At 41.6% G+C, this 121,896-nt stretch overlaps 1 protein-coding gene and 3 pseudogenes across 1 annotated transcript; 1 reads left to right on the forward strand and 3 right to left on the reverse strand.

Annotated features, from left to right (window-relative positions):
- Window positions 1–42,360: 42,360 nt before the first annotated feature.
- LOC134934295 (zinc finger protein 84-like) lies at window positions 42,361–97,891 on the reverse strand. Its single transcript, XM_063929759.1, has 3 exons — window positions 97,823–97,891; window positions 97,256–97,575; window positions 42,361–43,321 (listed from the first exon to the last, which is right to left on the reverse strand). The coding sequence occupies exons 1-3, from the start codon at window positions 97,889–97,891 to the stop codon at window positions 42,361–42,363; spliced, it is 1,350 nt and encodes a 449-aa protein (XP_063785829.1).
- On the reverse strand, window positions 95,275–95,393 carry LOC134939128 (5S ribosomal RNA; annotated as a pseudogene).
- An 18,054-nt stretch (window positions 97,892–115,945) lies between the features above and the next one.
- LOC134938178 (5S ribosomal RNA) lies at window positions 115,946–116,064 on the reverse strand (annotated as a pseudogene).
- Window positions 116,065–118,414: 2,350 nt separating this feature from the next.
- Window positions 118,415–118,533, forward strand: LOC134938190 (5S ribosomal RNA; annotated as a pseudogene).
- Window positions 118,534–121,896: the final 3,363 nt, after the last annotated feature.

A 121,896-nucleotide genomic window follows, 5' to 3' on the forward strand; every position in this document is an offset into this window, starting at 1 on the left:
GTGGACTGTCAAAGTCAGAAAAATATCTCTATGCACGTTGCCATATTTGCACTGCACACTGGTCCGCGCTGCGCATGCGTACGCTCTCCCGTGAAGGCGCATACCCGCAATAGCGTGCACTCGCAGGCGCGGTATGCGTATTTACGGTAGAGTTTATGTAGTCGTAGCGTGCGACTCATTCGTTACATATTTTCACAATTAATGTAGTTTATAGATCATGATCCCTTTGATAGATTCTGAAAGTTTGGTTAATATAGAACGTCCCTGAACGGAGGAATCCCTCTTTGTATGGTACGAAGGGTCTAACAGGAATCATATAGCAGTGTTTGGTACCCATCGGAAGAGTATTTAATTAGCAATATTCCGGTGTTGGTTTGGAGCGTATTAATCGCTCGTGCGAATAGTTATGGACATAAGAAGTTTATGTCCATTTCTATTATTTACTCATACTCAGGTATGCGGCGGGAAACCCAGTTTCCCACCCACCTGAGCTGTTGGAAATCGTCACAGCCCACCTGTATGAATCAACCTATGACCTTTTGTTATGATGCGAAGCCGAATTCCTGTGTCCAATGGACGACAAGATTGTAGGGACCATTGGATTGCATTGTGTGTGGGGCATAAATAGGCAGGCCGACCACATCCAGCTCTCACTCTTCAACGGTTCTCATTGCTGAAAATCGGGTGCTGGATGTCCAGGCGCATGCGATCGTTTCCCCTTGTGCGTAAGTTTTCTCTCCGTAATCATTGTCTTACTGTGAGACAATTTCTCTCATCTCTCTCCACTTCTCTCTCTCTCCCTCTTTCTCGTTTCTCTCACATCTCCCCTAGACTAGTATTAAATTGTATTAGATAGTATTGTATTTTGGTTAGGAAGTCTCTGTTATATTGTAGTGTATCATTTGTACTGTTATCCCCTTTTACAAGTATATTAGATATAATACAGTTAATAGGCTTTGGACCCTAAACCAGTATCTGTGTATTTTCTATAGTGTTAAGTGTTCACTTGAGCGTCGGTGACGCTCAAGCAGCTTTGTAGTTAGTCAGGTTACACAAGGTTGCACTTACACCCTGTATTCACATTAAGTTATTCTGTGTATTTCATTGGTATAAGGTTTAAACATTAAGGTATAGCGTTGTGAGCGTCTGCGCCGCTGGTGACCTCCTCGTGGTCTCGAGCGTATGCTACGCCATAGCGAATCATTACTCTAGTCATAACCAATAACGTGTCCTGTGATCACTGGGCCGTGAGCGAACGTGACGCTTGAGCGTCTCGCCTACGGCGGAGCGATCGTTACGCAAATAGCGTACCCTTACGGTACTTCTTAAGCAAACAGCGTACAGTGTTCTTAGACTCCATAAAGGGTTGTTTATACGACAAAGGAATTTAGCATTGTCAACAGAGACAAGTACAGTTCACTTGGCACACATCTATTTACATGTGACCAATGCACCCTAGGTACATTCAGAATTGGTGCAGAATACAATAGACAGGGGTCAGTGATCTGGTAGATCTATAACCAATATATTGTTTAGATTGATATAGAAAATGACAGTTCACTCACTAATTGGTACCATTGTTATCCTTGTCAACCTGTCTCTAGATTCGTTTATAACCTATTCCTAGATCATAATCAGCAGTGCAATAATTGCACTCTATTTGAAAGTTTGGTTTAACTTGTGCCTAATCAATGAATGATCTCTGGTTATAATACTAATAGGTGTCTACATAAAGGAGAATGTATGTTTGACTTTTACATGGTTTACAAATCTGCTTGACGCTTGAGACTATTTTGGAGTTTCCCACTCCCACTAGAATTACCAATAATTAGCAAAATTCTAAAAAGATATAATTCTGTAATCCTTCTTCGGCTTACTATCCTTCTGTGGACTCTCATCCACGATCCAGGGCGCACAACGCCACAGCAGTGGTGCTTGTTGCGCCGTGCCTAATGTGGAAAGCAGAACCACATATTATACTTTCTCCTTTCTTAAATCTATAATTTCTACCATTCGTATATAGGTGCACTCTCATTGGTATATAGCTCCTCTACTATCATACTATGCTGCCAATGCCCGATCTTGTAAGCCAGACAGCGTTGGGCTGGGTCAGTACCTGGAGAGGAGACTTCCTAGGAATACCTGGTGTTGTAGAGTAGGAACTATTCCCTTTATTTAAAGGGTGAACACCCAACAGCAGAATCACCACTAATCTTTTTTTCTTCTCCTTCTCTCCACACATAAATTCAGCGTCAGGCAATGATAATATACCTAATATATACCTTATATATGTGTACTTGGATTAACTGGTGACCAGCAAAGTGTATGGTATTGACCTAATTAAAGTGGTCCATTTAAGACACACCAAACACAATCTTGACCTTTCCTCTGTCCCATTAATACAGAATTTCTGTACTGGTCAGGAGAAACGGGTGTTAGACAATCAGGTGTCTACAAACTTTCTAATCACTCCTTGTGAAAAACAGACAAGAACATTTTAACATTTTTTCACAACTTTCTTTATTTACATTTTTTTGGATCATATATAGGTAACTAATTTTAATTTTGAATAATAAACTGATGTTTTAAAAATATTTCATTGACATATAATTGAAGAATTCTTCTTCTTTGTATAAGAGTGCGCCCACACAAGAGCTTTCTTTTTCGCCCTTGTAAGTACTTGTACTCCCTAGCTCTGGGCGCACCACCAACTAGGACCATAATTGAAAGATATAAATTTTCTTTCCACAAATTATAATCGTCCACATTTGGTTTTTCACATATAAACTGTAATTCAATCTAGACCAGTGCGCCCTTGTATGTACTTGTACTCCCTAGCTCTGGGCGCACCAACTAGGACCATAATTGAAAGATATAAATTTTCTTTCCACAAATTATAATCGTCCACATTTGGTTTTTCACATATAAACTGTAATTCAATCTAGACCAGTGCCCGGCCGTCTTTTGTTTTGATCTCATCTTTGTACCTAATGGCAGTCAGGCTACCTCTGGCGAGCACATGGAGGGCTATGTGGCCCCCCAAAGAAATGCCACCCCACACCATTCCTGACCCACTGCCAAACCGGTCATGCTGGAGGATGTTGCAGGCAGCAGAACGTTCTCCTTGGCGTCTCCAGACTCTGTCACGTCTGTCACATGTGCTCAGTGAGAACCTGCTTTCATCTGTGAAGAGCACAGGGCGCCAGTGGTGAATTTGCCAATCTTGGTGTTCATGGCAAATGCCAAACGTCCTGCACAGTGTTGGGCTGTAAGCACAACCCCCACCTGTGGACGTAAAGCCCTCATACCACCCTCATGGAGTATGTTTCTGATCGTTTGAGTAGACACATGCACATTTGTGGCTTGCTGGAGGTCATTTTGCAGGGCGCTGGCAGTGCTCCTCCTGTTCCTCCTTGCACAAAGGCGGAGGTAGCGGTCCTGCTGCTGGGTTGTTGCCCTCCTACGCCTTCCTACACGCCTCCTGATGTACTGGCCTGTCTCCTGGTAGCGCATCCATGCTCTGGACACTACGCTGACAGACACAGCAAACCTTCTTGCCACAGCTCGCATTGATGTGCCATCCTGGATGAGCTGCATTACCTGAGCCACTTGTGTGGGTTGTAGACTCCGCCTCATGCTACCACTAGAGTGAAAGCACCGACAGCTTCCAAAAGTGACCAAATCATCAGCCAGAAAGCATAGGAGCTGAGAAGTGGTCTGTGGTCACCACCTGCAGAACAACTCCTTTATTGGGGGTGTCTTGCTAATTGCCTATAATTCCCACATGTTGTCTATTCCATTTGCACAACAGCATGTGAAATTGATTGTCAATCAGTGTTGCTTCCTAAGTGGACCGTTTGATTTCACAGAAGTGTGATTGACTTGGAGTTACATTGTGTTGTTTAAGTGTTCCCTTTATTTTTTTGAGCAGTGTATTTTATACTGCTAGACTGGGAAATATGGGAAGATGACACGACCAAAGTGTGTATAGTAGAAGGGTGGGTAAGTTATGGTAAGCAATTCAGTTTTGGCAATGTTTATCCTGAAGCCCGCCACTTTCCCTAATGAGTGTATTAAAGCCAATAAATGAGGAATTGAAAACACTGGATTTGAAAGAAAAAGCATCATATAATTTGCAAATAGGGCAGTCTTCAGGACAACATTGCCGATTCGAACCCCTTCTATAAGTGGGGAGATGTGAATCATGACAGCTAGGGGCTCGATAGCAAGGGTAAATAATAGGGGTGAAAGTGGACAACCCTGTCGAGTGCCTTTGTGTATAGTGAAAGTTGGATTTTTTTTTATGTAATATAATTTTGAAACAGATAAATGTGGAGGACAGTTCAGAGTCAAGGATGACCCCTAGGCAGTAATATTAGGTAGGTAACTACTATTGTCTGGTAGAACTAGATTAAATTCTGTTTTGTAAATATTAAAATTGAGGTAGTGAGATGACATCCAAGATAAAATGGCAGAAAGACATTCCATGATGTGGACCAATACGGATGGTGACATATCTGGGGAGAATAGGTAGATTTAGGTATCATCAATGTACCGATGATACTAAAATCTTATAGAGCTCATTAGTTAGCTAAGTGATGGGATATACAGTGAGGAAACTAGGGGATATAAGAAGGAGTCCTGCGGTACTCCAATTGATACAGGTAATGAACAGGAGGTGGATTGAGAGAAATGAACACTGAAAGAGCAATTAAATTAGGATGTAATCCAAGGGCAGTTTAAGAAACTATGAAGGAACTAAATAACCCTTTATATATACTAACCTGATGTACAGAGTAATATGTAAGAAACTATGAGGAATCTGCCACCTAGATACCCCTTTATATATACTAACCTGATGCACAGAATAATATGTAAGATACTATGAAGGAACTGCCACCTAGATACCCCTTTATATATACTAACCTGATACACAGAGTAATATGTAAGATACTTTGATACCTTTCATTGCCTGGTAACATCAATAAACATACAACCATCACCAAAACAAAATCATATTGAAAAGCAATTTCTAAAGCCGGTGGAGCCTAAGCTAAAAGACTGAATATTATATACACACTACCATTCATAAGTTTGGGGTCACCCAGACAATTTCATGTTTTCCATGAAATCCCACTTTTATTTATGAAATGAGTTGCAAAATGAATATAACACATATAGTCAAGACATTGCCAAGGTTAGAAACAATGAATTTTATTTGAAATAATAATTTTGTCTTTCAAACTTTGTTTTCATCAAAGAATGCTCCCTTTGCAGCAGTTACAGAATTGCAGACCTTTGGCATTCTATCTGTTCTTTTTTTTTGAGGTAATCTGAAGCAATGTCACCCCACACTTCCTGGAGCACCTCCCACATTTTGGATTGGCTTGATGGGCACTTCTTGCATACCATACGGGTAAGCTGCACCCACAACAGCTCAATGGGGTTGAGATCTGGTGACTGCGCTGGCCACTCCATTACAGACAGAATACCAGCTGCCTGCTTCTTCCCTAAATAGTTCTTGCATAATCTGGAGGTGTGCTTTGGGTCATTGTCCCTTTGTAGGAGGAAATTGGCTCCAATCAAGTGCTGTTCACAGTGTATGGCATGGCATTGCAAAATGGAGTGATAGCCTTACCTATTCAAAATGCCTTTTACCTTGTACAAATCTCCCACTTTACCAACACCAAATCAGCCCCAGACCATCACATTACCTCCACCATGCTTGACACATGGTGCCAGGCACTCTTCCAGAATCTTTTCACTTGTTCTGCGTCTCACAAATGTTCTGTGTGATCTAAACACCTCAAACTTCGATTCTTCTGTCCATAACACTTTTTTCCAAACTTCCTCTGTCCAATGTCGGTGTTCTTTTGCCCATATTAATCTTTTATTGGCCAGTCTCGGATATAACTTTTTCTTTGCCACTGTGCCTAGAAGGCCAGAATCCCAGAGTCGCCTCTTCACTGTAGACGTTGACACTGGTGTTTTGCGGGTACCATTTAATGAAGCTGCCAGTTGAGGACCTGTGAGGCGTCTATTTCTCTAATGAGACTCTAATGTACTTGTCTTCTTGCTCAGTTGTGCACTGGGGCCTCTTACTTCTCTTTCTACTCTGGTTAGAGCCTGTTTGTGCTGTTCTCTGAAGGGAGTAGTACACACCGTTGTAGGAAATGTTCAGTTTCTTGTCAATTTCTTGTTTGGGATATTCTTCATTTCTAAGAGTAAAAATAGACTGTCGAGTTTCTCTTTTTCTGGCCATTTTGAGAGTATAATCGAACCAACAAATGTGATGCTCCAGATACTCAACTAGCTCAAAGGAAGGCCAGTTTTATAGCTTCTCCAACGAGCAAACCCATTTTCAGCTGTGCTAACATAATTGCACAATGGTTTTCAAAGGTTATAATCATCCATTAGTCTTCTACTGCGATAAGCAAACCCAATGTACCATTAGAACACTGGAGTGATGGTTGCTGGAAATGGGCCTCTATACACTTATGTAGATATTCAATTAAAAACCAGACGTTTGCAGCTAGTATAGTCAGTTACCACATTAACAATGTATAGAGTGTATTTCTGATTAATTTAATGTTATCTTCATTGAAAAAAATAGTGCTTTTCTTAAAAAAAAAAAATTGTAAGTGACCCCAAACCTTTGAACTGTAGTGTACATATGAATGTTATACACTATAGGACTAATTGAATGTTGATTGCAAAACAAATTTTTTCTCTAATGGGCAAAACCATGTGCACTGCAGGTTTGACAGATATAACGTGTGCAAAGAGTGTTGGATTTGGGTGGGGTATGTTGAAACTGAAATTCAAATTGCAGTGGAAAAATAAAGCAGCCAGTATTTACACTGCACAGAAACAATATAACCAACACAAATCTAAATTTCTGTGCACATGTTGTATCTGCCCCACCTGCAGTGCACATGGTTTTGCCCATTAGAGGAAATTTTGTTTTGCAATCAACCTTGAATTAGGCCCTAAACCTGCTAATATTGATCATTAAATCTCATTTAACTTATGGAAGCATATAACCACATTAAACCCCATACATGTTTAAACTATGCGGCGTTACAATATGTTTAATATAACAGTGGAAAACAATACAAATGCACATTGGGGCCGACTTCTATGCAATGTTATGAAAGCTTGGAAAATTGGTTTTCTGCTGGAGTTTGGTATATATACATCTGTAATACTATAACTGTAAAGGTAGATTTACCCTGATAACCTTTTTAAAACGAAATATAAACTTTTTCTTTCTTACAGGACAAATAAGGAGAAGGATTTCCACTAAGAATATTAGAAGACATTGTGGAAAGGGACATTGTTCTCTGATCAAGTAACCTACAGACATCATTTCTGCTTACACCTCTGTAGGATTCACAAAAACTATTTCCATTTTCTAAAAACTTCTACAGCTAATTTGTTTCTCATTTAATACATCATGAGTCCCACAGGAGATAAATCATTTGCATGTTCTGAATGCAGCAAATGTTTTTCCTGTAAGTCACATCTTGTTATACATCAGAGGACTCACACAGGAGAGAAACCATTTACATGTTCGGAATGCAAAAAATGTTTTTCCTGTAAGTCACAACTTATTAGACATCAGAGGAGTCACACAGGAGAGAAGCCATTTAAATGCTCTGAATGCAGCAAGTGTTTTACAGAGAAGCGAAAACTTCTTAATCATCAGAGGAGTCACACTGGAGAGAAACCATTTACATGTTCTGAATGTATCACGTGTTTTTTTACAAAGCAGCAACTTGTTAGACATCTGATGTATCATACAGGAGAGAAGCCATTTAAATGCTCTGAATGTGGCAAGTGTTTTATTGAGAAGATGGGACTTGTCGTACATCAGAGGATTCACACAGGAGAGAAACCATTTATATGTTATGAATGCAGCAAGTGTTTTACCAGCAAGCACCACCTTGTTAGTCATCAGAGGAATCACACAGGAGAGAAGCCATTTACATGTTGTGAATGCAGCAAGTGTTTTAAAAATAAGCAACAACTTGTTAATCATCAGAGGAGTCACACAGGAGAGAAACCATATAAGTGCTCTGAGTGCAGCAAGTGTTTTACCAAAATAAGGCATCTTGTCTGTCATCAGATGATTCACACAGGAGAGAAGCCATTTAAATGCTCTGAATGTAGCAAATGTTTTATCAGAAAGTGTCACCTCGTTACACATCAGAATAGTCACACAGGAGAGAATCCATTTATATGTTCTGAATGCAACAAGTGTTTTAAACAAAAGTTAACATTTGATAAACACATGAAGAGACACTCTGAGGGCCTGAATGTAAAATCCACCAGTGTAATGTAATAAACAATGTGTACGGTGAAACCCCCCAAAATTGCCTGAAATTTGTTTGTAAATGTAATATGTCACTTTCCTGTCATAAGGGGGTGCTACTGCTGACACCTAATATAATAGTACACAGCAAACAAGAGAGAGAATAGCAGTTTTCTTGGTATTATCCGTGGGTTTAAATCATAGCTTTTATTGTGTTTTCATAAAAGCAAGGTAATCCATAAGAAAAAATATCTGTAAAATATTAGAACAGAAAAATATTTTAGTTGTAATTATTATAGTTCTATAAACTTATTTATATTGTTCCCAGAGCACAGTATGCCATAATGTAGTGCCACCCTCTTCAAAATATGCCACATTTTTGTGTCAGAGTATAGTGCCCAAAAATAACAATGCCAAAATGTAGAGTCCAGTTCTCAATTTGTCAAAAAGAAGTGCATCCCAGTCCTCTGTATGCCACCAAGTAATGCATCCCAGTCCTCTGTATGCCACCAAGTAATGCATCCCAGTCCTCTGTATGCCACCAAGTAATGCATCCCAGTCCTCTGTATGCCACCAAGTAGTGCATCCCAGTCTTCTGTATGCCACCAAGTAATGCATCCCAGTCCTCTGTATGCCACTAAGTAATGCATCCCAGTTCTCTGTATGCCACCAAGTTATGCATCCCAGTCCTCTGTATGCTACCAAGTAATGCATCCTAGTCCTCTGTATGCCACCAAGTAATGCATCTCAGCCCTCTGTATGCCACCAAGTAATGCATCTTAGTCCTCTGTATACCAAGTATTGCATCCCAGTCCTCTGTATGCCACCAAGTAATGCATCCCAGTCCTCTGTATGCTACCAAGTAATGCATCCCAGTCCTCTGTATGCCACCAAGTAATGCATCCCAGTCCTCTGTATGCCACCAAGTAATTCATCCCAATCCTTTATATGCCACCAAGTAATGCATCCCAGTCCTCTGTATGCCACCAAGTAATTCATCCCAATCCTCTGTATGCCACCAAGTAGTGCATCCCAGTTCTCTGTATGCCACCAAGTAATGCATCCCAGTCCTCTGTATGCCACCAAGTAATGCATCCCAGTCCTCTATGCCACCAAGTAATGCATCCCAATCCTCTATATGCCACCAAGTAATGCATCCCAGTCCTCTGTATGCCAACAAGTAGTGCATCCCAGTTCAGTCTAATACACTGCAGTTTCTTTAGTTCTCGGTATGCTTTGTAGGGCCCCAGTTCACAGTAAGATACTTCAATTTGCCTTTGGACACAATATGCCACACAGTAGTGCCCTAATTCATAGAAAGCCGCTAAGTAGTGCCACCCACTTTTCAATATGGCAAATTATTTTGCCAACCAGTTAATATTATATCACACTGTAGTGGCACAAGGTAACGATGCCACAATATAGTGCCTCCAGTTCTAAGTATGTCACATAGTAATGCCCCTGTTCACAGTATGCCACAATGCAGTACCCAAAGTAACATAATTCCTGACTTTCTGATGCTGTATGATGCTGTATGCTACCTGACTTTCTGATGCTGTATGCTACCTGACTTTCTGATGCTGTATGCTACCAAGTAATGCATCCCAGTCCTCTGTATGCCACCAAGTAGTGCATCCCAGTCTTCTGTATGCCACCAAGTAATGCATCCCAGTCCTCTGTATGCCACCAAGTAATGCATCCCAGTTCTCTGTATGCCACCAAGTTATGCATCCCAGTCCTCTGTATGCTACCAAGTAATGCATCCTAGTCCTCTGTATGCCACCAAGTAATGCATCTCAGCCCTCTGTATGCCACCAAGTAATGCATCTTAGTCCTCTGTATACCAAGTATTGCATCCCAGTCCTCTGTATGCCACCAAGTAATGCATCCCAGTCCTCTGTATGCTACCAAGTAATGCATCCCAGTCCTCTGTATGCTACCAAGTAATGCATCCCAGTCCTCTGTATGCCACCAAGTAATGCATCCCAGTCCTCTGTATGCCACCAAGTAATGCATCCCAGTTCTCTGTATGCCACCAAGTTATGCATCCCAGTCCTCTGTATGCTACCAAGTAATGCATCCTAGTCCTCTGTATGCCACCAAGTAATGCATTTCAGCCCTCTGTATGCCACCAAGTAATGCATCTTAGTCCTCTGTATACCAAGTATTGCATCCCAGTCCTCTGTATGCCACCAAGTAATGCATCCCAGTCCTCTGTATGCTACCAAGTAATGCATCCCAGTCCTCTGTATGCTACCAAGTAATGCATCCCAGTCCTCTGCATGCCACCAAGTAATGCATCTCAGTCTTCTGTATGCCACCAAGTAATTCATCCCAATCCTTTATATGCCACCAAGTAATGCATCCCAGTCCTCTGCCACCAAGTAATTCATCCCAATCCTCTATATGCCACCAAGTAGTGCATCCCAGTTCTCTGTATGCCACCAAGTAATGCATCCCAGTCCTCTGTATGCTACCAAGTAATGCATCCCTGTCCTCTGTATGCCACCAAGTAATGCATCCCAGTCCTCTGTATGCCACCAAGTAATTCATCCCAATCCTTTATATGCCACCAAGTAATGCATCCCAGTCCTCTGTATGCCACCAAGTAATGCATCCCAGTCCTCTATGCCACCAAGTAATGCATCCCAATCCTCTATATGCCACTAAGTAATGCATCCCAGTCCTCTGTATGCCAACAAGTAGTGCATCCCAGTTCAGTCTAATACACTGCAGTTTCTTTAGTTCTCGGTATGCTTTGTAGGGCCCCAGTTCACAGTAAGATACTTCAATTTGCCTCTGGACACAATATGCCACACAGTAGTGCCCTAATTCATAGAAAGCCGCTAAGTAGTGCCACCCACTTTTCAATATGGCAAATTATTTTGCCAACCAGTTAATATTATGTCACACTGTAGTGGCACAAGGTAACGATGCCACAATATAGTGCCTCCAGTTCTAAGTATGTCACATAGTAATGCCCCTGTTCACAGTATGCCACAATGCAGTACCCAAAGTAACATAATTCCTGACTTTCTGATGCACTGCTGACATACTTGATTACTACCCTTTGTCCATGCCAATGAAAATGCCAGCCAGCAGCCCAACCCAGGAAACATCCTTCCCTTCTGAGGCACCAATGCTCAGAAGGGCACCATTGCTACAGGGACATTGTTCTGCCAAAACATATAGTTCACACTGTTTGGGAGCAGAATTCTGCATTGGAGGATGATATTTTTTTTCTACTGCGGGGTACACTGGAGTTCCACAGAGATAAACATTGGGGTGTAGAGTTGGATCTTGATCTGAGGCACCAACAACCTAATGCTTTGACTGTTCTCAGGATGCACCACCTCCTCTATATCCCTGCCTCCAGTCACTGGAGCTCAGTTTGTAAGTTGGTTTCTGCAGTGCAGGCAACTAACAGGATGGGCTGCATTATGCAGTCCTAATAAGAGCTTTTCTGAGAAGAAAGAAGACTTCAAGGGCCGCAGCACAGGCACTAGGTGCCCTGGATGTCACTGATATTATGTACTGAGGCCCCATCACCTCCCCCAGCGGTGCTGCATACTCCCGCACCCTGGTTGCCGGGTACTTGCAGCGGAGGTGCTCCGGTTCCCATAAGGCACACATCATCGCTGCTGATCACCTGGATCGCATGGCCACACTTCAGGGAGGAGGTAAGAGGGTCCCTTAGAAGGGACCCGCCGAAATCACGATCTGGATTCGGTCCCAGGAGATGGACCGCGCCGCTGGCGTGGACACTGTGGCCATGCAGGGACACCACTACATCCACCAGGGCAAGGAGCACAGGTCGGCTTTACAAAAATCCATTTGCTATAGGCTCCACAGTACTCAGTGGTGAAGTCCAGCAGAGGGGATAAGGCGCTGACCTGTATCCTCTCCCCCAGCTCCAGGCGCCATCTTAAGCAGATGTTCCCACCCTGGAGCTGCACATCTCTCTCTCCCTCACTCCCTGTCAGCATTTGGGCGCCATTACAACAGAGCTGCGCTGTTCTTGGGACTGCTGGGCACTGTCTCCTCTGTAAAACCGCCTGCATCATCAGCGCTGCGCATTTACAGACACTTAAGTATTCTACATATCATTTTAGACAGTGTTAGTTAAGAATAAGTGTACTACAAACTGAATATTTTGTAAAAGTATTCTGTGATATACATCCAGTAGTTACTGTGCATTGTTATATCCATAATCCTATATCTTTATTTGTGATTTACTAGTCCAGTGCTGTTTATTGTTTATATGTAATATTTCTGCATTGTACTTGTGACGTGTGTGTGTCTGTATCTGCTGTGTGGATTCCTATTTATGTATCACACTTCTTTCTATCACTATATGCTTTACCCTGGGGGCCAAGTGCGTCAGGGTTTATATCATACAAAGTGTAACACAGGATATACTGTTTAGTATTTTTCACTGTGTTTTTCAGTCACCTTATACCACTTTCTCCCTGTGTTTGTGTACTGACACATAATTCAGGGGATTATTTGTAGGTATTATATTTGCCTGGCTATATTGTACTACCACGCTCTGGGCTACAGCCAATATAATGTCTGCCACATAGGGTGGGAACTCCGCGGATGCTCCTGCATCATGCATTGCTGGCACTCTGGAGCTTCCTGAGGGGGAAATCTTAGCTGAAGGTTCAGGCACTGAGTGCAAGACATCTCCCAGCCAACCCGCTGCACCTGTGGTCAATCAGGGCCCTCCCTGGGCTACGTTTTCAAGTAAGCTAGGTACACTTGTGACACGTCTTACGCCCCCTATAGGACCTCATGTGCCATTACAGCCATATACTGTCCTTGTAGTTAACCCTTCTTTGGGCGGATACTCTGTCTACACAGTTACAGTTACTGAATCAGTCACTGGTTAAATGAAAAGCTACCCCACGCACCTCTAAGTCTAAGGGGTCATCTAAAAAGTGGGCACTTTCTTCCTCACAATCTACAAATATTTCGGATGATTCTTCTGATAAGGATTGGGAATATACTGATCCGTCAGACACTGATACAGTTGTGACTGATGAGGAATCTACAACTCAAGTTGATGTTCCTGACTTAGTGGAAGCTGTTAAGCTAATTCTCCAAATAGACAATGAGATTGAACTCTATACCACGTCTATAAAGCCTGACAAATTCAAACGTCAGAAGGTTGCTAAGGTAGTATTCCCTGATTCTGATCATTTAATTGAAATACATCAGGAATCGTGGTCGTTACCAGGAAAGAAGTTTTACCTGTCCAAAAAGATGTTAACTCGTTACCCTATCCCTGCGGAGTTGAGTAACAAGTGGGAAACCCCACCACCGGTGGATGCTCACATCGCCCGCCTTGTGGTGTCTTCTATTCTGCCAGTCACTATTGTCACCTCACTGAATGAGCTGACAGATAAACGTGTGGAGGGATGCCTGAAATCTATTTACTCATTACAGGTGCTGTACATAGACCCACTATTGCAATCTCCTGGGCCGCAAAAGGAATTGAAGCATGGATTCAGGTAATTGAGGAGGAGCTACCTCAGAATTTTCCTGATACTGCCAGACAATATCTGTCTTATGTCATCAGCCTCACACTATATACAGGAGGTGGCCTCAGAGGCAGGTGTAATGGCGGCCAAAGCATCTACTACATCTATACTGGCGCACCGTTTACTGTGGTTGAGATCCTGGTCGGTGGACCTGGACTCCAAAAAGACCCTGGAGGTGTTCCCTTTTAAGGGAGACATCCTTTTTTCGGAGGATTTAAACAAGATAGTGACTGACTTGGCGTCAGCTAAAACTGCGTGCCTCCCAAGTACTAATCCTTCAGCTCTGAAGGCTAAGAGTACCATTTTTCATTCCTTTTAACCTCCAGGAAAAGCAAAGGGTCAGACGTACCCAAAACAGGCTCGTACTGCCAAAACCTCTAAGCACAAGCCTAAACAGTCCTGGGCCACTTGTAAGCCTGCTTCCAAACAGGACAAGCCAGCTGCATGACGTGGCAGTCCTCCCCCTGGGGGACCCCAGGGTGGGAGGCCAACTTCTACAGTTCGCCCTGGCCTGGTTAAAGACCACTTCAGAATCCTGGTTGCGGGAAGTGGTCTCATGGGTACGCAATCTCTTTCAAGAAACGTCCCCCTCGCCAGTTCTGCTTAATGGTTATCCCTTCGTATCCGTTAAAAGCACAAACTCTCCACTTGGTTATGAAATCCCTCCTGGAATCAGGATTGGTAGTGCCGGTACCCCTGCACCAGAAGGGCAGGGTATACTATTCGACCCTGTTTCTAGTTCTGAAATGAAATGGGTCCTTCTGGCCTATACTGAACCTAAACAAGTTTGTGAGTGTCCAAATTCCGTATGGAGACTCTGCGCTCCATAGTACTGGCCATGGAACCCAAGGATTATATGGTATCCGTGCACATACAGGATGCTTATCAGCAGATTCCTATTGAATTTTTATTTATTATCATTAAATATTCACATGTGAACAAGCAATGAAATTTCCATATGAATGAAACAGATATCACAACTACAACACCAATAAAACACCATAAAAAAATTTTAAAAATATTTTTAAAAGCCGTAGGAACACAAATAGACACATAAGCAGGTACTACACTCCTATCTACCCCCTAAACCATTAAGCATATTGATTGCCTTAGGGAAAAAAACTATATCTCAACCGACTGGTCTTACACATCAAAGATATATAGCGTAAATTAGAAGGAAGCAGGGTAAATACCCCATAATTGGGGTGGGTTTCATCATTCAATATACTCCTGGCCTTCTTAAGGAGCCTCTTTTCATAAATGGACTGGATATTTGGCAATGATAAACCAACTATTCTTCCGGCAGTTTTAACAATTCTGTCAAGCGATTTACGTTCTGCTGCCTTACAGTTTCCATACCAAATGGAAATACCGTACGTAAGCACACTTTCAATAATACAAGAATAAAAGTTAACTAAAATTGGCTCAGATATTCCTGCTAAATGCATTTTTCTAAGAAAATATAGCCATTGTTGGGCTTTCTTTATGTCATTGTCAATGTGACAATAGAAAAAAAGGTACAAAACTGCTGAATAGCGCCTCAGATCATGAATATAATTTATATATTTGTACAATTGTTCTGTCACCTGTGCTGCCGTGAAACACTGTGTGTGTGTTTATAATAAATGGATAATAATAAGAAGAAACGGCTGTGCAAAAGTGGAAGAACAACCACCAATGGCTAATGGGGAATAATTAATGATAAGAGCTGACGTAGAAAAAGAAAAGATTTCTTATGTTAATAACATTAATTAAGACATTCGGAGTCTACATATAAAATGCAATAAAAAACACATGAAAATAAAATTAAATATGTCAACACCTAGATCATAAGATGTATGAGCTGTAAATTCTCAATCTGCTTATTGAGAATGGGAACCACAGAGTCCAGAATTGATGTGATTTAGGTGTTGACATATTTAATTTTATTTTCATGTGTTTTTTATTGCATTTTATATGTAGACTCCATTTATCAATGTAACAATACCATGACAAGTAATTAGATATAATCATACCCAAAAATGTAAAAGATGTAACTATCTCCACCTCTTACTTGTCCAGGACCAAAGGACTGTAAGTATACTGATTTGTTGTCCTAAAATCTAAAATTATCTCTTTTGTCTTTGTAACGTTAAGAATTTGATTATCCTGACTCCATTTCTCCAGCCTACATACTTCGGATATGAATTCTGAGTCATTGTTACCGCTAATGAGGCCTACGATAGCAATATCATCTGCAAATTTAAGTATATGCACCATGTCAGAATTAGAAACACAGTCATAAGTAAACAAGGACTAAACTAATGGACTCAACACACATCCCTGTGGCACACCTGTACTAATCGTTACCTCATTTGTGATTTTGTTGTTGACCCTAGGGAAGCCAATCCTGGGTCATTTTTTCAATGCCAGGTATCGGGATTGAAAAATGGCCGATACCGGGGATTGGCTTTTAGCTAGGTAGCCACCCCCTCACCCCACCCCGCCCCACACATATAAATTACCATATACCGAGGGCGGGCGGGAGGGGAACATCCGTTGATCGCTGCTGGGAGCCGCTGACAGCACAGCGTGACCTCTCACGCTGCGCTGTGGACCTGGAAAGAGGAAGTCAGGCAGCGTCTGAGCATCTTGTGGACACTCAATGCTGATCCCTCAATCCCCGGGATAGGAGCTTCCAATCCCAGGATTGAATCCTGGCCATTTTTGGGCCTAAATCCCGGGATCCCGCCAATCCCGATCCCGGGTTTAGCCACCATAGTTGACCCTGACTGCCTGAGGCCAATTAGTTAAAAAGTCAAAGATCCATCCGCAGACAAAACTATCCACACCTAGTTGAGTCAATTTGTTAATTAAAGAAGAAGGAATGACGGTGTTAAAAGCCGAACTATAATCTATGAATAAAATTCCTACTGAAGAATCCCTGTTTTCCAGATGAGTAAGCACATGGTGAAATAAGGTAAGGGCTGCGTCGTCAGTAGATCTATTTGCCCTATATGCAAATTGAAACTGATCAAAGGTGGCAGGTATAAAGCCCTTTAAATGTCTAATAACCAGTTTTTCAAATGTATTCATAATTAATGACGTAAGGGCAATTGGCCTGAAGTCATTTGGCTCATTGGTATTACTTTTACCATTTTTTGGGATGGGAGTAATTACTGTTGATTTAACATTTTTAGGAACAATACACTGTCCTAGGGAAAAATTAAAAATTATGGTAAAAATACCTGCTAATTGTTCCGAGCAATTCTTAACACTCCCTGGAATTCCGTCAGGGCCTGAGGCTTTACTGGGATTGGTAGCAGCGAAACTGCTCGGAGCATGGTGCACCTGGGGGCACTGCTGGATACACACAGTCAGAGATTGTTTCTGACTCCAGAGAAAGTCCTGAAGCTTCAGGAGAAAATCAGATACTTCCTCTCTCGCCCAAGAGTGTCTATACACTCAGCGATGCAAGTTCTAGGCCTCATGGTGTCGGCTTTCGACATGGTGGAGTACGCTCAATTTCATTCTCGTCCTCTACAGAGATTGATTCTCTGCATGTGGGACGGCCTGCATCACTGGATCAGATCTCAAATTATCTTTTTGACTCCGGAGGTTCGTCTGTCCCTGAGGTGGTGGCTACAGGACCAACAGTTGAGCAGGGACCGCCCCTTCTGGATCTCCAACTGGGTCCTCCTGACAACGGATGCGAGTTTGGGGAGCTGTATTGGAGCAACACTCCCTTCAGGGTCAGTGGACCAGGGAGGAGTCCCTTCTCCCGATAAACATTCTGGAATTGCGGGCAGTGTTCAAGGCTTTAACACAGGCCCTACCACTAGTACAGAACAGGCCTGTTCAGGTGCAATCGGACAACGCCAACACAGTGGCATACATAAATCATCAAGGCAGCACTCAAAGCCGCATGACAATTATGGAAGTGTCAAAAATACTTTGTTGGGCGGAAAGCCATCTGCCTGCAATATCGGCAGTGTTCATTCTGGGGGTCCTCAACTGGGAAGCGGATTTCCTCAGTCATCGGGACATACATGCCAGAGAGTGGAGTCTTCATCAGAAAGTCTTTCAACTCCTAGTGGACAAGTGGGGCCTACCAGATGTAGACCTGATGGCATCTCGACACAATAACAAAGTTCCGGTCTTCGGATCAAGAACAAGGGATCCTCAAGCAGCATTCGTGGACACCCTGGCAATTCCATGGAACTTTCGGCTGCCCTGCGTGTTCCCTCCGGTGTCACTCCTGCCCAGGGTACTGCAGAAGTACAAGCAAGAAGGAGGAATACTACTAATCGCTCCAGCATGGCCCAGATGGCATTGGTTCTCAGACCTGCAGAGTCTATCGATAGAGCATCCACTTCTACTCCCTCAACAACCAGACCTCCTCATTCAGGACCCTTGTGTCTGGCCAGACTGGCTTTGACGGTGTGGCTCTTGAAGTTTCCCTCCTAAGAGCCAAAGGATTTTCTGAGGAGGTTATCCAAACTATGCAAAAGGCCCGTAAACCGGCTTCTGTATTATTATATGGTCTGGATTTATTACTTCACCTGGTGTGCTGCTAAGTATGATGCTTAGAAGTTTAGTAGTTCCAGGCTTTTGGCTTTTCAGCAACAAGGCCTGGATTTAGGACTTCATCTGGCTTCCCTCAAGGTTCACATATCTGCCTTGTCGGTATGGTTTCAGAGAAAAATTGCGTCTCTACCTGATGCTCATACATTCACGCAGTGTCTTAAATATTCAGCCTCCCTATGTCCCTCCGGTGGCTCCATGGTATTTGTCTGTGGTCCTGAATGCCCTGCAAGAGCCTCCATTTGTTCCTCTTGAGTCGGTGGACCTTAAGTGGCTTACTGCTACGGTCCTGTTTTTGTTGGCTGTTGCCTGTGCTAGAAGGGTGTCGGATTTAGGTGCATTGTCCTGTCGTCCACCCTTCCTGATATTTCATCATGACAGGGCAGTTCTCAGAACTCGCCCAGGTTATTTGCCTAAGGTGGTATCATCTTTTCACTTTAACTAAGAGATTGTAGTTCCGCCCTTCAACTCTTCTAGAATGTCATCCAAGGAAAAGTCTTTGGATGTGGTATGGGCTCTCTGTATCTATGTGGACAGGACTTCCTCTATCAGGAGGTCGGATACCTTGTTTGTACTGTTTATTTTCCACAAACGTGGCTGGCTTGCTAATAAGCAAACCTTGGCCAGATGGATAGGATAGGAATGGTGATTGCACAAGCCTATGCACAAGCTGACTTTCCAGTTCCTGCTGCTATCAAAGCCCATTCTACTCGGTCTGTGGACCTTCTTGGGCGGGCCGCCGTGGTGCATCTGCAGGACAATTGTGCAAGGTGGCTACGTGGTCCTCAGTGAACACGTTCATAATGTTCAATGCCTTTGATACTTCCGCCTCCCAGGATGCCTTCTTTGAACGCCGGGTTCTTGTACCTGCTACAGTGCATCCCCTCCCATGAGGAACTGCTTTAGGACATCCCAAATGTTTATCCCTGTGGAACTCCAGTTTACCCCGCAGCAGAAAAGGAGATTTATGGTAGACTTACCATAGTTAAATCTCTTTCTGCGAGGTACACTGGGTTCCACAGGGTGCCCACCCTGACGCACTTAGCTTATTTGGATTTGTAGGCCATTAGCTGCTGGTACCTTCTGTCGTGAGAATGTGGTTCTATGTGACTAACATCTACCGTCTTTCTTACCTGCTACTGCATTGGACTGGTCAACGAAACAGAGTTCCAGTGCCTGGAGGCAGGGCTATAGAGGAGGCGGTGCATCCTGGGAACAGTCAAAGATTTAGCCTGTTGGTGTCTCGGATCAAGACACAACTCTACACCCCAATGTTTATCCCTGTGGAACCCAGTGTACCTCGAAGTGTAACCATGGTAAGTCTCCCATAAATCTCCTTTTTTTTGGAAGGGGTCTATGGAATCCTTTGTGAATATGGTGACACATTTGAATTTCTTGAATAGTCCCATTAGGTTCACTTGGAACATCCAGGCAGGCCAGATACAATATCTTCATATACTAATTTTTAAAAATGGGGGTTCCCTTGGCACAACTTTGTACCGGTAGAGCACTGACTGAAATGCATTGCTATTCACCACTAGCCACTGAAAGCATGAGAAGAAGGCCTCCCAGTCTTTCAATTTGTTCGAGTTTTGCGCAATAATACAGATGAAGAGAGAGCTGATGAACAATTGGAGGAAATGGCTAAATGATTTGCCGAAAGAGGCTATACTACCAGGGTGATAAAAAGATGCTTAAATAGGGCTCAACATATCTGTACAAGGGAAAGAGATAGTGGAGTGACTATTAGAGATCATCATTTTATTATCACAACCCAGTTTGATATAAAAACTTCTAATATTGCCAGAGCAGTGAAAAAGAATTGGCAAATAATACGCTCAGATGGCGCCCTAAAATCTATTGCCATAGAGCTGTTGGTATCTTTTACATGCGGTCCTAATTTGAAGGACATGCTGATGGAGTCAATGAAGGACTTTCAGAAAAGGTCTGGAAATTCATGGTTATGTAAAAAATGCCCTGGTTGTTTTAGATGTCTTGCATGTACCCTGCAATAGCATGTTAACTGTTAAAGAATTTGTGCATCTGCATACTGGCAAGAAGATTCCTATACAACATTGGCTCATGTGCACTTCAGCTTTGTGATATATATTTTGATGAGCCAGTGTGGCCTATATTATGTTGGAAAGAAATCCAGAAACTTCCGTGAGCAAATGGCGAACCATTACTTTGCGATACTGCAAGCTATTGAGAGTAGATCAAATGATAAGCCAGTGGCCCGTCATTTCATGCTTAATGTCCATCAGTTCTCCAAGTTAAAATGTATGTTGATCAACCATTTACCTGCAATGGAACACGGTAAAAAACTGCAGCCCTCCAGCTGTTGAGAAACTACACATCCCAGCATGCCCTGACACAGCTTTAGCATTCACAGACAGCAAAACTGTGTTAGGGCATGCTGGGATTTGTAGTTTCACAACAGCTGGAGGGCCGCAGTTTGGACATGCTTACTTTAGGGGGTCACTCTGACCCAATTGCACACTGCAGTTTATCGCAGCGGTCCTATCGGGTCAGAACTGCGCGTGCGCTGGCGACGCAGTACGTCGGCGCATGCCAGATGGGCGAAGACCGTTGGGCCGCTACGATCGCCTCTGCCTGATTGACAGGGGCAGGCAGAACGGCAGCGTTTGGCTGCCGTTTTGTAGGCGCAGTACGGCCAATACAGGTGTAGCCGGACCGAACGGGGGCGGGCCGCAGCGGCTGCGTGACGTCACATGCAGCGACTGCGGGCCGGGGAGCGATGAGTAGCTCCCGGCCAGCACGCTAAAGCTGCGCTGGTCAGGAGCTACTCTTGAAGTGCAAAGGCATCGCTGCTGTGCGATGCCTTTGCACTTCTGCTGGGGGGGGGGGGCGTCACTGACTTACGGGGTGGGATAGCCTTGTGCTGGGCATCCCCCGCATGTCAGTGAATGATCATAGCTGTGCTAAATTTAGCACAGCTATGATCATCTCGGAATGAACCCCTTAGTGTGCAAAGAGGCAAAGTGGATTTTTGATTTGGGTACATGTGTGCCAAGAGGACTGATTGAGTATATTAAATATAAATGTCTATGTAAAATATAGAAATAGACCTGTTGGTACTTTACACCTGGTGTATTATATTTAACAGAGCCCAATATTTGCAACCATTGCTCCTCAGAAACAGTTCCCAGTTCCACCTCCCATTTAAGGCTAAGAGAATCCAAAAGGTAAGGATTTTTTAACGTGAATTCAAAGCAGCATACACCTTAGAGGTGTGATCCCCTTTGCTCAAATTAGAAGCAACATTTTAATTGGAGAGGCAGACATGGACAACATGTAGCAATTGGAGATGCCTGAAAAAAAGCAGAGTTGGGAATATTATAATCAGTACTTATTTTTTGGAAGTACTTAAATAACCCCTCAAACAGTTGACACAGAGAGGTGACATCTTTCATTATCCAAAGGTTATCATGGCATAAGCTTAACAGGTCTGGGTAGGAATTATTGAACCATAGGGGGGAATCTGCGTTTAAGTGATCCTAGTCATATAATGAACGGGCAAAGCACCACACCAGCCGTACTTGACATAGTAAAGTAGGTAACAGAGAAACAGAAGAACTAAATAGAAGAAATTGCAACTGGGAGAAAGAAGGACCCACTTGCTTGGCTACAAAGACCGATTAAGCAGAAGCAACATTAATATAACCCCAACTGGAGAGGTGAACTAATTGTAAGGCCATATAATAAATACAGAGATTTGGAAGACTCAAACCCCCAACCAATTTAGATTTGACTAAGTCTTTAAAGGCTACCCTGGATGGACGATGACCCCAGATAAATGAGGAGATGACACTATCTATTGCAGAGAAAACTTTCTTAGGGATGTACACAGGGAAGTGTTGCAATCAATACAAGTATGTGGGTGAACAGACATTTTCAAAAAGATTATTCAGACACGTAACAGTAAGAGGAAACATTTTCCAGGGATGCATTCAGTTTTTAAAGTCAGAATTCACTAGGTCTGTATTTTGAACCACATAATCTGTCACAGGTGGTGTGATCCATAAACCCAGATACTTGAACTTAAGGGTCCACTTCAACGGACAGGGAGATAAGGGCGTAGTGGGGAGGTGACCAGAAATGGAAAAAATACTAGACTTGTCCCAGTTAACAAGGCAACCAGACAGCCTCCCAAAGAGGTTAACATTTTGTAGCATCAAGGTTAAGGAGGTGTCCGAATCTTCTAAAAAAGAAGCATGTCATCTAGGACCAAAGGCAAACTTATGAAGCACCTCCCATAAGTTTGGCAATTCAACAGAGTAGAAAGCCTTGGTAGCATCCAAGGATACCACCACTGCCTCCGACTCTGCACTGTCCTCCCTCTGCAGATGATTAAACAACCTATGCAGATTTTGCACATTGGATTTACCTGGCATGATCAGCATGCACTATGGATAAGATTATTTAGCCGCATAGCTAAAATCTTGGCCAAAATCTGAAATTCAGAGAGAAGGGAGATATTTCTATAGGAATCGAGAAGACAAAAGACAACCATACAGGTTTTGTGTTTATATTATAATACTCTTAGGGAGCACCACCATTTTCCTTGAATACATGTATTATACACCCACTTACATTTATAGGAATTGGTTATACTGATCCACTCTTTATTTATACCGGAAACTACACCTAGACCTGTGTGGTTGGTTGGTTGGTTGGTTGATTCCTTTCTTCCTTCCTTCATGAGGCATCGGGAAGAGTAGGGTCCTTTCTCAGTTTAGCGAAGACTCTAATACTGGCCTCAGACATGGCAGAAGGAAGCAAGCCACAATTAAATAAAGAATTAAAAAGGTTCAATAAGTATGGGACATAAAATTGGCTAAATTTCTTATACACCTCCAGCAACAGGCCATTGCAACGAGTGGCTTTATTATAAGGAAAGGAGACAATTGATGCATCAATTTCATCTATGTAAAAGGGGCTTCAAGGAAATCAATAGATTCCCCTATCAATTGTGGCAGGGTAACCTGAGATAGTCATGAAACTGTGCTAAGGAGTATGAGGCCCTATATGTATATGATGTAGTGTAGTATTGAAGGAATTCGTCTGGAATAGAGGACCCTGTGTGACACTAAATGCCCTGGGTATCACATATCTGTTGAACAGATACCATGCTCCTGTCCTCCCTAGCCAGAAAAGCCAGGTAACTGCCCCCCACCTCCACCTTGAAGTACAAGGCATGACTGGATAATAATATTTTCCGCTTGGTCTTATCAAAGAGGAAGTCTTACCACTCCTTTTGAACCACAGACCAAAGTCTCTAATTGTCAGCATGTCTGTTCAAGTTGGATTTCCTTTTTTTTTTTACTAAAGGCTTTCATTTCAGCAACCCTCTTGACAAGTTTTTTGACCCCCTTTATGTGCCTAATTTGTCAGGTTTTGGCTGGTTATAGCATTAATGTACCTAGAAAATATATACCATGTATTTTGTCTCTCTCTCTCTCTCTCTCTCTATATATATATATATATATATACATACATACGTTTGAAGTGGGGCAGTATACGGTGGTGTGACATACTGCCACTTCCCACTTCTAGCACAGCAGTGGCACTGAGATCCAGCTGTAACATCAACCCTGCACCCTTCCCATCAGCTCCCTTCCCCGAGTGTTGCTGTAGTGGCTAGTCTAGGCAGGTCTGCTGCTGACATAACTTCAATATGGGAGCCACACGCCAGCCACAGACACCGAGAGGAGCTGCACACCAGCTGCAGCCACCACCTCACGTTCCCCAGGATCCAGCACATGGCACACAGACCAACGCGATTGAGAGCTGCCATCCAGGCTAGGATGGGGTGGCCTCCAGTAGGAGCTGTAGGGATATAACACTGGTACTCAGAGTGAGCACTGCTGTCTGCATTGTTTGTGTGTAACTGCTGTGTGAGTGACAGAGGGTGACTACTGTGTGTGCAGGAGGTGGCATTATGCACGGTGCGTGATGCAAGGTGTGATAGGAGATGTTGGTATGTCAGTGTCCCTAATTGGAGATGCAGTGGGTGAAAATGGGAATTGGGGAGAGGGGCTGGGGTTAAAGAGGAAGAAGTTAGGGAGAGGTACAGGGGTGAAAAAGGGGAGCAGTGAGAAATGTAGGGGTTGAGAGGGAAGAAGGGGCTGATGGCATAATATGTGGTATAACGTTTAATTGGCATTATGGTGTGTGGCATAAGTTGTAATAGGCATTATGGTGTGTGACATCATGTGTAAGAGGCACTACTACATGAAGCAAAACTGACATAATTTAAAAGGCATGAGTCAGTTTTTTTCCTGTGTTCTTGTTTTTCCTATGTTGTAAAAGGGGCTCTACCTGGCGTAATATGTATAAGGTGCTCTGCACTACTATGGTGTAATGGGAATTGGTACTATTCTGTGGCCACGTCCCTTCCCTGTGAAACCACGCCCCTATTTTGACATGTGCCTTCAGTGCGCACTGACCCTTTACATTTTCCATACCCCCACTTCAAAGTTTCCACTTCAATCACTTTATATACATATATATAGCTATAGGGGAGGCATCCAGCCTATGGGATTATGCACAGGTCACAAAAAATAATATCTAATTATTAACCCACCGATAAAAGAGAAGTGCTTTCTTAGTGTAGATACAGAGCATTAGATTAGTTTGGTTGGAGGTGCACCTTTAAGCAAAGTATAGTATTGGAGATAGGGAGTTAAGCAAAACCACTAGCGGGTTTTAACTAAAGAAGGCTTAATGAGTGGTGCACTCTTTTGGTGTTTTTTAATGACTTAATTAAAACGTAACTTTTATTTCTGTTATTTTAAAATAAATTAATTCTGAGTAGGCATGTGTTTGTCAGCCTGGAAAAAAAAGAAAATCATATTGGCTAGATTACACTCCCTGTTCCTATTTATATTTGGGGTACAAATGTTATCCTGAGGAAGCCTTACCGAAGGCAAAACGTGTCGATCTCAGATCTAATCGATCCTGCACACTGCCGCTCAGCGCTGAGAACGGCTCATGCAGGGTCTCCGCCGGCGGACTCCGGACCCACCCGTCATAGGGGGACAGCACGCCATTGGACCTCATCGACAAAGGACTTTAGCCACAGGGAATGCTGAGGTAATTTCCATTTTTGATGCTTGATATGCACGCATCTTTTTGAACCATATTTGGACTTACATGCATTTATAAGACAGACTGAGCCAAGCACGGACTTGTGATCTCCTTTCTCATCCCTCATCTATACACTGCCAATTGGGGGTTGCTCCTACAAAAACCTTGCATTATAAAGACAGAGAGGATAAGCCGCCAAACAGTGCACTTTCTCTGATTGCCCATGCGTTCCACCAGCCCATATATATGCTCAGCTCACGAGAATAGACCGTGGACATACGGACTTCAGCACCTTATGTGTTTATGTGGTTTATGTAGTGTGTCTTTTGTTTACCGGTAATAGGTGTCACATTTATATTTATAACCATTTTTTAAATCATTTTTGCTATATGGTCTTTTTTGTTGAACATTATCCATAGACAATCATAGGGGATTCTTGTAGTCATGTTATGCAGTACATGATATGCCTTTTATGATTTTATTTTTCTAGAAAAAAGCAATTATCTTTTAATATAAAATTGTCACTCATTTTAAAAAAAATTTGCGCTGGGAATAAACCAATTTGTACTTTATGATATTTTTTTATTGATCAGTACATCAGACTTATATTTCAGTTTTGTTGGTATAAGTAAAGATAAGAATCTACTTAGTAAGTGTCCCAGCGTTGAGAACGAGATTCCCCTTATTCTGTTATCCCATGTGCCTTGAGGCAGTGAATGGAGACAATGAGAGTGGGAAAACCCGCTAGCGCCGAGATGAAGGAATAGATGCAATGCGAGCGGCTTCTGCTGTCCCTTTCTTCACTCGCTCCCTCCTTTGTTGTGCATGCACATTGCAGGGGAGGTGGGGTGTGTTCCAGGGATGAAAAAGCCGCTCTAGAGTATCTGCTACAGGATGGTGCATGCATTGGAGTGCTGCCGGAGAATCCCCTAGTGCTGTACAGTGAGCCGCTTCTAATCCTAAGCGCTGCATCGAGTGTCCATTCTGCGCACCCGGAAGTGATGTCCGCCTAGCTTCCCGATGACGTACGTTTCACACATGCTTGATCACATCGGAACCTAAGCGCTGCCATCATTTGGGAGCATTAGTAGAAATGGCTGGGGGCGTGACTGTCTAATTAGATAGACCTGTTCTATGGCCTCACATCAGGGAAGCATACATTAATTTCATAGTACTTAAGTCTATTTTCTCATTCCTGATATAATAGCTGTATCATTTCTATCATATAGTGCTATTCACATATTACTGATTACTACAGTGTCATACTTAATAATTACGGAAAACCTGCGCTATGTTGCATCTGATTGATCATTACAAATGATATTACTAATTTGCTGTTCATATCAGGTAGAGGTGTTTTTATATGGCTAAGTACTACAGATTTAATGCCCCTATTCACCATTCCTACACTGTATTAAGTTTAAAGATCTAAGTGATTGTGGAAGATAACATTTAGAGGAAATGAGTTAGAGATCATAATGGTTTAAAGATCTACGTATATATGGAAGATAAAGTTTAGAGGATTCGAGAAAAGGATCATAATGATTGGAAGATTACCACATAATATTTACTATAAATTACACTGGTCTATAGGATTGTAGAAGTCTATAAATTAATTACCCAGCCTCTTAATGGTATGTAGTTCTGTACTTATAAATAGAGCGTATGACAGAATGGATTAGTGCATGCTGGCTATTATTTCATAACAACATGCCTACTTGTACAGGTATATAAAATAGGATGTAAAAAAAAATCTATAAGTGTTAGCTAAGGAGTAGTGCTATATAAAATTATAAATATACATAGTGACACTAGGGGAATGTGCGTTCAGTGATAATACAAACATCAGCCATATGTCTCGGTTAGTGATTAAATATCCAAAGTGCGACATATTAGCAAGTGCAGATCCGGTGACAAAAAAAAGGGTAAGTGTGCCTTCTACAGACATTTTTTGGTATATATAAATATTAAGACCTGTTAAAAGTAATGTTTTGCATTGGTGTGTATATATAACCGTAAAGAGGGATATGTGTAAATTTTGTGTATAATTTGTGTAAAAAATTATATATAAAGTGTAGAGTTTGCATGTAAGTAAATTCAGCAAGTAGACTCATGTGAATATGTATCTTCCACGAATATGTGTCGGACACATTGTCTGGATAAGTAGAATCACCATTAGTTAGGATAAATATCTATCATTGATATAGTGAATATATTTATATATGAGATACAGATGGGTCCTCCGTTATCTTGGCTGACTGAGGCGTTAGTCACGATCAGGCATACGCAGCGTGCCTGGGCGAAAGGAGGCGCACCTAGTCGAAGGGAGGCGCACAGAGCGTTTGGCATTACCTTTGAGTGTAATACCTAAGATCATCCACCAGATGTCACTTTTTAAAATCACCAATGTGCAAGCGTATGGTCTCCATTAAAATAAAATACTGAACTACAGCATAAGAACTACTTTAATAGTGCGTCTCATTACGCTACATTATGCTACAGTACAGTATGTCATACAGTATATAACAGTATATACAGTACAGATGCAAATAGTACAGCATATACAGATGCAAACGAACAAGTTACAGATACAGCATGGTCTATTGATGTTAGGGATATGTGAGCGTCCAAATCCCGTAGTATTAAGTATAATGGGGAGAGATAACAGCTCTTCCCTAAGTTCCTGGATGCCAAATGACTGTGTGTATAGTTTATACAGATGCAAATGAATGTGTTAAACACTTGTGTATGCAGACGCAACTAATGTGTGAAAGGAATAATGTAGCTCATTGACTTTACAGTATGTACAGTGCACGAAATGAGCGTCCGAGTCTCCTAACGGCATAAACGAACACCAATGGGAAGGAATCGCTCTTTGCAGTACTTTTACACATGAACTTGAAAATCTTCCATGCAGTGTTGTGGGCTAGCAATGAAGGCTCCTGTCTGCCACGCTGAGAGTCCCGGGTTCGATTACCAAAGTGCCAATCTTTTTTTTGTGTGTTCCCGTGACATTCACTTTAATATTATTATTTTTTTCTGTGTAATGCATTGTAAAACATTCAAAGGAAGGGTGCACACAGGTTTCACACAAATCGGGGTAAATCTGCAGGAGCGACTCATTCGCTATATAAAATACACAGCGGTAATGTGCACCTATAGACATACCAGTCAATATAAATTAGTGTATTCTGACACAACTAACTGTTCGAGCAACACAGTACTGTAGATTGTCGGCATTAGAGAATCTGTGTTGTGAGAATCTGTTGTACGTTATAAGTTGTTCGTGCTAATTAGTACACTAATAGAACATACTGTACAGAGATACTAAGGATGGTGATTTGGCATCCAGGAACTTAGGGAAGAGCTTTTATCTCTCTCCATTGTAATCTTTCTAAGTATAGCAGAGAGAGATAAAAGCTCCCCCTAAGTTCCTGGATGACAAATCACCGTCCTTAGTATCTCTGTACAGTATTTTCTATTAGAGAACTAATTAGCACGAACAGCTAATTAGTACCCTAATAGAACATACTGTACAGAGATACTAAGGACAGTGATTTGGCATCCAGGAACTTATGAGGAGCTTTTATCTCTCTCCATTATACATAGAAAGATTAAACTTGTCACTCTATGTTACAAGTTGTTCGTGCTAATTAGTACACTACTAGTGTACATGGTTGTGATGGTTTTGTGGTGATGGTTGTGATGGTGACTCCTCTGATGTCTAACAAGATATTGCCTGTTGGTAAAACACTTGCTGCATTCAGAGCATGTAAATGGTTTCTCTCCTGTGTGACTCCTCTGATGTGTAACAAGATGTGACTTTTGGGGATAACACTTGCTGCATTCAGAGCATGTAAATGGTTTCTCTCCTGTGTGACTCCTCTGATGTGCAACAAGAGATGACATTTGGGTAAAACACTTGCTGCATTCAGAGCATGTAAATGGTTTCTCTCCTGTGTGACTCCTCTGATGTGTAACAAGATGTGACTTTTGGGGAAAACACTTGCTGCATTCAGAGCATGTAAATGGTTTCTCTCCTGTGTGACTCCTCTGATGTGCAACAAGACCTGACTTAAGAGAAAAACATTTGCTGCATTCAGAGCATGTAAATGGCTTCTCGCCTGTGTGACTCCTCTGATGTGTAACAAGAGCTGACTTAACAGAAAAACATTGGCTGCATTCAGAGCATGTAAATGGCTTCTCGCCTGTGTGACTCCTCTGATGTGCAACAAGACCTGACTTATGGGTAAAACACTTGCTGCATTCAGAGCATGTAAATGGCTTCTCGCCTGTGTGACTCCTCTGATGTGTAACAAGAGTTGACTTAACAGAAAAACATTGGCTGCATTCAGAGCATGTAAATGGCTTCTCTCCTGTGTGAATCCTCTGATGTCTAACAACATCTGACTTATGGGTAAAACACTTGCTGCAAACAAAGCATGTAAATGGCTTTTCTCCTGTGTGACTCATCTGATGTCTAACAAGATGTGACTTTTGGGTAAAACATTTTCTACATTCAGAACATGTAAATGGTTTCTCTCCTGTGTGAATCCTCTGATGTGTGAGAAGATGTGATTTATATGTAAAGCTTTTGTCACACTCAGAGCACAGATGTGGTTCCTCTCCTGTGAGACTCCTCGTGTATTAGATAAGTAACAAGTAAGCTGTACAAAGTTTCTACAATACAGAAAATGAGAATAGCTTTTGTGAATCCTCCAGAGGTCAATGTCCATCCCTGAACGTCTTCTAATATTCTTAGTGGAAATTCTGATCCCAAATTGTTCTGTAAAACAAAGTTAATATTTAAAAGAATAAAGGTGACCTGGATAATTCAACTTTTACAATAATAGTGTTATTATCTATAGGGAACGTGATATATTTACGTACACTAACACATATGATCCAACCAAATTAAAGTATTTTTTTGATTTGGAAGTTGTCAAATTGCTGTATCCCCCTTTCCAGTCAGATGTGCAACACAGAGACCTCTACTCTCCAGAAGCAGATACCAATACATAATTTTATACACAGGGTTCATTATAGTTTCTATGAAAATTGTATAATCCTCATAGTCTTACATAGTCTTACATAATATATATTACTCACACCAAGTGCTGACCACAGATGCAGGACTGTATGTAGGGAAGTATGAGTCATGGCATCACACAGAGCACAGGGCTATGTGGGTGGCACTGTCAGGGCCATGGTAATGTATAGGCACACTGGACAGCTGTTCAGGGCCCCATGATTCAAGGGCCCTTCGAACGCTACTGACTGCTCTTATTGTGAGTTACACTGCTTGCAGCCAGACAGTGAATGGCTGTCAGCATGCCAATTGTTGGATCACTGCCCCATGGCCCTTGCTGCTGGTTAGCAGGGTGTCTGGATTTGTCATTGTGACACTACTCACTAAAGCATCCTTGTGTAGCTGCTGAGTACCCCTTTTTACACATTACTGCAGCAGAGTTCCCCTTTTTACACATTACGGCAGACAGAGTCCCCCTTTTTACACAGTCCCTTTTCAATGTTAGTACACTTATATGATATGATGTGTATAGAGGGATATTTTATGAAGGGTTGACTGTGTCACTATTCTAATAATCAGTCTCAATACCCTTTTCAGGAGGAATGTATTAAAAGTTATGTTTTAAAGTAACATTGTTTGCCGTTATGACAATATCAGGGTGCCCCATAAAGGAATTTTCTTTTTGTAATTAGCCTAAGTCTGGCCACACACCTAAATATTTATTGTCAGATCTGGCTGGTTGGAATGAAAATCTGGTAATGAATGAGAGCAAATGACAACTGACCATTTGCTCCCAAACACTGGAAAACAGACAAAAATGGTCAATCAGACAAATTGGTTAAATCTATTAAATTAAACCAATTTGTCTGAGCTACCATTTCTGTCAGTTTTACGGCATTTAGGAGCCAACGGTCAATTGTCATTTGCTCTCATCCAATACCAGATTTTTATTCCAACCAGCCAGATCTGACAATAAATATTTAGGTGTATGGCCAGCTTTAGGCTAGTCACACCCCTCATTGAATAAATTGTATTAAATTCCTGGGAACACCTCCAGCAAGTAAAATACTGTTAATGAGAATGGTAGATCTCCGTTACCTATGACAATATTTCTGGTTACAATATAAGCCTCAGATCTCAGTCCTGTGTAGGATATGGTTTTGTACAGAGTAAAATGTAAGATACTATGAAGGAGCTGCCACCTAGATACCCCTTTATATATACTAACCTAATGTAGAGAATAATATGTAAGATACTATGGAGGAGCTGCCACCTAGATGCCTCTTTATATATACTAACCTGATGCACAGAGTAATATGTAAGATACAATGAAGGAGCTGCCACCTACATACCCCCTTATCTATACTAACCTGATGCACAGAGTAATATGTAAGATACTATGAAGGAGCTGTCACCTAGATACCCCTTTATCTATACTAACCTGATGTACAGAGTAATATGTAAGATACTATGAAGGAGCTGCCACCTAGATATCCCTTTATATAAACTAACCTGATGCACAGAGTAATATGTAAGATACTACGAAGGAGCTGCCACCTAGATACCCCTTTATATATACTAACATGATGCACAGAGTAATATGTAAGATACTATGATGGAACTGACACCTAGATACCCCTTTATATATGTTAACACGATGCACTGAGTAATATGTAAGATAAAATGAAGGAGCTGCCACCTACATACCCCCTTATATATACTAACCTGATGTACAGTGTAACATGTAAGATACTATGAAGGAGCTACCACCTAGATACCCCTTTATATATATTAACATGATGTACAGAGTAAAATGTAAGATACAATGAAGGAGCTGCCACCTAGATACCCCCTTATATATACTAACCTGATGCACAGAGTAATATGTAAGATAATATGAAAGAGTTACCACCTAGATACCCCTTTATATATATTAACATGATGTACAGAGTAAAATGTAAGATAGAATGATGGAGCTGCCACCTAGATACCCCCTTGTATATACTAACCTGATGCACAGAGTAATATGTAAGATACTATGCTGCCACCCTTTATATATACTAAACTGAAGCACAGAGTAGACACTTTCAAAAAGGAATTGATCCAAAATGCATTAGTGTTGTGGAGACTGGACTGGAGACCCCCCCTATGGTTAGGTAGGACAAGCAAGACCGTTTGTACTTGCAGTAGGCCAAAATGAACCCCCTTAGTTTTGCCCATTCGGAACCCGGAAGTGAACAAGCCCTAATGGGTGAAACGCGTCTTCCACACGGGGGGTCCGCACACGGAGTGCCTTCATGGCACCAGTCTATTTATCCAAAATAAAGGATTGTATTAAACAATAACAGAGTATTGCTGTAGATAAACCTATCTGACAAAATGATCGCCACAGTAAACAAACAAATAGATTTGCCTGCCTGCAAATACTGTCGCAAAGATCTTCCTCAGGTGTATCAATTATCACAGAGTGTAGTGCTAGGCAGAGAACTGGTGCCATGAAGTCACTCCGTGTGCGGACCCCCCGTGTGGAAGACGCGTTTTGCCCATTCGGAACCCGGAAGTGAACAAGCCCTAACGGGCGAAACGCGTCTTCCACACGGGGGGTCCGCACACGGAGTGCCTTCATGGCACCAGTTCTCTGCACCTGATTATGCACTGATCCGTCCTTCTGCCCTCTGGTTTGGAGTTCCGTAAGCCCCTACTGCTCTGTGAATACACAGACAATAATATTACACTCAGACACACTTTTAGTGCATCTGCATAAATTGCCTATCAGAGTTTATCATTACATCTTTTTCTATGTGAGGCTTGTCCTCTGATACGGGCTGCAATTCCAGTCTCCAACAGAGGCCAGCACATTATTATCTCCTATATCATTTTTGTGGTACCAGACAGATATCGTCTGTCAGGATCATTCAAAATAACAGACAAGCTGTTTTTTCTTCCTATTCAGGATTATACATTTGTGTTATACTGTTTTATCTTAGCATTTGATCTGCACTGATCGTGGATTTGTTGTAGAGATGAGCGGATTCGGTTTTACTCGGTTTTACTCGGTTTTAAAAACCGAATCTTATTGGCTATCCAAAACACGTGACATCCGTGAGCCAATAAGATTCGGTTTTGAGAACCGAGTAAAACCGAGTAAAACCGAATCCGCTCATCTCTAATTTGTTGGCATGTAAATATTGTTACCTTTGAGGAGCTGCCACCTAGATACCACTTTATATATACTAACCTGTTGCACTGAGTAATATGTAACAAAAAAAGAGAGAAAAAGAAGACTCTTTTTGTTGGGGGGCCACTTGAAGAAATGAAAAAAAAAAAAAAGATGATAAAGATCTAAAATGTTTTTCAAGTTTATTAATATGCCTTAAAAATGGACCATAATCACATGAATACCATATAATTTGGACAGAGGATTGGCACAAGTGTGTAATAAGATCACAAATTATAATTTATAAAGAAACACAAATAAATATACATAAAAAATACAAAAAAAAAACATAAAGAAACAAATAAGTATATACAATAAATTCAAATATAGTAAGATTTTTTTTGTGACAATCATAATATAGAAGCTCTATCTGTGGTATATGTTCCACAGAGAATTTCATCAGAGCATTTTTTCTCCACATATATATGGTGTGTGACAGCCAGTGTTGAAGGTGACTCTCAATGATGGATATTAGCCACTTTTTGTCACAGCTGTATTTATTAAACATGTGCATAAAAAACATATACTAAAAGAAAAGATGAATAAGATTGACAAAAAAGATAAAATCTTGCAAAATATTTAGGTTGTTGGATATTACATTTTAAATTACCCTGTGATAGTGTTAATATTAATGATATCCAGCAAAAATTGCCAACTGCACAAGTCACAGAAAAATATATAACAATATATGCATATACATATATACACATTAAGGATATGTATAAATTGTAATGTGTATAAATATTGGATAAAGTATACTGGTGTACCCTAGAAAATACGTTATGATGGTGTTCCTAAGAGTGTGCACCATATATATATATATATATGTGTGTGTGTATATAAATATATAGTTGTTAATATGGGCCTTCTGATGTGTTAGATGTTGATAGTACTGAGTAATATGTAAGACACAATGAAGGTGCTCTCACCTAAACAGGCACAGTTTAAGATATAAGATACAATGGGGTAAATTTACAGTACTAAAGATCAGTTTCTAGTAGTGTTCATTATCTACCAAAAATGACTGATATCTATAGGAAAAATCGACTGCAAATTCATATTCCATTGGGTTTCAGCTTCAGTTGAAACCCAACACTGATGTCAGTTGGATTTTGCAGATATAAATGCCATCAGTTTGGAACTTTCAAATTAAAATACAATTGTAAACCTATCAAAAAAAGCATTGCTCAGATCAATATGACCTGTGCTTCTTAGCGTTAGGAGTAAATAAAGTGTTGAAAGTAAAAAAAAATGTGTGGGATCATTCCTCCTCCCCCCAGTTCCTAACCAGGCCTGGACCTTTCAGCCTGTTTGAACATTAGCCAGCACCAGGTGGATCCAGCTGTGGGGATTAAACCATAGCAGGGAGACATGCACCATGGGGTCCTCCTGCCATCACTTCAACCAACAGCAAACTGGTCAGTCCAGGACGAGAAATTCTTGGAAAGTTGGGATCCCAAAAATAAAATAATGTCCCCTCTCCTTTATTTGCATAGCAATTCTTGTGCTGGAGGATGCAGGTTTTATGGTGTAATAATAGAATTAAAACAGGTCCCAACAAGCTGCCCCAGCATGCCAGCACTTGAAGAACAAATGCCAGCATGCTCAGACATTAAGGATCCACTGGCACCTTGTACTCAATGCTGGTTTTCCCCCTAATGTTCCATGACCAGAACAGGTTGAAAGATCCAGGAGTGGATATGGATTTAGGGTGGGAGCCCATGCAATTTCTTTTTACTTTTAACACTTTATTTACTTTTTTAATATTATATTTATTCATAGTTAATGTAATTTATATAGCAGAAAGATCTCAGTAGAGTAACTGTTCAAACATAATTCTATTTTATATTGTCTATATAACCATTGTTAAGGTAAAACTTTTTACGTTTTGATAATGACAAACAATATTATATAGAGATGTTTGTGTAGGTATCAATATTGTTTTATGTATAATATAATTACCTTACTCAGGAAATTCTGCTGTCTGTCTCTTATGCCTCCATCTATCCAGCTCTCCAACCAGTAACTCATCCAGCAGCTCCTCCATCAGCTATCAGTGGCCTGATTCAGCCTATTTATAGTCTCTCCTCCCCATCTCTCCCTAGTTGTTCCCATAAATTCTTACACCGAGAGGTGACATGTAAATTAGGGTCTCATAACATTAGTATGACTTTATTCAACACATCAGCTTCTCATGCCCAGGGCCTTGTCTTGTAAATGAGCTGTAAATATTCCTATTTACTTTCTACAATGGGAAATGCTAATTACACCCTGGCAGGCGTAACACCTTGCATTCTAATTAGATCACAGCTTCCTGTTGTGTCACCAAAGGGACTTTTTTTGAGACGTCACCTATTATCTAGGCAGAGTTTTAGCCTAAAAATCCATTTTAAACATTAGCAGGAACTTCACAATGTTTTAAATTGTAACAAACAAATATATATATATATATATATATATATATATATAGCACCCTAAGAAGTTGTTTTCATTTAAAAAATGAGTAAAAGTTAGGGGTGGAAAATGTTGAGCCACAATGAATTAATTATACAATTTTGTCTGATGGGTCTATTCATGAAGCAGTGAAAAGTGTGGAGAAGTGAGCCAGTGGAGAAGTTGACCAAGCCTTGTATATTATTGCCCTTTTATAAAAAGTCAGAGTTTGGCCGGCATCCCACAAGGCTGCCGAACACGGGCGCTATTACATCCGGCCCATGAAATCACCTCTTTTATTTAAAATGCTAAGAAGAGGGCAGAGAAGAGGAACAGACCAGCGCTACACAGAAACCATTAAAATATTTCACTTTTAATCAATTGAGCTCACTACACATCAAAAAAGTTTGTTATATTTGATCTTTAATATAAATTTCAGCAAATATATTTGGTCTTTGAACCATACAAATGCATTTTCTACAATAAAAGTCAAACTTATTGTATACTTCGATATAAAAAAATACAATAAAAAATATTGTTTAAAAAAAAAAGTAAAACTGGAAACCATGGAGGGCAATGAAGTTTATATTGATAAATGTAAATGACATCTAAATACTACCCTATAGAATTATGGGGCAGTTACATTAAAAATATTCTTTATTTTGTTAAAACATACTTAAAAGATGATTATATTTACCCAAATAACTTAAGCAAGAATTAACAATTCACTTTGGCTGCTGATGAAGGCATCATCCAAGATACTGTAGGTCTGATTTTGCATTGGAATCTAATAAACTTCTAAATGATTCCAAAATTTATATAAAAAAAATAAAAGATCATACTTATATTACATTTACTAAATAATTATTTGTTTTTTATTTTAAGTGTTTAGTATTTTGGCATTAAATTCCCAATAATGCAAATTATGTATATTTCAAAGATACATAAGGATTTAAAAATACCACCGGTAAGAAATATAATTGTGGGAGTTACTAATTTATCAGCTAATCTTTCACATTTTATTGATATACATCTTCAAACATATGTTATTTCTTTAAAATTATAAATCAAAGGTTCGACCAAACTTTTAAAATATATTGAGCACATACAGTAAAATGGGAAAACAAATATTATGGGTTACTATTGGTAATCTTGCCCTGTATACATATATGCCACATGCAAAAGATGGCAAAAAGAAAGTTCTAATAGAAGAAATCTTGTATAACCTCATTTATAATAATACTTTATTTCAAGATTCCCTTTTCTTCCAATCAATGGCATCACCTTGGGAACAAAATTTGCACTAGCATATGCAAATATATTTTTTGGGGAATGGGAAAAATAATACATTTATTAGTCTGCATTTATGGATGCCAGAATTACATTTTCAAAATGCTATATTGATAACTGAACCTTGATATTGGAAGGGTCCAGACAGATGTTATCCATTGTGTCACAGATTTAAATTGCAATGATTGGGATCTCACTTTCTTCTTCAAGTCCACTTACAAATCCCCTGAAATCTAGATTGGCATTATGGTGTGTGGCATAAGTTGTAATAGGCATTATGGTGTGTGGCATAATGTGTAATTGGCATTATGGTTTGTGACATCATGTGTAAGAGGCACTACTACATGAAGCAAAACTGACATAATTTAAAAGGCATGAGTCAGTTTTTTTCCTGTGTTCTTGTTTTTCCTATGTTGTAAAAGGGGCTCTACCTGGCGTAATATGTATAAGGTGCTCTGCACTACTGTGGTGTAATGGGAATTGGTACTATTCTGTGGCCACGTCCCTTCCCTGTGAAACCACGCCCCTATTTTGACATGTGCCTTCAGTGCGCACTGACCCTTTACATTTTCCATACCCCCACTTCAAAGTTTCCACTTCAATCACTTTATTTACATATATACCTGTACACATATATACAGCAGCATAAATACCAACACAGCTATAGGGGAGGCATCCAGCCTATGGGATTATGCACAGGTCACAAAAAATAATATCTAATTATTAACCCACCGATAAAAGAGAAGTGCTTTCTTAGTGTAGATACAGAGCATTAGATTAGTTTGGTTGGAGGTGCACCTTTAAGCAAAGTACAGTATTGGAGATAGGGGGTTAAGCAAAACCACTAGCGGGTTTTAACTAAAGAAGGCTTAATGAGTGGTGCACTCTTTTGGTGTTTTTTAATGACTTAATTAAAACGTAACTTTATTTCTGTTATTTTAAAATACATTAATTCTGAGTAGGCATATGTTTGTCAGCCTGGAAAAAAAGGAAAATCATATTGGCTAGATTACACTCCCTGTTCCTATTTATATTTGGGGTACAAATGTTATCCTGAGGAAGCCTTACCGAAGGTGAAACGTGTCTATCTCAGATCTAATCGATCCTGCACACTGCCGCTCAGCGCTGAGAACGGCTCACGCAGGGTCTCCGCCGGCGGACTCCGGACCCACCCGTCATAGGGGGACAGCACGCCATTGGACTCTAACCTCATCGACAAAGGACTTTAGCCACAGGGAATGCTGAGGTAATTTCCATTTTTGATGCTTAATATGCACGCATCTTTTCGGACCATATTTGGACTTACATGCATTTATAAGACAGACTGAGCCAAGCACGGACTTGTGATCTCCTTTCTCATCCCTCATCTATACACTGCCAATTGGGGGTTGCTCCTACAAAAACCTTGCATTATAAAGACAGAGAGGATAAGCACTTTCTCTGATTGCCCATACGTTCCACCAGCCCATATATATGCTCAGCTCACGAGAATAGACCGTGGACATACGGACTTCAGCACCTTATGTGTTTATGTGGTTTATGTAGTGTGTCTTTTGTTTACCGGTAATAGGTGTCACATTTATATTTATAACCATTTTTTAAATCATTTTTGCTATATGGTCTTTTTTGTTGAACATTATCCATAGACAATCATAGGGGATTCTTGTAGTCATGTTATGCAGTACATGATATGCCTTTTATGATTTTTTTTTCTAGAATAAAGCAATTATCTTTTAATATACAATTGTCACTCATTTTTACAAATTTTTGCGCTGGGAATAAACCAATTTGTACTTTATGATATTTTTTTATTGATCAGTACATCAGACTTATATTTCAGTTTTGTTGGTATAAGTAAAGATAAGAATCTACCTAGTAAGTGTCCCAGCGTTGAGAACGAGATTCCCCTTCTTCTGCTGTCCCATGTGCCTTGAGGCAGTGAATGGAGACAATGAGAGTGGGAAAACCCGCTAGCGCCGAGATGAAGGAATAGATGCAATGCGAGCGGCTTCTGCTGTCCCTTTCTTCACTCGCTCCCTCCTTTGTTGTGCATGCACATTGCAGGGGAGGTGGGGTGTGTTCCAGGGATGAAAAAGCCGCTCTAGAGTATCTGCTACAGGATGGTGCATGCATTGGAGTGCTGCCGGAGAATCCCCTAGTGCTGTACAGTGAGCCGCTTCTAAACCTAAGCGCTGCATCGAGTGTCCATTCTGCGCACCCGGAAGTGATGTCCGCCTAGCTTCCCGATGACGTACGTTTCACACATGCTTGATCACATCGGAACCTAAGCGCTGTCATCATTTGGGAGCATTAGTAGAAATGGCTGGGGGCGTGACTGTCTAATTAGATAGACCTGTTCTATGGCCTCACATCAGGGAAGCATACATTAATATCATAGTACTTAAGTCTATTTTCTCATTCCTGATATAATAGCTGTATCATTTCTATCATATAGTGCTATTCACATATTACTGATTACTACAGTGTCATACTTAATAAGTACGGAAAACCTGCGCTATGTTGCATCTGATTGATCATTACAAATGATATTACTAATTTGCTGTTCATATCCGGTAGAGGTGTTTTTATATGGCTAAGTACTACAGATTTAATGCCCCTATTCACCATTCCTACACTGTATTAAGTTTAAAGATCTAAGTGATTGTGGAAGATAACATTTAGAGGAAATGAGTTAGGGATCATAATGGTTTAAAGATCTACGTATATATGGAAGATAAAGTTTAGAGGATTCGAGAAAAGGATCATAATGATTGGAAGATCATCACATAATATTTACTATAAATTACACAGGTCTATAGGATTGTAGAAGTCTATAAATTAATTACCCAGCCTCTTAATGGTATGTAGTTCTGTACTTATAAATAGAGCGTATGACAGAATGGATTAGTGCATGCTGGTTATTATTTCATAACAACATGCCTACTTGTACAGGTATATAAAATAGGATGTAAAAAAAAAAATCTATAAGTGTTAGCTAAGGAGTAGTGCTATCTAAAATTATAAATATACATAGTGACACTAGGGGAATGTGCGTTCAGTGATAATACAAACATCAGCCATATGTCTCGGTTAGTGATTAAATATCCAAAGTGCGACATATTAGCAAGTGCAGATCCGGTGACAAAAAAAAGGGTAAGTGTGCCTTCTACAGACATTTTTTGGTATATATAAATATTAAGACCTGTTAAAAGTAATGTTTTGCATTGGTGTGTATATATAACCGTAAAGAGGGATATGTGTAAATTTTGTGTATAATTTGTGTAAAAAATTATATATAAAGTGTAGAGTTTGCATGTAAGTAAATTCAGCAAGTAGACTCATGTGAATATGTATCTTCCACGAATATGTGTCGGACACATTGTCTGGATAAGTAGAATCACCATTAGTTAGGATAAATATCTATCATTGATATAGTGAATATATTTATATATGAGATACAGATGTGTCCTCCGTTATCTTGGCTGACTGAGGCGTTAGTCACGATCAGGCATACGCAGCGTGCCTGGGCGAAAGGAGGCGCGCCTAGTCGAAGGGAGGCGCACAGAGCGTTTGGCATTACCTTTGAGTGTAATACCTAAGATCATCCACCAGATGTCACTTTTTAAAATCACCAATGCGCAAGCGTATGGTCTCCATTAAAATAAAATACTGAACTACAGCATAAGAACTACTTTAATGGTGCGTCTCATTACGCTACATTATGCTACAGTACAGTATGTCATACAGTATATAACAGTATATACAGTACAGATGTAAATAGTACAGCATATACAGATGCAAACGAACAAGTTACAGATACAGCATGGTCTATTGATGTTAGGGATATGTGAGCGTCCAAATCCCGTAGTATTAAGTATAATGGGGAGAGATAACAGCTCTTCCCTAAGTTCCTGGATGCCAAATCACTGTGTGTATAGTTTATACAGATGCAAATGAATGTGTTAAAACACTTGTGTAAGCAGACGCAACTAATGTGTGAAAGGAATAATGTAGCTCATTGACTTTACAGTATGTACAGTGCACGAAATGAGCGTCCGAGTCTCCTAACGGCATAAACGAACACCAATGGGAAGGAATCGCTCTTTGCAGTACTTTTACACATGAACTTGAAAATCTTCCATGCAGTGTTGTGGGCTAGCAATGAAGGCTCCTGTCTGCCACGCTGAGAGTCCCGGGTTCGATTACCAAAGTGCCAATCTTTTTTTTGTGTGTTCCCGTGACATTCACTTTAATATTATTTTTTTTTCTGTGTAATGCATTGTAAAACATTCAAAGGAAGGGTGCACACAGGTTTCACACAAATCGGGGTAAATCTGCAGGAGCGACTCATTCGCTATATAAAATACACAGCGGTAATGTGCACCTATAGACATACCAGTCAATATAAATTAGTGTATTCTGACACAACTAACTGTTCGAGCAACACAGTACTGTAGATTGTCGGCATTAGAGAATCTGTGTTGTGAGAATCTGTTGTACGTTATAAGTTGTTCGTGCTAATTAGTACACTAATAGAACATACTGTACAGAGATACTAAGGATGGTGATTTGGCATCCAGGAACTTAGGGAGGAGCTTAAATCTCTCTCCATTGTAATCTTTCTAAGTATAGCAGAGAGAGATAAAAGCTCCCCCTAAGTTCCTGGATGACAAATCACCGCCCTTAGTATCTCTGTACAGTATTTTCTATGAGAGAACTAATTAGCACGAACAGCTAATTAGTACCCTAATAGAACATACTGTACAGAGATACTGAGGACAGCCATTTGGCATCCAGGAACTTATGAGGAGCTTTTATCTCTCTCCATTATACATAGAAAGATTAAACTTGTCACTCTATGTTACAAGTTGTTCGTGCTAATTAGTACACTACTAGTGTACATGGTTGTGATGGTTTTGTGGTGATGGTTGTGATGGTGACTCCTCTGATGTCTAACAAGATATTGCCTGTTGGTAAAACACTTGCTGCATTCAGAGCATGTAAATGGTTTCTCTCCTGTGTGACTCCTCTGATGTGTAACAAGATGTGACTTTTGGGGATAACACTTGCTGCATTCAGAGCATGTAAATGGTTTCTCTCCTGTGTGACTCCTCTGATGTGCAACAAGAGATGACATTTGGGTAAAACACTTGCTGCATTCAGAGCAAGTAAATGGTTTCTCTCCTGTGTGACTCCTCTGATGTGTAACAAGATGTGACTTTTGGGGAAAACACTTGCTGCATTCAGAGCATGTAAATGGTTTCTCTCCTGTGTGACTCCTCTGATGTGCAACAAGACCTGACTTAAGAGAAAAACATTTGCTGCATTCAGAGCATGTAAATGGCTTCTCGCCTGTGTGACTCCTCTGATGTGTAACAAGAGCTGACTTAACAGAAAAACATTGGCTGCATTCAGAGCATGTAAATGGCTTCTCGCCTGTGTGACTCCTCTGATGTGCAACAAGACCTGACTTATGGGTAAAACACTTGCTGCATTCAGAGCATGTAAATGGCTTCTCGCCTGTGTGACTCCTCTGATGTGTAACAAGAGTTGACTTAACAGAAAAACATTGGCTGCATTCAGAGCATGTAAATGGCTTCTCTCCTGTGTGAATCCTCTGATGTCTAACAACATATGACTTATGGGTAAAACACTTGCTGCAAACAAAGCATGTAAATGGCTTTTCTCCTGTGTGACTCATCTGATGTCTAACAAGATGTGACTTTTGGGTAAAACATTTTCTACATTCAGAACATGTAAATGGTTTCTCTCCTGTGTGAATCCTCTGATGTCTGAGAAGCTGTGATTTACATGTAAAGCTCCTGTCACACTCAGAGCACAGATGTGGTTCCTCTCCTGTGAGACTCATCGTGTATTAGATAAGTAACAAGTAAGCTGTACAAAGTTTCTACAATACAGAAAATGAGAATAGTTTTTGTGAATCCTCCAGAGGTGTAAGAAGAGAGGATGTCTGTAGCTGGATTGATCAGAGAACAATGTCCCGTCCCTGAATGTCTTCTAATATTCTTAGTGGAAATTCTGCTCCCAAATTGTTCTGTAAAACAAAGTTAATATTTAAAAGAATAAAGGTGACCTGGATAATTCAACTTTTACAATAATAGTGTTATTATCTATAGGGAACGTGATATATTTACGTACACTAACACATATGATCCAACCAAATTAAAGTATTTTTTTGATTTGGAAGTTGTCAAATTGCTGTATCCCCCTTTCCAGTCAGATGTGCAGCACAGAGACCTACATACCCCCTTATCTATACTAACCTGATGCACAGAGTAATATGTAACATACTATGAAGGAGTTGTCACCTAGATACCCCTTTATATATACTAACCTGATGTACAGAGTAATATGTAAGATACTATGAAGGAGCTGCCACCTAGATATCCCTTTATATGAACTAATCTGATGCACAGAGTAATATGTAAGATACTACGAAGGAGCTGCCACCTAGATACCCCTTTATATATACTAACATGATGCACAGAGTAATATGTAAGATACTATGATGGAACTGACACCTAGATACCCCTTTATATATATTAACACGATGCACTGAGTAATATGTAAGATAAAATGAAGGAGCTGCCACCTACATACCCCCTTATATATACTAACCTGATGTACAGTGTAACATGTAAGATACTATGAAGGAGCTACCACCTAGATACCCCTTTATATATATTAACATGATGTACAGAGTAAAATGTAAGATACAATGAAGGAGCTGCCACCTACATACCCCCTTATATATACTAACCTGATGCACAGAGTAATATGTAAGATAATATGAAAGAGTTACCACCTAGATACCCCTTTATATATATTAACATGATGTACAGAGTAAAATGTAAGATACAATGATGGAGCTGCCACCTAGATACCCCCTTGTATATACTAACCTGATGCACAGAGTAATATGTAAGATACTATGCTGCCACCCTTTATATATACTAAACTGAAGCACAGAGTAGACACTTTCAAAAAGGAATTGATCCAAAATGCATTAGTGTTGTGGAGACTGGACTGGAGACCCCCCCTATGGTTAGGTAGGACAAGCAAGACCGTTTGTACTTGCAGTAGGCCAAAATGAACCCCCTTAGTTTTGCCCATTCGGAACCCGGAAGTGAACAAGCCCTAATGGGTGAAACGCGTCTTCCACATTGGGGGTCCGCACACGGAGTGTCTTCATGGCACCAGTTCTCTGCACCTGATTATGCACTGATCCGTCCTTCTGCCCTCTGGTTTGGAGTTCCGTAAGCCCCTACTGCTCTGTGGATACACAGACAGTAATATTACACTCAGACACACTTTTAGTGCATCTGCATAAATTGCCTATCAGAGTTTATCATTACATCTTTTTCTATGTGAGGCTTGTCCTCTGATACGGGCTGCAATTCCAGTCTCCAACAGAGGCCAGCACATTATTATCTCCTATATCATTACTTGTATGATTATTATTTTTTTGTGGTACCAGACAGATATCGTCTGTCAGGATCATTCAAAATAACAGACAAGCTGTTTTTTCTTCCTATTCAGGATTATACATTTGTGTTATACTGTTTTATCTTAGCATTTGATCTGCACTGATCGTGGATTTGTTGGCATGTAAATATTGTTACCTTTGAGAAGCTGCCACCTAGATACCACTTTATATATACTAACCTGTTGCACTGAGTAATATGTAACAAAAAAAGAGAGAAAAAGAAGACTCTTTTTGTTGGGGGGCACACTTGAAGAAATGAAAAAAAAAAGATGATAAAGATCTAAAATGTTTTTCAAGTTTATTAATATGCCTTAAAAATGGACCATAATCACATGAATACCATATAATTTGGACAGAGGATTGGCACAAGTGTGTAATAAGATCACAAATTATAATTTATAAAGAAACACAAATAAATATACATAAAAAATACAAAAAAAAACATAAAGAAACAAATAAGTATATACAATAAATTCAAATATAGTAAGATTTTTTTTGTGACAATCATAATATAGAAGCTCTATCTGTGGTATATGTTCCACAGAGAATTTCATCAGAGCATTTTTTCTCCACATATATATGGTGTGTGACAGCCAGTGTTGAAGGTGACTCTCAATGATGGATATTAGCCACTTTTTGTCACAGCTGTATTTATTAAACATGTGCATAAAAAACATATACTAAAAGAAAAGATGAATAAGATTGACAAAAAAGATAAAATCTTGCAAAATATTTAGGTTGTTGGATATTACATTTTAAATTACCCTGTGATAGTGTTAATATTAATGATATCCAGCAAAAATTGCCAACTGCACAAGTCACAGAAAAATATATAACAATATATGCATATACATATATACACATTAAGGATATGTATAAATTGTAATGTGTATAAATATTGGATAAAGTATACTGGTGTACCCTAGAAAATACGTTATGATGGTGTTCCTAAGAGTGTGCACCACATATATATATATATATATATGTGTGTGTATATAAATATATAGTTGTTAATATGGGCCTTCTGATGTGTTAGATGTTGATAGTACTGAGTAATATGTAAGACACAATGAAGGTGCTCTCACCTAAACAGGCACAGTTTAAGATATAAGATACAATGGGGTAAATTTACAGTACTAAAGATCAGTTTCTAGTAGTGTTCATTATCTACCAAAAATGACTGATATCTATAGGAAAAATCGACTGCAAATTCATATTCCATTGGGTTTCAGCTTCAGTTGAAACCCAACACTGATGTCAGTTGGATTTTGCAGATATAAATGCCATCAGTTTGGAACTTTCAAATTAAAATACAATTGTAAACCTATCAAAAAAAGCATTGCTCAGATCAATATGACCTGTGCTTCTTAGCGTTAGGAGTAAATAAAGTGTTGAAAGTAAAAAAAAATGTGTGGGATCATTCCTCCTCCCCCCAGTTCCTAACCAGGCCTGGACCTTTCAGCCTGTTTGAACATTAGCCAGCACCAGGTGGATCCAGCTGTGGGGATTAAACCATAGCAGGGAGACATGCACCATGGGGTCCTCCTGCCATCACTTCAACCAACAGCAAACTGGTCAGTCCAGGACGAGAAATTCTTGGAAAGTTGGGATCACAAAAATAAAATAATGTCCCCTCTCCTTTATTTGCATAGCAATTCTTGTGCTGGAGGATGCAGGTTTTATGGTGTAATAATAGAATTAAAACAGGTCCCAACAAGCCGCCCCAGCATGCCAGCACTTGAAGAACAAATGCCAGCATGCTCAGACATTAAGGATCCACTGGCACCTTGTACTCAATGCTGGTTTTCCCCCTAATGTTTCATGACCAGAACAGGTTGAAAGACCCAGGAGTGGATATGGATTTAGGGTCGGAGCCCATGCAATTTCTTTTTACTTTTAACACTTTATTTACTTTTTTAATATTATATTTATTCATAGTTAATGTAATTTATATAGCAGAAAGATCTCAGTAGTGTAACTGTTCAAACATAATTCTATTTTATATTGTCTATATAACCATTGTTAAGGTAAAACTTTTTACGTTTTGATAATGACAAACAATATTATATAGAGATGTTTGTGTAGGTATCAATATTGTTTTATGTATAATATAATTACCTTACTCAGGAAATTCTGCTGTCTGTCTCTTATGCCTCCATCTATCCAGCTCTCCAACCAGTAACTCATCCAGCAGCTCCTCCATAAGCTATCAGTGGCCTGATACATCCTATTTATAGTCTCTCCTCCCCATCTCTCCCCAGTTGTTCCCATAAATTCTTACACCGAGAGGTGACATGTAAATTAGGGTCTCATAACATTAGTATGACTTTATTCAACACATCAGCTTCTCATGCCCAGGGCCTTGTCTTGTAAATGAGCTGTAAATATTCCTATTCACTTTCTACAATGGGAAATGCTAATTACACCCTGGCAGGCGTAACACCTTGCATTCTAATTAGATCACAGCTTCCTGTTGTGTCACCAAAGGGACTTTTTTTGAGACGTCACCTATTATCTAGGCAGAGTTTTAGCCTAAAAATCCATTTTAAACATTAGCAGGAACTTCACAATGTTTTAAATTGTAACAAACAAATATATATATATATATATATATATATATATATATATATAGCACCCTAAGAAGTTGTTTTCATTTAAAAAATGAGTAAAAGTTAGGGGTGGAAAATGTTGAGCCACAATGAATTAATTATACAATTTTGTCTGATGGGTCTATTCATGAAGCAGTGAAAAGTGTGGAGAAGTGAACCAGTGGAGAAGTTGACCAAGCCTTGCATATTATTGCCCTTTTATAAAAAGTCAAAGTTTGGCCGGCATCCCACAAGGCTGCCGAACACGGGCGCTATTACATCCGGCCCATGAAATCACCTCTTTTATTTAAAATGCTAAGAAAAGGGCAGAGAAGAGGAACAGACCAGCGCTACACAGAAACCATTCAAATATTTAACTTTTAATCAATTGAGCTCACTACACATCAAAAAAGTTTGTTATATTTGATCTTTAATATAAATTTCAGCAAATATATTTGGTCTTTGAACCATACAAATGCATTTTCTACAATAAAAGTCAAACTTATTGTATACTTCGATACAAAAAAATACAATAAAAAATATTGTTTAAAAAAAAAAGTAAAACTGGAAACCATGGAGGGCAATGAAGTTTATATTGATAAATGTAAATGACATCTAAATACTACCCTATAGAATTATGGGGCAGTTACATTAAAAATATTCTTTATTTTGTTAAAACATACTTAAAAGATGATTATATTTACCCAAATAACTTAAGCAAGAATTAACAATTCACTTTGGCTGCTGATGAAGGCATCATCCAAGATACTGTAGGTCTGATTTTGCATTGGAATCTAATAAACTTCTAAATGATTCCAAAATTTATATAAAAATAAAAATAAAAGATCATACTTATATTACATTTACTAAATGATTATTTGTTTTTTATTTTAAGTGTTTAGTATTTTGGCATTAAATTCCCAATAATGCAAATTATGTATATTTCAAAGATACATAAGGATTTAAAAATACCACCGGTAAGAAATATAATTGTGGGAGTTACTAATTTATCAGCTAATCTTTCACATTTTATTGATATACATCTTCAAAAATATGTTATTTCTTTAAAATTATAAATCAAAGGTTCTACCAAACTTTTAAAATATATTGAGAACATACAGTAAAATGGGAAAACAAATATTATGGGTTACTATTGGTAATCTTGCCCTGTATACATATATGCCACATGCAAAAGATGGCAAAAAGAAAGTTCTAATAGAAGAAATCTTGTATAACCTCATTTATAATAATACTTTATTTCAAGAATCCCTTTTCTTCCAATCAATGGCATCACCTTGGGAACAAAATTTGCACTAGCATATGCAAATATATTTTTTGGGGAATGGGAAAAATAATACATTTATTAGTCTGCATTTATGGATGCCAGAATTACATTTTCAAAATGCTATATTATAACTGAACCTTGATATTGGAAGGGTCCAGACAGATGTTATCCATTGTGTCACAGATTTAAATTGCAATGATTGGGATCTCACTTTCTTCTTCAAGTCCACTTACAAATCCCCTGAAATCTAGATTTGAACCTGGAGGTTAATGAGTCCAAAAACCTGTAGATGCAAACAGTATTGTTTTATCTTTCAGTAATCTTCATCACAACTAGAAAAATAATGATCCATGTTCCCAGTAACATTATAGATAGATTGAAACAATATGCTGATAATTTAATAGAATGCTTTCAGGAGAGACGTCAATATGAGGAAATCACTCCATTGAATTCTTGTTGGGGTACATTTCATACATCGGCAACAAATACACTATTGTCCCTGCATGTGATAAATAGTACCAGTGGGCAACCTAGAATTTCTAATTGCTCCAAATAGCAGAAACAAGAAATTATTATTATTGGTATTAGTAAATTTGTAAATATGCCTCCAAGCCTTTATATCATGATGTCTTTAAGATCATGAGAAACATAATTTCATTCAGGTTTTGTATAAAATGGACTGGTTTTAGATAAGGGGGTTTGAGAAAAAGGGGTTGACATATTGGCATCATTACCGATGCGTGACTTGCATTGCGTGAATGATAACGTTCAAATGAACAATCGGATCAAAATTTGGATTATACCGCCAGTGTGTAGAATTTAATAAACTACAAAAATGTAAAAGCCCTCACTCCTCCCTAATTCTCTTACTCCCCGAAATGTTAGGAAACTGAAATGTAACATAGGTATTCTTCAGGTAGGAAATAGGAAAACTTCATAATTAGAATTTTAATAAACCTCCCCTAAAAAGATGAAAAGGGAGTTGAAATAATGATGTCATTACCGATGCATGGCTTGCGTTGCATGAACGATAACGCTCAAATGGACAATTGGATCAAACTTTGGATTGCACTTCCAGTGTGTAGAATCTAATAAACTCCAAAAATGCTCCTATCACTTTTTACTGTATCTGCTGCGGGTGCTTCTCGGGTAACACCAAGAATTTACATCTCTATAGATTTACCAAATTTTTAAAACTCAGTTATATTTACAACCGTGAAAATCAGAAACTCCCAAGCGAAGAATGAGTAGAACAGCTAGCGTGTGTATATATATATATATATATATATATATATTTATATAGTTTAACAGTGAATCATTGTGCAGTTCCTGCTGATATATAGAACAGGTCTTTCTGCTGATACTCTGCCTGAACAATAGGTGGCCCCTAAACAAAAGGTCCCTTTGGTGACATAACAGGAGGCCAGAGGCTGCTGTGATCTAATTAGAATGCAAGGTGTTTCCCCTGCCAGGGTGCACTCAGCATTTTCATTGGAGTTAGTGACTATAGGAATATTTACACCTCATTTACAAGACAAGGAGCTGGGCACGAGAAGCTGATGTGCTGAATGACTATATACTAATGTTATGAGACCCTCATTTACATGTCACCTCTCAGTGTAAGAATTCCTTCTGGCCATCCTAGGAACTACTGGGGAGAGATGGGGGAGGAGTGACTGTAAATAGGCTGTCTCAGGCCGCTGATAGCTGCTGGAGTGGGTTGTCTTCAGTATGCCGGCTGTTGGGATCCTGGCGCACAGTATACCGCCACCGGAATCCTGACCACCGGCATACCAACACTTATTCTCCCTTGTGGGGGTCCATGACACCCCTGAATGGAGAATAAAATAGCGTGGCGCGCGTAGCACACGTAGCACGCCACCGTGCCCGTAGCGTGGCGAGCGCCGTGAGCCCTCAAGGGGCTCAATTGCGCTCAACACACTGTCGGTATACTGGCGGTCAGGCTCTCGGTGCCGGTATGCTGGTCGCCGGGAGCCCGACGGCCGGCATACCATACTACACCCGCTGGAGGAGCTGCTGAATGAGTTACTGGTTGGAGAGACAGATAGAAGAGTAATACAGATACAGATGGAAGAATCTCCAGAGTAAAGAAATTATATTATACATAATAATATATACTGATACCTTCACAAACATTTGTAGATATTATTTTATAGATATTGTCTTGTGTATACTAGCAAGATTTACATTAACAATAGCTAGTATAATATAATTATATTTAAAAGATAATCCACTGCAAACTATATTCTATATTTGATATCATATATTTATAAATATTGAATTGCAATACTAAATCTAAAATAACAGATATTCTGCCGTATATTATATGATTCAACTTTTTCCTGTGGGTAACAGTGTAGTTAGATGTTCCTGAAACAATATAAATGTGTACATATACCATTAGCTCTTATAGTTGTCACCTAATTTGTATTAGCCACGTAAGTAGAGGCAGGAATTAATTTAGTTGTCCCATAATGTAATAAACCAAATGTTTGCTGAGCAATTGCTAATACAGTATGTATGTCCTAAATTTGTGGTCATATGTGTAACAAGCTATACATTCTCTAGAAGTACTATAGTATCATTTGTGTATAATATATTTATGTATTCTCTATCAGTAATGTGAGACTGAGTGCATAATATATAAGTATTTCTCTTTTGCCAGTAATATTGGATCATGCATGTAATCTATCTATCTATCTATCTATCTATCTATCTATCTATCTATATATATATATATTTATCTAGGGTACATCTTTATATACTACACTGAAGCACAGAGTAATATGTATGAAAATACAGTATGAAGGATCTGCCACCTGAAAACCTTTTATATATACTAACCTGATACACAGAGTAATATTTATTTATTATATAGTGACACTAGGGGAATGTGTGTTCAGTGATAATACGAACATCAACCATATGTCTCGGTTAGTGATTAAATATACAAAGCACGACATATTAGCAAGTGCAGATCCGGTGACAAAAAAAAGGGTAAGTGTGTCTTCTAGAGACATTTTTTGTTATATATAAATATTAAGACCCGTTAAAAGTAATGTTTTGCATTGGTGAGTATATATAACCGTAAAGAGGGATATGTATAAATTTTGTGTATAATTTGTGTAAAAAATTATATATAAAGTGTAGAGTTTGCATATAGGTAAATTCAGTCAGTAGACTTATGTGAGTATGTATCTTCCATGAGTATGTGTCGGTCACATTGTCTGGATAAGAGGAATCACCATTAGGATAAATATCTATCATTGATATAGTGAATATATTTATATAGGAGATAAGTATCCACTTGCAGGGTATTTATCCACAAATTAAATATAATATAAGTATCCATTATTGATAGAATAAGCATCCATCATTAATATCATATCCGTTATTGGTAACGTAAACAGCTGTCATTGATATAGTGTCCATTATTGGTGTGAGTATACGTTGTTAATAAAATGATAAGGTAAGTATCCGTTATTGGATATATTTGCATGCCCTTTGGAGAAGGTTAATCCGTTATTGGTACAGTGAATACATCCAGAGTATAAGATAAATGTAAATCATTGATAAAATTGATATCTATGATATAGGGTCCTTATTAGTATAGGTGGTCATTCCGAGTTGTTTGCTCGCTAGCAGTTTATAGCAGCCGTGCAAATGCTATGCCGCCTCCCACTGGGAGTGTATTTTTGCTTAGCAGAAAGGTGAACAAAAGGATCGCAGCGCGCCGGAAAATTTTTTGTGCGCAATTGTAGAGTAACTCAATACCTACTCAGCGCTTGCGATGACTTCAGACTGTTCAGTTCCTGTTTTGATGTCACAAACACACCCTGCATTTGCCCAGCCATGCCTGCGTTTTTCCTGGCATGCCTGTGTTTTTTCGAACACTCCCTGAAAACGGTCAGTTGACACTGAGAAACGCCCACTTCATGTCAATCACTCTGCGGCCATCAGTGCGACTGAAAAGCTTTGCTAGACCCTGTGTGAAACTACATCATTCGCTGTAATAGTACATCGCGCGTGCACATTGCGCCACATACGCATGCACAGAAGTGCCATTTATTTGCGTTATTGCTGCACAGCGAATTAATGCAGCTAGCGATCAACTCGGAATGACCACCATACCATTTTAATAGAGTGATTAAACAAATATATGTTATTCACATAGCGAATATGTCGATATGTCTAAATAGATGTATGAGTACTCAACCTCCAAGTTTTATAATCTTGAATAGAATTATTTACTTAGTTATCCATTTTAATAGAGTGATAAGATAAATATCTGTCATACATATAGCGAATATGGGTTTGTGTCTAAATAAATGTATTATTACTCAACCTCCAAGTTTTATGATCTTGGATAAAAGGATTTTTTTATTATTCCTTTGTTATATGTAATGATTAGATCCTCAAATATCTATTACCTACTCAGAAAGTTTTAATATCATATATCCATAATGTCCTACTACCAAGTTATATTCAAAAGCAGGGATATATACATAGACAGATCTCATGGTCTTAATACTGTATAAATATCTCCTTGGGCCTTATGTGGAGAATCAGAGTTTTTCAGTTTTCCAAAGGATGACTACAATTTTGACGACTACGGATAAAGGGATCAAGGTATAGGTTTGATTCATGTTGGAAGAAAGAGACTGCAATTAATATTTTCATTCAGGCCACTTGGGGTCATCGTGTTAAGCTTGAATATCCATTCACATCCAGTGTTTGTAGTTCCCTTGAGGAATCTCCCCCTCTGATACCCATTTTTAACCTCTCAAGACAAAAAAAAAAAAAATCAGTTTCCAGGGAGATTTTTAGTGTTTGTGAAGGAAATATCTGGCAACAGAAGCTATTTGTCTAAAACTGGCCAGATCTGCTTCAGCATTTTTAATATTTCCCATATGCTCAATGATGCATATCTTGACCATTCTTGTGGTCATGCCAACATACATCATTTTGCATGGGCACTGGATATAGTACACAACATTTGAGGTTTTGCAGTTCATGAACTCAAGTATCTCTACTTTCTTCCCATATCTGTATTAAACCATTATGATCCCTTACTCATATACTCTAAATTTTATCTTCCACATACGCTTAGATCTTCAAACTTAATACAGTGTAGGAATGGTTTATAGGGGCATTAAATCTGTACTAGTATTTATCCAAATAAAAACGGGATGTATTCATGTGACCAGCAGCCAGGAGACCGACGATCATATGACCTCCATCTTCATCCCGCCCTCTCACAAACCCGATGGTCAGCATACCGACCAACAGGGACTATTCCCACTCGTGGGTGTTCACAACACTCATAGAGTGGGAATAGAACCAGTGGCGACTGCAAGTTGCCACCGAGCCCACAGCGTGGCAAGTGCAGTGAGCCCGCAAGGGGCTTGCTGCATTTGCTCCTGCCGGGATTCCGCTGCAGGAATCCCAGCGTCGGTATGTTGACCACTGATCAGCCATACCACACCCATAAAAACACCTCTTCATGACATGAACAGCAAATTAGTAATATCATTTGTAATGATCAATCAGAAGCAAAATAGCACAGGTTTGCCGTACTTATTAAGTATGACACTCTGATAATCAGTAATATGTGAATAACCCCTATACAGCTATTATATCAGGAATAAGAAAATAGACTTAAGTACTATGATATTAATGGATGCTTCCGTGATGTGAAACCATAGAATGGGTCTATCTAATTAGACAGTCATGCCCCAACCCGTTACTACTAATGCTACCAAACGATGACAGCGCTTAGGCTCCGATGTGATCAAGCATGTGTGAAACGTATGTCATCGGGAAGCTAGGCGGACATCACTTCCAGGTGCACGGAATGGACACTCGACCTGGCACCTAGGTTTTGAATCGGCTCCCTGCACAGCACTAGGGGATTCTCCGGCAGCACTCCAATACATGCACCACATACTTGCCTACCTGACCCTCTCCATGAGGGAGAAAATGCTCTGTTCCTGGACTTTCCTGGTAATGTATGATTGCCATCACCTGTGGTGAGCTAGGTAATTGATAAGAAAGGTGTTTCACCACAGGTGCCGGCAATCATACATTACCAGTAAAGTCCAGGAACAGAGCATGTTCTCCCTCATGGAGAGGGTCAGGTAGGCAAGTATGATGCACTATCCTGTAGCAGGTATTCTAGAGTGGCTCTCTCATCCCTGGAACACAACCCACCTCCTCTGCAATGTGCATACACAGCAGAGCAAGGGGCAAGAGAAGTAAGGGACAGCAGAAGCTGCTCGCACTGCATCTATCCCTTCATCTCGGCACTAGTTGTTTTCCCCACTCTCATTGTCTCCATTCACTGCCTCAAGGCACATAAGACAACAGTAAAAGAGGAATCTCGTTCTCAATGCTGGGACACTTACTAAGTAGATTCTTACCTTTACTTATAACAGCAATACTGAAATATCTAAGTCTGATGTAATTATTAATTTAAACAAATCATGCCATTGGTGCTAAAGGTATGAATATACTGGTTATTTGGGTCTAATTTATATATACCTAACTGCTATAGATATTGAGCTCTAATATACTGTTTGACAGACGCCAATATTTATATTATGGATGCTCAATAGGACTATGATTGCGTTTACAGCGATTACAGATTGAAACCTTAACGTTAAGCTCACTGCTGCTACCAGTAACAAAGTTGCGATTTGTATAATGTGTGTCTAGACAGCAGACTGACACAGTAACAGACTTGGTTTATCTTTGCAATCAGAAAATATGTTGCATACCAGGCTTCTGTGATCTGTATCTTGTGCACATGAGACTGGTGTGACTAAAGGAAGCGTTCACGGTGGAATAGAAAGATACGTTGCACCTCTATTCTATGTCACACTAAGTTTTGAGCATGTGAGATTGTTCTGAACAATACATATAATGTGAGATTGTTCTGAACAATAAATATAATGATATTTTTCTGAGCTACAAATATCATTATATGTATATTTTCCATGGTATATTGTTTTTGTACCTCTGAGATTATCCCAACTGCAGGAAATATTTCAGACTAACATATAGATATTTAAGAAACACTGCAACTAGTGCATGCTGTACAAGTGCTCTGCAGGGAGCGGCCTAGGACAGGTTATATGGAGATCATCAATTAATCAAAAAGGATCTCAATGATTGGATAATTTAACCTGCATAAAAGATAATTTTCACTTCTGCTTATAGAAAATAGTCATTTTTCCACCTATATGCCCGATTTTTAAGGGAGGAATAAAGTTACTTGTGAGGGTAAAAACAATATAGGAAAGGATAGACTCACACATTCCAACATATAAGCCCCAAGAAAAAATGCTATTATTGGTTAGACAAACGTAAAAAGAGCTAGGGAGTTTTGCTTTGTTCTCATAATATTTGTACCTCAAATATATATATATATATATATATATATATATAATATGTATTTTAGCCAATATTATTTACCTTTTTCCCAGGCTGACAAACATTTAACATCATGCCTACTAAGAATTAATTGAGTTTAAAATAACAGATATAAAAGTTTAGTTTTAATTAATTAATTAAACAATACCAAAAGAGTGCGCTACCCATTAAGCCTTCTTTAGATAAAACTTGCTAGTGGTTTTGCTTAATCCCCTAACTCCATGAATACCAACACACAAACTGACCCCTACAAATGGGCCAACACCTGTTCACACATGCACACACAAACATATAGAGGTGTCTGCACGGTGGTCACACATGGACGTATACACTGATAGGACACCTGCACGAGCATGAGTGTATACAATGTTGCATGTGAGCTCCATTATAGGAGATACATGTAGAGGGAATGTATGTGGGGGTACATATCTATAGGGTAGGGTTTGTTAATGGAGTGGGTCAGGTGAGGGCTGTTTAAGCAGGGAGGGGATGGGTGATGGAATTTCTTCATCCATAAACCTGAGGGAGGAGTGACTGCTGAACTGGGGACTCAGAGGTAAATTATAGTGCTGACCATCGATGTCCTCCTCTTAATAAACCCATCGTCAGAAACCATTGAAGGTGAGTGTCCCGTGCCATTGGTGCTTAACCATCAGGCAGCCACAGAGCCATGGATATTATACTATTGACTACAGTACATCGATGATCAAACATCTCTGATTTAGCCTCCGACCATCAATGTTTGTAAAACCATCAATTAGCAATGGCCAGCACTCACTAATAAAATTTAGGGCTTACAAGGTACAATTTGACATTGAAAAATATAAAGACTACATTATAAATATTTTCTTCATATTATTCTAATAATTGTTTTATAGTGAAAACTCTGAAGAATAAAGTCTATGCCAGGTGAGGCAGTGCTGCGCCTACCTACCTTTTCCACACATCTATGATCAATACTCACCAAATTTCCAGCACTATAGACAGCAGACCAAATCCAAAATAAACTGACTTGTGGCCTCATAGGCATCCCTCAGTGTGTGATCCACCATCTAGCAGACATGAGGCGGCACTCAGAAATCAGGTACATAACACCGGCAGTAAGATGCTCAATATTTCAAGACTTTATTGACTCTTTTTCAAGATACATAAAAAGTGATCAAGTGAAAAAGTGTCCCCCAGTATGAGTCTCTGCGGTGAGCAACGGGAATTAGTCACCACATCATGAGGGTAAGTTGAACCTGGCAGGCAGGGATGCTGGCCTCCCAGAACACGACCCCCATCAGAAAGCATTTCATTGAGAGAGAACTACTTCTGGGCATAATTGCTTGGACTCATACTGGGGGACCCCGAAGTCCCCTTAGGAAAAGACTGCCACTTGAAATATCCAGAATAGAGACATTCTTTGCTCTCAAGACTGTTCATTACTGTATTCATCATACGACATCAAGTTTGCATAAATTTCTCAACACATCGGTTTGTTTATACTGCATGCTACTGCTATGAAGATGGATAATACTGTGTGATCACTAAATTAAGTGTGTACTAATATATATGCAATATTGTACTGTCTGTTATACTGAGCATTGTGACTGCAAAAATAAATGTATTTACAGACCATATAGACACTTGTTTATCACATACAACACCAAATATAGGGTTGAGCGCTGGTATCAAAAACCTGAACAATATAACTAGCCATTTGGAGTCTGGACAACTCCTCAGTTACTAGCAGCAACAAGAGAGAATTACTGCTGCACTCTAGGCAAACCCCTTGCTTCCAACCCTTTCTAGGTCCCAGAAATTTTGATGACATGTCCTGTTTGGATTGCATGCTAGTGACATCTGTCTTCATGACCCAATCTCTTATCGTACATCTCTAGGTGTAGCAAGGCATAATGTCAACATCCTGTAAGTTCAAGGCTTTACCTGACTTCACAATAGGCCACAGTTGTTTCACAGTTTGTCACACTTTGTTGCTGGAGGAATTAAAATGATTGACCCCTGGAATATGTTTTTTCTCTTGTTTGTCAGTTTTTTTTAGCTTAAAGTTGTTTTCAAGGAATATCCATTGCCCATGCTTTGGCTTTAAACATGGGTCCTTAACTGTAACCTTTCTCCTCGAATATACTCAATATGCTATCAATATGCTGTTCAGCTGTCTTTGTGCCACTGCAAATTCTTCTAGCCCTAATGTACTGGGAATAGGGTAAACTGTATTTACAGGATTTAGGATGGAAGCTATTTGCATGTAATTTGGTGTTACAATCTGTTGGTTTCTGAAACATTGCAGTGGTGATATTGCAGTGGTGATAGTTGTGTTATTTTAAATGACAGCAACATCAGGGAAATTGTTTGTGCACTAATGTTGCATGTGAATTGAATAGGGCTAGGTGAATTGTTGTGAGATTCAATGAACTTGGTGAATTGTTCCTGTCCAAATTAAGAACAGATCATCAATGTAGCAGGCATATGTATGAATATGTCGTGCAAAGGACCTTTCAGAAAAAAGATGTCCTGCTCTGCTGCCAAAATGCAGGCATTTGCATATAATGGGGCCACATTGGACCCCATCTCACAGCCTACCACCTGCAGGTAGATCCTGCCATCATACAAGAAATAATTATGTGTAAGTATCAGCTCCAATAATTGTAAAACCAAATTAATGTCAGGACTAGTATACAGATTATTACAATCAATCTTCCTGTTTACAGCTGATAAACCGTCACAATTAGTGATAATGGCATATAGACTGGAAATATTTGATACCTTATTCAATTGAGAAACGAGGTAGTATATAATAGAAACCCAGGACTATTTACACTGCAAGGCTGCAGTAACCAATCAACATATGTGGAGATGATCTGAAATAACGACCCCTGAGCCTCAATTATAGGGTGCCCTGGAGTGCATGGCTTAGTGGCCTTCCTAGGTGGTATTGCTTTCCTTTTACTGCCAAGTCTACAGATGTTTTAATGGCTTTAAAGCCTGTTTACCCATCTTTTACACACACACACACACACACACACACACACACACACACACACTCACACATATTAGCTGTTCTACCTATTATTCGCATGGGAGTTCCTGATTTTAATGGTTATACATGAGTGTTAAAAATGTTGTATATCTAAGGAGATTTTTGAAAAATTTGAGATGTCTTAATTTGAGATGTCTTAATGTAAGTAAATATTATTACTCAATGGCTCTTGGTGTTACCTGAGGAGCACCCATAGCAGATACGGTAAAAAGTGACAGGAGCATTTTTGTAGTTTATTAAATTCTACACACTGGAGGTGCAATCCAAAATTTAATCCGATTGTCCATTTTGGCATCATCGCTCATGCAACGCAAGCCACGCATCGGTATAGACGTCATTATGTCAACCCCCTTTTCATCCCCTTAGGGGAGGTTTATTATAATTCTGAATACATAGTTTTACAATTTTCCACCTGAAGAATACCGATGTTAAATTTCAGCTTCCTAACATATCAGGAAGTAAGAGATTAGTGATGAGCCAGTCAGTCATATATATATATATATATATATATATATATACAATACCTTGGAGAGGGCGGCACTCAAAGACTTGATAAGCAGATGTGAATAGAAAAACCCCACAGGGCAACCTTTATTGTGACGTTTCGGGGACTAGCCCCTTCCTCAGACAACAATTGTGAGTCAAAACCAGTGCTTAAATACACAAACCAATTAAGTGAAACAACTCAGTGAGGAGGAGGGTAAGTCGTTTCACTTAATTGGTTTGTGTATTTAAGCACTGGTTTTGACTCACAATTGTTGTCTGAGGAAGGGGCTAGTCCCCGAAACGTCACAATAAAGGTTGCCCTGCGGGGTTTTTCTATTCACATCTGCTTATCAAGTCTTTGAGTGCCGCCCTCTCCAAGGTATTGTATGCTGTCCAGAGGCTTTGGGCCCTGAAGGGAAGGCACCAGAGCAGGATTTTGCGTCAGCCCGGAGTGCCGGGGTTCCATTGTTGTGTATATATATATATATTTATATATACACTTTATCTTACATTTATTTATAAGAACATATCTCCATACTGTTACACTGTAGATAGAAATGTGATACAAATTTCAGCCAAGGTACTAGATTAGCTGAAGGCTGCATAAGCCTGAGGCCACAAAAGAGCCCAGTTTTTTGTGATTGGTTGTGTATGACTAAGTAGTTGCTAGGTAGTTATGGTTTTCTGTTGGATTTTCCCCATAGGATTATTGGGCTGTCCGTCAAGGTGTTTAGGGGCTGGGTTTAGGATAGTATATAATCCAAACTCATGTGCCTCAGACTTCCTCTTGCCATTTTGAATGGCCCAGAAAGGCTGAGTACTGATTAGCTTGTACCTAGTGTCTGTAATTTGTTTGAATCCATACGTTAGTGCTTGTTATTTGCCTTATCTGTCCTCCTCTCCTCTCCTCCTGCTCCCCTTTGCGCTGCCTGCTTTATTTGCTCTTCCCCCCTTTTAGACATGCCGCATCCCCGTAAGTCTGCCCCCCCCGTCGCCTTTTAGAGACCGCAGGCGCCCTGCGCTCCCGTTCACAGAGCGCTGCTTCACCCGCCCTGCTCCCCGCGTCTGGAAGGTCGCGGTGGGATCGGGCCTCTGCAGCCCACGCTGCTGCAGTTGCTGCTTGTCCGGCCAGTGGGCGCGCTGCCCCGACTGTGACGGGTGTTGGCTCAGCCGGGCCGCGGTCGCGGATGGCATCCCCGGCTGCCAGAGCTCACCTGGTGGCTATCTAACCCGGCGCGGTTACTTCCGACGCGTCCCCCATCTCCCTCCCGTTGACGGCTCCGGCCAGCGGCGCTGGCACCCACGTGGTGCCTGGCGCACTGGGTTTGGCTGTGAGGGGGAAGGGGGGCAGCAGCTGCCTGAGGTTTCTGCTCCTGTGGAGCAGCTAAGGTTTCCTGTGCCCACAATTATAATGTCCAGGGCTGGGGGTGCTGGGCTCCCCCTTGCGGGGGGGGGCCAGGTTTGGCGACTGCTGTTGCAGTGGGTGGGGTTGGGGGAGTGGGTCCCAGAGATTTGGGGGGTGTTGTTGCGCAAGGGGGTGTTGGGATGCACGCCCCACGTGTGGCTCCTGTGCTGGGGTCCCTGGCTGGGGTGCTCTCGGGGGGGTCGCTTATGCCAGACCCCTTTTCTCCCACGGGGTCTATGTGCTCTGCGTCGTCTCCTTTCATCGGGCTACATGCGCCATCTGCTGGGCCGGTTGGGACGGTGCAGATGCTGGTGACGCAGTCGTCCGTTGCTGCGGCATTCCACCTGCTTTCCACCTGCCTGCCCCTCCTCCTGCGGTGGGGGCGTCCAATGGGTTGACCGGGGGTCAGTTTTTCCCCGGTGGACTCCCCTGGCCCGTTTCGCAGGCACTTTCTGGGTCCTCCTTGGCTCCTTATCCGGGTGTCACATTTTCTTCCGCCCCGTAATTTTCGCCGTGTTTCTCCAGTTCGGCCGGGTGGGTCCAGCCCACATGGTCAGTCAGCGGCCCTCGGGTGGCAATTCCCCCTCCAGCTTTTGCGGACTGGTACCTCGGGTCTTCTCCTGCTGCTTCGGGCCCGTATGTGCAGCTTTTGCATTAATCCTCGCTCCCGGTCAGTTCCCTCCCGTTCCGTCAGTTTTCCCCTGGTCGGCTGGGTATCTTCCCCCTCCCGCGTGGCTGCCTGCCTACACCATCGGTGGAGTGCCTTTGGTCGGGTCGGCCCTTCTCCTTGATGGCTCGTCTTCCTCCGCGGGGTGTCCCCCCCGCCGCTGCCTTCTGGCCCCCCGCCTGTTTCCCCGGTTGTAGTTGATGCGCAGATTTCTCCTGTACCTGTTGTCCCTTCTGTTTCCTCCTCTCAGGTGCTGGCAAGTCTGGGGACATCGATGACTTCAACGAGGAGGAGTCGGAGATCGAGGAGAGCCGCAGTGGCAGCCCTGCCAGAAGACGTTCCGCCACGACCGGTGGTGGGTGAAGCGACTGGCGCATTTCCAGGTCCTTTGGGCGCTGGTGAGCATGCTGTTCTTTCTCACTGTTCCTCTAGCACTTCTTCTACCTCTTCTAGTAGTGTCTCTTCGGGTTCTCCTCGGCGCCCGCATAAGCTTGCTAGACTCATTGCGTGACGCGTGGCCAAGGAATCTAGAAAGGCGACAGCGCCTGCGGCTGCGGTTCCCTATGATTCCCCTCGTTTTACTGAGATGGTGCATTGTGCCAATAAGGCCGTTACCCGGGGAGTTCGCAAGAGGAGGAGGGAGAAAATCAGGAAGGGGAAGTATGTAGACATTTTCACCCTTACACATGAGATGCGGCATGCATTTGACACGGCCAAAAAAACGGGGGGCATTGGGGAGAATGCCTTCCGTAATTTCCATCAGTGGTTGCGGGGTTTCTTGGTTTTTACGGCTTGTTACACCGAAACGCGGCCTGAGGAGTATCCCAACATGGTTAAGTACCTGTTTTTGGTACATGACATATACTTGAAATCCAAAGGCTACGCTTGGCGGGACTACGATGAGAAATTCCATCGCAATCAGGATGGTAACGCCATTCTGCCTTCGGGTTTCAAGGATGTGGAGGTTTGGTTGGAGGTCACCCAGCAGGTTAAGCCCCCTGGAGAGGTCCCGGGTAAGAAGCCTCTTGCAACCAGCGCTTCAGGTTCCAGCTCCTTAGGGAAGGGCAGATGTTTTGCCTACAATGAGACTAAATGCACCAGGGGCGTTAATTTTCGTTTTTGCCACTCTTGCAAGTCGTGTGGGGCCGGTCACCCGTCCAAGGACTGTTCCACGGCTGCGAGCGGTAAGCCCTCCGCTCCAGCCGAGGCAGCGGGAAATGGTAAGTAAGGCTCCCTCCCCTATTCGGGTCCCCGAATTGCGGCGCTGGCTTAGTTTATACCCCGACAGGTCGGCCGCATCATTCCTTTTGGAGGGTTTTAGTCACGGTTTTCGCCTGCCCATTTCAGATTCGGTGCATGTGGTGGCGCGACAGAATTTGAAATCGGCTCGCAAATTCCCGCATGAGTTTCAGTGGAAGGTGGACGCGGAGATCGGCTTGGGGCACATGTGTGGGCCCTACACCATTTCCCCTCTTCCCGCCTTGTGCATCTCCCCCATGGGGGTGGTGCCCAAGAAGGCCCCGGGTAAGTTCCGCCTGATACAGCACTTGTCGCATCCTCATGGTGGTTCGGTTAATGACTCCATTCCCGAGGCCATGTGCAGAGTACATTATCAATCTTTTGATGAGGCTCTGTGCTTGGTTCTGGACTGTGGTCCGGGTGCCCTGTTGGAAAAATTAGATGTGGAGTCGGCTTATCGGCTTCTTCCCCTGCACCCTGATTCCCTGCGGTTTCTGGGTTTCAAATTGGGTGCAGAGTTTTACGTGGATCGGTGTCTCCCCATGGGCTGTTCAGTCTCCTGCACCTGTTTTGAGACATTTAGCACTTTTTTGCACTGGTGCGTCCAGGCCGCCTCTGGTCACCCCGGGGTTGCTCACTACCTGGACGATTTTCTCTTTATGGGTCCGGGAGGAAGTTCTGTCTGTTGCAATATTTTGTCGGTTGCCAGGTCTTTGTTCGAAGGGTTGGGGGTTCCCATTGTGCCAGACAAGTGCGAGGGCCCCACTAGTTGTCTGAGCTATCACCTCCCCACTGATAAGGTGCGAAAGCTTTTAGGTTTAATTGATGATTGTTTGGGTAAGCGCAGGGTGCGGCTTAAGCAGGTGCAGTCGTTGCTGGGCTCCTTCAACTTTGCATGCAGGATTATTCCCATGGGTAGGGTTTTCTGTCGCAAACTTGAACGGGCCACTGCGGGGACAGTCAGGCAGCATCACACAGTATACCTCTCCCGCGAGATCAGGGATGATTTGCAGGTTTGGTCTTCTTTCCTTGTGTCCTCCAACAGGGAGGTTTTGTGGCCTTCCCCTCGTTGTTCCAACGGTTGGCTCCAGTTGTTCACGGATGCCTCAGGCAGTCATGGGGCCTTTTTTGCCTGGTCCTGGTGCACTGCTTCTTGGCCGCCTTCTTGGGTTGCACTGGGTTTCACTAGGAACCTCCTGTTGCTGGAATTGTTCCCAATCATTGTTGCCCTGGAGTTGTGGGCCTGCCAGTTTCTAATCGAGACATTTCGTTCCATTGCGACAACTTGGGAGTGGTGCATGCTATCAATAACCAACGTTCTTCTCCCCAGGCTTTGCAGCTGTTACGACATCTTGTGCTTGTCTGCTTGCGGCGCAATATTAATTTCAGGGCCCGTCACGTTCCCGGAATCGACAATGGGATTGCGGATGCTTTGTCTCGGTTTCAGTTTGATAAGTTCCGTGAGTTGGTTCCGGGGTGGGAGCTGTGGGTTTACCGTGCCCGCCTTCTGTCTGGCAGATTGTCGAGTCGGGTTAGCTGCCCTGGCCAGGTGTGCATTAGCTCCTTCCACGCTCAGGGCGTATGATGCGGCCTGGCGTGATTGGTCGGCCTTTCAAAGTAGGTACGGTATGGCAGGTGAGTCCCCGGTAGACGTTTTGATGGCCTTTGTTTGGGAACATTATCAAGGTGGTAGGTCCAAGGCGGCCATGTCTTCTGCCCTTGCGGGCATTTCCTTTCACTCTCGGCTCCATGGGTTGTCGGACCCCACTGGGTCTTTTGTCCTTTCCAGAGCGCTTAAGGGATGGGCTAGGGTGCGTCCCGTGGCTGCGGACTCCCATAGGCTCGTGACTTTGCTGCTTCTAACAGAGTTGCTGGGTGTGCTGCCTCGAATCACGAACTCAGAGTTCGAGGTGACCCTTTTTAGATTTGCTTTTGCCTTAGCTTTCTTCAGGGTGAGCGAATTAGTGGCGAACAGTAAGTCCTACCGGGATTCCAGTATGCTTTACGGAAATGTGCGCTTGCAGGATGGCCTGTTGCTCTGTAGGATTGTGTGGTCCAAGATAGATCAAACAGGTCGGGGTCGCTGGGTTTCCTTGGATGCCCGGGAGGATGCAGGTGTCTGCCTGCTGCGCCTGGCGAAGGAGTATTTCCGGGCGAGGCCTCCGGGGGGTGACCATTTGCTAGTGCACACACACGCTGGTCCTCTTACTAAGTTCCAATTTGCTTCAGTGTTTAAGAAATGTTTGGAGGCCTTGGGTTTGCGTGGTGCGGACTTCGGTACCCATTCCTTTAGGGTTGGGGTGGCTACACATGCTGCAGCTACGGGCTCCTCCCCGGCGGCTATTCGGGAGCTGGGCTGTTGGAAGTCTGCCTCCTATAGGTCTTATGTTTGTTTTGATAAGATTTATGTGCGCCTGTTGCGCTAACCCAAAAACTTGTTTACTCGTCGGTTTTTGAACAAGTAGCATTCAGGAATCGAGGGTATGAAGTGAATTTTTTAATTTTCCTCCGATGGGGCCTAATTTCAATTGGCTATACTCTGAAGGTCCACGGGAGGTTTTTTGAGTTTTCTCCTGCACTCGGGTTATTTTTGTTTCTTGCTTATTTGTTTTCTATGTATTGTATTTCAATTATTTCTGATGTTAGGATGTCGATTTTGGGGAGCAAGTGTGGCTGGTTGGCCACTCTTACATTTTTTGGGCGGCAAGACATCCCATGGCACTTAGGTCGGCTGAAGTTTTTGCTGCTAGGGAGTGTCGTTGGTTAGGTGTTCGTGGTATGCTTTGGGGTGATTTGTTGCAGCTCCTTTTTCATCGTAAGCGCCACTGGGATCGCCCCAGCTGTATTGTGCTGCATTTGGGCGGCAATGATTTGGGTCGAGTTAAAGGCATCGACCTAATTTTGTCTATTAAGGCAGATTTAGTGGCAATTCGTTGTCGCTGGCCGGGAGTTCGGATTGTGTGATCGGAAATAGTCCCACGTTTTCATTGGAGGGGTGCAGTGCATTTCTCAGCTCTTGAGAAGGCCCACAAGAAGGTGAATTCGGCTGTGTCGCTGTTTGTTAGGGCCATAGGTGGAGTGGCTGTCAGGCATCCTTTGCTTGTGCTGCGTAATAGGCAGTTCTACAAGGAGGATGGGGTTCACCTTTCTCTGGCCGGAGTTCAGGTTTTCCTAGAGGATGTTTTTTGTCCTTTTCTTTAGTGGTCTTTCAGTTTTTTCTTTGTTTCTTGCTTGGATGGCGGTGGCGGTTTGTTAAACCTTTGTGGCAGGAAGTCGCTACCAACCAGTAGTCAGGCATAAGTGGTCATTGTGGGGCACCCTCTTTACAAGGACGGCAGGTGTGTCCTTACCTTGCGGGTGGACATTTAGACGTTCCCCTGCAGGAACAGAATGTTTGCCAGAGATAAGAGTATTGAGACCAGCACAATGCGGGTTATGCAGGTAGGAGGCGGTGTTTGATGTTTAGTCCCCTCCTTGGTTTTTGGATTTCATCTAAGTGACTGGAGCTGGTGTCTGGTAGCGGCTTTTCCTTTGCAATCCTCCAATCTAAAATTAATTCACAATCTAAAATTAATTACAACTACAATTATAGTTTAAAGAGTTGGTCAGCGATCAATAAATATCGTCTGACCTTTAACTCCAGCTACCGTGTCCATGTCTTTATTTTGGTGTGTCGTTTATTTTAGTGATAAGCTAGCTTAAAGAAATGTTTATGTCAATCTCAATAAAATTATGGGCGCCTTATAGCGATAGTAGTGTATATTTTTATGCAAACCCTGCCCACCCATCAGAATGTAGTCATACATACCAACAGTTGTTGGCAAAAATGTTTAACACCACCCACCAAGCTCCAAGATAAGCAGTGAGTAAAATCTCCACAGCCACCAAAGGGAAAATGTAGCCCCTCCGGAGATTTCCAGCAAGTAGTAAAAGATGGAGAAACAGGCTTGAAAGCCAGTAAAACATCACTAGATGTGGCAGCCAAAGGAGAACAAGACCACCTAGGATGGCCACCTAGCCCAGACCCCTTTTACTATATTTAATGTTTTAATTTTTCACTTATATTTTCATGTGGATAACACTATGTAACAAAATGTTTGTCCTTAGGTAATATGTGCTGTTTCTAAATTGCTTATTTCTCAAAAGTACTGAAAATAGTATTCATTTCCATCAAACTTTGCATTTATTACAAAGACATTTTATTCTTTGAAATTCACCTATTTCAGATGAGAAAAGGGTGAATTTGCATTGTCTTTTATACACTTAGAGAAAAATCATCATTTGAAAACATATAAAGTTTACAAGAATAACCACAGAAGAATTAGAAGTGAGTAGCTTTTCAAGATGTATGATTATACAGCACATCACATTCATGAACCAGCCTCCAGATGTAGTCTCCAATCATATTCTCATTATACTGTCCTTGGTAGCGGCATTCAAACTCCAGTATATACTGGTGGAAGTGCTCGCCTTGCCTCTCCAAGTACACTTCCATGTTCTTGAATTTCTCAAGAGGAGCATCAAGTATATGGACTTTGAGGAACATCCTGCACCCCATTGTGATCTTCACCAGTAGTGAATCTTGCCACAGGCAAGTAGGACTTTTGCCCGGGGCGCCGTTCCGCTGAGGGCGCCGCCATTGTCCCATGGCAAGATCCGCTACAAATCCCAAGCCATGCCTCACCAGCCAATAGCTGCCGGCAGCGTCTCCTGATCCAAGCGCCGCCTGAGATGTCCCTCCTCCCTACGCTGCCTCCAACCCATTAAATATGCTGGCAACTGGGCAAGAACATCACGCTGACCAGGGTTTAGCAGGCGCAGGAGGGAGCCGAACTACGCTGCAGCCGAGGAGCGTGACACAGTAGGCTTCCGCCACGCTCACTCTGGCTGTCTCCTTTGACTCTGAGGGACCTGCAGAGAAGAGGTACAATGCGCTTCCTGTTATGCAGTATCTTATTCCCCCAGCATCCATTCTACTCAATATGGAAAACAAAGATTGATCTTGAATGCGCTAAACCGTGAATTGCAGCCTAGGAGAAACAAATGGCACTTCACAATTTTACCATAACAACAAATCACCTACAAAAAATGAATCTCACAATGGCGCATATCACTGAATAAAGTACTTTCCTCATGAAATATTTGATAGAAAATGAGTTCCACTTTCTTGTATCAAAGAATGGCGAAGTTCTTAATCGTACACCATGAGGATATCCACTTGAAACTTCCAGAGTGTTTCCCAATCTCAAAGATAAAGGAAAAGAATCTAGTGCAATATTGTCTGATAGACACGACAAAATGAATTTTTATTACATTAGACTCACAATAACATGGAATTAAAACGGCATATCACCACGTATAGTGGTAGGGGATCACATAAGCTCAAAGTTCCACTTCGTTACCCGTCCCAGATGGAATAAGGGATTGGAGACTGACGGCCCGGGTTCCTTTCACCTCCTCAGGTAAGTGTTGGACGAAAAAGAGCTCTCCCTTTGAATGTTCTCACCAGCAGCCTAAAGCTTTTCGGACACCAGGTCCTTCATCAGAAGCATGGTGAGTAGTGCTAAACCTCCTATATTTATACCCCTTGTAATTGGATTCAATTTTCCCGCCACAGCATCATACATGACATCAGCGGAAGTGACATCGCAAAAGTCCGTCATAATCAAGCGTCCATAACATTTATAGGAACTTCCTGTTCCCGAATACATTTAAGCGTCCGGCAGACACAACAACCCAACTACAAGTGCACCCATCCTGTCCCTTGCTACCACTACTGCTCCCATCCTGCCCCCTACCACCACCACTATTGCACCTATCTTGTCCCCTTCTCCCATCCTGCCCCCTACCACTACTGCTCCGATCCTGCCCCCTACCACTACTACTGAGGGCACAGCTACAGGGGACACAACTACTGAGGGCACAGTACTAGGGGCTCAATTACTGAGGGTAACATAGTAACATAGTAACATAGTATCTGAGGTTGAAAAAAGACAATTGTCCATCGAGTTCAACCTATTTGTGGTGTCCTATGCATGATGATTTGACTAAAATTTCTGACTGATGCTGCTGTCAGCCATTGCATTTTATCCCTATTTATAGTAACTATAATGCATGACTATGCACCATACCCCTGGATATCCTTATCCAATAGGAATTTATCTAACCCATTCTTAAAGGTGTTGACAGATTCCGCCATTACAACTCCCTCGGGCAGGGAATTCCAAACACGTATTGTCCTTACCGTGAAAAAGCCTTTACGCCGTATTGTGCGGAATCTCCTCTCCTCTAACCTGAGCGAGTGTCCACGAGTCCTCTGTGTTGATCTAACCAAAAACAGGTCCCGTGCAAGCTCTGTGTATTGTCCCCTTATATATTTGTAGATGTTGATCATATCCCCTCTTAGTCTCCGCTTTTCCAATGTAAACATGCCTAGTCTTTCAAGCCTTTCCTTGTATTCCATCGTCGTCATGCCCTTAATTAGTTTGGTCGCCCTCCTCTGTACCTTTTCAAGCTCCAGGATATCCTTTTTGTAGTACGGTGCCCAGAACTGTACACAGTATTCAAGGTGTGGCCTCACTAGTGATTTATATAATGGGAGTATAATACTCTCGTCCCTAGCATCAATACCCCGTTTTATGCATGCTAATATCTTATTAGCCTTCTTTGCTGCAGTCCAACTTTGGGTACTACTGCTTAGCTTGCTATCTATGAGGACACCTAAGTCCTTTTCCAGTACAGAATCCCCTAATTTTACCCCATTTAGTAGGTAGGTGTAATTTTTGTTCTTGTTACCACAGTGCATTACCTTACACTTGTCTGTGTTGAAGCGCATTCTCCATTTGGCTGCCCATGCTTCTAATTTAACTAAGTCGTTCTGAAGAGACTCGGCATCCTCCTCTGTATTTATAGCCTTACACAATTTGGTATCATCTGCAAAAATTGACACCATGCTCTCTAGACCTTCTGTTAGGTCGTTAATGAAAGTATTGAACAGTAGCGGTCCTAATACTGAGCCTTGCGGCACACCACTTAGCACTTCAGTCCAAGTTGAAAAAGATCCATTAACTACAACGCGCTGCTTCCTATTATCTAACCAGTTTTTGACCCAAGTGCATATTGTGCTTCCTAACCCTGATTCTTGTAGCTTGTATATAAGTCTCATGTGTGGTACAGTATCAAACGCTTTGGCAAAGTCTAAAAAGATTACATCCACGTCTTTACCCTGATCTAGGTTTGCGCTTACTGTTTCATAAAAGCCAAGTAAGTTGGTTTGACAGGATCTGTCCTTCATAAACCCATGTTGATTCCTTTTAATGACCTTATTGGTTTCAAGGAACTTCTGAATACTATCTCTTAGAATACCTTCCAATACTTTCCCCACTATAGATGTAAGACTAACTGGTCTATAATTACCTGGTTCAGCTTTACTTCCCTTTTTGAATATAGGCACTACTTCCGCTATACGCCAGTCTTTGGGAACCATACCTGATATAACTGAATCCTCAAAGATCAAAGATAGCGGTTTTGCCAGTTCAGAGTGAAGCTCCATTAGAACCCTTGGATGAATACCATCGGGCCCTGGTGATTTATTAATCTTTAAATGTTTTAATCGGTCACAGACTACTTCCTCGCTTAAATAAGTACCTATCAGTGTGATATTGTCATTATTGAGATTGTGTGTCAGTCCCTGAATTGGGTCCTCTCTAGTGAATACTGTTGAAAAAAACTCATTTAGTGTGTCCGCTATGTCATTATCATTTTTGCTTAAGACTCCCAACTTGTCTTTCAAAGGGCCTATACTCTCCTTTTTTAATCTCTTGCTATTAATGTATTTAAAGAATTTTTGGGGATTCGCTTTGCTTTCCTTTGCTACTAGTTTTTCAGTTTCTACTTTAGCCGCTCTTATTTCCTTTTTGCAATTTTTGTTACATTCCTTATAGTGCTGAAATGACTCTGCTTCCCCGTCAGATTTGTATTTTTTAAATGCCACGCTCACTCTGGCTGTCTCCTTTGACTCTGAGGGACCTGCAGAGAAGAGGTACAGTGCGCTTCCTGTTATGCAGTATCTTATTCCCCCAGCATCCATTCTACTCAATATGGAAAACAAAGATTGATCTTGAATGCGCTAAACCGTGAATTGCAGCCTAGGAGAAACAAATGGCACTTCACAATTTTACCATAACAACAAATCACCTACAAAAAATGAATCTCACAATGGCGCATATCACTGAATAAAGTACTTTCCTCATGAAATATTTGATAGAAAATGAGTTCCACTTTCTTGTATCAAAGAATGGCGAAGTTCTTAATCGTACACCATGAGGATATCCACTTGAAACTTCCAGAGTGTTTCCCAATCTCAAAGATAAAGGAAAAGAATCTAGTGCAATATTGTCTGATAGACACGACAAAATGAATTTTTATTACATTAGACTCACAATAACATGGAATTAAAACGGCATATCACCACGTATAGTGGTAGGGGATCACATAAGCTCAAAGTTCCACTTCGTTACCCGTCCCAGATGGAATAAGGGATTGGAGACTGACGGCCCGGGTTCCTTTTACCTCCTCAGGTAAGTGTTGGACGAAAAAGAGCTCTCCCTTTGAATGTTCTCACCAGCAGCCTAAAGCTTTTCGGACACCAGGTCCTTCATCAGAAGCATGGTGAGTAGTGCTAAACCTCCTATATTTATACCCCTTCTAATTGGATTCAATTTTCCCGCCACAGCATCATACATGACATCAGCGGAAGTGACATCGCAAAAGTCCGTCATAATCAAGCGTCCATAACATTTATAGGAACTTCCTGTTCCCGAATACATTTAAGCGTCCGGCAGACACAACAACCCAACTACAAGTGCACCCATCCTGTCCCTTGCTACCACTACTGCTCCCATCCTGCCCCCTACCACCACCACTATTGCACCTATCTTGTCCCCTTCTCCCATCCTGCCCCCTACCACTACTGCTCCGATCCTGCCCCCTACCACTACTACTGAGGGCACAGCTACAGGGGACACAACTACTGAGGGCACAGTACTAGGGGCTCAATTACTGAGGGTAACATAGTAACATAGTAACATAGTATCTGAGGTTGAAAAAAGACAATTGTCCATCGAGTTCAACCTATTTGTGGTGTCCTATGCATGATGATTTGACTAAAATTTCTGACTGATGCTGCTGTCAGCCATTGCATTTTATCCCTATTTATAGTAACTATAATGCATGACTATGCACCATACCCCTGGATATCCTTATCCAATAGGAATTTATCTAACCCATTCTTAAAGGTGTTGACAGATTCCGCCATTACAACTCCCTCGGGCAGGGAATTCCAAACACGTATTGTCCTTACCGTGAAAAAGCCTTTACGCCGTATTGTGCGGAATCTCCTCTCCTCTAACCTGAGCGAGTGTCCACGAGTCCTCTGTGTTGATCTAACCAAAAACAGGTCCCGTGCAAGCTCTGTGTATTGTCCCCTTATATATTTGTAGATGTTGATCATATCCCCTCTTAGGGGTAAATTTACTAAGCTCCCGATTTTGACCGAGATGCCGTTTTTTCATCAAAGTGTCATCTCGGTAATTTACTAAGCAATAATCACGGCAGTGATGAGGGCATTCGTAATATTTTGAAGTCCTAGGAAAAAAATCACGAATGAATACACCATCGGTCAAAACGCGGCTGTTTAAGTATGAATCTCGGTCATTTACTAAGAAGTGCAAAGCAAAAAAAAACAAACACTGCCGTGAAAAATTACAACTCGTAAAAAAGTGCTAAAAAAAAACAGACCTTTTTTTTTTATTCGTGATTGGATAGGCATGCACGGATCCATGAGATCCGTGCATGTATATCAGTGGGAAGGGGTGGGAAAGTGCTTATTTTTAAAAAAAAAATTGCGTGGGGTCCCCCCTCCTAAGCATAACCAGCCTCGGGCTCTTTGAGCCGATCCTGGTTGCAGAAATATGGTGAAAAAATTGACAGGGGTTCCCCCATATTTAAGCAACCAGCATCGGGCTCTGCGCCTGGTCCTGGTTCCAAAAATACGGGGGACAAAAAGAGTAGGGGTCCCCCGTATTTTTAAAACCAGCACCGGGCTCCACTAGCTGGACAGATAATGCCACAGCCGGGGGTCACTTTTATATAGTGCCCTGCGGCCGTGGCATCAAAAATCCAACTAGTCACCCCTGGCCGGGGTACCCTGGGGGAGTGGGGACCCCTTCAATCAAGGGCCCCCCCCCCCCAGCCACCCAAGGGCCAGGGGTGAAGCCCGAGGCTGTCCCCCCCCATCCAATGGGCTGCGGATGGGGGGGCTGATAGCCTTTGTTGTAAAAGAAAAGATATTGTTTTTAGTAGCAGTACTACAAGTCCCAGCAAGCCTCCCCCGCATGCTGGTACTTGGAGAACCACAAGTACCAGCATGCGGCGGAAAAACGGGCCCGCTGGTACCTGTAGTACTACTACTAAAAAAATACCCAAAAAAACACAAGACACACACACCGTGAAAGTATAATTTTATTACATACATACACACATACAGACATACTTACCTTATGTTCCCACGCAGGTCGGTCCTCTTCTCCAGTAGAATCCAAGGGGTACCTGTTGAAGAAATTATACTCACGAGATCCAGGGGTCCAGGGTCCTCGGGGAATCCAGGTGTAATCCACGTACTTGAAAAAAATAACAAAACGGACACCCGAGCCACGCACTAAAAGGGGACCCATGTTTGCACATGGATCCCCTTTTCCCGACTGCCAGAAACCCACTCTGACTGATGTCTAAGTGGGTTTCTTCAGCCAATCAGGGAGTGCCACGTTGTAGCACTCTCCTGATCGGCTGTGTGCTCCTGTACTGAGTGACAGGCGGCACACGGCAGTGTTACAATGTAGCGCCTATGCGCTCCATTGTAACCAATGCTGGGAACTTTCTGCTCAGCGGTGACGTCACTTTAGGTCAACCGCAGGGCAGAAAGTTCCCAGCATTGGTTACAATGGAGCGCATAGGCGCTACATTGTAACACTGCCGTGTGCCGCCTGTCACTCAGTACAGGAGCACACAGCCGATCAGGAGAGTGCTACAACGTGGCACTCCCTGATTGGCTGAAGAAACCCACTTAGACATCAGTCAGAGTGGGTTTCTGGCAGTCGGGAAAAGGGGATCCATGTGCAAACATGGGTCCCCTTTTAGTGCGTGGCTCGGGTGTCCGTTTTGTTATTTTTTTCAAGTACGTGGATTACACCTGGATTCCCCGAGGACCCTGGACCCCTGGATCTCGTGAGTATAATTTCTTCAACAGGTACCCCTTGGATTTTACTGGAGAAGAGGACCGACCTGCGTGGGAACATAAGGTAAGTATGTATGTATGTGTGTATGTATGTAATAAAATTATACTTTCACGGTGTGTGTGTCTTGTGTTTTTTTGGGTATTTTTTTAGTAGTAGTACTACAGGTACCAGCGGGCCCGTTTTTCCGCCGCATGCTGGTACTTGTGGTTCTCCAAGTACCAGCATGCGGGGGAGGCTTGCTGGGGCTTGTAGTACTGCTACTAAAAACAATATCTTTTCTTTTACAACAAAGGCTATCAGCCCCCCCATCCGCAGCCCATTGGATGGGGGGGGACAGCCTCGGGCTTCACCCCTGGCCCTTGGGTGGCTGGGGGGGGGACCCCTTGATTGAAGGGGTCCCCACTCCCCCAGGGTACCCCGGCCAGGGGTGACTAGTTGGATTTTTGATGCCATGGCCGCAGGGCACTATATAAAAGTGACCCCCGGCTGTGGCATTATCTGTCCAGCTAGTGGAGCCCGGTGCTGGTTTTAAAAATACGGGGGACCCCTACTCTTTTTGTCCCCCGTATTTTTGGAACCAGGACCAGGCGCAGAGCCCGATGCTGGTTGCTTAAATATGGGGGAACCCCTGTCATTTTTTTCCCCATATTTCGGCAACCAGGATCGGCTCAAAGAGCCCGAGGCTGGTTATGCTTAGGAGGGGGGACCCCACGCAATTTTTTTTTAAATATTTGACAGTGTTTAATTTAAAAAAAACAAAAAAAATGAACCCCAGCACGGATCACACAGATCCGGCCGAGATTCATTGTAAAAAAGTCGGCAGTGTTTTGCTAATCACTGCCGTAAAAATAGAAAAAAAACCACGAATGACATCGACATCGGAACAAAAGAAAAACCCGAATACGACAGCTTAGTAAATTAGTCGTAATCAATTCAAAAAGTTGCAGTTTTACACTTTCGATGTCATTCGTGATTGAACTTTGACCTGAAACGGGAAAATACGAATCTTAGTAAATTTACCCCTTAGTCTCCGCTTTTCCAATGTAAACATGCCTAGTCTTTCAAGCCTTTCCCTGTATTCCATCGTCGTCATGCCCTTAATTAGTTTGGTCGCCCTCCTCTGTACCTTTTCAAGCTCCAGGATATCCTTTTTGTAGTACGGTGCCCAGAACTGTACACAGTATTCAAGGTGTGGCCTCACTAGTGATTTATATAATGGGAGTATAATACTCTCGTCCCTAGCATCAATACCCCGTTTTATGCATGCTAATATCTTATTAGCCTTCTTTGCTGCAGTTCTACTTTGGGTACTACTGCTTAGCTTGCTATCTATGAGGACACCTAAGTCCTTTTCCAGTACAGAATCCCCTAATTTTACCCCATTTAGTAGGTAGGTGTAATTTTTGTTCTTGTTACCACAGTGCATTACCTTACACTTGTCTGTGTTGAAGCGCATTCTCCATTTGGCTGCCCATGCTTCTAATTTAACTAAGTCGTTCTGAAGAGACTCGGCATCCTCCTCTGTATTTATAGCCTTACACAATTTGGTATCATCTGCAAAAATTGACACCATGCTCTCTAGACCTTCTGTTAGGTCGTTAATGAAAGTATTGAACAATAGCGGTCCTAATACTGAGCCTTGCGGCACACCACTTAGCACTTCAGTCCAAGTTGAAAAAGATCCATTAACTACAACGCGCTGCTTCCTATTATCTAACCAGTTTTTGACCCAAGTGCATATTGTGCTTCCTAGCCCTGATTCTTGTAGCTTGTATATAAGTCTCATGTGTGGTACAGTATCAAACGCTTTGGCAAAGTCTAAAAAGATTACATCCACGTCTTTACCCTGATCTAGGTTTGCGCTTACTGTTTCATAAAAGCCAAGTAAGTTGGTTTGACAGGATCTGTCCTTCATAAACCCATGTTGATTCCTTTTAATGACCTTATTGGTTTCAAGGAACTTCTGAATACTATCTCTTAGAATACCTTCCAATACTTTCCCCACTATAGATGTAAGACTAACTGGTCTATAATTACCTGGTTCAGCTTTACTTCCCTTTTTGAATATAGGCACTACTTCCGCTATACGCCAGTCTTTGGGAACCATACCTGATATAACTGAATCCTCAAAGATCAAAGATAGCGGTTTTGCCAGTTCAGAGTGAAGCTCCATTAGAACCCTTGGATGAATACCATCGGGCCCTGGTGATTTATTAATCTTTAAATGTTTTAATCGGTCACAGACTACTTCCTCGCTTAAATAAGTACCTATCAGTGTGATATTGTCATTATTGAGATTGTGTGTCAGTCCCTGAATTGGGTCCTCTCTAGTGAATACTGTTGAAAAAAACTCATTTAGTGTGTCCGCTATGTCATTATCATTTTTGCTTAAGACTCCCAACTTGTCTTTCAAAGGGCCTATACTCTCCTTTTTTAATCTCTTGCTATTAATGTATTTAAAGAATTTTTGGGGATTCGCTTTGCTTTCCTTTGCTACTAGTTTTTCAGTTTCTACTTTAGCCGCTCTTATTTCCTTTTTGCAATTTTTGTTACATTCCTTATAGTGCTGAAATGACTCTGCTTCCCCGTCAGATTTGTATTTTTTAAATGCCACGCTCACTTTGGCTGTCTCCTTTGACTCTGAGGGACCTGCAGAGAAGAGGTACAGTGCGCTTCCTGTTATGCAGTATCTTATTCCCCCAGCATCCATTCTACTCAATATGGAAAACAAAGATTGATCTTGAATGCGCTAAACTGTGAATTGCAGCCTAGGAGAAACAAATGGCACTTCACAATTTTACCATAACAACAAATCACCTACAAAAAATGAATCTCACAATGGCGCATATCACTGAATAAAGTACTTTCCTCATGAAATATTTGATAGAAAATGAGTTCCACTTTCTTGTATCAAGGAATGGCGACGTTCTTAATCGTACACCATGAGGATATCCACTTGAAACTTCCAGAGTGTTTCCCAATCTCAAAGATAAAGGAAAAGAATCTAGTGCAATATTGTCTGATAGACACGACAAAATGAATTTTTATTACATTAGACTCACAATAACATGGAATTAAAACGGCATATCACCACGTATAGTGGTAGGGGATCACATAAGCTCAAAGTTCCACTTCGTTACCCGTCCCAGATGGAATAAGGGATTGGAGACTGACGGCCCGGGTTCCTTTCACCTCCTCAGGTAAGTGTTGGACGAAAAAGAGCTCTCCCTTTGAATGTTCTCACCAGCAGCCTAAAGCTTTTCGGACACCAGGTCCTTCATCAGAAGCATGGTGAGTAGTGCTAAACCTCCTATATTTATACCCCTTCTAATTGGATTCAATTTTCCCGCCACAGCATCATACATGACATCAGCGGAAGTGACATCGCAAAAGTCCGTCATAATCAAGCGTCCATAACATTGATAGGAACTTCCTGTTCCCGAATACATTTAAGCGTCCGGCAGACACAACAACCCAACTACAAGTGCACCCATCCTGTCCCTTGCTACCACTACTGCTCCCATCCTGCCCCCTACCACCACCACTATTGCACCTATCTTGTCCCCTTCTCCCATCCTGCCCCCTACCACTACTGCTCCGATCCTGCCCCCTACCACTACTACTGAGGGCACAGCTACAGGGGACACAACTACTGAGGGCACAGTACTAGGGGCTCAATTACTGAGGGTAACATAGTAACATAGTAACATAGTATCTGAGGTTGAAAAAAGACAATTGTCCATCGAGTTCAACCTATTTGTGGTGTCCTATGCATGATGATTTGACTAAAATTTCTGACTGATGCTGCTGTCAGCCATTGCATTTTATCCCTATTTATAGTAACTATAATGCATGACTATGCACCATACCCCTGGATATCCTTATCCAATAGGAATTTATCTAACCCATTCTTAAAGGTGTTGACAGATTCCGCCATTACAACTCCCTCGGGCAGGGAATTCCAAACACGTATTGTCCTTACCGTGAAAAAGCCTTTACGCCGTATTGTGCGGAATCTCCTCTCCTCTAACCTGAGCGAGTGTCCACGAGTCCTCTGTGTTGATCTAACCAAAAACAGGTCCCGTGCAAGCTCTGTGTATTGTCCCCTTATATATTTGTAGATGTTGATCATATCCCCTCTTAGTCTCCGCTTTTCCAATGTAAACATGCCTAGTCTTTCAAGCCTTTCCTTGTATTCCATCGTCTCCATGCCCTTAATTAGTTTGGTCGCCCTCCTCTGTACCTTTTCAAGCTCCAGGATATCCTTTTTGTAGTACGGTGCCCAGAACTGTACACAGTATTCAAGGTGTGGCCTCACTAGTGATTTATATAATGGGAGTATAATACTCTCGTCCCTAGCGTCAATACCCCGTTTTATGCATGCTAATATCTTATTAGCCTTCTTTGCTGCAGTCCTACTTTGGGTACTACTGCTTAGCTTGCTATCTATGAGGACACCTAAGTCCTTTTCCAGTACAGAATCCCCTAATTTTACCCCATTTAGTAGGTAGGTGTAATTTTTGTTCTTGTTACCACAGTGCATTACCTTACACTTGTCTGTGTTGAAGCGCATTCTCCATTTGGCTGCCCATGCTTCTAATTTAACTAAGTCGTTCTGAAGAGACTCGGCATCCTCCTCTGTATTTATAGCCTTACACAATTTGGTATCATCTGCAAAAATTGACACCATGCTCTCTAGACCTTCTGTTAGGTCGTTAATGAAAGTATTGAACAGTAGCGGTCCTAATACTGAGCCTTGCGGCACACCACTTAGCACTTCAGTCCAAGTTGAAAAAGATCCATTAACTACAACGCGCTGCTTCCTATTATCTAACCAGTTTTTGACCCAAGTGCATATTGTGCTTCCTAACCCTGATTCTTGTAGCTTGTATATAAGTCTCATGTGTGGTACAGTATCAAACGCTTTGGCAAAGTCTAAAAAGATTACATCCACGTCTTTACCCTGATCTAGGTTTGCGCTTACTGTTTCATAAAAGCCAAGTAAGTTGGTTTGACAGGATCTGTCCTTCATAAACCCATGTTGATTCCTTTTAATGACCTTATTGGTTTCAAGGAACTTCTGAATACTATCTCTTAGAATACCTTCCAATACTTTCCCCACTATAGATGTAAGACTAACTGGTCTATAATTACCTGGTTCAGCTTTACTTCCCTTTTTGAATATAGGCACTACTTCCGCTATACGCCAGTCTTTGGGAACCATACCTGATATAACTGAATCCTCAAAGATCAAAGATAGCGGTTTTGCCAGTTCAGAGTGAAGCTCCATTAGAACCCTTGGATGAATACCATCGGGCCCTGGTGATTTATTAATCTTTAAATGTTTTAATCGGTCACAGACTACTTCCTCGCTTAAATAAGTACCTATCAGTGTGATATTGTCATTATTGAGATTGTGTGTCAGTCCCTGAATTGGGTCCTCTCTAGTGAATACTGTTGAAAAAAACTCATTTAGTGTGTCCGCTATGTCATTATCATTTTTGCTTAAGACTCCCAACTTGTCTTTCAAAGGGCCTATACTCTCCTTTTTTAATCTCTTGCTATTAATGTATTTAAAGAATTTTTGGGGATTCGCTTTGCTTTCCTTTGCTACTAGTTTTTCAGTTTCTACTTTAGCCGCTCTTATTTCCTTTTTGCAATTTTTGTTACATTCCTTATAGTGCTGAAATGACTCTGCTTCCCCGTCAGATTTGTATTTTTTAAATGCCACGCTCACTCTGGCTGTCTCCTTTGACTCTGAGGGACCTGCAGAGAAGAGGTACAGTGCGCTTCCTGTTATGCAGTATCTTATTCCCCCAGCATCCATTCTACTCAATATGGAAAACAAAGATTGATCTTGAATGCGCTAAACCGTGAATTGCAGCCTAGGAGAAACAAATGGCACTTCACAATTTTACCATAACAACAAATCACCTACAAAAAATGAATCTCACAATGGCGCATATCACTGAATAAAGTACTTTCCTCATGAAATATTTGATAGAAAATGAGTTCCACTTTCTTGTATCAAAGAATGGCGAAGTTCTTAATCGTACACCATGAGGATATCCACTTGAAACTTCCAGAGTGTTTCCCAATCTCAAAGATAAAGGAAAAGAATCTAGTGCAATATTGTCTGATAGACACGACAAAATTAATTTTTATTACATTAGACTCACAATAACATGGAATTAAAACGGCATATCACCACGTATAGTGGTAGGGGATCACATAAGCTCAAAGTTCCACTTCGTTACCCGTCCCAGATGGAATAAGGGATTGGAGACTGACGGCCCGGGTTCCTTTTACCTCCTCAGGTAAGTGTTGGACGAAAAAGAGCTCTCCCTTTGAATGTTCTCACCAGCAGCCTAAAGCTTTTCGGACACCAGGTCCTTCATCAGAAGCATGGTGAGTAGTGCTAAACCTCCTATATTTATACCCCTTCTAATTGGATTCAATTTTCCCGCCACAGCATCATACATGACATCAGCGGAAGTGACATCGCAAAAGTCCGTCATAATCAAGCGTCCATAACATTTATAGGAACTTCCTGTTCCCGAATACATTTAAGCGTCCGGCAGACACAACAACCCAACTACAAGTGCACCCATCCTGTCCCTTGCTACCACTACTGCTCCCATCCTGCCCCCTACCACCACCACTATTGCACCTATCTTGTCCCCTTCTCCCATCCTGCCCCCTACCACTACTGCTCCGATCCTGCCCCCTACCACTACTACTGAGGGCACAGCTACAGGGGACACAACTACTGAGGGCACAGTACTAGGGGCTCAATTACTGAGGGTAACATAGTAACATAGTAACATAGTATCTGAGGTTGAAAAAAGACAATTGTCCATCGAGTTCAACCTATTTGTGGTGTCCTATGCATGATGATTTGACTAAAATTTCTGACTGATGCTGCTGTCAGCCATTGCATTTTATCCCTATTTATAGTAACTATAATGCATGACTATGCACCATACCCCTGGATATCCTTATCCAATAGGAATTTATCTAACCCATTCTTAAAGGTGTTGACAGATTCCGCCATTACAACTCCCTCGGGCAGGGAATTCCAAACACGTATTGTCCTTACCGTGAAAAAGCCTTTACGCCGTATTGTGCGGAATCTCCTCTCCTCTAACCTGAGCGAGTGTCCACGAGTCCTCTGTGTTGATCTAACCAAAAACAGGTCCCGTGCAAGCTCTGTGTATTGTCCCCTTATATATTTGTAGATGTTGATCATATCCCCTCTTAGGGGTAAATTTACTAAGCTCCCGATTTTGACCGAGATGCCGTTTTTTCATCAAAGTGTCATCTCGGTAATTTACTAAGCAATAATCACGGCAGTGATGAGGGCATTCGTAATATTTTGAAGTCCTAGGAAAAAAATCACGAATGAATACACCATCGGTCAAAACGCGGCTGTTTAAGTATGAATCTCGGTCATTTACTAAGAAGTGCAAAGCAAAAAAAAACAAACACTGCCGTGAAAAATTACAACTCGTAAAAAAGTGCTAAAAAAAAACAGACCTTTTTTTTTTATTCGTGATTGGATAGGCATGCACGGATCCATGAGATCCGTGCATGTATATCAGTGGGAAGGGGTGGGAAAGTGCTTATTTTTAAAAAAAAAATTGCGTGGGGTCCCCCCTCCTAAGCATAACCAGCCTCGGGCTCTTTGAGCCGATCCTGGTTGCAGAAATATGGTGAAAAAATTGACAGGGGTTCCCCCATATTTAAGCAACCAGCATCGGGCTCTGCGCCTGGTCCTGGTTCCAAAAATACGGGGGACAAAAAGAGTAGGGGTCCCCCGTATTTTTAAAACCAGCACCGGGCTCCACTAGCTGGACAGATAATGCCACAGCCGGGGGTCACTTTTATATAGTGCCCTGCGGCCGTGGCATCAAAAATCCAACTAGTCACCCCTGGCCGGGGTACCCTGGGGGAGTGGGGACCCCTTCAATCAAGGGCCCCCCCCCCCCCCCAGCCACCCAAGGGCCAGGGGTGAAGCCCGAGGCTGTCCCCCCCCATCCAATGGGCTGCGGATGGGGGGGCTGATAGCCTTTGTTGTAAAAGAAAAGATATTGTTTTTAGTAGCAGTACTACAAGTCCCAGCAAGCCTCCCCCGCATGCTGGTACTTGGAGAACCACAAGTACCAGCATGCGGCGGAAAAACGGGCCCGCTGGTACCTGTAGTACTACTACTAAAAAAATACCCAAAAAAACACAAGACACACACACCGTGAAAGTATAATTTTATTACATACATACACACATACAGACATACTTACCTTATGTTCCCACGCAGGTCGGTCCTCTTCTCCAGTAGAATCCAAGGGGTACCTGTTGAAGAAATTATACTCACGAGATCCAGGGGTCCAGGGTCCTCGGGGAATCCAGGTGTAATCCACGTACTTGAAAAAAATAACAAAACGGACACCCGAGCCACGCACTAAAAGGGGACCCATGTTTGCACATGGATCCCCTTTTCCCGACTGCCAGAAACCCACTCTGACTGATGTCTAAGTGGGTTTCTTCAGCCAATCAGGGAGTGCCACGTTGTAGCACTCTCCTGATCGGCTGTGTGCTCCTGTACTGAGTGACAGGCGGCACACGGCAGTGTTACAATGTAGCGCCTATGCGCTCCATTGTAACCAATGCTGGGAACTTTCTGCTCAGCGGTGACGTCACTTTAGGTCAACCGCAGGGCAGAAAGTTCCCAGCATTGGTTACAATGGAGCGCATAGGCGCTACATTGTAACACTGCCGTGTGCCGCCTGTCACTCAGTACAGGAGCACACAGCCGATCAGGAGAGTGCTACAACGTGGCACTCCCTGATTGGCTGAAGAAACCCACTTAGACATCAGTCAGAGTGGGTTTCTGGCAGTCAGGAAAAGGGGATCCATGTGCAAACATGGGTCCCCTTTTAGTGCGTGGCTCGGGTGTCCGTTTTGTTATTTTTTTCAAGTACGTGGATTACACCTGGATTCCCCGAGGACCCTGGACCCCTGGATCTCGTGAGTATAATTTCTTCAACAGGTACCCCTTGGATTCTACTGGAGAAGAGGACCGACCTGCGTGGGAACATAAGGTAAGTATGTATGTATGTGTGTATGTATGTAATAAAATTATACTTTCACGGTGTGTGTGTCTTGTGTTTTTTTGGGTATTTTTTTAGTAGTAGTACTACAGGTACCAGCGGGCCCGTTTTTCCGCCGCATGCTGGTACTTGTGGTTCTCCAAGTACCAGCATGCGGGGGAGGCTTGCTGGGACTTGTAGTACTGCTACTAAAAACAATATCTTTTCTTTTACAACAAAGGCTATCAGCCCCCCCATCCGCAGCCCATTGGATGGGGGGGACAGCCTCGGGCTTCACCCCTGGCCCTTGGGTGGCTGGGGGGGGGGACCCCTTGATTGAAGGGGTCCCCACTCCCCCAGGGTACCCCGGCCAGGGGTGACTAGTTGGATTTTTGATGCCACGGCCGCAGGGCACTATATAAAAGTGACCCCCGGCTGTGGCATTATCTGTCCAGCTAGTGGAGCCCGGTGCTGGTTTTAAAAATACGGGGGACCCCTACTCTTTTTGTCCCCCGTATTTTTGGAACCAGGACCAGGCGCAGAGCCCGATGCTGGTTGCTTAAATATGGGGGAACCCCTGTCATTTTTTTTCCCATATTTCGGCAACCAGGATCGGCTCAAAGAGCCCGAGGCTGGTTATGCTTAGGAGGGGGGACCCCACGCAATTTTTTTTTAAATATTTGACAGTGTTTAATTTAAAAAAAACAAAAAAAATGAACCCCAGCACGGATCACACAGATCCGGCCGAGATTCATTGTAAAAAAGTCGGCAGTGTTTTGCTAATCACTGCCGTAAAAATAGAAAAAAAACCACGAATGACATCGACATCGGAACAAAAGAAAAACCCGAATACGACAGCTTAGTAAATTAGTCGTAATCAATTCAAAAAGTTGCAGTTTTACACTTTCGATGTCATTCGTGATTGAACTTTGACCTGAAACGGGAAAATACGAATCTTAGTAAATTTACCCCTTAGTCTCCGCTTTTCCAATGTAAACATGCCTAGTCTTTCAAGCCTTTCCCTGTATTCCATCGTCGTCATGCCCTTAATTAGTTTGGTCGCCCTCCTCTGTACCTTTTCAAGCTCCAGGATATCCTTTTTGTAGTACGGTGCCCAGAACTGTACACAGTATTCAAGGTGTGGCCTCACTAGTGATTTATATAATGGGAGTATAATACTCTCGTCCCTAGCATCAATACCCCGTTTTATGCATGCTAATATCTTATTAGCCTTCTTTGCTGCAGTTCTACTTTGGGTACTACTGCTTAGCTTGCTATCTATGAGGACACCTAAGTCCTTTTCCAGTACAGAATCCCCTAATTTTACCCCATTTAGTAGGTAGGTGTAATTTTTGTTCTTGTTACCACAGTGCATTACCTTACACTTGTCTGTGTTGAAGCGCATTCTCCATTTGGCTGCCCATGCTTCTAATTTAACTAAGTCGTTCTGAAGAGACTCGGCATCCTCCTCTGTATTTATAGCCTTACACAATTTGGTATCATCTGCAAAAATTGACACCATGCTCTCTAGACCTTCTGTTAGGTCGTTAATGAAAGTATTGAACAATAGCGGTCCTAATACTGAGCCTTGCGGCACACCACTTAGCACTTCAGTCCAAGTTGAAAAAGATCCATTAACTACAACGCGCTGCTTCCTATTATCTAACCAGTTTTTGACCCAGGTGCATATTGTGCTTCCTAGCCCTGATTCTTGTAGCTTGTATATAAGTCTCATGTGTGGTACAGTATCAAACGCTTTGGCAAAGTCTAAAAAGATTACATCCACGTCTTTACCCTGATCTAGGTTTGCGCTTACTGTTTCATAAAAGCCAAGTAAGTTGGTTTGACAGGATCTGTCCTTCATAAACCCATGTTGATTCCTTTTAATGACCTTATTGGTTTCAAGGAACTTCTGAATACTATCTCTTAGAATACCTTCCAATACTTTCCCCACTATAGATGTAAGACTAACTGGTCTATAATTACCTGGTTCAGCTTTACTTCCCTTTTTGAATATAGGCACTACTTCCGCTATACGCCAGTCTTTGGGAACCATACCTGATATAACTGAATCCTCAAAGATCAAAGATAGCGGTTTTGCCAGTTCAGAGTGAAGCTCCATTAGAACCCTTGGATGAATACCATCGGGCCCTGGTGATTTATTAATCTTTAAATGTTTTAATCGGTCACAGACTACTTCCTCGCTTAAATAAGTACCTATCAGTGTGATATTGTCATTATTGAGATTGTGTGTCAGTCCCTGAATTGGGTCCTCTCTAGTGAATACTGTTGAAAAAAACTCATTTAGTGTGTCCGCTATGTCATTATCATTTTTGCTTAAGACTCCCAACTTGTCTTTCAAAGGGCCTATACTCTCCTTTTTTAATCTCTTGCTATTAATGTATTTAAAGAATTTTTGGGGATTCGCTTTGCTTTCCTTTGCTAGTAGTTTTTCAGTTTCTACTTTAGCCGCTCTTATTTCCTTTTTGCAATTTTTGTTACATTCCTTATAGTGCTGAAATGACTCTGCTTCCCCGTCAGATTTGTATTTTTTAAATGCCACGCTCACTTTGGCTGTCTCCTTTGACTCTGAGGGACCTGCAGAGAAGAGGTACAGTGCGCTTCCTGTTATGCAGTATCTTATTCCCCCAGCATCCATTCTACTCAATATGGAAAACAAAGATTGATCTTGAATGCGCTAAACTGTGAATTGCAGCCTAGGAGAAACAAATGGCACTTCACAATTTTACCATAACAACAAATCACCTACAAAAAATGAATCTCACAATGGCGCATATCACTGAATAAAGTACTTTCCTCATGAAATATTTGATAGAAAATGAGTTCCACTTTCTTGTATCAAAGAATGGCGAAGTTCTTAATCGTACACCATGAGGATATCCACTTGAAACTTCCAGAGTGTTTCCCAATCTCAAAGATAAAGGAAAAGAATCTAGTGCAATATTGTCTGATAGACATGACAAAATGAATTTTTATTACATTAGACTCACAATAACATGGAATTAAAACGGCATATCACCACGTATAGTGGTAGGGGATCACATAAGCTCAAAGTTCCACTTCGTTACCCGTCCCAGATGGAATAAGGGATTGGAGACTGACGGCCCGGGTTCCTTTCACCTCCTCAGGTAAGTGTTGGACGAAAAAGAGCTCTCCCTTTGAATGTTCTCACCAGCAGCCTAAAGCTTTTCGGACACCAGGTCCTTCATCAGAAGCATGGTGAGTAGTGCTAAACCTCCTATATTTATACCCCTTCTAATTGGATTCAATTTTCCCGCCACAGCATCATACATGACATCAGCGGAAGTGACATCGCAAAAGTCCGTCATAATCAAGCGTCCATAACATTGATAGGAACTTCCTGTTCCCGAATACATTTAAGCGTCCGGCAGACACAACAACCCAACTACAAGTGCACCCATCCTGTCCCTTGCTACCACTACTGCTCCCATCCTGCCCCCTACCACCACCACTATTGCACCTATCTTGTCCCCTTCTCCCATCCTGCCCCCTACCACTACTGCTCCGATCCTGCCCCCTACCACTACTACTGAGGGCACAGCTACAAGGGACACAACTACTGAGGGCACAGTACTAGGGGCTCAATTACTGAGGGTAACATAGTAACATAGTAACATAGTATCTGAGGTTGAAAAAAGACAATTGTCCATCGAGTTCAACCTATTTGTGGTGTCCTATGCATGATGATTTGACTAAAATTTCTGACTGATGCTGCTGTCAGCCATTGCATTTTATCCCTATTTATAGTAACTATAATGCATGACTATGCACCATACCCCTGGATATCCTTATCCAATAGGAATTTATCTAACCCATTCTTAAAGGTGTTGACAGATTCCGCCATTACAACTCCCTCGGGCAGGGAATTCCAAACACATATTGTCCTTACCGTGAAAAAGCCTTTACGCCGTATTGTGCGGAATCTCCTCTCCTCTAACCTGAGCGAGTGTCCACGAGTCCTCTGTGTTGATCTAACCAAAAACAGGTCCCGTGCAAGCTCTGTGTATTGTCCCCTTATATATTTGTAGATGTTGATCATATCCCCTCTTAGTCTCCGCTTTTCCAATGTAAACATGCCTAGTCTTTCAAGCCTTTCCTTGTATTCCATCGTCTCCATGCCCTTAATTAGTTTGGTCGCCCTCCTCTGTACCTTTTCAAGCTCCAGGATATCCTTTTTGTAGTACGGTGCCCAGAACTGTACACAGTATTCAAGGTGTGGCCTCACTAGTGATTTATATAATGGGAGTATAATACTCACGTCAATACCCCGTTTTATGCATGCTAATATCTTATTAGCCTTCTTTGCTGCAGTCCTACTTTGCGTACTACTGCTTAGCTTGCTATCTATGAGGACACCTAAGTCCTTTTCCAGTACAGAATCCCCTAATTTTACCCCATTTAGTAGGTAGGTGTAATTTTTGTTCTTGTTACCACAGTGCATTACCTTACACTTGTCTGTGTTGAAGCGCATTCTCCATTTGGCTGTCCATGCTTCTAATTTAACTAAGTCGTTCTGAAGAGACTCGGCATCCTCCTCTGTATTTATAGCCTTACACAATTTGGTATCATCTGCAAAAATTGACACCATGCTCTCTAGACCTTCTGTTAGGTCGTTAATGAAAGTATTGAACAGTAGCGGTCCTAATACTGAGCCTTGCGGCACACCACTTAGCACTTCAGTCCAAGTTGAAAAAGATCCATTAACTACAACGCGCTGCTTCCTATTATCTAACCAGTTTTTGACCCAAGTGCATATTGTGCTTCCTAGCCCTGATTCTTGTAGCTTGTATATAAGTCTCATGTGTGGTACAGTATCAAACGCTTTGGCAAAGTCTAAAAAGATTACATCCACGTCTTTACCCTGATCTAGGTTTGCGCTTACTGTTTCATAAAAGCCAAGTAAGTTGGTTTGACAGGATCTGTCCTTCATAAACCCATGTTGATTCCTTTTAATGACCTTATTGGTTTCAAGGAACTTCTGAATACTATCTCTTAGAATACCTTCCAATACTTTCCCCACTATAGATGTAAGACTAACTGGTCTATAATTACCTGGTTCAGCTTTACTTCCCTTTTTGAATATAGGCACTACTTCCGCTATACGCCAGTCTTTGGGAACCATACCTGATATAACTGAATCCTCAAAGATCAAAGATAGCGGTTTTGCCAGTTCAGAGTGAAGCTCCATTAGAACCCTTGGATGAATACCATCGGGCCCTGGTGATTTATTAATCTTTAAATGTTTTAATTGGTCACAGAGTACTTCCTCGCTTAAATAAGTACCTATCAGTGTGATATTGTCATTATTGAGATTGTGTGTCAGTCCCTGAATTGGGTCCTCTCTAGTGAATACTGTTGAAAAAAACTCATTTAGTGTGTCCGCTATGTCATTATCATTTTTGCTTAAGACTCCCAACTTGTCTTTCAAAGGGCCTATACTCTCCTTTTTTAATCTCTTGCTATTAATGTATTTAAAGAATTTTTGGGGATTCGCTTTGCTTTCCTTTGCTACTAGTTTTTCAGTTTCTACTTTAGCCGCTCTTAATTCCTTTTTGCAATTTTTGTTACATTCCTTATAGTGCTGAAATGACTCTGCTTCCCCGTCAGATTTGTATTTTTTAAATGCCACGCTCACTCTGGCTGTCTCCTTTGACTCTGAGGGACCTGCAGAGAAGAGGTACAGTGCGCTTCCTGTAATGCAGTATCTTATTCCCCCAGCATCCATTCTACTCAATATGGAAAACAAAGATTGATCTTGAATGCGCTAAACTGTGAATTGCAGCCTAGGAGAAACAAATGGCACTTCACAATTTTACCATAACAACAAATCACCTACAAAAAATGAATCTCACAATGGCGCATATCACTGAATAAAGTACTTTCCTCATGAAATATTTGATAGAAAATGAGTTCCACTTTCTTGTATCAAAGAATGGCGAAGTTCTTAATCGTACACCATGAGGATATCCACTTGAAACTTCCAGAGTGTTTCCCAATCTCAAAGATAAAGGAAAAGAATCTAGTGCAATATTGTCTGAAAGACACGACAAAATGAATTTTTATTACATTAGACTCACAATAACATGGAATTAAAACGGCATATCACCACGTATAGTGGTAGGGGATCACATAAGCTCAAAGTTCCACTTCGTTACCCGTCCCAGATGGAATAAGGGATTGGAGACTGACGGCCCGGGTTCCTTTCACCTCCTCAGGTAAGTGTTGGACGAAAAAGAGCTCTCCCTTTGAATGTTCTCACCAGCAGCCTAAAGCTTTTCGGACACCAGGTCCTTCATCAGAAGCATGGTGAGTAGTGCTAAACCTCCTATATTTATACCCCTTCTAATTGGATTCAATTTTCCCGCCACAGCATCATACATGACATCAGCGGAAGTGACATCTCAAAAGTCCGTCATAATCAAGCGTCCATAACATTGATAGGAACTTCCTGTTCCCGAATACATTTAAGCGTCCGGCAGACACAACAACCCAACTACAAGTGCACCCATCCTGTCCCTTGCTACCACTACTGCTCCCATCTTGCCCCCTACCACCACCACTATTGCACCTATCTTGTCCCCTTCTCCCATCCTGCCCCCTACCACTACTGCTCCGATCCTGCCCCCTACCACTACTACTGAGGGCACAGCTACAGGGGACACAACTACTGAGGGCACAGTACTAGGGGCTCAATTACTGAGGGTAACATAGTAACATAGTATCTGAGGTTGAAAAAAGACAATTGTCCATCGAGTTCAACCTATTTGTGGTGTCCTATGCATGATGATTTGACTAAAATTTCTGACTGATGCTGCTGTCAGCCATTGCATTTTATCCCTATTTATAGTAACTATAATGCATGACTATGCACCATACCCCTGGATATCCTTATCCAATAGGAATTTATCTAACCCATTCTTAAAGGTGTTGACAGATTCCGCCATTACAACTCCCTCGGGCAGGGAATTCCAAACACGTATTGTCCTTACCGTGAAAAAGCCTTTACGCCGTATTGTGCGGAATCTCCTCTCCTCTAACCTGAGCGAGTGTCCACGAGTCCTCTGTGTTGATCTAACCAAAAACAGGTCCCGTGCAAGCTCTGTGTATTGTCCCCTTATATATTTGTAGATGTTGATCATATCCCCTCTTAGTCTCCGCTTTTCCAATGTAAACATGCCTAGTCTTTCAAGCCTTTCCTTGTATTCCATCGTCTCCATGCCCTTAATTAGTTTGGTCGCCCTCCTCTGTACCTTTTCAAGCTCCAGGATATCCTTTTTGTAGTACGGTGCCCAGAACTGTACACAGTATTCAAGGTGTGGCCTCACTAGTGATTTATATAATGGGAGTATAATACTCTCGTCCCTAGCATCAATACCCCGTTTTATGCATGCTAATATCTTATTAGCCTTCTTTGCTGCAGTCCTACTTTGCGTACTACTGCTTAGCTTGCTATCTATGAGGACACCTAAGTCCTTTTCCAGTACAGAATCCCCTAATTTTACCCCATTTAGTAGGTAGGTGTAATTTTTGTTCTTGTTACCACAGTGCATTACCTTACACTTGTCTGTGTTGAAGCGCATTCTCCATTTGGCTGTCCATGCTTCTAATTTAACTAAGTCGTTCTGAAGAGACTCGGCATCCTCCTCTGTATTTATAGCCTTACACAATTTGGTATCATCTGCAAAAATTGACACCATGCTCTCTAGACCTTCTGTTAGGTCGTTAATGAAAGTATTGAACAGTAGCGGTCCTAATACTGAGCCTTGCGGCACACCACTTAGCACTTCAGTCCAAGTTGAAAAAGATCCATTAACTACAACGCGCTGCTTCCTATTATCTAACCAGTTTTTGACCCAAGTGCATATTGTGCTTCCTAGCCCTGATTCTTGTAGCTTGTATATAAGTCTCATGTGTGGTACAGTATCAAACGCTTTGGCAAAGTCTAAAAAGATTACATCCACGTCTTTACCCTGATCTAGGTTTGCGCTTACTGTTTCATAAAAGCCAAGTAAGTTGGTTTGACAGGATCTGTCCTTCATAAACCCATGTTGATTCCTTTTAATGACCTTATTGGTTTCAAGGAACTTCTGAATACTATCTCTTAGAATACCTTCCAATACTTTCCCCACTATAGATGTAAGACTAACTGGTCTATAATTACCTGGTTCAGCTTTACTTCCCTTTTTGAATATAGGCACTACTTCCGCTATACGCCAGTCTTTGGGAACCATACCTGATATAACTGAATCCTCAAAGATCAAAGATAGCGGTTTTGCCAGTTCAGAGTGAAGCTCCATTAGAACCCTTGGATGAATACCATCGGGCCTTGGTGATTTATTAATCTTTAAATGTTTTAATCGGTCACAGACTACTTCCTCGCTTAAATAAGTACCTATCAGTGTGATATTGTCATTATTGAGATTGTGTGTCAGTCCCTGAATTGGGTCCTCTCTAGTGAACACTGTTGAAAAAAACTCATTTAGTGTGTCCGCTATGTCATTATCATTTTTGCTTAAGACTCCCAACTTGTCTTTCAAAGGGCCTATACTCTCCTTTTTTAATCTCTTGCTATTAATGTATTTAAAGAATTTTTGGGGATTCGCTTTGCTTTCCTTTGCTACTAGTTTTTCAGTTTCTACTTTAGCCGCTCTTATTTCCTTTTTGCAATTTTTGTTACATTCCTTATAGTGCTGAAATGACTCTGCTTCCCCGTCAGATTTGTATTTTTTAAATGCCACGCTCACTTTGGCTGTCTCCTTTGACTCTGAGGGACCTGCAGAGAAGAGGTACAGTGCGCTTCCTGTAATGCAGTATCTTATTCCCCCAGCATCCATTCTACTCAATATGGAAAACAAAGATTGATTTTGAATGCGCTAAACTGTGAATTGCAGCCTAGGAGAAACAAATGGCACTTCACAATTTTACCATAACAACAAATCACCTACAAAAAATGAATCTCACAATGGCGCATATCACTGAATAAAGTACTTTCCTCATGAAATATTTGATAGAAAATGAGTTCCACTTTCTTGTATCAAAGAATGGCGAAGTTCTTAATCGTACACCATGAGGATATCCACTTGAAACTTCCAGAGTGTTTCCCAATCTCAAAGATAAAGGAAAAGAATCTAGTGCAATATTGTCTGATAGACACGACAAAATGAATTTTTATTACATTAGACTCACAATAACATGGAATTAAAACGGCATATCACCACGTATAGTGGTAGGGGATCACATAAGCTCAAAGTTCCACTTCGTTACCCGTCCCAGATGGAATAAGGGATTGGAGACTGACGGCCCGGGTTCCTTTCACCTCCTCAGGTAAGTGTTGGACGAAAAAGAGCTCTCCCTTTGAATGTTCTCACCAGCAGCCTAAAGCTTTTCGGACACCAGGTCCTTCATCAGAAGCATGGTGAGTAGTGCTAAACCTCCTATATTTATACTCCTTCTAATTGGATTCAATTTTCCCGCCACAGCATCATACATGACATCAGCGGAAGTGACATCGCAAAAGTCCGTCATAATCAAGCGTCCATAACATTGATAGGAACTTCCTGTTCCCGAATACATTTAAGCGTCCGGCAGACACAACAACCCAACTACAAGTGCACCCATCCTGTCCCTTGCTACCACTACTGCTCCCATCCTGCCCCCTACCACCACCACTATTGCACCTATCTTGTCCCCTTCTCCCATCCTGCCCCCTACCACTACTGCTCCGATCCTGCCCCCTACCACTACTACTGAGGGCACAGCTACAGGGGACACAACTACTGAGGGCACAGTACTAGGGGCTCAATTACTGAGGGTAGGCTACAGGGGGTACAGTACTGGGGGCACAACTACTGAGGGCACAGCTACAGGGGGCACAGTACTGGTGTAACAACTACTGAGGGCACAGCTACCAGGGGCACAGTACTGGGGCACAACTACTGAGGGCACATTTACAGGGGGCATAACTGACCATGCCCCTTCCCAATAAAGACATTCCCCTATTTTTTGATGCATGCCTACGGCGCGCAATAACCCCGTTTTGCCTGCCGGGGGGGGGGGGCACTGCCAGTCACCAAAAGAAACTTTTGCCCTGGGTGCCACAAGGTCTAGAACCATCCCTGATCTTCACCAAAGTCTCAATCAACTTAGTATTTGCCCTGAACCACTACAATAAAGCTGGTCCAAGCAGCTGGTCCAAGAGATATGGCTGAATGCTCTGTTCTTTTGGTGGCTGTGATATACACCCAGATGATCCCCGGTGATCCTACACACTCCCGAGAATATGAAGCAGCATTTGAAGGTACAGTCAGAGGTATTGGGCTTTCCTTTGGCAGAGTTGGAATGCTCTGCAGACCCCACACTACAACCGCACTGAAGTATCAGAAATGTTGTGGAAAATAAGAACATTTCAAAAAAATTATTTCCAGGTCACAGAAGCAGCATAGTATGTGGGGAATAATTGGCATTTTCTTTACTCTTCGGGCATAGGCAATTAGGTAATAACACTTCAATCACAAGGACAAACAAATAAATAAAATGTGTTACATAGTGTAATCTTCCTTTAATGAGAATACAATAAAAGTTTTGTTATTAACCAGTGCACTACACCAAGAAAACTGCCATTCTCACTGTTTGTGTTGTACACTGCTCAAAAAAATAAAGGGAACACTTAAACAACACAATGTAACTCCAAGTCATTCACACTTCTGTAAAATCAAACTGTCCACTTAGGAAGCAACACTGATTGACAATCAATTTCACATGCTGTTGTGCAAATGGAATAGACAACAGGTGGAAATTATAGGCAATTAGCAAGACATCCCCAATAAAGGAATTGTTCTGCAGGTGGTGACCACAGACCACTTCTCAGCTCCTATGCTTTCTGGCTGATGTTTTAGTCACTTTTGAAAGCTGGCAGTGCTTTCACTCTAGTGGTAGCATGAGACGGAGTCTACAACCCACACAAGTGGAAATGGGTGGGGGATTTTGGGATCTGCACTGGACCAGATTGTATAAAAATTTGACAAATATCATACAATTTGTATATCAAATGAGGCAAAAATGACAAGAATGGTGACCAACATAAAGCTACCGACTTTGCCTTTAGGGCTTTTAGGGTAGAACTGGGTTGGCGGTGCTCCCAGACATTAGTTCAGATCAAACTATGAAAGGGTTGTTTTGCAGAGAAGCAAAAAAGGGGACTGTTTTTGTGTCTCTCTGGGGCACACTTTGTTTAAATAGACTGATAGATAAGTTTGTGAAAGTATAAACAATGTATATGCAAAGATAAAACTTAACTTTTAATTTTTTAAACAGACGAAAACAATGATAAAAATGTTGCTGTGTATGTCAGCAAAATTGATTAAGACAAGTATTAAATACAAATACAAATAAGAAGATATGTTACTCACTGGGTGTACCGTAGGTGGCAGAAGATGTGTCTGCACACCCACTGGATATTGAGCGAGTGTTAATGTTCGACGTTTGTCAAAAGCGAAAATATAGAAATTCTTGTTATCTCCATCCACTTATGAATAGATATACACCTGTATATTCATAAGAGAGATTCAAGATGAACCGGCTTTTGTGAATCCGGACTCCTGGTGGACTAGTCAGCTTAGGTAAGTATGCTGCAAAAATCACTGGTGGTGGATTTTACTGATCGGCAGAAGGTAAGTTCCTTAATACTACAGTACCCAGTATTCCCAGAGGGTCACCCTTTCTGGTACTAACCAGGCCCAATGCTGCTTGGCTTCCAAGATCAGACGAGATCGGGCATGTCCAGCATGGTATGACTGTAGAAAGTCAGGTAAGTGCCTATCTGCTGGGGGAAGGGCTGCTGCTGCTTGAGCTAATTAGGACAGATTAATCTGATAGATAACGCCAAATATTGCCCAAGAGGCAGCTTGAAAGAGAGACACCGCAATATAGATGAGTGAAATGGGTGCAAAATGATTTGTTTCTCTCGTGGGAAATCCCCCATAAAGGAATTCAGATAAGAACAAATACCAAATTTACCACAAAGAAATTGTGGTATGGCATTAAACAGAATGGTATGTCCTCATTGCTGAATTATATCTTGTGATTGAAGGTACTATAAGGATTCACCCTTATGTCAATTTCCAAAAGATATCAACGCAGTAATATAGCCTGAGTAAATGATCAGGAAATGTCAAAGTTGCAAATGTTTAGACAATTCACAAAATGCAGATATGCGCACCCCGAGGTAGTAGGGGATAATTGTTTGAGTATTAGTTTTGTATGTAAAACATTCGATATTCAAATATTCAGATCCTTCCCTTTAGATCAGAACTATATATTCCCTCAAAGAAACAAAAATGAGGGAATATATAGTGAAGTACAGTTTTATTATGGATGTAAACAACATAAATAGGTAATATACAATTCCACCAACTTGTAGTGGGGCAAATATGCGTACCAGAATAGGTGGGGTCCCCAGCGATGGTTACCCTATAGCGCTTGTGAGGTGGTAAACAGATACCTCCCGGGATCTCAGCACTGTTCCTCCTCTAGCCGTGGTAATCCTGGGTACTTTGTTGCTTCATTGCTTCTTCCTGAAGAGCAGGAGCCGACCCTGGGACAGTGAGGTGGGAGCAGGCAGCCAAGGGCAGTCACAATCAGGACAGTAAGAGGAGCTTCCTGCACCACAGACTGTCCAGGAGTTGGCGGATGCTTTAGTCCAGGTCTGGGAGGAGATCCCTCAGGAGACCATCCGCCACCTCATCAGGAGCATGCCCAGGCATTGTAGGGAGGTCATACAGGCACGTGGAGGCCACACACACTACTGAGCCTCATTTTGACTTGTTTTAAGGACATTACATCAAAGTTGGATCAGTCTGTAGTGTGTTTTTCCACTTTAATTTTGAGTGTGACTCCAAATCCAGACCTCCATGGGTTAATAAATTTGATTTCCATTGATAATTTTTGTGTGATTTTGTTGTCAGCACATTCAACTATGTAAAGAACAAAGTATTTAATAAGAATATTTCATTCATTCAGATCTAGGATGTGTTATTTTAGTGTTCATTTTTTTTTTGAGAAGTGTATATCACTGTATTATTTGTCAGTAGTAGCGCCCCCTTATGAAATTGCTTATTACATTAGTGCACTGTGCATGGGGATCTACATAGAGGAGTTTCCTCTCCAGCTTTTAGCAATATTGATTTCTATAAAACAATTGTCATATACAGGAAATAATTTGTATAGATATTGTTATGCAAGTTAACTTTATTACGAAACACACGATGCATTCAGGCCCTCGGTGTGGCTCCTCATGTGATTAATAAATGATATATTTCTAGTAAAGCATTTGTTGCTTTCAAAGCATTTATATGGTCTCTCTCCTGAGTGACTCCTCTGATGTCTAACAAGATGTTGCCTGTTGGTAAAATGCTTGCTGCATTCAGAGCATGTAAATGGTTTCTCTCCTGTGTGACTCCTCTGATTTGTAACAAGAGATGACATTTGGGTAAAACACTTGCTGCATTCAGAGCATGTAAATGGTTTCTCTCCTGTGTGAATCCTCTGATGTATAACAAGAGATGACATTTGGGGAAAACATTTGCTGCATTCATAACATGTAAATGGTTTCTCTCCTGTGTGACTCATCTGATGTGTAACAAGATGTGACTTTTGGGGAAACACTTGCTACATTCAGAGCATGTAAATGGTTTCTCTCCTGTGTGACTCCTCTGATGTGTAACAAGAGCTGACTTAACAGAAAAACATTTGCTGCATTCAGAGCATATAAATGGCTTCTCTCCTGTGTGAATCCTCTGATGTCTAACAAGAGCTGACTTAACAGGAAAACATTTCCTGCATTCAGAGCATGTAAATGGCTTCTCTCCTGTGTGAATCCTCTGATGTCTAACAAGAGCTGACTTAACAGGAAAACATTTCCTGCATTCAGAGCATGTAAATGGCTTCTCTCCTGTGTGACTCCTCAGATGTGTAACAAGATCTGACTTATGGAAAACGCTTGCTGCAAACAAATCATGTAAATGGCTTTTCTTCTACGCTACTCCATGGCAGCCATTACTCTGGGATTTATCCCTACTCCTAGATTTTAGACAGGAAGTTTTTTCTATTTTAGGCTCCGCCCCCTCTGGGAATATAGGTCCGTCCGCCTCTGGCTTCCCCAGTCTTTTTCCTGTCTCCTTAGATAGTGACAGGGTAGTCGTTTGTTATTTTAAATTCAAATATGAGGCTTACCAGGAATTTTCCCGGCCTAATGCGCCTCTGTGAGCCGCGGCTGGAAGGGGTTTGGCACCCGGGACCCATGGAGGAGCATTGTATTACTGCCTGTGGCAGTACAAATGCTGGAAGAAAAACCATAATAATTGCTGCCTGTGGCAGTACAAATATGGAAGAAAAGAAAAACCATAATAATTGCTGCCTGTGGCAGTACAAATATGGAAAGGCACTGCTTATCTATGTCCTGTTGCACGGAATATTTTGCATTGGTGACAGTGTGAAGTACCTGGCTGATTGCTGTGAGGTCCCCCCCGCCTGTTGCCGCTGGTGACCGCCGGAGACTGGAGGGCGGAAGTCGCGGGAGGGCAGCGCTGGACGCGGCGGGCGGAAGTGCGCGGCCGAAAACCGGAAGTGCCGCGTATCGATCTGCGCATGCGCCGCCCGGAGGCTGAGAGTCAAGGGAGGATAAAAATGGCGCGGTCCACCGCTGAGAGTGAGAGAGGAGCAGTGTATAATATTACTAATAATAAGGAGCAGTATTGGAGAGAGGATTCTGAGGATTCAGCAGACATGGACAAAGAGATGTCCCCCTCCACGCCTACATGTGCCCAGGAATGTGTGTCTGATGTGCCTAGGAAAAGATCACATAAAAAGAAACATCATTTGGCTTGTTCTGGCTGTAGAAAGAGTCTTTCTGGAAATAAACATAGCAAGTTATGCGATGATTGTGAAGCATCCCAGGGCCAATCCAAGCAGATTCAGGATCTAATGGAATGGATGAAAAAATCATTTGTGACAAAAGATGAATTAAAGGAGCTTCAAGGGGCTAAAAGATCCAGGTCACAGACCAGCCTAGATGCTGCTGAGGATTCAGATAGTCTTGTTGTATTGGATTATGCTGATAGTCCCTCGCCGGCAGAGTCAGAGGAAGCTCAGGAGCCAGATAGATCATTTAATCTGGATATAGTGGACGGCTTATTAAAGCATATGTATAGAGCTTTAAATATTAAGGATGAAGCACAGGAGGATGGCGCTCAAGATCCTTTATTTGAAGACAGAATTAAGAAAAGCCGATGTTTTCCAGTAGAAGACGGTGCGGTGCTTAAGGATGCGATGGATAAGAAGGTTGAGAGTTCCTTGAAAAGGTCCATAAAGCATCAGCAGTGACGCTGAAGGCCGGGGTAGCGATGGCGTCAACAACCAGGACCCTAAGGCTATGGGGGAACAACCTGCACCGTGACTTGGAGGATCAGGTATCCAGACATCACCTGCAGAAAGACCTGGCTGTGATGATGAAGGCAGTGGAGTATCTGTGTGAGGCCTCTCTTGAGGTAGTAGAATATGCAGCAAAGTCATTAGCGGCAGGTGTTGCAGCTAGAAGGTCATTGTGGCTGCGTACCTGGACAGCAGATGTCCACTCAAAAAATAGGTTGGTAGCTCTTCCGTATGAAGGATCTCGCCTCTTTGGAAGTAAGCTAGAGTCCATAATTAGTGTAATGTCAGGCGGTAAATCCGCAAAACTGCCATTTGATAGGAAAACAAAGTTTAGGGCTTCTTCACCTAAACAACAGTTTAAAGAGGCCAGGTCATACAGGCCAGGTAGGCAGTATGGCAGATACAATTCAACAACCACCAGGCAGTCCTTTCGTCAGTCTGGCAGAAGAGGAAATAGGAAATTCTGACTATATGATGCCCCAGAATGCTGCGCCAGTAGGAGGCAGATTAATGAAATTTACAGATCAGTGGCAGGAGTCAACTCAAGAAGCCTGGGTATTAAAGGTAATCTCCCAGGGTTACCGTATAGAATTCATAAAGAAGCCGATAGGACGGAATTTTGTGAAGTCAAAAAGCTTAACATCAAAAGAACAGATAATAGCCTTTCAGGGTATTATAGAAAACCTCATCAAAACACAGGCAGTCGTGAAGGTGCCGAAGGCAGAAGAGAGAAGAGGTTTTTATTCCAGGATGTTCCTGATTCAGAAACCATCAGGCGAATTCAGGGCCATTCTGGATTTAAGAAGTTTGAACAAATTCCTTATAAAGAAAAGGTTTCACATGGAAACATTGAAGACCATATTATTAGGGATAAAGCAGGAAGACTTTATGGCCTCTATAGATCTGAAGGATGCATACTTTCATGTGCCAATTCACCGGGACGACCAGAAGTTTCTAAGGTTTCACGTCCTTGGAGAACATCTTCAGTTTACCTGCCTGCCGTTCGGCCTGTCTTCCTCGCCAAGAGTCTTCACGAAAGTGCTTCTAGCTCTAGTAGCACATATGAGAGTGATGGGCATAGCATTATGGCCGTACCTGGACGACTTGCTGATCTGTGCGAGCACAAAAGCAACTCTGATAATAGCCGTACAGAAGACTCTTCAGATTCTTCAAGCTCATGGTTGGCTAGTAAATTGGAAGAAGAGCAAGCTAGATCCAACACAAGGGCTGCAGTTCCTAGGTGTTTGGATAGATTCGAAGAAGTACACGGTGGCATTATCAGAAGACCGATGCAAAAAGATTCAGGATCTTTCATCCCTGGTTCAGGTAGAGGACAGCATTTCACTCCGTCTGGGTCTGCGTCTTGTGGGGATGTTGTCTTCTACAATAGATGTAGTACCCTGGGCCAGGTGGAAAATGAGAACGTTCCAGTGGGACATAATCAGAGCGGTCCGTATAGGCAGAGACCTAGACCACAAGATAATCCTTACTCAAGGAGCAAAGAAGTCCCTGGATTGGTGGATGGACCAGAGTTTGAGGCAGAGGTCGGTGTCCTTAGCACAACCCAAGTACGCTGTCTTGACAACAGATGCAAGTGCCACAGGTTGGGGAGGTCATCTGTTAAGTCACACATGCCAGGGGTCATGGTCCACCCAAGAAAAACTCATGTCTTCCAACAAGCGAGAAATGAGGGCAGTGTGGAATTCGATATGTTGTTTTCAGATGCTGCTGGTACAGTCTCATCTGAGGGTGTTCTCGGACAATGTGACAGTCGTGGCATATTTAAACCGACAAGGAGGCACCAGAAGTCGAGATCTAGGGCTGGAAGTAGCGAAGATCTTGGATTGGGCAGTACAAAATCTAAAGTCCATAATGGCCCTTCATGTTCCAGGAGAATCCAATCTAGTGGCAGATTACCTGAGCAGACACGAGGTATTACCAGGAGAATGGGAGCTAAATCCTCAAGTGTTCCACTTGATAACACAGAGGTTTGGGTACCCTCAGATAGACCTGATGGCTACATCCCAGAATACGAAAGTGGAGCATTTCTTTTCAAGGTACCAGTCCCCAAATGCCAACGGGACAGATGCTCTCTCCCAGAGGTGGAACTTCAGCCTCAGCTATGTGTTCCCTCCACTACCGATGATACCCCGAGTTCTACGGAAAATCAGAGAGGAGAAAGCGGTAGTTATAATAATTCTACCTCACTGGCCAAACAGAGTGTGGTTTCCCACGGTACTCAGAATGGCAATACAGGGTCCATGGGTCTTACCAGTAGAACCAGAGCTACTACGTCAGGGACCAGTCTTTCACCCAAACCCACAGAGTCTTCATTTGACGGCGTGGAAGTTGAAAGGTCGATCCTGAGAACTAAAGGCCTTTCAGAACAGGTTGTCACCTTACTTATGAAGGCAAGGAAGAGCACCTCTTCGAAATCCTATTATAGAGTGTGGAGAAAATTTGGAGATTGGCTGGGAGATGACGCCGAAATCTCTAAGGTTGAAGTTCCTCAGATACTGCAGTTCTTAAGCGAAGGTTTCCAGATGGGTTTGGCAGTATCAACCATTAAGGTACAGATATCAGCCTTAAGTGTATTGCTGGATAGGAAGTTGCCGGAGGATAACCTGATACAGAGATTCTGTCAAGCCATCAAGAGGGAACGCCCCAGAGTTAGATCAGTTATGCCAACCTGGGATCTGAACCTTGTTCTGAACACACTCATGGATTCACCCTTCGAACCTCTGCGGGAAATTCCGTTAAAGATGCTTACCTGGAAGGTAGTTTTCCTCACGGCAATAACTTCAGCGAAAAGGGTTGGGGAACTACAGGCTCTCTGGGCTGAGGAGCCCTACCTGAATATTCTTCCAGACAGAATAATATTGAAGAATAATCCGGAATTTCTGCCAAAAGTAGTATCAGACTTTCATATGAGTCAAGAAATCATTCTGCCATCTTTCTTTCCGTACCCAACGGATGATTACGAAGAAAGACTACATATGCTGGATGTTTTGCGGGCAGTCTCTATATACTTGGAGAGAGTAAAGGACTTCCGGAAAGTTAAGAATTTGTTTGTTCTACACTCTGGAGTCAAAAAAGGTGAATCACCTTCTAAAAACACGATCTCTAGGTGGATCACGGAATTGATTGCATTCACCTATCAAGAAAATGGCCGACCAGTTCCAGACCACATTAAGGCACACTCTACGAGGGCTATGGCTACATCCTGGGCAAGGAAAGCGCAGGTGTCGATTAAAGAGATATGTGCGGCAGCGACGTGGTCGTCCATTCATACATTCACCGGACACTATGGCTTAGATGTTTCTGGTGGTCACTTTGGTAAAGCAGTACTGAAGGAAGCAACTGCATAAAAAAAAAAAAAATTTACTTTAAGCATCATTTGGGTTCTGTGTGGTTTATTTCCCTCCCTACTAGGATGCTTTGGTATATCCCAGAGTAATGGCTGCCATGGAGTAGCGTAGAAGAAAGTAGCAAATTATACTTACCGATAATTTCATTTCTTCAAGATACTCCATGGCAGCCTAGTTTTTCCCACCTCAATATATCTTTGTTTTCTATTAGGCTCCGTCAAGGAGACACTCAAAGACTGGGGAAGCCAGAGGCGGACGGACCTATATTCCCAGAGGGGGCGGAGCCTAAAATAGAAAAAACTTCCTGTCTAAAATCTAGGAGTAGGGATAAATCCCAGAGTAATGGCTGCCATGGAGTATCTTGAAGAAATGAAATTATCGGTAAGTATAATTTGCTACTTTCTCCATACTTGCCTACCTGACCCTCTCCATGAGGGAGAAAATGCTCTGTTCCTGGACTTTCCTGGTAATGTATGATTGCCATCACCTGTGGTGAGCTAGTTAATTGATAAGAAAGGTGTTTCACCACAGGTGATGGCAATCATACATTTCCAGGAACAGAGCATTTTCTCCCTCATGGAGAGGGTCAGGTAGGCAATTGTGCTTTTCTCCTGTATGACTCATCTGATGTCTAAAAAGATGTGACTTTTGGGTAAAACATTTTCTACATTCAGAACATGTAAATGGTCTCTCTCCTGTGTGACTCCTCTGATGTGTGAGAAGATGTGATTTACATGTAAAGCTTTTGTCTCACTCAGAGCACAGATGTGGTTTCTCTCCTGTGAGACTCATCATGTATTAGATAAGTAACAAGTAAGCTGTACAAAGTTTCTACAATACAGAAAATGAGAATAGCTTTTGTGAATCCTCCAGAGGTGTAAGAAGAGAGGACGTCTGTAGTTGGATTGATCAGGGAACAATGTCCCGTCCCTGAATGTCTTCTAATATTCTTAGTGGAAATTCTGCTCCCAAGTTGTTCTGTAAAAAAAAAAAGAAAAAGTTAATATTTAAAAGAATAAAGGTGACCCTGGTAATTCAACATTTACAGTAATAGTGTTATTATCTATCAGGAACATAATATATTTATGTACACTAACACATATGACCCAACCAATGAAAGTATTTTTTTTATTTGTAAGTTGTCAAATTGCTGTATCCCCCTTTCCACTCAGATGTACAGCACAGAGACCTCTACCCTCCTGCAGTAGATAACAATACATAATATTATACAGTGTCCATTATTGTTTCTATGAAAATTGTATAATCCTCATACTCTTACATTAGTGTTTGCATAATATATATTACTCACACCAAGTGCTGACCACAGATGCAGGACTGTATGTAGGGAAGTATGATCCATGGCACCACACAGAGCACAGGGCTATGTGGGTGGCACTGTCAGGGCCATGGTAACATATAGACACACTGGACAACTATTCAGGGCCCCACGATTCAAGGGCCCTTTGAACTCAGGTAGAGAACGCTACTGACTGCTCTTATTGTGAGTTACACAGCTTGCAGCCAGACAGTGAATGGCTGTTAGCATGCCAATTGTTGGATCACATGGCCCTTGCTGCTGGTTAGCAGGGTGTCTGGATTTGTCATTGTGACAGTACTCACTAAAGCATCCTTGTGTAGCTGCTGAGTACCCCTTTTTACATATTACCGCAGCAGAGTTCCCCTTTTTACACATTACTGCAGCAGAGTTCCCCTTTTTACACATTACGGCAGGCAGAGTTCCCCTTTTTACACATTCCCTTTTCAATGTAAGCACACTTATATGATATGATGTGTATAGAGGGATATTTTATGAAGGGCTGACTGGTTCTGAGTGCTTAGATTTTAAGCACGGATCTCTCCATGTGTACCCCCCTTTGGATTTAACCAATTTGTCTGAATGACCATTTCTGTTAGTTTTATGGCATTTAGGAGCAAATGGTCAATTGTCATTTGCTCTCATCTATTACCAGATTTTCATTCCAACCAGCCAGATCTGACAATAAATCTTTAGGTGTGTGACCAGCTTTAGGCTAGTCACACCCCTCAGTGGATAAATTGTATTCAATTCCTGAGAGCACCTCCAGCAAGTAAAATATTGTTAATGAGAATGGTAGTTCTCCATTGCCTGTTACAATATTGCTGGTTACACTATAAGCCTCAGTTCTCAGTCCTGTGTGGTATATGATACTATGGTTTTGTACAGAGTAAAATGAAGGATATTATGAAGGAGCTGCCATACCCCTTTATATATAGTAACCTGATGCACAGAGTAGACATTTTGATAAAGGATTTGATCAAAAAAGGTGTTAGTGTTGTGGAGACTGGACTGGAGACCACCCCCTGTGGTTGGGTAGGACATGCAAGACCATTTCTATTTGCAGTAGGCCAAATGTAACCCCTTAGAGCCGAACTTGAGAGTTTTTTTCTACTATGTGTATAGTTCCCCTTTATTACCATTTGGGTTGATGGTCTCCAGTCATAGTATTTTTTTATCTGCATTCTTGTATCGTGTTTACGTCTGTACTAAGCTGCTAACTTTTTTATGCAGTTTGATATTTTATACAGTTTATATTATTTTGGATGAAGTGCTGTGATCAATACATTTTTGTTGTAAAGTATTTTATCCATACCAATCTGCTTTTTTGCACCACTTAGGCACTACTGAATATTTGGGTTGACGCATTAATCAATCGAAAAGAAACCTTTACATGAATATAGGGCATATTTTTAAAGCCAGTATGGCGTGTGTCTATGTATTAATGTTACATATGTTCCGTGTGGTACATATACAATCATAAAGAAACCTTTCAGTGAAAGTAGGCACTGCCTTAAGACAAGAAAAGGAACATTTATAAGAAGAGCACACCTACAACAGTCAACTTGTTTGAAAGTGGATATAGACAGTACATACTTTGGTCTTACATGGAGACTGACCATGCCCTGGTTCTGTTCATTTGCTTTGTCATATATATAGTATACTAACCTGATGCACAGAAACATAGAAACATAGAATTTGTCAGCAGATAAGAACCACTTGGCCCATCTAGTCTGCCCCTTTTTCTTTTTTTTTAATCAGAGTCATAAGTAAGATACTACAAAGGAGCTGCCACCTAGATACCCCTTTATATATACTATCCTGATGCACTGAGTAATATGTAAGATACTATGAAGGAGATGTCACCTAGATACCCCTTTATATATACTAACCTGATGCACAGAGTAATATGTAAGATACTATGAAGGAGCTGCCACCTAGATACCCCTTTATATATACTATCCTGATGCACTGAGTAATATGTAAGATACTAGGAAGGAGCTGTCACCTAGATACCCCTTTATATATACTAACCTGATACACAGAGTAATATGTAGGATACTATGATGGAGCTGTCACCTAGATACCCCTTTATATATACTAACCTGATACACAGAGTAATTGTAGGATACTATGATGGAGCTGCCACCTAGATAGCTTTTTATATATAGTAACCTGATACACAGAGTAATATGTAAGACACTATGGGGTATATTCAATTAGCAGTGATAACAGACTTTTCACGTGAAAAGTCCGGTTTTCGGGTGAAAAAACTGACTTTTCACGTGAAACGCAATTACAGCCTATTCAATTATCCTGGAAAATTTATCACTGATCATTTTTTCACTAATTTCACTTCACCTTCTCTGAAGCAGGTGAAAAGTTGGGAAAAGTCACTATTTTAAGGTAAAAATGTTTGGATGTGGTACAGAACTCCTGGGACACCCCCCTTAATGACTAATTAGGCACGTTGAAGTTTTTAATTATTTTTAATTGGCCAATAATGACATGTCATTTTTGTGGTGAAAAAGTAAAAAGTGATGGAAATTGAGGTTCAAGGTATGGGACAGGTATATTGGGGTGCTTTATGAGTGGGACAGGTGTTTTTTAGGCTTGCAGATTGGAGTAATCGGTCTGTTTCCACTTTTTTTTAAAGTACCCTAAAATGACCCAAATATATACTTATACCCATTTTCATGTACCCCAAATTTAATGAGAGCATTTATTTTGCTAAAAAAAACTTGCTTTCTATCATTTTTTTGCATTTTTTAAAAAAATGCATATAACAGCCATTTCACACAATTTAAGTCCCCCAAAACTCTCTAATGTGATCTCTAACACACTTCTCTTCTGTTTTCCTATGTTAGTTTAGCATTTTTTGGGGTACAGGCCGATTTCCCCATTTTCACCTGCACTTTTCACTGCAAGAATTTTCACGTGAAACCCGGTCGGAATTGAATAGGTCGAAAAACGGAACGTTTTCGCGGCAATTTTCGGGCGATTGCCGCGAAAAAAATTCGGACGAAAAATTGAAAAACGGAGCGTTTTCGCGGCAATTTTCGGGCGATTGCCGCAAAAAATTTGCGGGCGGAAAATTGCAGCGAATTTGCGGATAATTGAATACCCTAGTATGAAGGAGCTGCCACCTACATACCCCCTTATATATACTAACCTGATGTACAGAGTAATATGTAAGATACTATGAAGGAGCAGCCACCTAGATACCCCTTTATATATACTAACCTTGTGCACAGACTTATATATAAGATACTATGAAGGAGCTCTCACCTAAACAGGCAAAGTTTAAGATATAAGATACGATGTGGTAAATTTACAGTACTAAAGGTCAGTTTCTACTACTAGTAGTTTTTATTACCAACCAAAAATGACTGAAATCTATAGGAAATATCAACTGCAAATTCATCTTCCATTGGGGTTCAGCTTCAGTTGAAACACAACATTGTTGTCCAGTAAGCCTGCCCCCGCATGCAAACACTAGAAGAACAACAAATGCCAGCATGCTCAGACATTAAGGACCCACTGACACCTAGTACTTCATGCTGGTTTTTGCCCTAATGTTCCAAGACCAGAACTGGTTGAGAGATCCAGGGCTGGATATGGATTTAGTGTGGGAGCTCATGTAATTTCTTTTTACTTATTTTACATTCTTCTCTTTTTTAAATATAACATTTATTAATAGATAATGTAATTTATAGAATAGAAAGATCTCAGTAGAGTAGCTATTTAAACATAATTCTATTGTTATATTGTCTATATAACCATTGTTAAGGTAAAACTTTTTAAGTATTGATAACGACAATACTAAATATTATTTACAGATGTTTGTGTAGGTTTCAATATAGTCTTATGTATAATATAATTACCTTACTCAGGAAATTCTGCTGTCTGTCTCTTATGCCTCCATCCGTCCAGCTCTCCAACCAGTAACTCATCCAGCAGCTCCTCCATCAGCTATCAGTGGCCTGATACAGCCTATTTATAGTCACTCTTCCCCATCTCTCCCCAGTAGTTACCAGGATGGGCAGAAGGAATTCTTACACTGAGAGGTGACATGTAAATTAGAGTCTCATAACATTAGTATATAGTCATTCAGCACATCAGCTTCTCGTGCCCAGCTCCTTGTCTTGTAAATGAGGTGTAAATATTCCTATGGTCACTTACTACAATGGGAAATACTAATTACACCCTGGCAGGGGTAACACCTTGTATTCTAATTAGATCACAGCAGCCTCTGGCCTCCTGTTATGTCACCAAAGGGACCTTTTGTTTAGGAGTCACCTATTGCCCAAGCAGAGTTTCAGCAAAAAGACCCATTTTAAATATTAACAAGATCTTGACAATGTTTTAAATTATAATATATTAACAGGCAGTGGGTGCGGCACTCCTGGTGGCTAAATCAAAGCAGCCGAGGCCACTTTGACTGCTTTGATTTAGCCACCAGGAGTGCTGCACCCACCGTCTTTGTTTCCCCTCCATGTGCTGGCACCCAGTACTTGTGATTACAGTATCCTGGCTGCTGTGTATATATATATATATATATATATATATATTAGAGATGTGCACCGGAAGTTTTTCGGGTTTTGTGTTTTGGTTTTGGATTCGGTTCCACGGCCGTGTTTTGGATTCGGACGCGTTTTGGCAAAACCTCCATGAAATTTTTTTGTCGGTTTCGGGTGTGTTTTGGGTGTTTTTTTCAAAAACCCCTCAAAAACAGCTTAAATCATAGAATTTGGTGGTCATTTTGATCCTATAGTATTATTAACCTCAATAACCATAATTTACACTAATTTCCAGTCTATTCTGAACACCTCACACCTCACAATACTATTTTTAGTCCTAAAATTTGCATTGAGGTCGCTGGATGACTAAGCAAAGCGACCCAAGTGGCCGACACAAACACCTAGCCCATCTAGGAGTGGCACTGCAGTGTCAGACAGGATGGTACTTAAAAAAATAGTCCCCAAACAGCACATGATGCAAATAAAAGAGAAAAAGAGGTGCACTGTGATCGCTGGATGGCTAAGCTAAGTGACACAAACACCTTAATATCACAGGAATTATTTGTTCTAATCAATGGTATTATTGGTCCAAATCACTGGAAGAAAATGACAAAATCATAGGAATTTTTGTTCTAATCAATGGTATTATTGGTCCAAATCACTGGAAGAAAATGACAAAATCACAGGAATTATTTTATTCTAATCAATGGTATTATTGGTCCAAATCACTGGAAGAAAATGACAAAATCACTGGAATTATTTGGCAGATCATTGTAATTAATAATTATAAATCACTGAGAGTAATTGGTAAAATCTTGCTATCACCTGCCTAGTGAAGTGGAATCTAGATGGGATTTTGTACCGGGGACACAATAACTTCATCAATTGTCTAAATTCCAATGCACTAATGGCGGAAGATGGGCGCACGTCTAACAGCGCACTGATTATACTGAGAATTGGTTATACTGATCACTGGTGATACTACGGAGAACTGAAACTGAGCAGCGAGAACAGCACTGGACTATTGTACTGTAGTATACTGGTCCCCACAATGCAGCAAAGATAATGAGCACTGATCCGGAGAATAGAACTCAGTCTGACACGGAGCTGCACAATACAGCAATGGCCCACTGTACTATATGTACTATATATCTACTATATACTGGTGGTCACCACAATGCTGCACTCTACTACTATATACTGGTCACAACAATGCAGCACAGATATGGATACTAGAAGTGACAAGAGCAGCAAGAAACAGCAATGGCCTACTGTACTGTACTGTACTACTATATACTGTTGGTCACCAAAATGCTGCACTGTACTACTATATATACTGCTCACAACAATGCAGCGCAGATATGGATACTTGCAGTGACATGGAGCTGCAAGATACAGCAATGGCCTACTGTACAACTATATACTGTTGGTCACCAAAATGCTGCACTGTACTACTATATATACTGCTCACAACAATGCAGCACAGATATGGATACTTGCAGTGGCACAGAGCTGCAAGATACAGCAATGGACTACTGTACAGTACTTCTATACTGTTGGTCACCAAAATGCTGCACTATACTACTACAATAGTTTGTTCTGAACTAATGTCCGGGAGCACCACCAACCTAGCTCTACTGCAAAAACCTAATAGGTACAGTCGGTAGCTACATGTTGGTCAATATAGATGTCTTTCAAAGCTTCAAATTTGATTAACGCCAATTCACAATCCTGTCCAGTGCAGATTCCAAAACCCCAACCCATTGTTATTTTAGAATGACAGCTACTAGCACTGGTTTAGCATATTATATTGACCATAAATAATTTGAATTGTTCCTGGCCCGCCAACAAAAGGCACACACAGTTTGAGAACCACTAACCTAGGCTATGAATCTTCTTAGTATCATGTTAATTGGCTAATTAGTAAACAAAATCCTCAATGTATCAAATTGTTGTGCCACAGAGGATGTAATGCAGGGGTCATAGACACACATGGGTAATGGGGGGAGGGGGGTCATAAACACACATGGGTAATGGGGGGAGGGGGGTCATAGACACACATGGGTAATGGGGGGAGGGGGGTCATAGACACACATGGGTAATGGGGGAGGGGGGTCATAGACACAAATGGGTAATGGGGGGGCAGCAGAGGCATACATGGATAATGGGGGGAGGGGAGTCATAGACACACATGGGTAATGGGGGGGCAGCAGAGGCATACATGGGTAATGGGGGGAGGGGGGTCATAGACACACATGGGTAATGGGGGGAGGGGGGTCATAGACACACATGGGTAATGGGGGGAGGGGGGTCATAGACACACATGGGTAACGGGGGGAGGGGGGTCATAGACACACATGCACAAAAATCTGTGCATATTTCTTTATGGTAAGCAATTTTACCAACAAGTTCAAGGCTGTGCAATGGGATCTGCTGTCTCTCCCACGTATGCGAATATCGTCATGTTTTCAGTTGAAGACGATTTGTTCTATAGCAATGATATGTTTAGATCAGGTGCAATTCTTTTCAATTGCTATATAGATGATTGATTCATTTTATGGAAGGGCGAGAAAATGGATTTTATTGAATTATTGAAATCTTATAACTCAGGTGTGAGTGCCATCAAATTTACATTTTCGTTGAATCAGAATGTAATTAATTTTTGAGATGTCAATGTGATGATTCAAAATAATTGTGTGATCACATCGATCTACATTAAGCCAACCGATCGCAATCAACTATTACATGCACGCAGTTGTCATCCCCCTTCTCTTAAGAAAGGGTTGCCATACTCTCAAATGATTAGAATCAGAAGAGGTAATAGTGAGATTGTGGAGGCTTCACTTCAGGTTGATGAGCTGATTGTTAAATGACTTATGAGAGGATATTCTAAAGATCTGCTTCAGTCAGCTAAAGTAAAAGTTATGGCGATGGATAGAACATCTTTATTACAGAAAAAAATTAAAACTGTAGAACAACACAGTAAATTTCCCTGGGTTAGTAAATGTAATACTAAATCCAACACCATTACAAAAATTGCTAAAAAGCATTGGTCTCTTTTGGAAACCGATGAGCAATTACATTTGTCTGGTTCCATATTAATGCCTTGTTACTGTAAAGGAAAAAACCTGAGAGACTATCTTGTTAAAACTGATGTCTCTGGTATTGGAATGGATTCAGCAATATCTACCACTCATTTTTTGTCACAACAAAATTCTAAATTAGGTTGTTTCAAGTGCACATGTATTACCTGCCAGTATTTATTGGTTGGTGATTAATTTAATCATCCGCAGAATGGCAAAAGAATCTTGATTAGACATCGTCTTACATGCAATTCTACATTCATTATTTATCAGATTGTGTGCCCGTGTGGGCTCAGTTACATAGGTAAATCTGAACGTAAATTTAAAGAGAGAATGACATGTCATAGATCGGCTATCAGAATTGCTTTAGAAACAGGGAGTAGCGAACAACCTGTAGCCAGGCACTTTGTGGCCATGAAACATTCTATTAGCAGCATCCAGTATAGGATGATTGATCACGTCCCTAAGAATATCAGGGGAGGTGATCGTGCTTTAAAATTATTACAAACTAAAGCAAGGTGGATAGCGAAACTGGATGTAATTCACCCCAAGGGTTTGAATGAACAGTTTTCTTATGCGTGTTTTCTATAATATTATCTTCTACTATGATGTTTGTAGATGGGGAATATCTGTGTTGGGTCTTACTTATGTAGATCTATAGTGTTCGGAAACTGTATTCAGATTAGTACAGACATATTTGAAAGGATGTCATAAGTTTAATGTGTGATCTATATAGAGCATTTAGAGTTCATTTAATACATGTGTCATCGTCATTATGTATCCGAGGATGTCTCAATATTGAAGGCTTTTTGATTATATTGTAGCGGCAATCTTTACTCATGATTCTACTTCAAGTGGGAATGTTTAGCTTGTAACTATTTTGTAGCGACCTGGTTTCCATGGTGATGGGTATCTTTCTTTCAGTGCGCTTACGGCACTATCACATCACATCCGTAATTTTACCGGATGATCGGGTCCGGACTGTTTTGGAATGCACACGTGGGGGTTCTATAAAGTTAGGATTGTTTTAATTTTATATTTATTAAGCCTGACAACAGTGGGGTGTCCACTGAAACGTTACTCTGCTCTAAACTGCTGATGTGTTCGTGATTATTGCAGTTCGCCGTGAGTGCCACGTCCTTTTCTTGTGCTATATATATGTACATCCGGTGTGTATAGGGTGGCACTCACGGGACTTGCTGTACACAAATGAAGGACTGTCTGAGTCAGTTCAGTTCAACGTTTTGGTTTATCACCTTTTTGAAGAACTACATACATACCAAAAGACAGACATGCCTTTTATGCACGCCTTAGCCCTCCGTTTTCCCGCGTTTGCCTGCCAGCCGGTCCGTCCCCTCCTGATGACATCACATAGTGCATCCGTTGCCATAGCAAACTCTCAAACATAGCATCACTGCGCTGTTCAGCGCTGGGCGTGGCCAGCCGCATCATAGATCAGGTGGACTAGCCCCGGGAGGCGGCCTCACTCGTGTAACAGGGTTACTAGGCAACAGCATAACAAAACGTAAAGCAACTACAGCCAACAATTACAGAACAGTATCATGGTGTTACAGCCATCCCCAGCGAAAAATAAAACCACAGTGAAAAAACATATACAAAACAATAAGTCAAATTGACAACAACTGATAACTGATAACTAATTAAAATTTCCGCTCCATGATGTCGCAATACAGAGAAATAACCAGGACATACTTAAGGAAGCGCATGTATATTTCATTATTTTTCTAATTTTTCTCATAATATATAGATCAAGTACCGAATCAGATCTGTGTTTACTAAATACCTACCTGTGTCCAGAGAGCATTAGCCCAAGTAGGAAAGATCCCAAGATTCATCTTTAAACATACCCATAAGCATACAGGATGCACTCATTCCGTCAGATCACTGACGGATACCTCCTGTCTGTTAATGTGTAATAGAACCACCGCCAAGGTCCTGCATCCTAAAACTCCACAGAGTGTGTGTGTAAAGATAGAGGAAAAATAGAAGAAGGCACGACCTCATATAGCTTAATCAGACCCCATTAGACTTCAAAAGCCTTAACCACATGACCAGTCTAGAGTGAAAGATGAACCATCAGCTAACCGCTATCACATCTGGTACTTCCATGTTTGTCCAACTGCAATCTAATCATAAGATGCACATGCCATCAACTGAAAGAAACAAATTAGAACAAATATAGACAGAAATCAACACATGCCGGCAACTGAAAGAAAAAAGTTAGAACAAATATAGACAAAAGATCATCTTATTACAAAAAGTAGGACAGAGAGATGGTCTCGTTGAGCCCCAACGGGCTTAGGGTGTTCAACGTGTGGATCCAATAGGATTCCACCTGCAGTAGTCTTTTTTTCTCGATCTCCTCCACGCTTCATAATTGGAACATGGGCCCTCATTCCGAGTCGTTCGCTCGGTAAATTTCTTCGCATCGCAGTGATTTTCCGCTTAGTGCGCATGCGCAATATCCGCACTGCGACTGCGCCAAGTAATTTTGCTATGAAGATAGTATTTTTACTCACGGCTTTTTCTTCGCTCCGGCGATCGTAGTGTGATTGACAGGAAATGGGTTTTACTGGGCGGAAACAGGCCGTTTTAAGGGCGTGTGGGAAAAAACGCTACCGTTTCCGGGAAAAAACGCGGGAGTGGCTGGAGAAACGGGGGAGTGTCTGGGCGAACGCTGGGAGTGTTTGTGACGTCAAACCAGGAACGACAAGCACTGAACTGATCGCAGATGCCGAGTAAGTCAGAAGCTACACTGAAACTGCTAAGAAGTTTGTAATCGCAATATTGCGAATACATCGTTCGCAATTTTAAGAAGCTAAGATTCACTCCCAGTAGGCGGCGGCTTAGCGTGTGCAATACTGCTAAAATCGCCTTGTGAGCGAACAACTCGGAATGACCTCCATGATCTATTATTGTATACAATAAAGTTGCCAGAGAGTGTCTCTTCTCCCTAAAGTGGCGAGCCACAGGTTGATCTATATCTTGTCCAGCTAAAGATTTTGTAATGGCAGGGCGATGTTGGGTCATCCGTTCTCTGAATGTGCACACCGTCTTGCCAACATACAGAAGACTGCAGGGACATTTTATATAATAAACAACATATTTGCTCATACAAGACAAAATTTGATGTATTGGCATCTTTTTCCAAGAGCGTGGATGCACAATATAACCACCCACTTCCAGATAGCTACATGTGGTGCATCCTGTGCAGCGATAGCAACCTGGTTTTCTCCTCAAAAAGTATTGACAATCATTAGTATCAGTTCTCTCACTGATGTCATTATGAACCAACCAATCTTTCAAATTCTTTCCTCTTTTATGGCACATCATGGTTTTCATCCCCAATAATGATGGAATCTCTTGGTCTGTGTTCACCAAAGGCCACAGCCTTTTTGTGGTGGTATTTACAAACTTGCTGGAGGTATTAAACTTCGTAACAAATGGAATTGTTTTCTCACACCGTTTCATTTTTATAGAAGTCAAATCTGTATGTGATAGATTCATCACCTTAGTTTTAGCAATATCAAGATCCCTTAAAGAATATCTTCTTTGTAAGAATTTTTTACTCATTTGATCTATTTCAGCAAGCGCGATTTGATCATCACATGTAATTCTCCGTATCTGTAGAAACTGGGAATACAGAAGTCCTTTCTTCAGAGACACAGGATGATGACTTTGTGCGTGAAGGATGGTATTTGCATCCGTCGGTTTATGATACACTTGAGTGGAGAATTTTCTTCCATCCCATCTCACCAGCACAACCAGAAAGTTGATTGATGCTGTATCATGACCGTATGTGAACTTTATGGATGGATGTATCAGATTAATAGCATCCATTCCTGCAACAAATTGTGCAGCCGTCCCTGTCCACACCACAAAAATGTCATCTATGTAGCAACAGAACAGGGCCACATGTGGCCAAAACGCAGCGTTATCATAGAAGACGTCTTTTTCCACCTGAAACATAAATATATTCGCAAAAGACGGGGCCACATGTGATCCCATGGAACACCCACTTTTCTGGACATAAAAATTATTATCAAAAAGGAAATAGTTGTCCACCAAGGTTCTTTCCAAAAGATCAATGAAAAATCCTGCATTGGGTACCTTATACTGAGAAAAGGGAGAGAAAGAAGGCTCTTGTGTGGGCGCACTCTTTAGAGGGAAAAGAAAATTCTTATAACATATGAAAAGAAATACTTAATACATAACTTTTAATGTTGACATTTAAAACGAAAGTACCCATATAGCTGATCCATATAGAGAAAGAATATAGCCATAAAGATTTAAAATGTTCTGGTCTTTTTAGTCACAATGTGCGATTGGAATGGTTGTAGACATTTGTCCGTCATACCCCCATTTCCCCTGACCAGTACAGAATATCTGTATTAATGGGACCGAGGAGTGGTCATGAAAGATTATATGGTAAGTAGGTCCCAATAGGGTTACTTAAATTAGAAAATAATAGTCTCCTGCATTCAGGAAGGACCTGACTTTCTGACGTAAGCCAAAATGTTTGGACGTAGGCCTCAAATAGGAAGATTAAGGTAGAAATAGAAATTAGTGGTGATACTGCTGTTGGCGTCGCAACTCACATACAAGGGGAAATGATCCCCGCTCTACAACACCAGGTATTCACAGGAAGTCTCCTCTCCCGGTACTGACCCGGCCCAACGCTGTTTGGCTTCCAAGATCGAACGAGATCGGGCATTGGCAGCGTGGTATGATAGTAGAGAATTTTATATGAGAGTGCACCTATATACGAAAAATAGAAGAGAAAGAGATAGAAAGATGAGAGAAATGAAGACAGTTTACAGGGCCAAGGAAAGAGATGAATTAGTTAAACACAAATAGGTGGATCTGCTTTCTGCGTTAGGCACGGCTCATCAAATCCCACGTTTGTAGTATTGAGCTCCGTGGATCGCAGATGAGAGTCCACGAAAAAAAGATGATGAGTTGTAGTTTAACGGATATGCATATATGCTTTAGGTTCAATAATTAAAAGACAAATGGCACAAAAAATTGGTGAAGGTTTAAATGGGGTCAAAGAGAAATTGCATTAATTATCTGTGTCATAAGAAAGATACATCCAAAATATCGAATGCTGGTATTTGGCACATGGGGGAAAGGAAAATCACCTTCCTGAACGTGCACACAGAGAACAGAAAAACACTTTCCAAAATTTTGGTCAGGTTATGCAAACACGATTTGTTAAACCATCAATTGGAGAAATCTCACTAATGATCATAGTGCATCCTGAACTGAATGTGGAAATACATTCGAATTTAGCAAAACAACTGTACTGAATCCCACAGGCTAAGTCAAAAAAACAAAGTGGGTTTGTCAATAACAAAAGAAGCACTGAGAGTCACTGTAAATACAATTACAGTATTTGCTGGCGTATAAGACTACTTTTTTGCCCTGAAAAACATGCCTCCAAGTGGGGGGGGTCGTCTTATACGCCGGGTGCACTTCAGTTGGGATAGACATAGCTGCCATAGTGGCCTTCCGATACTCGCCCGGTGCCCATAGTGGCCTCCCGATGCCCGCCCACCTCATTCTACTCACCATCCAGTATCGCGCGATATCCAGTGCGGCCGCGGCGGGTCACTAGTGCCAATTACAGGGAGATGCAGGGACTGGCCAGAGGCGCTGCAGTCGCGTTGTGGCCGTACAATGGTGACAATGACAGGTACTGTAATGGCACTAATACTAATGGCACTCATGTGAAACCGGTAACACTAAATGCACACAGGGGTATACTTTTATACATTTTACAACTTTCTCCTTGCCCCCTCCCCCCTTCTTATACATACCTTGATAAATACTCCCTATCCAAATCTCTTATCAGGTCATAATATACAGTATGTCACAAATCTGATGTTCTTTTACGTTTTATTTGGTGTGTGGAAGGGGGTAGTCTTATACGGCGAGTATATAACAAACTCTATATTTTGAGTGGAAATGTTGGGGGTCGTCTTATACGCCCAGTCGTCTTATACGCCGGCAAATACGGTACTATGCCTGTATACTGTCCTCTACTGGTAGAAACTGAGCCAAACAGCGTAAGGTTTCTACCAGGTATTAAATACCGAATATAATGAAAAGAAAATGAGAGGATATATAATGCAAAATATTATTAAGCACAGATATAGTATTGCTGTCTGTATATTGTGTATACAGAGCAGCAGTGGGCCTACGATCACCGTGGTTGAGAAGATCAGGGTGGGCAAGTCAGGGTATCATCAGGTGCCAATGCAGGAGACAAAGATCCACTCCATGTGCGGTCCGCCCCGTGGAAGACGCGTTTCGCCCCGACGGGCTTGTTCACTTCCTTTTCATTATATTCGGTATTTAATACCTGGTAGAAACCTTACGCTGTTTGGCTCAGTTTCTACCAGTAGAGGACAGTATACAGGCATAGTAATTGTATTTACAGTGACTCTCAGTGCTTCTTTTGTTATTGACAAAACCACTTTGTTTTTTTGACTTAGCCTGTGGGATTCAGTACAGATGTTTTGCTAAATTCAAATGTATTTCCACATTCAGTTCAGGATGCACTATGATCATTAGTGAGATTTCTCCAATTGATGGTTTAACAAATCGTGTTTGCATAACCTGACCAAAATTTTGGAAAGTGTTTTTCTGTTCTCTGTGTGCACGTTCAGGAAGGTGATTTTCCTTTCCCCCATGTGCCAAATACCAGCATTCGATATTTTGGATGTATCTTTCTGATGACACAGATAATTAATGCAATTTCTCTTTGACCCCATTTAAACCTTCACCAATTTTTTGTGCCATTTGTCTTTTGATTATTGGACCTAAAGCATATATGCATATCCGTTAAACTACACCTCATCATCTTTTTTTCGTGGACTCTAATCTGCGATCCACGGAGCTCAATACTACAAACGTGGGATTTGATGAGCCGTGCCTAACGCAGAAAGCAGATCCACCTATTTGTGTTTAACTAATCTCTTTCCTTGGCCCTGTAAACTGTCTTCATTCCTCTCATCTTGCTATCTCTTTCTCTTCTATTTTTCGTATATAGGTGCACTCTCATTGGTGTACTTTCATATAAAATTCTCTACTATCATACCACGCTGCCAATGCCCGATCTCGTTCGATCTTGGAAGCCAAACAGCGTTGGGCCGGGTCAGTACCGGGAGAGGAGACTTCCTGTGAATACCTGGTGTTGTAGAGCGGGGATCATTTCCCCTTGTATGTGAGTTGCGATGCCAACAGCAGTATCACCACTAATTTCTATTTCTACCTTAATCTTCCTATTTGAGGCCTACGTCCAAACATTTTGGCTTACGTCAGAAAGTCAGGTCCTTCCTGAATGCAGGAGACTATTATTTTCTAATTTAAGTAACCCTATTGTGACCTACTTACCATATAATCTTTCATGACTACTCCTCGGTCCCATTAATACAGATATTCTGTACTGGTCAGGGGAAATGGGGGTATGACGGACAAATGTCTACAACCATTCCAATCGCACATTGTGACTAAAAAGACCAGAACATTTTAAATCTTTATGGCTATATTCTTTCTCTATATGGATCAGCTATATGGGTACTTTCGTTTTAAATGTCAACATTAAAAGTTATGTATTAAGTATTTCTTTTCATATGTTATAAGAATTTTCTTTTCCCTCTAAAGAGTGCGCCCACACAAGAGCCTTCTTTCTCTCCCTTTTCTCAGTACGTGTACTCTCTGGCTCTGGGAGCACCACCAATTAGGACAACGCCATCTAATTAAGTAAAAAACAGTTTTCTTGTTTTTTCTTTTCTCCAATTTTGGAGTACCTATCTGTCCGATTTTTGGTTTTATAATATCAATAGTGTATCAATTTGACTGGTGCCCGATCGCCCCCTGTCTAGTCATTGGGTACCTTATAGTCAGGTGATCTCTCAATGAACCGCTTCACATACTCCAATCCTTCTCTTTCAGGTACACTCATGTATAACGAGACTACATCCACTGTGCATAATAATGTGTCTCGAGGTAGTGGATCCAGACTGTATGCTTTCTTCAAAAACATGTTTGTATCTTGAAAAAATGATGCTTCCTTCGCAATCAGCGGCTGCAAGAAGAAGTCCAAATATTTGGAAATCGGACTATAAAGGGAGGATCTTGCCGAAATTATGGGGCGACCCGGGGGCATTGTTGGTGATTTATGTAGTTTGGGCAACATGTACAGTAATGGCACAACAGGTTTATCCGTTTGTAGACCCTGCTTTGTTTTAGATGTTATCCAAGTGTTGATGACCGCTTGTTCCAGAATCGCTTCCAGGTTTCATTTAAAATCTGATGTCAGATCCTTTGTTAATTGAATGTACACGTCACCATCGCTGAGTTGTTGGTAAATCTCATCTTTGTACTTAATCAAATATTGTATTACCACGGGGCGGATAACAATTGACTGATCCTTACTCAGTCTCTGTAATGCCACAAATTCCTCCTTCTTCAAATTGTGATGGATCTGTTCGCATGTTTTTTGATAAGTCAGAACGTCATGATCCAACAATCTGGTGAAACTTTTTATTGAAGGATTGTGTGATTGGGATTCAAATACAGACTTTTTTCTAACTGGACAATCTAATTCTGTTGTCATCATCGTAGTTGTATCAGGAAAAAATTATTTTAGTTTTAGGCTTCTATGGAAACGCCACATTTCTTTTTTCCACTCAAACCCATTAAATGGATTTGTCGGCACAAATGATAGGCCTTTGTTTAACACAGCACATTCAAACTCTGTGATGTTTCTGTTGGATAGGTTCACAATAGTATTATTTATCTGTAGGTCTTTCTTCCTCTGCCTTTCCCTTTGGCCCCCGTGGCGCGTCCACCTCCTCCGCAGATGCGCGCACAGGTCGTAACCCCTAAAGGGGCTTCTGTGCTGTATTCAATGAGGCACTGTCAGAGTCACTGGCTGAGGTGTTTGGACCACTAGAGTCATCCAAGTTTTCATTATACATATGATGTCTTCTGAATGATCGCTTGTATCCACCATCTTGGGCCCTACCGGTCACCCAAGTGTAAACCCGATGCTCCTGTTAATAAAGATTTACCCTTAATTTTTCTTTTTTAAATAAAAAGGGGCCAAAGGGAAAGGCAGAGGAAGAAAGACCTACAGATAAATAATACTATTGTGAACCTATCCAACAGAAACATCACGGAGGTTGAATGTGATGTGTTAAACAAAGGCCTATCATTTGTGCCGACAAATCCATTTAATGGGTTTGAGTGGAAAAAAGAAATGTGGCGTTTCCATAGAAGCCTAAAACTAAAATAATTTTTTCCTGATACAACCACGATGATGACAACAGAATTAGATTGTCCAGTTAGAAAAAAGTCTGTATTTGAACCCCAATCACACAATCCTTCAATATAAAGTTTCACCAGATTGTTGGATCATGACGTTCTGACTTATCAAAAAACATGCGAACAGATCCATCACAATTTGACGAAGGAGGAATTTATGGCATTACAGAGACTGAGTAAGGATCAGTCAATTGTTATCCACCCCGTGGTAATACAATATTTGATTAAGTACAAAGATGAGATTTACCGACAACTCAGCGATGGTGACGTGTACATTCAATTAACAAAGGATCTGACATCAGATTTTAAACGAAACCTGGAAGCGATTCTGGAACAAGCGGTCATCAACACTTGGATAACATCTAAAACAAAGCAGGGTCTACAAACGGATAAACCTGTTGCGTTACTGTACACGTTGCCCAAACGACATAAATCGCCAACAATGCCCCCGGGTCACCCCAAAATTTCAGCAAGATCCTCCCTCTATAGCCCGATTTCCAAATATTTGGATTTCTTCTTGCAGCCGCTGATTGCGAAGGAAGCATCATTTTTGCAAGATATAAACATGTTTTTGAAGAAAGTATACAGTCTGGATCCACTACCTCGAGACACATTATTATGCACAGTGGATATAGTCTCGTTATACACGAGTATGCCTCAAAAAGAAGGATTGGAGTGTGTGAAGCGGTTCATTGAGAGAACACCTGACTATAAGGGGCCCAATATGGGATTTTTCATTGATCTTTTGGAAAAAACCTTGGTGGACAACTATTTCCTCTTTGATAATCATTTTTATGCCCAGAAAAGAGTGTGTGCCATGGTGTCACATGTGGCCCCATCTTTTGCGAATATATTTATGTTTCAGGTGGAAAAAGACGTCTTCTATGATAACGCCGCATTTTGGCCACATGTGGCCCTGTTCTGTTGCTACATAGACGACATTTTTGTGGTGTGGACAGGGACGGCTGCACAATTTGTTGCAGGAATGGATGCTATTAATCTGATACATCCATCCATAAAGTTCACATACAGTCATGATACAGCATCAATCAACTTTCTGGTTGTGCTGGTGAGATGGGATGGAAGAAAATTCTCCACTCAAGTGTATCATAAACCGACTGATGCAAATACCATCCTTCACGCACAAAGTCATCATCCTGTGTCCCTGAAGAAAGGACTTCCGTATTCCAAGTTTCTACAGATACAGAGAATTACATGTGATGATCAAATTGCGCTT

The sequence above is a fragment of the Pseudophryne corroboree genome, chromosome 6 (genome assembly GCF_028390025.1).
Source record: "Pseudophryne corroboree isolate aPseCor3 chromosome 6, aPseCor3.hap2, whole genome shotgun sequence".
NCBI classification, from domain to species: domain Eukaryota; kingdom Metazoa; phylum Chordata; class Amphibia; order Anura; family Myobatrachidae; genus Pseudophryne; species Pseudophryne corroboree.

Coding starts and splice junctions, on each gene's coding strand:
- LOC134934295 (XM_063929759.1), bottom strand. CDS start 97,891: ATGGGTCCCGGGTGCCAAACCCCTTCCAGCCGCGGCTCACAGAGGCGC. Junction 97,576..97,822: donor TTAGGCCGGGAAAATTCCTG/GTAAGCCTCATA, acceptor GTTTTCCATAAG/TCAGATCTTGTTACACATCT. Junction 43,322..97,255: donor ACATGCTCTGAATGTAGCAA/GTGTTTCCCCAA, acceptor TGAGTGTGACAG/GAGCTTTACATGTAAATCAC.